Genomic DNA, 131,103 nt, shown 5'->3' on the forward strand with positions numbered 1-131,103 from the left:
TAACTGTGAATTCTTTAAAAACTAAGTTCATCTGTTTTCCCAGCCCTTGGAAAAAGCTCACTGTCTTCCCGAACTTATTTTTGCATGGCTATAACTGTGTTCCTTGTTGCTGCACTCCTGTCCAGTATGTTAATTCTGTGAAGTATCTTGGTATCTTTTTTGATTTCGATTTATCATATAATACGCATATCGCTTTTGTTGCGAACCGTCTCCGAAGTGTTTCATGCCAGCTTTACAATTTAAAAATGTTTCTTCCGTTTGCAGTGAGAAAGTTGATAATGCATCCTCTGGCCTATAGTGTGCTCCGATACGGCATTACTCTCTTTTTTTATTGTTCCCTGCAATGGCACGATAGAATCGATGGTATCTTGAAGGGGATGTTGAAAAGTGTGTCTTACAATTTATCGCTATGTTCAAGTGACAATATCTTCGCCTTGCTTCAGTTACCTTGTTTTTATTCTCTCTTTTCGCAAACTGTCGTGCAGCACTACTTTTGGAACGGGGACTTTATCATTCAAAGAGTTGCACCACGTAACACAAGGTGTAATACTCGCTTTGAAGTCCCACGTGTATATAGTCGCTATGGGGAAAGCATTAGTGCATTTTATGTTCCGAAAATATTCAACGCATTACCTGACTCTATATTTACTTCCAAATCGGATTATCACCTTAAAAAGAATGTCAAGAGACTGTTTAATGGAAGAAATAAGCATTCTGAATTTTGAGTACCAGTCGCTAATTTGTGTTGTATTTTTGTTGTGAAGAATGTGCTTCCACTGCCATTTCGCGCCACAAAAGCCCTAACCGGCTTCGGCAGACCTGACATTTTATTCTGTTGATTTTGATCAATAAAAACTATTATTATTATTATTAAGTCAAGAAATATTTCGTTGGTAAACTGTCTATTTCCAATATTTGTAATAATTTTATCTTTAATATTTAGGAGTGCCATTTCCGGCGAATACTTTTTTTTGCAACCCAAACCGCTCTTCCGAGATTATATTATGTTTTGTGAAAAAACTAGTCAGGCGATCGTCAATAATAAAGAAAAAAGTGAAAGTAGAGAAGTCGGCCAGTAGTTACTGAGGTCATTCCGTGCACCACCCTTATGTACAACGCAAACGCGTGCTACTTTCATTCTATCTGGAAAGCGACCCGTTAACAATGACGTGTTGCATATGTGCGTTAGCGGAGTTAATATTTCATTTGAAATGAATTTAATCGGTTCAGCTTTGAGACCGCCTTCACCTGGGGCAGTACTGTTTTTAAGGCAAGCAATCAATGTACTTATTTTTTCCTCGTCCGTAGGTGAAAAGAAAATTGAACTGGTTACGTTATTACGTATATATGAAACGTCATCAGCTGCATTGGGTGGGGGAGACAAGGATGCTCCTGATGTTAGAAAATGAATATTAAACATGTCTGAGAGCTGTTTACCTCCGTAACTTTCGCCGTCAATTTTCAGTTCAGTAGGAGGTTGATCACTAGGGCTGGAAATCAAAGTTCCTACAGTGCTCCAGATTTTCTTCGGGTCACCTGGGATGCTCATAAATTTATTTATATAATATTCTCGTCGTGCCTTTTTTAGATCAGAATTTAGTTTGTTTCGAACTTTTTTTGAACTTGACAATGATATCTATATTGTACTCTACCAACTGAGCTAACCCCTGGTTAGCTCAGTTGGTAGAGCGCTCCACTTGTAATGGAGAGGTGCCGGGTTCGATACCCGGACCAGGTTGACTTTTTCGGTCGCGGACCAGTCACCTAGCTGTGATTGAGATTTGTGTTTGTCCTTTGTCCCTCTTGCTCCTCTTCCTCAAAGATTATTTTCGTCGTCTTGTCCAGCTCGCTTTCACCTTTGCATTTAATTGCGTTCTAATCATATCTATATCTCTTAGCTTGAAAAAATTATGTTATAATGAGTTTCAATATTTTATTCTCTTATATAGCGTAGGAGTCTCCCAAGGCTTTCTTTCTTCTTATGTGTTTTCAAGGTTCTTAGCGGGAAGGCATGATCATATAAAGATATGAGCTTGCTCATATCTTTATATTAGCAAGATATCATATAAAGATATGAGCTTGCTCATATCTTTATATTATATCTTTATATATATCTTATATTATATCTTTATATATCATATCTTTATATATATGAGCAAGCTCACATCATAATACGCGTAAAAGACCAATATCTCTAAGACGAGTTAAAAACAGAGCGTGCAATAAGCGCCTCGTTACCGAGTAGGATTCTAAAGTGTAACTGTTTATGCTCCTGATATATTTGAGAAAATATTTACGTCGCGGAGAGCCAGACGCTTAACATTCAAGCAATACGTCTGGAACAGTCAATGGTTTATTGCAGTGCACACAGTCGGAAGCCTCTTCCTTGCGCAGAAGATGGCCGTGAGTGAAGTGCGTCTTCTCTATCCTCAGTCGGCACAATACAACCTCATAAATATGTTCACTGTGCCGTGCACTCTCCCACTCACTGGGCAACGGATTTACTGTATAGAGCGTGTTATATTTTCATCGCACTGACGGTGCCAGTTTCGGGTGACGCGAGGTTTTACACGTCTATGGTGATCCTTATTTGGGATATTACGCAATTTCACTTCCCTCTCACCAGCAGAACGGGCTGCGGGATATTCTTTTTTTTTTATTTCCAGGTGTTCTAACGTGGCTAGTAACTCAACACAACTATGTCTATCTTTTTTTTTTTTCTGAAAGCAAGATTAATTTTGTTCTCCAGCTCTGTGATTAACGGGATTTTACTAGCTTTTAGTGATGTGAGTGCTTGCAGAAAACTAAGTGAGTCATTGAAGACAACAGCGTGCACGCCACCTGTTTTCACCGTACGGTTAAAGGCAAGACGTTGACCGCATAGTTATGCCGTTAGAATGGTGGTTGCGGGTGAAATTCTCTGGGTACATCAAACAGAGGGTCCGGCCATGCCACATCCAACAACTCTATCTTTCTTCGGGTAATCCATGTACAATGAGCAGTGCACAAAATTTATTTTGTAAAGTTCAAAAACCTATTGTCTCATGGACTATGGAGAAGAGTCTTTCTTATTGTATTTGGTAAGTGAGCAGTCACAGAAAATGAGGTTGCAATCCCATGGGGCTACAGTTTGTAAGATAGGGGTTACGGGCATTGGACTAGTCAGTCAAATAAAATCTACAGTGCGCGCGTTTCTCATGCTGAACAGAGGTATAACAGTGGGATTGTTTACAAAGGTGCGTTTGTGTCTTGTTTCTGCCACACCATCTTGGAAAGCGTGTAGGGGAACTGAACGAACCAATTTGGAAAAAAAACATTTATTGGGGCGCTGTCTGCTTTCGTGTGCTGTCAATACTCGGCCGATTAAGTCAAGACAATCCACTTTCCAAAGACTTTGCCATGCCGACAATTATCGCGTTCATTTAGGCTTACGAATGGCCAGAATTGAAAGACTATCTAAAAAATGCGGCGAGGTCATTGCTCATGCATTGCGATTTAGGTGAGTTAAGGCAAAGCGAAAGCCTCCTGCACCATTCGTTGCTGACTAACGCACCCGATATTGCAGCTACAACGACATATTAGTTTTAAAGCGAGCAGCGCTCACTCACCGGGGCACCGCCCATGTCTCTCCGCATCACTACTGAGCCAGTCACGTGATTTCAAAATCCCTCTCCTAGGTACTGCGGCTAACTTTAGCCGCGGTTAGTGCTTTGAGCAAACGGGCCCTGATGTTTACTTCTGTAATCGTTTCAGTAATTCACGATTAATCCGCGAATGATAAAAGCACCAGCTGTTGAAATGGACAGAACTGGAGACCCACTTCGGTGTGAAAAATGTGTGCCATTCTTACAGTACGGGGAAGGTTAGCCTTTAGATATTGAACATAGCCACCAAGAACTGGACAAGGATAATCCTGATTGTTTTATCTAGATTCCGCACTTAAACATGCCGTGAAAGTAATTAAGAATTGCTGGAAGGAATTCGTAATTAAAATATCGTTGATTAGGGCTATTTAGGAGACCGGCCTGATGTTTCTGAGATTCAAAATGGATATTACAACGTTTTATTCACTCCGTCTAAAATGAATAAAGATCAGCTCAAAGCAAACATCATGTGTACACGTGTGCTTTAATAATTTATTTTTGTTTCTGTAATAGCTGAGGGATAGAAAGACAAAGCGAAAACTGTTTTCCATTCGCCTTTTACAAAGCTGAGCTTAGCATAGTCATGTTGAGTTGTTTCATAATAAGAAAACGTTTATTCTGACATATATTATTTTATGCCGGCCATCGTATTGAGACCTGACCATATCTATGAACGTCACACATTGCTAAAACTTTATACAACTTCGACTATAAGGAGCTGGAGCAGATAGGAGTCTGCAGTGCTAACGAAAACAACACGTCTACCGTGCGAATGTATCATCTGGTTATAAAAACCGTTAGGGTTGAGTCCGAGCGCTTTTGGGAGGTAATGAACATAACAAATAAAAAAACACAAACACGATGCGGGACGACAAATAATATAAATGCTAGTCTGAGATAAAAAAAAAGATATGTAAATATACACCCCGATTCATGTGTCCTAACTTAATAATAATAATAATAATAATAATAATAATAATAATAATAATAATAATAATAAAAATAACCATCATCATCATCATCACCATCATTGTGTTCATCATCATCATCAGCATCATCATTAAAAAACATTGTTTTCCAGTGCCGTCAGAACAGCGCCGGAGTAGGGACAGACTTGCTCTAGTATTGGGGGCACGTCGGCCCATCTCCACCACTATTTAAAAAAAGAAGACAAACTAAGGACGCTGGAGTAGGCGCATTATAGCCAATGGGCTCGTCGCAACAGAAAAAAGGATTTCTCATTTTATTGATAGATTACATAACATACGGTATTCATCTCCTCATCAAATCACCTAATCAACCCTTGTATTTCCTTAAGCTTAAAAAAACACTCGACCAAGGCAGGATATTATTTGATAAAAGCAAATACATGTTTTAGCTCACTCGTTCTGTGGCCCCTTCACCTCTAGAACACTTCCGAACCCCTTCCCTTAGCACTCTAAGGCTAAAAGCCTCGCAGTAAAGTTAACTTGAGAAACTATCCTACAGCCGATTCGGGTGAATGTGTGTTTACGCACATGAACTAAAATACAACGAAAAAGGGGTAATTTCGATTACCTGCACAAACAGATTACCCGCTGAAACAAAAAAGAGTTCTTTTTTAGATAATATGGGCTCAAAGTATGACTACATTAACTTTTTGATAAAATTTAAAAACGTATAGCTATTATTTCCCTTAATACATTTAACTAAAATGGTAACTGTCGATAGCATATGAATAGGCCTAAAGGCATATGGTTTTTAGTAAACAAATTTACAATGAATCCGAAGACTCAAGGCTCCAGATTTGGCAGAAAAAGGTCAAAAACGTGTGTTTTTTTTTCTTTTTAATTACGGGGACGAAATATGTTAAAGCGGTTTGGTCAAACGGCCATGCAACTTACAATAACAAGAATAATTACTGAGTGATTCTCCTTTACCCTTTTATCAGAACTGCCAGAACTGAATAAAAAAAACAGCCTAAACGAAGCGTTTTACCTAGCTTTAGTCCAAAAAATTTGTGGAGAAATAAAAAAAAAAATAACCGGAGTGGGTTAGTTGATAAGCGAAATGGGGCTAAATATATGTTATTAAGCGAATCAAAACACACACTTAGGCACGCATGTTCGATTTCAAATGAAACAACACTACAAAATCAACGCTCCTAAAGCAAATATCTTATACTGCGTCAACTAAATCCAAATCTATTGTAAAAAAATTTCAAGAACGCAACAACTGCCGTTGACCATTAAAGAACGCACTATGCGCTCTTTCATCATTTTTACTTAATTTTCCGGTGCCCTTTAGCACCAGAAAATAAAAAGGTCAATACTGAAGGGGTCAATGTATTGAACTAACAGGATGTTCATTTTCTATAAAAACGCATGGTAAAACAGCTAACACCTTGTAGAGAAGAAAATGATGCGGTATATTTTTATATGCGCTTTGTCGGCTTTAATCCAAAATGCCACTGCGAGAGGTATGTATAATTTTTAGTACAATTAATTGGTTTGTTCCTGACAAACCACTTAATTTGGAATTGTAAGTTTAGTAGATATCATATATACTAGTGCCTACGCGTGCTTCCGTATATGTCAAAGCAATTTTACAGAACCACCATTACGCTTTGTGCCCCACATAGCTTGTTGGAACTGAGTACAAAATATTATACGCCATGACAAAATGTACTAAAGTTTGTTATACAGAGAGCATTTGGAGTGTTCTTAAATATTGTATGACACTTTCGGTGATCTGAGGTTCAATATCGTAGTAATGCAGATATTTACAAGAAGAAACAGATGTGTGTTACCGAGACAACCATGATTTCTATGAGGCTTGCCAACCTATTCAAGGTGTAACTTGTCGCACAGCACACGACCCGCAAATGTTCGTCAATGCACAGCTTTAGCTCGACGTAATTTAGTCAAACATATGCACACGATGCTTTGTAAACGGACCCTTGCGTGCTAGCTAGCATGTTGGAATGTACTCAACAAATGCGTGCATAAAATTAAAACTTAAGCTGTTTAAAATCTGTTCGAAGATGCAAGTACCGCTTTTCTAGTATTTACACAACTGAAAAGCAACTTTTGATAATCGAATCAATGAAGACGAGCAGTGAATATGAGACGACGTCAACAACTCCTGATAACATGGTCGTCGTACTGATTTTTCCTCATCACTTACTGATGGCCAGCACAAAACAGAATGGGCAGAAAGGCTCCGTCGGCGTTCAGCTGGTACTCGTGTTCAATTATCGCTTCTATCTCTGGTCAGCGACGGCTTTTGGTGGGTGGCGTAGAAAAATCAGCTCTACGGCTTCCCTATCCAGGAGGTGTTAGCGAAGTTCATTAATGTTAAGGGAGCTCGATTTTCAATAACCGGATAAGGAAACGCTATTGTTTCTTACAGTGATTACACAATCCACAATATCTCTCGCTACACTTTGAACTCCGTGTTTTCCAAGTGTTTGTTTTGATTTCATTTATGGAAGGACACTAACATTTTGTTACGCTTCAGTAATGTTGAAAGGATATAGTTTTTTTTACAATGTTTACCGCATACAGATTTCACAAAAAAATGTTGTTGATTACACGCTAAGCTTTTTTAGTGATATTACGGAGACTTCTTAGTAGTCGACAGGATTAACTCTAACACCAACATCATAAATTGCAAATTCAGTAAAACTAAGTAAAAGTACCGTGCACTTATGTTTTCTTGAGTAAGTAGTACTGGGGGTCTGCGGTGGAATGTTAAACCGGTCAGCACACGACAAGATCATGAAATGGCTGGCTAATTGTGTAGTTTACAAATATCTTAATGACATATTGTTCACTCAAGGTGCTATGATAAAATTAGCTGAAATTTTAATCTGGGATCTTTCAAATTTATTCATATTATGACACTATACTTGTCTAAAAATAGTCCTTTCTGTGCCTTTCGAAGATTTACCGCAAGTACGGCAGAATATTGTAGTCTATATTTTTGTTTCTCATTGATACCGAACCTCTTGTTAATAATTTTTGAGAATTTCGTTTTGATGTGCATATCGTTCCCGAAAAAAAAATCAGTTTACTCAATCGTTTTAATCTATTCGGCTACTAAAATAAAGTAGCAATATCCGAAAATTTTTTTGAATCGGGTGCTATTTTATGTTAGCTACATAAACATGCCAGCCTGCTATTTCTGTAGGGTTAGAGGTCATGTTTAAGCAACACCTAATTATTTTTTCCCGGGAGAAAATCCTTATCACTGAAGCGAGCTGCGTTCTTGCCTACTCCTATCGCAATCTGCAAGCTTTCACTGATTAGAATTTTCCACGCCTGATATAAGGGGGTGTTTTATTTTAACACGAGAATATTTTTTTAAAGGAACTGAAGTAAGGGTAGAAGATGGTCGAGTCGGTGCTTGTTGGAAGAAATAAAAAAGAGAGCAAAAATGAACACAAGGACGAGAAGAAGAAAAACAAATACAGCCCTGACAAACGAAACTCGTTCTTTTTCAAAACAAAATAGGTTGACCCCAAAAAATATTTAAAAAAACTGTACAGGGATGTATTATATTGCATTCACGGTAACATAAATCTGACAGTCTGATTAATAAGAGATAAGTCACCACCAAAAGGGTTCATTGATTCAACACCGGCACAAACCTCACGTGCAAGCTTCTCCACTGTCACAGAAGACAGGTTCAAAAAGCAATCTAAATTACTCTAGCTATCTTTCTCTGATATTTGGACAGTGTTTCAACATTATATAAGTGCGGAGTACAGCCTTATCCATTACTATGTACAGGGAGAAGTCCCGATGCAGCGCACCGTCAAAAAAGAGAGTGCTCCCGAAGCCGGTCGTTTACTCATCTGCCCGGTTGTCCTATAGACTCTTTGCACGTATGCCAGTTTACTGCCGCTATTGCTGACCTTCTTTTGTCCTACGCAGATGCGTAGCCATTGAAGCGGGCGTTCACGAGCGTCCGCAAAGGCCAACGCTTGGCAGAACAACAAAGGAGAAACTAACATGGCAATAAACTTTCCTGCTGCGGTAATGATGAAGTGAAGCAAACGCAAAAAGTAGAAGGAAACACGGAAAGTCGGTTATGGCGCCGCCCATGCACGGCTGCTGCAAAGCGTCTATATAAATACTTCCACAGGAAAGAAAGATTGTGTAAACCACACCGACTGCAGACGCAACTCATTTAGTGCGGTGTATTCACATAACAAACGTTTTTGTGTTCCCTTTTTTTTTCAATTGCGGAGTGTATAAAAAGTGTCCCCGTTAACTTGCACAACGCTTGTTCAATAAAAAAAAATGGAGCGCTTGGCGAGAGTTAAATTAACTGTATATGTTTTTAAAAACTATTTAGGAAAGTCCACAACTTTTTAGTGCGTCTAGTGTTTGAGTTTACTAGGAATATTTAATTAATTTATAATTACTCGTTTAAAAGCCAAGGTGTGTTTTGGTAACCTGTAGAGCCCACTAAGGAACACTCAATGAAGGTGTTTTTAAATTATATACATTGCGCGCTTGTCTTTCTTAACCTGAAAAGAAAGCCCGCGAAATTAAAAAAAAGGAACCTTGTGACAAGGTGCTCGCGCGTTGCGATTGCAGCGCTCTCATACGTGCTCTGAACGAACAAAGCCCACCTTATCGCTCTCGCGCTATACAAGACAGGGCTTCGTGTTTGTGTGGACCCCAAGATATACACTACGTGCGGGAACTATAGGGGGCGCTTTGAAAAACGCGCGCAGCGCCGCTAGCGGAGGAGCTGGCGTTCGACTGTGAGGCGCGTTCAGCAGCCTGCGGCGCCTTTTCGCATGCCAAGCTGTGGCGGCGGGAGCGCGCACGGACGAAACTTTTGCTTTTTTAACCGATAAGCTGAGTGTGACGTTGCATGAGTGCTGTGGCAGAAGGGCATTTAGCTGTTCTCCACTTCTTATATATTGAGTTTGAGTCGTTATTAGGGGTAATTTCTCTAGTTCCGGCCGAAAAAAGAGTTGGAGCAATTTTCCGAAAAACAAGACGGCCGCCACCATAATTGCTCTGAGTGGGAAATGTATTTCGCTCGTCGCTGTAAACCTAGGACTGCTGGAACGATGATATTTGGAGGCGAGCGAGATGTTCACTAAGTTTGTGCACGAAGAGTGCGAAGTTTCTTTAAGACAGCAGGTGTGAAAGTTATGTTTCTAACGAATAAAGAAATAAAGCTGTACGGGATATCCAATATTGGACCCAAAATATTGTGTTATAGTGGGCTGTGCAAATAGCAGATTTGGGCACACAGGTGCTTGGACTTGAAAGTAACATGACACAGCACTTATTATACAAAAAGAAAAAGGTGGCATAGGGAAACCAGGTGAAAATTTGGTTTGGGCGGCGTAACTTAATGGGAACCGGTTTTGACCATGAAAGGGCTGTCAAGAGAATACCACTGGTCGGGGGAGGTGGAAACTTCACAGGTAGGAAGGAACTAGTGGACTGTACTTCCAATTGAAACAACTTTACGAAAGGTGGTCCCAAAGCCGAGAAAACAAAGTTGTCGGCCAACACACGGTTTGGCCGTCAAGGGCATTTGCGGTCAGCTGTTGTGTAATAACCTGTTGTGCGAGGTGCTGATTTTCGGCGCGCAGGTACTTTGACATGACTGTCACTTGGCACAACACTTATTATAACAAAAAGAGTTGGCATAGCAAAACCAGGTGGAAATTTAGTTTGGGCGGCGTAACTAAATAAGAACTGGCTTTGACCGTCAAAGGCTGTCAGATAATATCACTCATCGTGGGAGGTGCACACTTTACAGGTAGGAAGGGACCAGTGGACGGTACTTCCAGTTCGAATAACTTTGCGATAGGTGGCTCTAAAGCCGAGAAAAAAAATGTTGTCTACAGAACTCGGGGTGTCGGCGTTTCCACATCTAAAAGGAGGTTGATCAAGAAAGAAAGCACACCACATAAACTTCCATACTCGAACGTCGATTCTCCAGTGATTCCGAGTTTCATTGTTGTTTTCTTTAGATTTATATTTGTCACTTTTTTTACTGTTCGAATCTTTCTTCATGAAATACAGATTGCGTGCCATACTTGTCCGGAAATATCATCGACACGTACGATGGGGACGAAACTTCTTTGGAGGGCATTCGTCCAACGAAATTGGCACTTCATACCCGCGAGTGTGGGATAGCATTTCAGTTCGTCCCATCGGCGCTAACTCATGTAGGCGTTACTGGTACGTAAACAAACGCAGAGCGCAAAGCGGCAGTGTAGAATATGTCAGCCGTGCCGACACAGTGGCAGACATGATCGGGAGACCAAATTTCTCGCGTCGTACGGCGCGGCTCCATCGTTGTCGCTGTCCCACAAAGCATCGGCGAGGTGAAAAACTGTGAAACTTTGTCTCCACGAGATACGACGCATAACGAAGCACTTAATGACGCAGCACAGGCAGCACTTCATGCTGTGAACCCAGCGCAACCGCACTACCCCGACTTCAATGCGTACCAACGTACGCGGCGTGGTTTCGGTTTCGTTTTCTCTGGGGTTCTCACTGCCTACCTCCGGTACCGGCCGCGCGGCGGCGCACCAGTCGCGTCGCACGGAGTGTATAGACATTTTCCACAGGAGCGCCGCCATCTTGAATTGTCGTCACTTCCAGTATGGGCGACGAAAAAAAAGTAAAACGTTTCAACCTGTAACCAGTAAAAAATAGAGTGGAGCCAAAACGAGAATGTGTGACGGTTAGGCTTATACCCTAAATGTCTTCTGTTGGCGTGGCAACGGCAAAGTAATGTTTTCGCCCATACTGGAAGTGACGACAATTGAAGATGGCGGCGCCCTTGTGGAAAAGGTCTATACTTCAGCACCCGCTGCCGCATTGTGGAAAGGGTAGAGAGAGAGCGTGCGCGAGTTCTACCCGCGATAACGTATTCACTGGAGGCAACGGAAGAAAATGATAATTTTATTTGTTCATAAAAAAATAAGGTAGTAAAAAAAGGCAAACAAAATGCATTTGAAAAAACATTAAAAAAAATAGACGCGCAACACGTCTCACCGGAAAAAGTCACGGGGACTATTTATTATGTTATCCCTAAGACTACTTGGAAGCGAAAGCCCACGCACCGACGTAAACGTGATAGCGAACCTCCGAAAACAGCACGCTCTCTGACGACGCAGTTTATATACAGTTTGAGCGTGTTTTCGTCGTTTTCGTGTCGTCAATGTGTTCTCGCTCAAAGACTTTTTGAAGGTCGACTGAATGATGCGACATATAAGGCTCGCCTTACTAAAACGACAAACAGGCAGCGCTGTCCTTGATGTTGACATCGTTCTGACGCGGAGATTTAGTCATAATGGTATCAAGACCGCGTCATGAAGGAGTCTCCAGCTTTAACGTTCATCTGACAACGGTTCAAAACAGTTTTTTAAACGCAGTTGGCTGCGTACGGAACGTGCCTGAATTAATGCCCACCCGAAGGGATACAGAACTCACATATTTTTTAACACGTCCGCGGTTGCACTCCTAATAATACGCCCAGGAATATCGCGGCAAATTTGCGTAATTGTTACCTTCAATGCGCTTGGCGTTGTGGGCTTGGTGCTGTAGACATGGTCTTTCACGTACTTCCACAAGAAGACATCAAGGGGCGTCACGCTCGGTGACGTAGCAGGCAATGCCACAGACCCGTACTTCCCTTCACACTGTTCTTGCAAGGCTCCGTTGAGCTAGGCTTGAGGCTGGCTACAGCTGTGAGCGGCGGCACCGTCGGGCTAAAGCAGCAGGTGTAGAAGGCGTGCCAATAGAAGACTACAGCCGAAATCATCCACTGCACCTGCAAGGATCTCGTTCTTACGGGGGTTTTCAGTTGGCGTCAGGTCAAAAAAGACGGGACAAGCGATGCTGCCGTCGGTGATCCCCCACTGGGCGTTAAGGGCCAATTGGTACTGATGTCGCGACTGCGCCAGCCAGTGGGGATTTTTCTCGCTCCAGTAATGGGCGTTGAGGAGGTTTACTTGGTTGTTTCGCGAAAAGTTTGCTTCAAAATGTCCAAAGCACGGTGCTGAAAAAGTCCGGTTCTTCAAATTTGATCGTAATTCGTTTAGCAAAGTCAGCTCTGTTTTGGGAGTGACTAGCCTGAAAATTCTGATGCAGCTAAACGTGGGAGGGTGAAGCTTAGATTCCTTCAGAATCCTGCAAACGGACGGTTTTAGTACAGCTACATCAGTGCTCACGTCACGCAGGCTAGCATGAGGGTGGGCTGCTATGTAAGCCAACATGTCTGTGCCGATGCTGTCACTTTTTTTTTTTCATATTCTAGAACCCAGGCGAACAAGCTTAGAAAACTAGTTTCGCGTCCGATTTGTTACCATCACGTGACACCCCTGGAGATATCTCCCATTTTTTCAAATAATTCTTTTTTTTTAAATTTTGTTAACGCAATTGTTGCGTTTGACGACGTGAGCGAGTTATGAAATCGAAAGGATGGTACCAGTGGTGTTATGCTATGTTTCAGGTCTCGCTTGAATCGTGTCACGAAGAGACGCTTTATTGCATACTGAAAAAAAAAAAAGTAATACATTTTTGAACTTCAACTTTGGCCTGTCTGAAATTGACGTGGAACCGAACTTGGGTTTCAGTTCCACGTCGCGGACACGATCTCTTATCATTGACGTTGTATTCGTAGTTATTTTGGTGGATATTGCTGGAGTTTGTTCAGAAATCTCGCGTAAATCATCTGTTCACAAGCTCAAATACACCAACAAATTAAGGTTAGAAAATGATTTTTCTCTAAAATAAAAAAATAAAAACTATTATTTTAGTTATTAAATATTTTATGCAGTACCAAGTTGGTCTGTGTCATAAGCGTCTGGATTCAGTTTATGCTATAAAGTTATATTATCCGTCGTCCGAATGTCCGAAAGTGGCGAATATTAATTAACCTTTCATTTAATATTTATTTGCACAAGAAGTGAAGTGGGTTATTCGTTCGATCAAAATTCTTCGCTCTCAAGAAGAGTCGGATGTGTGCTTTTTATATTAAAATTAAGCGATGATGCGTAGTAGAGTACTGAGCGTGAAATCGTGGCGCGCGTTTGAGACCTTTCGAGCACGAAGGCGGAGGCACGCGCCATTTTTTCTTTCGTGGGGATCTTCCACAGTAAAGTTGTTCTCTCAATTGCTAAGCCCAACAGTACTTCAAAAGGCTAGTAGAGGCGTAAGCATACCGAAAGACAGATTTAAATGCGAAACACACGAGCAATGATGTTGCCCTTTGAACACGTGCAAACAATATCCTAACCGGAAGTCTCCCCTGCGACATATCATGGCGGCCCGGAGTTACCCGAATACCATGTATTAAATACTTTCGCGGGAATATTTATGTCACTATTGCTGTAGGACGGTAAAGAGGCTTTGTATTTGACTGTTAAGTTCAGCTTTATTGATGTTTTTACAGGTGAGTCCCGAAACTTTGAAGTTGCTTATCCAAAGCTCCTTGAAAGCAGAGGCATTTTGAGTGAAAAAGTGATCCACATTAAAGAAGGCTTAATACTTCACTTGGAAAAAAGTTCAATTCTCTCGGAAAACTTGGTTCTAACAGACCTCAGTGGCAAGGAGCCAGTTGTAACTCCGGTAAGCATTACTATTAAACATGCCCTACAATTAAAATAGAGCCGTCAATCATAACTGCACGTCTATATAAAAAAAAGAGTACCACAGATTGCAGGCTATGCACTCCACGTGGCGCGCTTAGGTAACACAGTGCTCTTAAGAAGACGCATGCTTAATTTTGTGACCTGTCATAAAAAAAGAAAAGGACAAGACAATTTTAAGCAGCCTGCATGAGAAAAGGATGTAATCATTCAATATACAACGAACAAAGACAATGTTTCAAGCTACATTTGCAGCGCGAAGAAATTTGTAGTTGGCGCCCGCTGGAGCCGCCACGAGTTACGTGGTAGACCTGTGCGCCGCCGCGCTGCGCCACCGCCGCCTCAAGTTAAGCATGGAACACGCGAGCGCTGTAGCTAGGCGCTGGACACCACTCGCCACTCGCCGCTAGGCGCACCACACGCGCACCGAGCAGCTTTATCTGTATCGACCAGATCCGAGCGCCGCGGCGCCACGCGAAAGTTACGTAGGGACGCCTGCACCGGTTGCTATGGATACAGCAGTGCGCTGCCGCGCGGCGACCGTTTTTATCGCTGCTTCCCCTGCCTTAAGCATAAAGCACATGAGTGGCAAAACTGGACGTAGCGCGGCACTACGTATGGCGCACTACCTGGCGACACACGGAGATATATGTGTATCCAAGACATGCACGCAAAAGCCCGTCGCGCGATCGGCACATAGTTGCTGGGCCACCAGTGGCGCCGATCGTAGAGCGACTGGCAGTACGTCGCTTTAAAAAAATGACCTTACCTCCACGTAGTGAATGATGTTGACTCGGGCGAAGCTCTGGTGGTGCTGATGATACTGATTTTATTGTTCATAGGTAATGCTGATGGTGCCGATTATTTGTCATTGCTCATAGGTAGTGCTGAGTTCCGGGTTGCGTTTCGACTTCATTATTGCTGCTTTATGGTCGGCGAAATGCAGAGCCAGTGGTTATTCTAGCGGATCAGCTTGGAGCCTTTAGAAACCGTGGGGACGCATCTCCACCACTTAGGTCAACCGTCCATGCCAGAAGGAGGAGCTGTGGTATGGAACGTGGTTATTTACGCATTTGAGCATTTGACTGCAGCGCCCTCTCGTCTATAAACGTTGAGCCAAATCATGCAAAGTTTAACGCGATTATATACGCATTTGACCGCAGCGCCCTCTACTGTATAGACGTTGAGCGGCTACATGGAATGTTCCATTCATGACAGAAACCCCACCTCTTGATTTGCTTAGAACCCTCTACTCGTCCCGAAGTCGTGGCCGAGTGGTTAAGGCGATGGACTGGAAATCCATCGGGGTCAACCCGCACAGGTTCGAATCCTGTCGACTGCGAAAACATTTTTTTCTTTTTATGTGAGCACGGACACCGTCCGGACGGACAGGCGGACAAGGCTAGACACTAAGGAGTTTCGTCCCTAACACATTATTTATGCCCAAAACGTAAATTAAAGTATTCAAATTTAAAAAAAAACGGCATAAACGTTGTTGTGCTACCATTATATCAGTATTAGAGCAATAATGTGGAAGAAAACATTAGCGCAAAACGTATGTTCACAGCACTACCTCCGTCGTGTTTGTTTTTTTGTTTTTTACCCAATACACTTCAAATAAAAAAAAATTAAAAATGAAAATCGTTTCAATCAATAATTGTGTAGACTATATAAACATATATTTCAAAATTGATTGCAACGTGTCCAACTTCGCAGAGACAACTGAAGGTGCAGGGCGGGTCAGTCTTGAAGAAAATACACCGCTGAAGGTATACGGACCCCAGAACGCCGCTACCAAGGCATTCAGGGGTCCGAAGAGGCTCAGATGGAGCACAAAAATCTAGCGAAAATCACTTGTACGAGACCCGACCAGTTTTCATGAGAGTCTTGGCGCTTTCGTTCGAAAGTACATGGAGAGGCTTCATTGACTTTATGTCAAGGAAGTCACATCGAATGCAATAATTATCAGGTGTTACGATAGGGACAGTCAAATGAGCAGTTGCAAAGCGTTATTCCCGAGCATCATAAAAACATCATTCATGAGAGTAAATACCTACCAACGCACTCCAAAGTACTCACCCAGCAGAGAACTTCTGAACCACATAACACGTTTCTTCGCTCCCCGCCGGCATCGAATGGCTGGCTCGACAAACCTGACAACGCCAAAGGTCTTTCATGTACAAAGTGCATTGTTTAGGCATCCTTTCTATACCCCTTGTGCTAACTCCTCCATCAGCTGTGGCAGTAACATGCCGGCAAACAGATTCCCCACCTTGAACTCAAACCACCAGCTCCAAACCAAACTCGGGTGCCCCCGTGCGAGTGTGTCCTCGGCTCGAGCTGATACCGAGGGCTGTTCTTTTTTCTTCCTTCAATACATCAAGTTGTGAGTTTGCGCTTGTCTCTTCTCTCTTCCCTCTTCTCTGTACCTTTCTATTTGTGCGCCATTTGAACCATGTTCAAACTCACTCGGAGTCATACCGCCGCTTCTCGGCCCCGTCGTTGTCGTTCGAGAAGATTCGTCTGTTGCTAGTTGAGATGGTGATCTCACGAGACCTTCCGTGTCACACCTGGGAGTGCAAATAACTTCGCAGGCGACTAGATTGTTCTCACAAGAAAGTTCGCGACGCACACAGCACCAAACCCCAAACGAACCGATCAAACAAACGGTCGCCATATTTGCTTCGCCGGCGCTCGCAGCTAGGCGCACCGCGCGCTAACATCCGGCCGACCAGATCGGAGTGGCACCGCGCCGCGAGGTGCGCACGTCACAGTGACGTAGAGACGCCAGCACCTGTGGCCATAGATGGTGGTGTCCGTTTTCACCGCTTATGTTTGTCCCCTGCTTTACGCCGGAGTCGTTCAGCGCCGCCGGTGAAATCACAGGAACCCCGGCGTCGCCGCCACACTTTGGGTGTGGAGTGCCGGCTGAACGCCTCTGTCCACGCCGCCACCGGAAGGGTACACTGCGGCGCACCGCCACCGTCAATTTCTGGCCTGCGCACAGGTCTATCACGTGGTGCTTGCGGTCTTTCGGAAGCTTCCTATGATCTCCAAATGTTTTTGTATTGATATTCGTTCTTTCGTTGCACTTCAAACGAAGTGTAACAATTAACTTTGAGATCCCGCTGGCGCTTACGACATATTCGTTTCGAGTAGTAAATATAGCTCTAAAAATATTTGTCGCAAATTCCCTCCTAAATTCGTTTTATGACATCCTTTTGCCCATTCCGTTCCGCTCCCCCAAGCACCGCGGAAGGAAAATGTTAGCTTGACTCAAGTTTGGCATCTCAAAGGGCATGAATTGGGCCGAATAGTGTTTTTCTCCGAGAGGCCAGACAGGGCTTGGGTACTTTGCATTGGCCCTCACTAACCGGAGGAAAGCCAATAATGGACTTTTCACTGGTTTGCCTTAGGAGCAATAATGTAACACGCATAGGCCAAATCAGCCAGATGAATACAAAACCGCAAGTAATGAAGCTTAACTCTAGTCCCTGTTCGGTGAATGAGGCCGAAAGATACAGGTGAACGACTGAATAACCAGGCAGTGAGGTCCAATTTGGGCACTTTTTTGAGTTTTGGCACCACAATGCTCAGAATCGGGGGAAATATTATCATGTTTATTTTTACATCAACTTTGACATCTCTTGGCTGCAGAGTCCTTAAAGACCAGCTAAATATAAAAGTTTGAAGCATAGGACTGCACTATCAGGGTTAAATATCTCATTAGCAATTAGAATAGTGTCCACATTCTCTTCATGAACTGTAGTTCAGAAAGCAGCATTGAATGCATGTCATAAACCATATTAATCTAACTTTAATGTTCGTGTACATCAGCTCTAAGCAATGAGAAAAATACTTGATGCACCTAAGTTTGTGTTGTGTGACATACAGTGAATGATTCAGAATCAGGGTTATCTTTGACAAGACACCCGTAATCTTGATTAATGCACCGTTTGTCTAAATAAAAGGAACGCGTGTCACTAGATTTATTTGGATACCAAGAAAGCAGTTAATTAAAAAAATACGTACGGAAGTCTTCTTCGATACCCGAGTACACAAGTACTTCCCGTAGATTTTTTTTTAGATATTGCGTCATTAAGCACTAACACATTTGGTCTTTAAGTGTTCAGTTTCAAGCTGTTTCCTTATAGACAGTTTGCACTCCTCGCAAAATTAAAATTCCAAATGTGTACCAACCTGAATCGGGGTACGCGAACGTAGTTTCCTAAGAAGTGCAATGTGTATTTTTTTTTAGAGCTGAAGGCAGATGTGCTAAAACAATAAACAAATAGCAAAAACGGCGGTCGTGAATTTACTATGCCCTGCAGTAGATTTTCGTCTTCTGCACGGAGGTCTAGGAGCATAATCCCAGGTGGTTATTGCTCATATATTTTGTTAAAATTATTATTGCCCCAATTATCTTGCTCCAATGCCAGCTCTGCTCCTGGTTTTTAGCGTTTTCGCGCATCGCAAGCCATTCGAATGCGAGCTCATAAACCAGTGTGCAGATGACAAATGGGCGTGAATGGGAGAAGGAAAATGCACGGGCTCCGAGTGTTTTATTTGTAATATTTCCCTACCTCAGACCTTAACTAATGAACGTAAATCTCCAACCGAAACTGCGTTCGCGTGCCCAATTTAGGTTTGTAAGTTTGGAAGTCGAATTTTGCAAGGCCGGTCAAATGTGTTAGTCATTACAGCAAAAACCCTCTAGGCCACCAGTAAAGCTCATTGCTGTAATCCAGTGGTTCCCAACCAACGATGTTTCGCGGACCCCTTGTGGATCAGTGGAGATGATGGAGGACCCCGCTTGTGGCGAGGGGAAGGGAAAGGCATAGGTTAATTATGCTAATGATTTATTAAATGAATATAACTAAGGATTAGTATGAAGTAGAATTTTCTGATTGACATACAGACGAGAAAACTCACCCGAAAATTGGAACGTTTCATCTCAATCTCAGAAGAGATAAAACTTTTAGTGCCGAGCTTAACTGCTGAGGCAGAGCTACGCGGACCCCAAAAAGGTCCGAAGACCCCCATTTGAGAACCACTGCTGTAAACAATCGGTAGTGCCAGTTATTTCTGTACTGTATAATTTGTGTTCTCTATCAACTGCCACGGAAGTTCAAACAGCGTTCGGAATTTAAACAATATGCAAAAACTACCTAGCTACAATAATGCTTACTTATTTTCAAATATAGAAGAACATCGCGGCCACATTTATTATGTATTACAAATGAGGTGAAACTAAGCAGAGGCGACATATCCAACTGACTCCTAGAGGTACTCACAAATCAAAATCGTACTGAGGAAGCTAAAACAGGTTTTCTCAATGCAAACGAAAACCGTGCTCTCTCACTCCAAAAATAAACACTGGAACTATGAGCGCCCGGTCTTTGTCCAAATGTAGCGCCATATTTCGAGAAAAGATGAAAAAGTTTCAAGGCTTACAGACCTTTGATTCCAACGTTCAAAGCGATTTTCGGAACTCTGCAGCAAAGCAATAGCGGCCAGAAAAACCCGGCAAATACATATGTATAAATGGCATCACCTACGAGAAATGAGCCCCATTTCTTGATTGTAAACTGAAACACTAGCCGTATATTTTTGTCAGTTTACAGTAAATTCTGAAATTTTACATATAATCTCATATGCTTATGCTATATTTGGTTCGAAACTGATCATCCGGCAATGCCTGATCTAGTGACCACCATTATTCTTTATTTAAAGGACTTGTACATCGGGCAGTAAGTTCTCATGTGGTGATGCAGGCGAGTTGGTTATGCATGTTGAAAGTAGTGAAAGCGCACAATAAAGACGAATACGAAGACGGAGAGGCAAACAGGACGAGCGCTGACTATCAACTGAATTTTTTATTGGAAAAAATAGAAACAGCAAAATAAAACCAGGAAAAGCCACAAATACTACAAATGTGACTAGTCATCAATGACTCGGCCACCACACGTGTCAATAAAGTCCACTTCCTTTTTGTAAAGGAAAAGTGAGGGTTGACTGATACACTTATCAGGACATTCCTTCTTTATCATATAAGCCTCCAGTACCTCCCTCGCCACCTTTTCTTTACCTCTCCCAACGATTGTAGTGCCTTGGAAGTTGGGAATGCAGCGGCAATCTCTGCAATGTATGTGCAAATGGGCTCCTGTTGTTGAACGCAGTGATAACTTTTATTCTGTTTGAGGGCCGTCATTACGTGCAGAGGGCTGGTATCTGCATTGGTTCCTGTGCTGCCCCAGTGCTCTGTGATATTTTTTTGGCCAAATATGACCGAGCCATTGAGAATGCCTTGAAAGGCAAACCTGTGACCAAGTTGTTTAGATACGTAGACGATTATTTAGTGATTTTGCAAAACTGTGAAAACCTTACTGTATGTGAAGTTGTTGAAGATGTGATGAGCGCGTTTAAAGAAAGTTCTAGAGGCCTGAAGTTTACCCTTGAGCGCCAGGATGGCAGTTTTTACAGTTTCTGGATTTGCGAATGCAATTCACAGGGGAACACGTGTGCTGGGGTTACAAACCGCGTACCCAGAAGGGAATCCTCCCCTATGATTCGGCGCATTCGAAGTTGGTGAAACGGAGCATTGCGTCGTCATGTCTAGAGACGGCAATTGGAAAGTCATGTCACCTTGCCATGCACGACAGCCTCTGTAGTCAGGTCAAGAGACTTGGAACTGCAGGGTATTCTACTTCCCTTATGCTCGCAGTGGCTTAAAAAACTTCTGAAGAAGTTCAGGGGCAAAAGCCAAAAGGACAAGCAAAAAAAGAGAGTAAGACCCCACGTGATGCCATACTTACACAGGGTGTCACACAATATAAAAAAAGTGGCGGAAAGGTTCGAGGTACCTCTGGTATTCTCAGCACCACGTAAACTGGCTCAACTATGTCCGAGGATAAAAGAAAAAAACAAAGATAAGCGGCAATGCACAGTGAAGCACGTAAACAAATACGTGGAATGTGCGGTGGGCGTGGTCTATAAAATTCCATTGGGCTGCGGCAAGGTTTATATAGGCCAGACCGGAAGGTGCTTGAATGAACGGTTGCGCGAACATGCTTTATCACTGCGTTCAACAACAGGAGCCCATTTACACATACATTGCAGAGATTGCCGCTGCCTTCCCAACTTCCAAGGCACTACAATCGTTGGGAGAGGTAAAGAAAAGGTGGCGAGGGAGGTACTGGAGGCTTATATGATAAAGAAGGAATGTCCTGATAAGTGTATCAGTCAACCCTCACTTTTCCTTCACAAAAAGGAAGTGGACTTTATTGACACGTGTGGTGTCCGAGTCATTGATGACTAGTCACATTTGTAGTATTTGTGGGTTTTCCTGGTTTTATTTTGCTGTTTCTATTTTTTCGAATAAAAATTCAGTTGATAGTCAGCGCTCGTCCTGTTTGCCTCTCCGTCTTCGTATTCGTATTTATTGTGCGCTTTCACTACTTTCAACAGTAAGTTCTCGGGTTATTTATTTTGACGGGAGCGCGTCAGTGAAATTAAATAAAGCTGAAAGAATAGACATAGGGACGAACATGACCGTACATCTTTCGACTTCCGACACAGAAACCTATTTTTATTGAAAGTCGAAAGATGTGCTGTTCTGTTCATCCCTAAGTTTATTATTCCAGTTTTATTTTAATCCTCGGGGCACTTGTCAAAAATTCCTTTCACATAGATTACAGGTGCCAGCTAATTTCGGGAATAGGCATGGTTTTCCAAAATAAAGCATTTTCATCAAAACGTCCCGCTTAAATCATTATCATAAATGACAAATCGCTACATGCATTTACTAAATAATTTATAATTCGGGGTGCGTCGCATACCACGATAAAAAAAAAAAACGCCTCTTATGGCATACATGATGATTGAAAACTGAGACTGTTGTTTGAAACACAGTTTCAATCATCATGTATAACTTACACCAGCTCACCTGCACTTAACCGTTTTTTCCTTATGACATATTTTAGATGAATTACGGCCCGCTGTACATATCAGAAGGAACTTCGTAGGCGTTAAATTGTTTGCGATAAAGCATTTTGTTCAAACTTCAACCGTGCAATCTTAAAAGTGCGTACATTAGGCCGAAGTATGAGGATCGACAGCCCTCTGTGGGTTTCTTTGTGCGTGTTGTGCAACTTGAGAATACTTAAGTTCATTGCTTGTCCGCGGGAATGTGCAACCATATACATAGAGAGGATTGTTTTCTTGGTTTCAAAATATTATTTTCCTTGGATTTTACACCATACATTTTATTTTATAACCTCAAACGCGTTTTTTGTCGGAAGGTGTTGGCGCAGTTATGTAATTTATGTTCGCGTGGAGAGCCCATTTTTTATCCTTGTATCCGTGGAATGTCATTTTCTTAAAAACGTTACATATTTCATTTTAGTATAGGATGCAAACGCTATAACACGTTACATCAGGTATGAATAGACGACTGTCTAAAAAAAATGGTACGTTCATACGGGAAAACACATGATCAACATATGCCCCGTTCTTCAGCTATCATTATGCGATTCCCGATCCGTGACACGTGCTGATAAACTTTAGGGAAGGCACACTTCACATACTTAACAATAGATTGGTGTTTCTTATTTGACATGATGTTATTAAATGATAAAAAAACTTTCGCGTTTATTGACATAAAAATTGGCATTTTTAGGTGACAACTCAGATTTTTTAAAAAAAAGAAAGAAAATCACGAGAAGTAATGCGTAATTTACTTTCGTCTAACAAACTTTTGAGACATTTGTTTCTTCAAAATTTACTGTTACAAAATGTAATCGAATAAATATTTTGCTTTGTATTATATTAATTTGTCCATTGTGACATAAGCTATGCTTTTTTTTAAACCACATTTCATCTAACAGTTCAATCTTCTATGACAATACTTGGCGCCACCAAAAACAGTTTGGTGTTCTACAATATTCGACTATACTTCGATTCAGCTTCGGACCGAGCGCGGCCGATGTTATGAGCCGAAGGGCCAATCAAACAACGAAAGAGGCACGAAGTCATGGCGTGCTCTCTGCAGTTGATAGGACCAGCCGGTATTCGCCGTCGCTCTGTGCGTGCTCCTCCGCCGGCTAGTCTTATCAAGCGCGAAGAGCACGCCATGACGCTGCGTTTTTTGCGGTGTTTGATTGGCCCTTCGGCTCATAACACCGGCCGCGCTAGGACCGAAGCTGAAACGAAGTATAGTATGCCAGTGTAACATCCCTGTCGTCGACTTCGTTGTTTGATAGTAGGCGCGCTTGTCAGCGAAATGACGGATGAAAAGATGTCCTTTTCATTTTTCTGCCCGCGAAACACCTGAGAGTGTTTGCGCTCCGGCGTAGAATTAGTAAGTGCGTGAGAGTGACACGGTGAAAGAACAAAAATAAATAATTCGCGGGTTCTAATTTTCGCGACGCGGTGGGATCTGAATATACCGGGTGAAACAAGGAGACGGTAGGCTCTTTAAATCGACCGGAAAATTCGGTTTCTTAACCTATCGCGCTACGACTTTGTGCAGCGTCGCCCACAGATGGTGCATTTTTTTTGTAAAATTTGCAAAGAGCGAACTTACCTGAGGAAAAAGTAAAGAAAGAAAAAGGCTTAGCTCCTATGGAAACGCAGCGACGCCACCGGTCTGCAATCAACACGGCGCCGTTTTGCACGGTAGACAAGAGATGGCGCAACGAACGCCGCCAACGAATGAGCATACGGCGCCGAGAGCCAGCGTTTTTAGCAGACGATCTTTTCGAATCAAAAGCGGCGCGCGTTCCGCAAACGGCGACAGTTGCAGAAACAAAAACAGGCGCGGTAACAACAAGCAACTGCAGTTCCTTGTCTGCTAAAAACGCCGGTTCTCGGCGTCGTCTGCTCGTTCGTTGGCGGCAGTTGGCGTCGCGACCGCTTGCGCCATCTCTTGTCTACCGTGCGAAACGGCGCCGTGTTGATTGCAGACCGGTGGCGTCGTTGCGTTTCCATAAGAGCTAAGCCTTTTTCTTTCTTTACTTTTTCCTCAGGTAAGTTCGCTCTTTGCAAATTTTACGAAAAAAATGCACCATCTCTGGGCAACGCTGCACAAAGTCGTAGCGCGAAAGGTTAAGAAACCGAATTTTCCGGTCGATTTAAAGAGCCTACCGTCTCCTTGTTTCACCCGGTAGATTCCAATGTGTTTACATTTTACTAGAATTTTTCGCAGGACCTATGTTTCGCGAATCGTAAGCAATTCGTAAAATTCGCGAAACATAGGTCTTTATAAAAATAAATCGTTTACAATATAACGTTTCTGAAAAATTGGTCATAGATCATTCAGATCACGTTGGGTGTTTTCCAGATGAACGGAAAATATATGGAACGTAACCTGTACCATGACAAAGAGAAAATGGCGGCGGTTGAGGTGAAGGAGGAGAATGGAGCTGTGGAAGTGGTGAGATACCTCTAAGAGAGATTTCAATGGTGCACAACTTTGAACAACTTTGAACTTTATAAAATTGGTCACATCTAATACTAAAGATATTTCACATGCCCGGCTCAAAACTCAAACCGATATATTCTCAACCTACCAGTTGTGTGGGATAAAGAGAACCGTTTTTTTTATCGAAAAGTCCTACTACTAACAATTGCTAGTGCTCAGCATTCATCCAGATCGAAACATAGGGAAATCATGCGTGCACCGAAGCTTGATGACATGCAGTTATTCGATTCAACACTGTCAAGCGATTGATTTTTGAAACCACCAGATTTGTGTGCTATCAATACAAAATAAAACTTCGAAGTCTGAAATTAAATTTACCTATTGAACTAAAATTTAGTTTTTAACGCGAAAGCGTTAACTATCCTATGAAACGGAGCCGGCGCCGTATGTAACCACGAAAGAGTATGAAAGAAATGCCCCTTCTCTCATTGGCTGAGTGAAACGGTTCCTAGGTAGCCTTTGGCGGTCGCTTTACGACAGGGCGCGCTCGGCCGCTCGTGTCAGGTGTTCCCGGAGAAGGGGTTGGGGGAAGCTGCAGCCGCTTTTGCTTCTCTGGGCGCCGCGGAACACGGCGACGCCTGAGGCATCTATGTCGCCGGTGGCCGCAACCTCGGCAGTAGCGACACCTGGCCGTCCACGCCAGTATAGCGCAGACGAGCTAAGGACACGGAAGAATGACATTCATGCTTTCGCATTCACAACTCATAAGAACTGCTTAGATATCCTCGAAATCTATTAACAACAGTCATTAAAAATACTTGGGTTTAAAATATATGCTATGTTTAACGTCTGGTAATACTTCTTTTATTTGCCGTCTGTATCCCTTATCTATTTTCTTAAGGTTGATCAAATGTTTGTGTTAAAATAAACAGTTAGGGCAAAATATATTGGCAAAAGTGCTTTTACGTATCACCAATAACACATTAAATTTTTTACATGCAATTCATGAGGGTCAAGTTTAGGCCTGTTTCCATTTCGCGTATAATTACCTGAATGTGTTTTTTATCGTTATCAAAATGTAAGATAACTTTTATATTGAAATGCGACTTTTAGAGCGCAGCTCTTAGGCGCCCGTTTCCGGCTTGAGCGGCGTCGCCGTCGGCGTAACCGCGCTGTGTATTATGGGTAAATTTCCCCGCTAAATCTAGCGAAAAAAATTCCCCGCTAGATTTAGGGGAAAATTTTTAGGGGATTTAGGGGGGTCACGCGACCTCGGCGGGGTCACGTGGCCCCCCAGTTCACGTGACAACCCAGAGCAATTTTTTCCGCTATATTTAGCGGAATGTCTGACCAGCTCTCTCTGTACTATTAGTTTCGAATTCGCTTAGCTGGGTAGACGACAACTGTTGCTGATTTAAGGCCCGCGCTAGTTCCGAATTGCGGCTGTGACGTGGCACGTCATCTCAGCTTTGCAAATGTCGGAAAGGGCACGTCTTCCAAGATATCTAGGGAGCTACTCCTCCCCATAGGGACAAACCAGTAGTGCTTCCGTTAGCGGGTGAATATATGTGTTCTTAGTCCGAGCTTTGCTGCTGTAACAAAGTGCGTTGACGTAAAATAAAAATTTTCAGCACAGTTTTAAGAAAAAGAAAACTCCCGACGTTTTAGGACCATCTCGGTCCTTGTCCACGGGTGACCGTCAGGTGGACAGGAAAAGTGCTGCTGATGTAGGCTGGCTGAGTCCTGGTTTTTTGATTATGTGGCAGAGTCCTGAGACGCACACGGCTCGGGGAGTTCCCGAAGACCTGCTAATGGTTTCTTTTGTTGTCTGGACGGAATAGAATTCCAGGTGCAGATGTTTCCGGCAGTGCCGCCCTATGCAGGGGATTTCGCTTTTGTCGAAAGCCTCGCAGCGACCTCATTTTGCTTCGTGTTCGGCGAGGGCACTTACCTTGAACGAAGACTTTTTCACGTCGTATTTCTGGCTGTTTCGGGAAATATTTGATTTCCTCCACGTAGGATAGCAGGGCAGTCCACGTACGGGATGCGGTAGACGAGGCATCGAGACATCTCCTTTCCCTGTCTCTTTTTGGGGAGATGGAGTCGGTGACGGATGGGTGGACACCGGCTCGTGAGTCACCGCGATCCCATGTTTACAAAGGACACATCCGACGGCTTTTCTGACGTACCTCACGTACGACAGGCAAACACTGCTGGAATGAGCCGGGAGCTTGCACATATGGGGCGGCGTAGCTTCTTGTTGATCCTGTTGATGAAACGTTTGGAATAGCCGTTGCTTTCTAGAACTATAGTTTTATTGCTAGTTCTTCATGTCTAAGAGTAAAAAAACACGGCGATGGCTGGTTTGTGCTAACAGCTTCATGGATTGTAAGTTTAACCACAGAAAGGAAGCCGGCAAGCTATTTTTCAGTGCATTGTTCATCACCTGTAAGGGAGGACTGCTAATAATGTTTGTATAAATATAGATAGCTAACCATGGTTTGTTCAGCTCATAGATTTTTAAATGTACTTCCCGGCAGCGTTCTTCCTTTAGCGCCTAGTTAAAATTCGACAATACCCTACGTATGTTGCTCGAAGAGAAAAGTCTGCTAACAAATGTATCTGTGCGCGCTTAGAAGCAAGTACGTGTTTGAACACCGATCTATCGCCCACCTCTTGTGTGTGCCTTTTTTTAAGTGCTTCTATGTACGATAGACATCATATGTTATGCAAGTTACCATTTTGTATTTTTCACTATTTATGGGTCTTTTAAACGACTGCAGCAAAGTAAAATAAATAATTAAATAAAGCCTAATATTTTTTCTATATCATTGGTTATTATTCGCCATTAATAATTTATTTTAGATATTTCTGCTTCAACAAAGAAAATGAAACTCGCTTGAAAGGTATATTTTGTTTATTTTTTTATTCTTGAACTCACTATATAGTTGAAGAAGTCCGCCTGAAGCTTGCAGAGTAATTGGTATTTCAGTGCGTCTGGAACGCCAATTATAGGGCAAGAATCAACCTAACACCCTAATGAATGATTGAAAACGAGCGTGTTGGTGAATAATTACGAGTACTTGAAAGGATGAAGCATCAGGGCTGGGACGGAAACAGGACATCTTTCAGAATCTTGTATTCGTCCCCGTCCTAGACGTTTCATCCTTTCAAGTATTGGTACCCTTATGATTATCGCTAAAATGTTACCACCTTCGAAGAAATATAATTAAATTTATTTTGGTCAATCATAACGTAATTGTTTTTTTTTTAGAATTTACATTATTTGAGATGCTTTATGAGGCAATACTAAACACAATATATATTTGCCTAATTCTTTTTCCAGAGTGGTGTCATCAGCGACACTCTGAGGATACTTCCTCTTCACTTTATGGCTCGATCTGAAGACGGGTCTATCGCACACAAGATTTTCAAAGTGGATGCAAATGCTCACCGTGGACATGACTACGTTGGTAATGGGCCGAATCAATTCTTTTATGTACTGCAGATATCTTGGGGTGCATGTGTTAAAATATAAATATGTTTAACATGTTTTTTTTTGTTTTTGCAATTTGACATTTTATCGGTTAGGTCACTGTCAAGTGACAAAAATATTTAAGCACATCCTGAATTACGCGTACATAAACAAAAATTACCATATCTGCACTAATCTGGTATTTTGAGTACTTGGGGTAGTTAAAAGACTTACAACGTACTTACCTTAAGTCTAGCCTTGACAGAAACAATCAAAAATATATCGTGACCAAAAGTGTCCTATGATTTCTAGCATCAACTGGGCTTCTGAAACACTCCATGCGATATCCTTTTTTTTTAACTATTGTTGAGATTATCACAACCATATTGAGCAAGTTCTGGATGTCCCGTGGCAGGGAAGGACCATAAGGCGACGCCACCGAACCATCTTTCTTTGAGTTCTCGAGCAACTGTTTTTTTCACCTTTCGCCCTTTCGCGTGTCTAGGGCTCACATACGCATACTACAAGTCTGTTAAGACTCGCTTATGTCGCTAAGGACAGAAACTCTAGTACGTTGGCATGACGCTTGAAGTTAAGTATTAAATGACTTATTTAAGGTACACAGCGAAAACAATTTAGATATGTAGTTTACTAAATGTTTATGACCGCTTCGAAAAGTGCATCATAAGGTCTCGTTCACGCATTTGCTTTATGCAACGCAGATTGTTTAGAAAGTTAAAACACAATCAACAAAACTGGCTAAAAAACAGGCAATACTGGTTAAAAATATTCTTCGCACTGCTAAGCGGTCCATAAACAATTCTAGCCTCCGGTATTATAGAGTAGGTCGACCCACTAAAATTAATATATATTTGACGTACTAACCACCAGTTAAATGAGGCAGAAAATGTCCCTTCATGTACATTTTGTTGTTTTAAGTGTATTCAAGATTTACAAAATATATCACTGCACTGATGTGTTTTCTTTAGGGCGTTCAATTGAATGACAGCGTGTGTCTCGAGCATTTAATTGTAAGTCTAAATTGTGAAAGCGTTTCAATAAAGTCGTTTCGTAAACGGACTCCAGCCTGGACATTAGAAAGGTAGGTCTCAATGTATGTCAGCAAACGAGACCATTATTATTTAATTTATTCATTTCACAATTTTAATGCACAGCTTGTGTATTAGGTACTGGAAATAATGATTGAAACGCAATAAAACATGGGTCAAAAAGGTCAAACTCTGCTACAGCACGATCATTATAGAAGACTTCCATGCGAGATATGAGGCTAGTTTGGATACCTTGATTTTCATCAAACGTCGCAGAGCTTCGAAAGCTCATCTCGGAACATGAATGTTAAAAGATAACATTAGATCAGGAAATTCAATTATTCCTTAGAGACATTTATAGAAAGAAAAAAAAAAAAAAAGCTGGGTCGCAGCGCCAAGAGGTCGAAGTACTCTAACTTCGTTTGTCCACGAGTCTTTGATATTCGCACTAGAATGTGTAACAAACGTGACGTTCGTAAAATGCGAAATAAACGATCCTGACCCTTCTCTTTTCTCTTTTTGTTCGGGCGGCCAGTACTAATGCAGACAAAATAAAATTTCTGCTTCTTTCGGAGTAGCCAAAAAGAGTACGGAATGCACAGGATGACGTAGTGTGCACTTTTTTAGATTATGCTGCGCCTATTTTAAATAGAAGACAGGTATATACAAGATATTTTGATATCTAGAAATGTACGAAAGAGTTAGTCATGAATTGGTATTACGTCCTAAAATTTCGATCACTGTTGGAGTCGCTGACAGTCTCTCCGACTTATTTCATTCCACATCGGGTGTTGCGGAGGGATAAATAATGAGAGTACCCCTCTTGATTTTGATATTTTGTAGTAATATAATCTGTCGTGTAAGTAATTATCAACTGGTACTTTTTGCTGCTGATATTACGTTATTCATGAGCCTTCGCACTATTTAAGACTGTAATATACTACAAAATGGTGTCTTTCATTCACTAGTGGTGTGAGCTAAATCAACTGTCTCTCAACCCCCACAGAACAAAGGTGTTACCTTTTCGCCGACGGCGTACTGTTGTTTCTTTTACATATAAGCGTGACAGGGAAGACCAATACAGCAGGTGTCAATTATAAAATGTTATTGGCGTGTGTGTTGACAGTGGTTGAACTTTTAGAAACCAAATATCTTTTATCGCGTGCAATGCCTATAAAATGCTACGAACATTATCTCGATTGACGAGGATTTATAAAAACCCCCTCTTATATGTGTATTTCATTGATTGAGTAATGTCACTACTTTAATTTACGTCTGTCACATGAAACTCGATTTCTAAAGCGCAAGCTATGAGCGCAGAAAATCTTCAGAAAAATGTTATTCGAATTGTATATGATAGATTCCTTGAGCGCCGCTTTATAACTGTTAATATATATTTAAAACATTTTCACTTCCACTTTTGACTCCCTGAAGAACTGTTCGTGACTTTGTATTTCTGCATAAACTTATGCATGGGGCAATTATTGTGCGCAGCCTCTGGGGAAGGTTAATCTTTATGTTCCTTTATGTGTAACAAGACATTTTGTTAGTTTTTATGTTCACTCGCGGTGTAAAACTTCACCGCTTTCTCGGATCCCGCCGAGGTATAAAACCAACTGGTAACCACCCTGGACATTTCGTTATCAATAACTTTGTCCCGCAGCAGATTAAATGAGCACTTATCTGACTCTATATTTTTTATATTTGTTGCTTGGTAAAAGTCCCTTTTTTTCATGTTTTTTTTTTCTATTACCTGTTGACGATGGTGCCAAAGTGAATACCATCTTGGTTGTTTTTGGACACCTAAATAAGAATAATATTATAATATTATTTTATTTTTCTATCCAGTGGTATATCGTGTGATAAGAGATCAGCTTATTTTTCTTCTGATGCGTCTCGCATGTAACCTCAACGTCTAAAGAACAGTCTCCATTTTTCGCAGGAGAGCTGAGTGCTTCAGCTACACGAATAATTGGTTTTCTTAATTTTGTAGCACGTTGAGAGAAATTATGACATTCGATTATTTTCACCTGTCAAAAATCAAAATCGCCTTTTTGAGACAGACAGCCGATTTTGAGACAAACAGGCGACGCACAAAACTTCAGGTTCGTAAGTGCTTAACTAAATTCAGTTTTATCTACTTTGAGGAAGTTTGTTGGTGAATGATCGTGCCGCTCTTTTTGGAGGGAGGATGACTGCACGAAAGTACAGTTAGGGGACCCACGCATATATATGTGAGCTCATGTTTTACAAAGATATTCGACATTTAATTTATTCTTGTACAGGAATGGCTAGTCTAGGCATAGCTCAGAAAAGCAAGCGTGGAATATACCAATCACACTGGAAGTCGTGAGACCAAAGCAGGTTTGTAGGCATTTTTAGAAAGAACAAGCACAACTAAGTGTAAAAAAGTTATAAAAAAACCACACACATTTTGACTATTTACAGCATTCGTGTTTACCCAGTTCCATCGATCGACATTTAAAACGAATATTTTGACCGAGTCAGTATTAAAGCGGTGCGGTGCGAAAAAAACAATATTTTGTTTAGTTGGGATGTTAAAGTTTGTATATGCAACATATATCTGAACGTCAATGAAGTAATAAACTTGCACAAATTTATCTTTATTCTGCACAACACTATACTGGTACTTCTCTGCAGAAAGTTCGCATCGGACTTTATTACGGAGACAAAGTCTGAGGATCGATAGCGATTAAAGATAAATAAGACAGCTTAACTTTGTGAGAGTTCGATTTCGTAACTATTTTGTTGTATGAATAGCTCTCAAACTGGGTTTCTATATTCAATATTTGGTAATATCAGTTACTTAGTTGGCGTTAATTTATGCACTGGTCTGGAAAATCTAACTTCCGTCTACGTGTCCGAATTTTGTTTTAGCGATTTATTGGAAAAATGTTTGATGTACAAAGTCAAGTTCAGATTTGACTAACAAAAGACGCCTGTAGTATATTGGAGGTTAAGGCCGTAGGGTGGGGGAGGGGGAGGGGGGGTGAGAAGGAAGCGGACGCAACGCTGGTGAGGGGAGGGGGTTTTGTCGTCCCCTCCTCAGCGTTGCGTCTATTTCCTCCTCTCCCAGCCTTCTTTTCCTTGCCCTACCTTCTCGAATCGGCCAATACTACAGGTATTTGTACTCCTGTCAATGTTTTAACGGCCTCTCCCAGCAATATAGGTTAACAGTGCTAGTACTTTGTTTCGAGCTGTGTTAACATATACAAAACTATTTTTGTTGATTTCCGTTTGCCATTCGTCGCATCATCTTGTCAACTTCTGTAAACGATAATTTATTTTCTTCTGAGGATATATCTATATCTATATCTCTCAAGATTTTTTTCCGTTGTAGTAGATCCAAACGCGTCACGGTCTTTAAAAAAGTAACATAACTTAAAACACAGAAAAGGGCGAAGACGAAGTGAACAAACACAAGGCGCCTTGTGTTTGTTCACTTTGTCCTCGGTCTTGTTTGTGTTTTCGGAGCTATTTCTTTTTTTTCCATTTTGGTGTCAGAGTCACACAGGCTGTAAGTTACACTGGACTCACTATGCCTAAACAAAAAGAATTCGAGCTGCGCAGCGCCGAGCTATCGCCAGGTCGAGCAATCGCGTGACCTTTGAGCCAGGCAATAAAATGGAAAAGAGGCTGTTTATCTAAGCAATGTTCCGGACACCTAATGCTTCTCTGGTGCTTTCGAACGCACCAGCGACAGTCCCATCGGGAAAAACTTTTAATTTTTATATCCGCTAATCATCTTTGATCCATGTTACTAATACATAAGATTAGTAGCAGCGGCCCAAGAACATCTCAGTGAGGCAGACCTGAAGGAACGAGTCACTTTTCATCCATCTTAATATTCAACTGCAGGAACCGTTTTACACAACCAGATAAAAATGTGCAGGTATGCGAGGTGAACAATACAAATATTCGGATCATTTCAAGAGAAAAGAGCTTTTTCGATATGCGTTTTGCATCCTTATTGTTGGGGTAACGTTACACCTGAGAAGTGTATAAAGTATAAACCACATGTAAGCTGTTTGGCAAGCGACGAGACAAGCGACGGTGACCCCCTCTGTCGCTCGGTCAGTCGCGTGACAAGGCAAACCGCATGAAAGCAACGGGAGCAAGCGACCAAGGCGATGAACAACGTTTTCTAGAAATCCAGAGACCAAGCCCTGCGACGAGCGACAGTGAGAAATCTCCGTGTCTCGTTGCTGACTCTCGTCGCTCGTCTCGTCGCTCACTAAATCGCTTACATGTGGCTCAGCCTTAAGGGTAAACAAAGTCGAACCAAAAAACCGAACAGTAAAAATATTTAAGATTAAAACGCAGAACTAATTCCAGCCTGCCTTTGTCTGTACACTTCCACAGTGCCCCCGACCCCCGACTTATTAACTCACTAGGCCTGGGTTGACAAAAAAGGCACTAGACCAGCCGTTTTCCAAAGCTGTTGTGCAAATACTTGCTTTTCGGAAAGCTGCAATTTTCGGGAACATAAATGCATTCGCGTTTCTCCAGTTTCAATCAATAATATAAAAAATGTGTGACTGTGAAACCAAATAATGCATGCCTAATATTTTATATTATCTCTATCCGCATAAGTGTCGTCGAAAATAAAATAAAACATGTGAATGATAAATACCAGAGTAGTGACGCTCTATCACATATTGAAACTAAAGGAAGTGTTACTGCAAGCTCATTCATTACTGGCATTTTGACCCATGAGCTAGAGAAAGCGAGACGGAAAGCACAAAGCTCCAAACACCTAATCGGACATTTAGTCATTTATAGGTTTGTGCGTCATTTGAAAGTTCGACCAGATTAATCGCCACTCTTCATTTGTATAATTGTAGTCGATTAATTGTTTTCTTTACTGCCCTAAATAATGACGAAAGAAAATAAAAAAATACATTTTTTCTTAACCTTTGCTGAATATGTGATAAACGGTGCAATGTACAATTTTGGACTTTAGATCAACCTTGACCTGTAGGTGGAAGCAGTCAAAAGCAGCTATACTCACAGATTATTCATTCCGCCGCAGATTCCAAGAGGTTGGTTGATATTCTCCGGCAATAGCGAGCTCCTTTGGTTGTTCACAATAGTCCCTGCTGCACTAAACGGACACTCGCGCGGCGTTAAAGTGGCTGGGTCACGTTAGCCTTCTCCACTTGATTAAAGTTACCAATCTCGGCCGTGCCATTCACCTTAGAACAATACTTCACGTAAAGTTTGCCTTGCTGCTGGTGCACTCGGCCACGTCTGCGTAGTGAAAAAGTTCAATTTATACTTTCGATGTTTCTCATAATTTAATCGATGAACCAGTTAGAAAAGAATATTCGCGATTACAACAATACTTCATTAATCGGTAGGTTAATCTATCACGTGCCCAGCCATAATATTTTGTTGTAACCATCTAGGATTCATATTAAAAAAAACAATAATTTCTCCACATGTTGCAGAAACAAGGAACATTCAACTGGAAGAGCGATCTAATGGACCTAATTTTCGTAAGTAAATTTCATGAAGTAATTAAATGACTGTCTAGGACTTAGAATATTACACACTTAATGCAGGCAAAATGTGCTTGAGGTATGCTAAATTAGATAGTATCATTATCTAAAAAAGCTTAACAGTGCAAAGCAATTTTCAAGATTGATATATTCCTACGTATCTGCATGCCGCTGTTTTGTTTTAGATATTAAGTGAAGACTTGCTTCTTTTTAATTTCGCGAACTGAACTTACAATGCTACCAACCTCAAAATGAAGGTTTTAGATAAATGTATTTTGCTTCAGAGTCAATAGCGTTATGCAGTTTCCGTCGGAAGGAGGGTCATTTAAAAAAATAATTTTGGACAAATATAATATATAGACATGTTTTGAAAAAGAACAAAACAAAAAGAGTTCATGGATATATTGCATATTCTACATACGGACACTTCACACGTAGATGTCTCAAAACTTTATGCTTCTACGCATTCGCAAACGAGTACAGCGAAACCAGTGGATATATTTACTAAGTAACTGATAATAGAATCCATATCCTCGATAGAAATATTAAGATAACTACCTAAAATTGATACCAGCTTTTTGAGCACTTTGTTTATACACCGATCTTTCTAAACACAGTGATGCAACCTACCATATTTTACTATTCCAGAAACTGAAGCAGCGACAAGCGTAGCATAAAAAAAAAAATTGCACGGTGTTTTTGATTTCTACAGATGAACATGCTACTTCGAACGAACTTGTCTGGCTCAAATTAACTATCTGCAGTTCATGCTTTAGGAGTGACAATCGTGTACACAACATTCAGTACCAGTCATTTCAAAGTTCACTGTCACGATCTTTCTCGAACGTGGACGAAGGGGGCCGAAGCACCCGCCGAGGAGAGACGACACGCAGCCTGGTTGAGGGTGGACAATGTCTGCCCGGAGCACGTGTGCTCACGGTGTTTATTAGCGCGGTGAACAATGTTGCCCGCCGAGCCAGGCGGCCGCAGACGGGCGGACTGGAGGGGGGGCGCCACTAACTTGTCACACTCCTCCCCCCCCAGTTTGTTTGTTCTAAAACAAAACTAAATACACTGCGCACGGCCGACACCATCTCGGCGTCTGGTCATGCAAAGTCCTGGCCGGTCGATGATGAAGATCACCCAGGCGAGTAGCGGTCAGGTGGTCTTCGCTGCCGCATACTCCGCCTGGGCACTGGAGCTGACGGGCCAGGTGTGGCAACGCCGGGCGCTGCCTGAAACGGTCGCGCTCCACCCGGTGGAGCTGCAGGGACCGGATTGGGAAGTGGCACTGGTCCAACTGGTGCCACAGGACTGGAGACTCTTGTTGCCTCCGTGGTGGGTGGCGCTCCGCTGGCCACGACTGGTGCTGTTCGGCCCCCTGCAGGCTGGTCCTCAGAAGCGACGGCCGAGGGTGGAAGCCAGGTCCCGAGGCGAGGCCTGACATGGTCGGCGTGCCGGTGCCAGGTGGTCCCGTCGGGCATGCGGACGAGCAGCGATGAGGCGCTCGCTGGTGAAACCACATGTCCGGCAGACCAGGGTGGGCCAGGACGGAAGCTCCTGGCGTACACCGACGCTCCCGGCTCCGGCAAAGGCCCGGGACGGCACCCTCGGTCAGCAGCCAGCTTCTGCTTCAGCTGCTTCAGGAGCGCCGTGGACCGGAGGTCTGGATGCAAGACGTCCAGGGGGGTCTTGACCATCCGGCCCAGCAGAAGCTCGCAGGGGGCACGGCCAGTGACCTCATGCGGTGTGGTCCGGTACTGAAACAGTACCCGGGCCACCTGGGTCCGGAAATCCCCGGGCTGGCTCCTCTTGAGCTTGTCCTTGAGTGTCTGTACCACCCGCTCTGCTGCACCATTGGAAGCGGGGTGGTACGGCGGAACCAGCATCCGGCGGATCCCATTCCTCTGCAGCCAGTCGTGGTACTCGGCGCTGGCGAAAGCGGGACCATTGTCAGACACGATAATGTCCGGCAATCCCTGGGCGGCGAAGACCTGCCGGAGCGCCGCAATGGTCGCGCTGGGACTGTCTTGTCAGGTCCCAGCAGCCCCAGCAGCGGCTTGTGGTCCGTGACTGCCTCGAACTGCCGGCCCCACAGGTACTGATGGAAGCGCTGGACCCCGAAGATGAGAGCCAAGCCTTCCTTGTCGAGCTGGCTGTAGCGTTGCTCCGCCGCATGTAGTCGACGAGAAGCAAACGCCACAGGGCGTTCCTGACCATCCTGACCCCGGTGCGACAGGACGGCTCCTACCCTGTACGGCGACGCATCCACGGTGAGGACTACAGGCTTGGCCGGATCGAAGTGCGCCAGCACTGGAGCCTTAACAACGAGCTCCTTGCTGCGCTGGAAGGCCAAGTCCTGCTCCTTCTTCCGGGCCCACTGCTGCCCGTCACGAAGCAGGCGATGCAGCGGCTCCAGATGCGTCGACAGGTTGGGCAGGAACCTCCTGTAGAAGTTGATGAGGCCGAGGTAGCTCTGAAGCTCCTTCTTGCTCTTGGGCTTCGGCGCCTTGAGCACGGCCTCAATCTTGCGAGGTGCCGGGGCCAGGCCAGCCTGGGAGATGATGTGTCCCAGGTACTCCACGCTGGGGGTCAGGAACACGCACTTGTCCAGCCTCAGCTTGAGACCGGCGTCCTGTAGTAGTGTCAGGACTTTGCGCAGGTTCTGCAGGTGGTCCCCGTCGTCGGTACCGGTAACCAGGATGTCGTCCAAGTACACCGCCACGTGCCTCATGCCCCTGAAGAGGTTGTCCATCTCTCTCTGGAAGATGGCTGGGGCTGAGGCCACGCCGAACGGTAGGCGTGTGTACTGGAAGAGTCCCATGGTAGTCGAAATAGTGACATACTTCCGGGCGACATCCTGGAGCACCAGCTGCTGGTAGGCGTCTCGAAGGTCGAGCTTGGAGAACTTCTGTCCCCCAGACAGAGCCGACCAGAGATCTTCTACCCGAGGCAGCGGGTACTTCTCGACGGTAGCGACGGGGTTGATGGTGACCTTGAAGTCCCCGCAGATCCTGACGCGGCCGTCTCGCTGGAGGACTGGAACGATCGGTGCAGCCCACTCGGAAGACTTGACGGGCACCAGGATTCCCTCTCGCTGCAGCCGTTGCAGCTCCTGGGTGACCCCGTCCTTCAGGGCGAACGGCAGCGGACGCGGCTTGAAGAATCGAGGCCGGGTTCCCTCGGGTATGTGGATGCCGACCGTCGTGCCGGCGAAGGTGCCCACCCCTGGCTGGAACAGGGACTGGAAGTCGGTCAGGAGGCTCGGGACGTCCTTCACCACGTGCAGCGCAGCTTCTTGGTACTCCGGCAGCCGAACACCCAGCGAGTGAATCCAGTTCCGGCCCAGCAGCGTCGGCGACGACCCCTTGGTTAAATAAAGGGGAAGGATTGCCTCCCTGTCGCCAAGGCGAACGCTGACTTGGGCCCGACCCTGGACCTGGGAAAGCTGCCCGGAGTAGCTGCACAGCATGACGTCAGACGCCTCGATGGACACGCCGGGGAAGGTCCGCTTGAACAGCTTCCCGGGCATAACCGACACGCTGGCCCCTGTGTCCAGCTCCATGGTGATGGGGTGACCGCAGATTTCGACTGACACCAAGTAAGGTGGCACAGACGATGGAGGCTTACTCGTCTGCCACACGTCGAAAATCTGCGGGTCCTCGGCCACGACGTGGACCCTGGCTGAAGACGAACCCGGGCCTGGTGCCGCTCGTCCCCACCGCGTTCTCTTGCGACGGCCACCCTGGCCGAGGGCTTGGCTGGAACCCGGGCTTGAACCAGGCTGCTGCTGCTGCTGCTGCTGGCCGCCGCTCGTCCTCCCCCCTCGGCAGACACGTGCGAGGTGCCCAGTTCTCCCGCACGTGAAGCACTGTGCTTGGACGAACTGGCACTGTGAGGGGGAGTGGGCAGCACCGCAGCGGCTGCAGGCACCGCTCCTTGTCGCCATCTTGTTCACCGCCGCTTCCGTCGACGGTGAGCCGGCCGCGCGCGCTATCTCGCTGGCGTCTTTCGCTGCTGCTTCCATCGCCAGCGCTGCCTTCACCGCGTCGTCCAGCGAGGGGTCGGGGAGCTCCAGGAGTCGCGTCTGCATGGCAGGGTTGTTGATGCCGCAGACGAACCGGTCCCGGAGTAGCGAGTCCAACTGGTCGCCGAAGGCGCAGGTGCTCGCTAACCCTCGTAGCGCAGCGACGAACTGCCCGAGGGTCTCCCCGTCCTGGCGGCTCCGGTTGTTGAAGCGGAACCGCTCCATAAGCGTGGACGGCGCCGGGCTGAAGTGCGAGCGCAGCGTGGCGAGCAGCTCACCCAGCGTTTTAACGTGCGGCGTGGCCGGCTTGAGGAGGTCGAGCAGGAGGCTGAAGACTCGGGTCCCGCAGCTGGCCAGGAAGATGTCCCGTTGTTTCCCCTCGGGCGTGTCGTTCGCCCGGAAGAACACGTGGACTTGTTCTTCGTAGACTGGCCAGGCGGACCCATCTCCGTCGAACGGCTCGAGCCTCCCGTACAGCGGCATGGCGACAGGAGCGGGGTGCGGTGTTCCGACTCTCTCGGCGGCGTGGGCCGAACCGTGCACGTTGGTGGCCTCCAGTGCCACGGTTCCTCGTCGCCAGTGTCACGATCTTTCTCGAACGTGGACGAAGGGGGCCGAAGCACCCGCCGAGGAGAGACGACACGCAGCCTGGTTGAGGGTGGACGATGTCTGCCCGGAGCACGTGTGCTCACGGTGTTTATTAGCGCGGTGAACAATGTTGCCCGCCGAGCCAGGCGGCCGCAGACGGGCGGACTGGAGGGGGGGCGCCACTAACTTGTCACATTCACTTTTACAGGCCCTCCGAGACAAGTACAAGTACAAGTTCCAGACCCATTTTTGGTTGAAATACTGGTGGTCGTTGACAAGTATTTATTTGTAAACTTCGACACCGATGAACAGCTTGTAACATATATCGCCACTGCTATGGCAACGGTATGCACTCTGCATTTTCATCTATTTTCCAATGTGCGTTCTCATTCAAGTTTTCTATCTGAGTGCCCAGATAATGATTCAGAGCAATGAACAGAGTCCTCCAATATCAGCTTGCCCGGCATCGTTCAGTCTGTAGAGAAAGAGAGGTCATGTGGGGGTGTCCCTATTATGTTAGGATGTTGAAAACATGTTCGGATGAACTGACATCCGTTCTATTGTTGCAATGTTGAAGTCGGCTTTATAATTTAGTATGCCGAAGGCACCCCAGAGAGGACTTTGTTTGATTCGGCAAACACTGGATTGGGTCAGCTCACATTGCCGTAGATTGTACACCGCTCGCCACTGTTTAGGACACGAGGCATTAATATTCTTTTTTCTCACTTTACTCAGGTAGTATATTGGGAAATTCTAATTTGTATAGATCAGTTCAATTGTTATAACTCTGCGCATCACATGGCAGTCTTGATTGGAATTTTTCAGTGAAACCAAAAAAGGGTAATGACTTGTCCGTACAAAAATGTTGTGATATCCTCATAGCCCATATGACAGCGAAAACTTTTAAAACTTTATTCATTATAATTGAGTTAGAAAGCCATAGACTACAAATTCTGTCTGGCACATTGCTTTTTTTTATTTATTACATTTCTACTGCCAGTACTGGAAACGTTTATAGGCGCTTGAAACGCCAGAGTGTAGCTCTAAACAAACCGCCTATGTCTCCGACCTCTGCAGGAGTATTAACGGTGGATTGCTTTGGAAGAAAAGCAAGGTACTCTGAAGACTCAGCTCTTAACTAGCAGAAATAAATGTGAACATTTTGACTTACTAACCGACCGAAGATAGTGAAAGTTAAACCGAAAAGGGCAAAAACGTTTATCGATTCCTTGGTGCCTTACCACGCGAAACATACTGTGCATACAAAGTGTGCGGGTCCAGTGGTCGCTTGTGAGTGGTCTTTTAAGGTTAACAAAAATATTTATGCTAAACAAATCTTTTCGTTAAATTTTTAACTGAATTAAAGAATTAAACCTGTTCTTTTGTTTAAGGTGAACATCAGATATTCAAACGCAAGCAACCCAAAAGTACAACTGCTCATCGTAAATATAACTAAGGACCTGGTGGGTTTCATTTGATGGCCCTATTTCTTGCATATTAAAGTGGTGTGAGTGAAATGTAATTGCGCCTTCTATTATTTCTAGGGGTCAGATTTTCTACGACATATTTTAGTTTCAGATCCAAGCATCCCCAATAATCCATTCAAATTTTATACCTCACCTCACAAAACATTACCCCATTTTGCTAAGAAATACAGGAACGCCACGTGCGACGCAGCCATGCTCGTCACAGGGTAAGAAAACTAGCAAAATATATGAGTATGTTAAAAAAACCTACACGAACATATAATATGAATTAGGGTGGCGATGTGGGATAGTTGCTTTATGCTTAGTAGATTCGACGCTGCCCACAAGAAACGCAGTAGAAGGGGGTACACAGGATAAGCGCTTACTTTCAGCTGAAAATTTTATTCAAAATAAACACCGAAGTAAACAACATCATTCCACACCATCATGACCAATTTAGCACATATCCAAATGAGAGATCTCTTTGTTATGTAGGACCGATGTTTGTCTTCCACATTGCCCAGTCCCTTCCTTTTGATCGTCTAGACTTCTAAAATTTCCCTAGTCATTTGATCCCCCCCTCCCCATCCCAGCAATCCTGACGTGATGGAAGTTGGGCTGGCATCCACAAATTGTACAATGAAGCGGCAAATGAAGCTGCTTCATGGTGCAGATTGTGGATGCCAGCCCAACTTTTATCACGTCACGATTGCTGGAAGGGGGAGAGACCAGATGACTAGGAAACTTTTAGAGGCTTACACGATCAAAAAAGAAGGAACTGGGCGATGTGTAAACCGAGCATCAGTCCTTCTACACAGTAAAGAGATATATTTTATGGACACATGCTGAGTTGGCCACGGTGGTGTGGAATGCTGTTTTTTTACTTCGGCGTTTATTTGCAATAAAAACTTTAGTTGAGAGTAACCGCTCTCAACGTGTTATCCGTTCTACTTTGTCTTCGTTTGTTGTGCGCCGTGCGGAATCTACTAAACATAATATGATATAGGAACTATATTCTACGTGATTTAAATTACTTGTACAATTATATTGTACAAAATTTATAAGAAATAAATATTATTCTTATAGAACATGAGTTGGCTGCTGCGAAATATAATCTCACATGCTTTCTATTAAAAAAAACTAGATAAATATACCATTATGAATGCTAGAAAGAGATTATGTGGATTATTTGAATGTAGGTGAAAGGTAGCTCGGAGCAAAATAAATAATGCGTATCAGGTTAATACATGCGAGTTGGCTTATTTCTTGGTCTGAGTAGTTCCGGCCGTTAGCTTGGCTATTAATGACCACATCGCGACTAGTAATATTTATAATGTCATAAAAGCATAAAACAAGTTCAAGCATTTTGGAAATATTCGAAAATGTTTAGACCTTTATTTAGTTTAACACAAAATGTTAATTTAGAGATATGCAAACAAGAAACTAATGGCAGCGAATACATTAAATATTTGACAAGCTTATATAAATTGGATTTTGAAAACTCGGAAAACATAACAGGTCGATAGATTGTCACGTTTTATTAGCTTAGATTGGACTACTGGCATTTTTTTACATGTTCATACCAAAGTTGTACTCGGAAGAACAAACTTACAAGCAATTTTTTGAGCCTCCATAAATATAATGGTCAAATAAAAATACACTAGTGACCAGAATATATTTTCTTTGATGGCGCGGGACATATAACTAATCGCATTGATGGAGCACACAGCCTGTCCGAACCCATGATAAGTGGTTTGCTTATTAATCATTTATTGCGCTTGCTTCTGGTTAAATATATACGCTTGATACATTCTAATCTGTGTGCTATTAGCTGGTTGGCAAACTTTGTAACAATTCTTATAATTTGAAAAGTGAAATAAAATAAAGAAGCAGCACTTCCTCGTAAGCCTGCGAACTTGCGTTTTTAAACGTTAGATATGTTTGAGAGTAAAAAAAGAGAAAGCCATTTACAACTCCCTGTAACACCGAATCAGAGCGCAGCTCTTGAGGAGGAGGAGGAGAATAGGTTACTGGAGGGGGGGGTGAAGTGACCTGGGGGTCACGTGACGATGCCGATGATGTCATCAGTGACGATGACGATGCGGACTCCGATGACGTCATCAGCGATGATGATGCGGATGTTGGTGACGTAATCAGTGACGTCACTGATGACGTCATCCGTGATGATGACGATGATGATGCGGATGCCGGTGACGTCATCAGTGACGTCACTGATGATGTCATGAGTGACGATGACGATGACGATGCGGATGCCGGTGAGGTCATCAGTGACGTCACTGATGACGTCATCAGTGATGATGACGATGACGATGCGGATGCCGGTGACGTCATCAGTGACGATGACGTCATCGGGGAGGTCACGTGAGCTCGGCGGGGGGGGGGGTCACCTGACCTCGGGGGGTGTCACGTGACCGGGGGTGTCACGTGACTTCGGGAGGAGGGGTCACGTGATCTCGGGGGTCACGTGACTTTGGGTTTCTCGTGACCCTGGGGGAGGGGTCACGTGACCTCTGGGGGTCACGTGACCTTGCGGTGACCTTGGGGTCGCGTGACCTTGGGGTGACCTTGATTACGCCGACGCCGCTCAAGCCGGGTACGGGCCCCTAAGAGCTGCGCTCTAAAAACATCCATGTGTGCTTTCAATTCGTATGGTGCCGAGCTGTCCCCCTATATATATTAGGATGATTTGTAAAACAAATTTTCGACCGACTTAACGATAGAATCAGTCGTGAGCGAAGTTCGATTGCTATAAATATGAGTATGAAAGGCCTGTATTGAATCAGTACTGTATTTGTAAGATTTCGAATGAAGGTGTTGTCCGGGCAGAAAATTGATGAAAACTTTAGTTACAAGTCCTTATCGTTAAAGTCTCTTATCAAGAAAAATGCTAAGGCTGGTAAGATCGCACCACCAGCACCAAGGCCAAATTCAATATTGCAACTCATATTGTCTGGGGTCACGTAAAGTGCGCACAGGAGACCTGAATATAAACTATTTTAAAAAAACACCAATAAGAGTTGTATACTGCCAAAAAAGGGGGGGGGGAGTGGGAGCTTTTGTCTACTAAGATCAAGGTTGGAACTGACCTCCTCACAAGGTATCATGGTAATATGATGTTTCTTTAATTTTCGTTTGTTATTGTTATACATGCTGTCGCGGAATCTAAATTGTACTGACTAAAAGCGACACAAGATGAAAATAAAGGGCGAAGTATCTTCGTCATTCCGCATCAAAACTAACCATTGGCCTAACACGCCGAGCAATTTTAATAGTTACCCACGAGAATGAGTGCAGCGACACCCGGGTCGCGTGAAATCGAAAGAACCCGTTCCAACCTTCTGTCTAACGGCTTGTCTCGGCAAGAGTGGCACCTGGAAGAATTATTACTAATGCTCCAGATTTATGTTACTGCACGTTACCATACTGGATCTCGTCGTGTAAATAAACCTCCTTAGAGCCACACGTGCTCGAATTTACAAGGATTTCCTATTACTAGGGTCTTCAATTGTCTTCAAAATTCGGGGTGTTTTTTTCGGCTTGGGGAGGAGAGGATATTTTTTATATGTTTGGTGTTTTTTGTTGTCAATATTTGGTGTCGCACAAACATCGCCGCTTATCAGAGCCTAAGTTAAAAAACAAGTCTAATGAATGGGAGTCATGAACCCTTAGAAAATATGAATGTAACACGAATGCTTCCAAAACGTCCTGGCCGCGATAAGAGAAAGAAAATCGACAAACGTCGCGCTTCACCAAGAAACAGGCAGCCCAAGGGAGAGTTTAGGGGCGCCCTCTAACGGGTTTACACAAAGCAAAAACTGTAGATCAATGTTTATCATAATGTAGAAAACCCGAGACTGTGGTAAAAGCAAGGAAACGGAGTCGAAGAGGAAAGACATAGGAAAAGATCTTCGACTCCGTTTCCTTGCTTTTACCACAATCTCGGGTTTTCTACATTATGATCAACATCCACCAGCCCGCCTGCGCACTCACAGTTTTTTCAGATCAATGTTTTCTTCCAATGAACTTGGGGTCATTCTTATTCAATGACATCGCACTTGTTTTTCATTGATTCATTTTGTTGAAACCGTCTCGGTGGCTCATTTTTATGTTTCGGTTTTATCTGCGTTCACCGAAAACACGGAACTCTACTCATTACTTTCCTTATTCATAAACCCTAGAATCTATTCATTTACCTAGTTACTAATAAAATCTTACCTACCTAGTTAGTCCGCTCCTATTCTGCTCGACTGAGCTCAAAATTTTAAATACTTTTTCAATAATCCGGGTAGATATTTGTTTCTCTATCAGGAAATATTTTTTTATGTTGAAAAGAAATAACGTAAACACACGAATTGCTTTTGGTTACGAATGTAAGAGAGCGTGGCGTTCCTGTACACCAAGAATAAAAAAATGTTGCTAACAAAGCTTAATAAACCATAATAAAAATATTGGTCGAAAATGCGCCATACAGCCACTGTGGAAATACATCGCACTGAGTAGGTTATACAGTATTATTTGATTCAACTGTAATCCTAAATAATGACTATTGCCTTTGCACAACAGGGACGCCTATATAATTTAGTTCATAAAACTCACACTTAAATTCAATTCAATTTCCAACAGGTTGGAGCTCGCCAACAGAAATGGTGCAGATGTTTCTACCGATGTTAAAGGTTAGTAAAATCAACATTGACTATTTGTGTACTACGCCATAAAACAATGAAGTGAACATATTGATGAATAGACCCGCCTCTAAAGAAAAACATTTTTGTGTGGCAATTTTCCTTATGTGGTGGAGATGTGCCTGAATATTCACCTTCTTGAAAAAAAACGCGTGGCAGAAACCACGCAATTATGACGCTTCGCGTAAAACTGACTCGTTAAAACCAAAGTCTATGTTTGCCCATCTGACCCCTCTAGGAATAATAACTTGTTTTGCAACATGAGTTATTTTTTTAGTGGAAGCTTCTAATGTCATACAAATAGACGCTCATGTATTTCATGCTAAATTTATAAAAGATACAATTGACGCCACGACTTACAGACGCTTTCGTTTCCCCGGTAAATTTAGCGGGAAAACCGAGGCCATGTGACATTATTTTGCATGAGCTACAAACTTCACGTCACTTGACGACGCCGACACTTACCATCTCCTCTTCATTTCTCCCTTCTACAGTGCCCTCTTACGGAGTAAGCAACATCAATATTTCCCATCCCATCAACCCAATCAAGCGATATTGCATCTTCATTTAATTTGACGGAATGTCCAAGTCAGTTTGTAGAAATTCCCTTGCTACTATCCGTCTCACCGAATGACACAACTCACTCGTTTAACAACACGCAGAAATGTATTGACCGCTATCTCCAGCGCCTCGATCCCAAGAGATACGCTGCGACAGCCTTTTGTCAGCAGCGGACCGCCACTCGCGGGGCCAAATGCACTTGGACCGTAGTAAAGTTGACATTTGGGCTAGTTGGCAGTCTAATAGATTGAGTTATTTAGCGCACGAAGTACAGAGAAAAAGAAGAGGACAGAAGACAGCGTTTCTCACAACACCATGTTTACTGACAGGAAAAGAAAGAAAAAGAAGACGACAGAATGATCCACCGCGGACACCTGCACCTACGACCAGCACCGTGAATGATAGTGGCTCGTTCAACTAGGCTCGTGTGGGCCCTTCATTGTCTGTTGAAGGAATTCTTTTTCCTCGTGGACAGCGTCACGGATTCTACACTTATACAGTTCCTGTCGTCACAGAAAATGTGGAAGGCCACCAGCACCTCGCGGGTCAATTTGTCGATGTTCCCCCCGCGATGTTTGTCTCGCCGAATGATGGTGTGCATGTGCACTCCATAGAATGAATTGGAAGATGTCCCCCCCATTGTAGCCTTCAAGGAGTAATCATGCTCACGGAGTCAATCAATGAGGCATCTTCTCGTTTGGTCTATGTAGCTCTTGCCACTCAAAAGTGGAATGAATTCTGAGCTGCAATCAGTATTGATGTGGAGTAACTATTTTATTCTTTACCACATGACCAGGTACTGACGTCGGTGATAATTTGTAAGAATTCAATGGAAAGCTCACATTTCGAAGTTCCAGCGGGGTACATATCAAAAACTTTATGGAGCTGTTACATTCCTACCTGATGTCTATGATAGTTAGGTGGCGGAATTGCTGCCATCTGCACAAGTCATGAGTATGTATCGGTTCCTGCATCGCACCAGTCCATAGTGACATCCATATGGGAGGCAGTGAACTGTGCCATAGAAAGTGCGTTTGAAAGCAAAAAAGTGAATATGGACGCCCGCTATGTTGATGACTTTCGGGTAGTTCTTGAAGATGGCGAACGTAGGGACACACAAGTGGCAGGTATTATGGCGATTTGCTTAGAACGGAGGGGGCGTTCGGTCCACCTTTGAGGTACCCAAAAAAAGGGAATTTCAGTTCTTGGACCTTTCCCTCTAACTGGGTGTCACCCGAGCTTGTAGGTCGTACTGCCCACGATCCAAGGAAGATATCCTAGACTATGGTCCGGCCAACCCACAATACATCAGGAGGGGCATAGTTCTAACGGCTCTGCATTACAAAGGTCCTGCATTCATTATATGGCAGCCAGGTTCAGTTGGCAAGCCGAGAGGCAAACAAAAGCTGTCTATTCGTCAGCCCTATTGGCTGATGTGGCACATGCTCTGGTGAAGAAAACGAAATGCTTCCAGACGAATCAGACCAGTGTAAAGAAAACAAGGTCAGGACTCAGTGGTAATACCGTACCTGCATAGGATGTCCCACAATGTAACAAAAAACGTTGCAAGCAGCTATGGAGTCAGAGTAGTTTTTTCACCACTGCAAGAAAGAGTGAAAGTTGCCCTGAAATGAATGCGCAAGCTGAGGGTACCCACAGCACAGTGTACCAAGAGGCATGCAAAGTAATTTCTTCTCTGTGATTCGGGCGTCGTATATAAGATACCGCTTTGTTATGGCAAGAGCTATATAAGACAAATGGGCAGATGCCTCAAAGGTCGACTCTGTGAACATGATTACTCTTTGAGGGCTACAGTTGGCGGACATTTTCCAATCCATTCTAGGGAGTGCACATGCAGACAGTTATCGAGACAAGCGTCTTGGGCAGGAAAGACGAAAAATTGACCCGCGAGTTGCTGGAGGCCTTCCACATCTTCTTGGGATATGAACCGTGACGCTGTCAAACAAGGAACAATAATTCCTTTAGCAGACAATGAAAGGCCCACACGAGCCTAGATGAACGAGCCACTATCATTCACCGGGATAGTGATAGATGCACGTTTCCGCGGTAGGTCATTCTCTCTTTTTCTTTTTCTTTATTTTTCTGTCAGTTAACATAACTTTGAGTGGCCCTATTATCTTTTCTGTTCTCTTTACCTTGTGCGCTAAATACCTAAATATACACTTGGACACCTCGCGGTAGAAACAACTATGAACGGTTTGGCATGCGGGCCAACTTGTCCAACGCTTTGGATCCCCAGGTTGCCCACACATCTCCCCCTTCTAAACACAACAGGAAATGTCTTAGGAAATCTTAGGGTGGCCTTCCGTCTGGGCCAAAGAGGGTCTCCGCAGATGGGCCGAAATCCTGTCCGAGAACCTCCAGACGCTACCGGCGCGGCTGTGGTGGTTCTGATGATGGGAGCTGCGTCTCCGCCGCGACGTCTCTGGCCCGATGCTCTAGAAATTAAAAGCAAACTGAGGCCATGCCGCGGCAAGAATAAGTGGTTGCGCCCGAGGACGACGCCTGCCCAACTGCAATACGGGAGCAGGGCTACTTTCTCTTCAACCCTCCTAAAGAATACCGAGATGGTCATGAAAATAGTCCACTTAGGATTCATGCTCCTTTCGTAGTCCCCACCGCAGTCGCAGGTTGTGTCTCGGTAGAGACGGTGTGGAATTTTCCGAGAGGTGGTCAAGGTTGTTGCCGTGTGGAACCTGCGATACGTCTACCTCCTCGCGTTTATAAAAAGGTTTTATGTTGGTGACATAATGGACTGGCACACGTCACCATATTCGCCATGCATCAGCTCATAAGACAGGTTGGAGAGCTTCTTGCTAACATGGTGCAGGACCTCGCATCTCCTTGCTAAAGAGGCCGTGAAGCCTCTCGCAGCATCACTCAACGGGTGAGTTCTCTCAGCACCGAATCTACCTCGAGCTGCAGGTTCCTCCCCTCGCTGTACTGGTTGCGTGCCGCAGTCTCGAGATGTCGAGGCTCTCTCCAGCTTCCCGCATTTCCTCCGTGAAGCGCTTCCCGAGATTTTCTGCGAAGTGCGTAGTGGTGCGCTGCATGCTTGCTGCATCTGTGCAAAGAAGGTCACTTCCCGGGGGAGATGCGAGCTCTTTCCAACGTTGAAGTTGAGCCGAAGTAAAACCCGTAGTTGGTTGATTATTGTCGGGTAGGGAATGTCATTTTTGCCAGTTTTGCTTCCCAGTCTTTGTGCCGATCTGTATGCGCTACAGGCATCAGCTTGAAGTTACGGTTGACTGTTTCTATGATATTTGTTTGTGGATGGTACGGCGAAGTTAGTCTAAGCGGTATCTCTAGTGCCTTGCTCGCATCCATGAAAATCTTGCTAACAAAATAAGTGTCGTTTTCTGCAATGAGCGATGCCGGAAAGCTAAAGCGCGAACGTCTCAGCTAGACAGTTCCAGATTTTCCCAGAGTCTAGCATGTCCAAAGGAGACATTTCGACCCACTTCGTGAAGTGCTTGGTCACAAGTAGCAAATATTGTTCGTCGCGTGGACTACGGGGAAAGGGACCGAAAACGATCACAGGCAACGCGCTTTGCTTTCGACCGACTGCATTAAACCTGTTGTTTGGCCACCTCCTGCTTTCGCCTTCTGCCATACCGTGCGGCTTCGCGCGTAGCTAATTACATCCTGCCTCAAGCTTTTCTACGTTGCAATAAGGGACAACTTTTCTTAAGTTATGCTTCAACTGCTGCGGCCTACCTTGGCGGAATCATGCATGTCTTATGAATGACTGACACGGTTTGCGAGGTATCACAGTTCGGTTTAGCGGGCCGCAGGACCCATCGCCCGCCTGATGGATGTACCTCAGCATGCCTTTGTCGCTGCTCAGCAAATATCAGCCCAAGTCTCTGGGACTCCCGGTGCCAGATGAGCTTTCTTCTGCTAGCCGATGTACCACCTACTGGCATAGTCCATCAGACAGCTGGGCCGCCCAGAGCTTCCCCCTTCTCATGAGGGTTCCCAAGCGCGAATCTTGTGTGATGAGCGCCGCATTGGCCAGTACCATCAAGTCGGGATCCACATGCATTTACTGCTCGAAAAGTGTAGCCCGGGAAAACGAATCTGCAACGTGATTAAACGTCCCTCCCCGCTTGTAGTCGATAGCGTGATTGTAGCGCGGCAACGAAAGCGCCTATTGAGCGAGTGGTCCTGCGGGTTTATTTTTAAGCCCGTTGAGCCACGAGAGAACCAGGTGGTCACTATGAATGCAAAACAAAAAGCCGTCAGGGTACATGTCAAACTTCTTAAGTGCGGAAATAATCGCCAGACCCTCTTTTTCGGTTGCTGAGTAGATTCGTTCAGCTCCGGTGAGTGTATGACTGCCAGAGGCTACGGGACGAAGAACGCTGTCATGTTCTTGTAAAAGAATCACTCCTACTCTGCAATCGATTGCGTCGGTCTGCAGGATGAGCGAACGATACAAGTTGGGAATATCTAGACACGTAATTTTCAGTGAGAGCCCATGAAAAACACTCATATGTTTTGTTGTTTTTTTTGTTGCCCCCCCCCCCACCATTTTCTTTTTTTTTACGAAGCAATGCGTTCAAAGGTTCTGCCATTTTGGCACATTAGGCAATGAAATCTTTATAGTAGGGAATTATCACGAGATACCTCTGTAAGCGTTTGACACTGCGAGGGAGTGGGTGCTGCGTTCTTGTGCGCAGCTTGTTCACATTCGGGCGGAGCGTGCCGCTATATATCTACAACAAAGCTGATTACAAGCGAGGACAGCTGAAGTTTATCTGGATGAATCGTAAGGCCAACCTGGCGCATTCGTTCAAGTCTGACACGAAGGTGCACGAGATTCTCCTCGAATGTTCCTGAAAATACAACTACGTCATCCATGTACGCCATCGCAAACTCGTACTTCCCGTCACGGAGGGCAACGTTTATTAGTCACTGAAAGCTTGCGGGAGAGTTGAACAAGCCAAGGTGAAGGCGGGCGAATTAAGACAACTCCCTGTGGCAAATGAATGCAGACTTCTGTACATCAGCCGGATGAACTTCCATGTGGAGAAATCCCCGGCTCCGGTCGAAAGTTGCGAAAACAGTTGTGTTTTAGAGCGTAAATTACCGAGGAAATAGTAGGAAACGAATAACTGTCTCTGACTGGCACTTCGTTTACGCACGTGTAATCAACGCAAAGACCTGCTGTGCCGTCCTTTAAACCAAGGATCACCGGCGAAGCTTTGAATCAAGGATCACCACGCCTGTGTCGATCATTTCCGTCAGCGCCGCATCAAGAAGTTCCCGCTTGTGAGCACTTATGGCTCTCGCATTTAACCTCCGCGGGATGAGCACGCATCCTTGGTTTCGATTCAGTGCCGTTGGAGATCGGGGTTCCCAGGTCTTTCTGTGAACATCGGCGAGAAGGGCTCCAGCAGGGGCTGGAGATAATTCTTCTGCGAGCTGCTACCGGTACACTCATCCACCGCCCTGTTGACTTTGTCAGGGGGAAGAAGAATCTGTCCGTAAAATTCAACGGAATTGTGTCCCGTGGATCATGGGTACTGATACTTCCGGCATATACACAAACCGTTGCCTGCGATTCTTGCTGTGGAAAGAGATTCGCGATCTCACGGCACATGCAGCAGGTAGTACAAGTACCGACGCTACCTGCAAGTTTACACCTGCTGTCCGGAAAAAAGTTTTTTTTTCCTTTTGCAAACCTCGAATATCGAATCTCCAATAAGTGATGTCTTAGCACGAGTGTCGAGGAGCGCGGCGATTGGAACGCCGAGCACAGTAACTGTCATAAGTGGCTCCATTGTCTTAGTTGGGGATTCGGTTCAACGTACCGCGGGCACGGGTATTACCGACTTTCTTGCTCGGGTGTTGTTGCAGTCGGGGCCCGGGGGCGCTGGCAAGGGACCCTAGGCGATTTGCCTTCCGCGGCAGCCATCTTTGATGTTGCGAAGTCGAGACCATCTTTGGCCCCTGAAGTCCTGCCCGGGCCTGGCCTCCCCCCGCCGTTCCACTTGAAGGGAACTGCGTTAGAATTAAACGCAGAAACAGACGTGCCGCTCGCATCATTACCGATGCGGGCCTCAAAGGGCATCCCGCCATCCGCCTCAACGACGGACGCGCCGATTACCTGATGACCACGACCATGCCGGGCGGGCTTCCGAAGATACCCCGCAAAAGAAGACACAACAGGAGTCTCATAACCATGACAGGGCGGGGCACGGCCACCGGAGGTGACCGCTGAAGCGGACCCAACGGGTATGTCAAGACTGGTAGTGACTTGACCAGGCCTACCTGGGGATAACAACGAGGGACCCTCCGGGCTTCTCATGACCGTGATTGCGGTTGACCAGTCGAAGTAATAGAATGAATAGTTTAATGAAGGAGCCGTTAACCTGGCCACCTGGTGCAGCACTCAACGTCATGGCAGTCTGCGAGAGGAATTACACGGGGTCTGCATGAGTACCGAAGTACCGCTCGCATCTCGAGTCCTAGACGTAAGCTGTCGAATGTGACCAAATACTACTAAGGGCTTTGAGCACATTGAGTCGTTTTTGAATGACGCCCGACATAAAGCCAATCGTTGTAAGTCATTCGACGGAAGCTCAAGAGACTGAGGAAGCGACTGAAACTGTACAAGACACACGGCGACTCAAAACACGGAGGAGTTATTACCCTGCTGTGTTCAATACAAGAAGATTCTCCCGCGGCATAGCTCTTGTCCACGCTTGCCGACGGTCACCGTATTGGGGAAACTCAAACACATGGATTTTTTCGGTGTTTTTGTAGTTGCCGCGACATCCCGTGGGCGCAAAATGTTTTCGGCATGCCGATCCACCGAATAAACACGCCCGCGCGTACGTTTTAATACAAGGAAGGGCAGATGGGTCAGTCGACGGGTGGAGAAAAACAAAAAAAAAAATTGCCAACAGCTCCGACGGCCGCTCCCAATCTGAAGAGAAAAGGATGCGCAGTCAGCGGGTTTGCGGCGCGCCGCGCGCCACCTCCGCCACCACCGCCACCGTAGACAAACCAACCGCTGGGCGAGCGGGACACGCCGACGGGAGCGCCGGTAGCATCGAAGGCCACAGCCGCCTGCCGCCAAGGCCATGAACCGTACCGTCCGCCATATGTGCATGCTCACTCGCAAGCGCTGAGGCGCTGAGGGGGGGGGACCGATGGCGCCGCCCGTTTCTTATTAAGCCTCTGTCGTCTGGCGCTTTGTTTGGTGGACTATCTCGTTGCCTTTAAATTTTCTCTGCATCACCGATATTCGGACCCCCTGCGAAGACGTTCTCACTGCAGCATCTGCCTTCGATGACCAATTGGTTGTTTCAGCTGTTATTAGGGCAGCCGTCTCAATGGAAACATCAGCTGGCGACTTATATTTTTTCCAAATTAGCAGCCGTCAATTTGTGCTTCCTGTGCGGCGTCCGTCCACCGGCCATAGTGGCGACACTGGCTTGCATGCCTTCCTTGGTCGCCGTTTTCTCCGCCGCCGTGGCCGAAAGCATGGTAAGGTCGTCTACATTTGTTGCCTCCATATCCTCGTGGTCCATCATCGGTATGTTTGCAGTTTACATCATGGGCCTTTTAATCTTGTTCGTGTGGCTTGGCACGTAGTCCTCTTCTACATGTCCATCCTCTCGGCGCTCCCGGCACCGGGGTGTCTTACATTGACGGGCTTTGTGTTCCAGCTGCTAACAGCGGAGACCAAGAGGCGGTCAAGCCGCCACAAAAAAAAAGAACCCAGTAGCCGGTGACTGTCACCTTGTGCGGCAGGCGACTACATCGTAAAGAATGAGCTTCGTTATCCTGGTCGAAGTCTCGATCTCGTAATCTCCACACGGCACCCATAACACTTGCCTTTGAATTTACTGAAGCCTGGCGAAGGGCTGGAAGGCGCCGCTCCCCTTTTGGTCGTTCATGTATCTTGGCCACCCATGGAATCGAAGCGATGCCTCGGTCACGTTGGGGTCCGGGATCACGCAATCTCTCACCTTAAAATCTCTCTCCGTGGAAAGTCAGACAGTCACACGACGACGCATTCTTCCGCGTGAACACCCACGCGTGGTTGAGATAGAATGCGCCAAGTTCCGCCACGTTCTTAATTTCAAAAGCGGCGGTTAGAAAGTCCCCACGTCGCCTATCTGGTAGAGTTTTGCCTTGGGGTGTGCATAAAGGAACGCGGCCGTTCTCAGTCGCTTGCCGGAAGAGAGAGCCTGGAGGGTCATCCGGCTATCTTTCCTCTCCAAGTGACTGGTTTCAGCCGACGCCACCGCGCTGTTCTAATTCATGTTTCTGGGTTTGTCCCATAGGAGCTCGGTAAACACCTAACCGTCACACACAAGTGCGTGCGCGCTTGTCTGTTTAAACATGTATCTTCACTTCCTGAAACAACTGTTTAAATGTCTCCTTAACAAATATAAACCATCGTTCATGAAATAACGTTTTTCATACAGTATGAAACTTAAGATATAAAAAAGACACTGACAATTTTTTTAGCATCAAAGTAAATATACCTAAAAATATAAATGCATTTCGAAACCCATCCCTAAGGTGAATTTATTTAAAGAAAAATGAAAACTATAGGTAGAAACAACTATTTTTTTCCGCCTCGTTAGCTTTGAAAGGAGAATTATTTTTTTTATTTTTACTGAGACGGTTAGTTATGACCACGGATAACAATATTAACTTGCTGAATCACGCGTCCTTGTTTGGTCGGAAGTTCTCAATAGAATCCCACATCATACAGTGAACTGGGTAAACCACTGTGAAGGTTGAGCGACTACGTCTGAATGGAACGTTCTGGTACGATTGGAGGCGTTATTCGAATGAGGTTTTTTTAACCTTTTGATAAAAGGCGGCAGCTTGGTTTCTATTGTACCCAGAAAGCGCAAAACCACAAAATTTGAATTAACTCGCTTTCCAAACGCACGCGGCATGATTGAAAGGAATGCGGACATTTTGTGCAATCTTCCAAGCCCTGGGAATTCTCTCTACATGCCAGAAAACATTGTCGTGCATCTGGTGAACTCTCGTGAATGTTATGTCAGCGCAACGGTGTCAAGTTTTATCGTAACGCTGTTATGCTGGATTCGCCATAACCAAATATGAAATAAGCTTAAGCGTCTGTCCTTAGTTTATCAGTATAAGGTAACATTTTAGCGAAGGCAGTAAGCGCAATCAAATCTTTCTGATTGCGGCTCGTCTCAGCGGGTGGGTAATCGCGCCTGCCACATCTGCGCGTTTGGACCTGTCTATACGTTTCATGTCACATCAAGGTTTTTGAACTGTTAAACGTATTCCTCGGTCGAGTAATAACGCTTCGGTGACTCAAGAAAGAGACTCTTCAATACAGTTAAATTGTATAAAACGCTGTTCTCATGTTTATTTAACAGCAACACAAACAAAGAATATTTCTTGATCATCTTTGGGCTAACAGCTAGGAGCGTGATGACAAGTTGTGCTGCAGACAGACATGGATTTTATTTATTTGGTTTAGTAATCTTGGGCAGTCTCCCGTCGCCGTTTATTTAGGCAAAAGCGCGCAGCTGACCCAGCTGCCTTGAATTTATAAATTTACATCGCCCAGCTACCCGTAAAAACATGCACGGATCACATCTATTACGTCTAGCGGTTTTTTAATGAAGCGGCAGCCGCCACATGAAGTTCTCCTTTTGTTCCGGTCTGGGTTGAATACGCAATGTTTGATTGCTGATTTTTTTCGGTTTGATAAACATACTTGGTTTGTTCCGGTTTTGCACATATTTATTATTTCATTTGTGGATTTGGATATGGTTTGACACCCTGTTCTTCAAGCTCGAAAGCAATTTACATTAAACAATCATTTGCTTAACCTCTTAGTTTACTTCGCCCTCCACTCAATTTACGGTGATTTATCTTTTAATATATTAATTATAAGGTAGCGGGCACGCCCTCATTTAACTTGACAGGAAAACGCAGTATTCGCGTTCAGTTCCTCCTTTCAAAAAATTATGGATGACCCAAGTATCGCTTCCAAGAATTATTTCTCATACTTCGGTAAAAAACTAAATGTTACGCCCCATATTATTCTGTAATCATGAGGCACTTATCCTGGGTTGTTGGAAATATATTGCAGTGATTACACACAAATCTTGCATCATTCTTTGGTGTTATTCCGTAGACGATCCGATGAAGTCATTACCCTTCGTGAACATATATCTCGGAACCAACAACTTTTGTGTACATAATTATTCTTTTTTCATGATTATTTACACCTGATAAACAGTTGTCTACATTTTAGACACAGAAGTGCTAAGCTGCTTGGTGCAACGGAGAAAAACAAAAGGCCCAAAATATACAGTCAAATAGACCCTCTTTTATGGGGAATGCGAAGAAAACCTAATATTACAACTTTATGGTATTGGATAGTATATGCCAAAGTTTTGTGAATAGCTTAACTAATCCGAAATACATTGGGCAATTTTTATGGGCCCTGTTTTCAGCGTATTTCGGCCAGTGATAATTACTAGTTAATAAAAAATTAAGGAGGAAATTTAGGGAATATCGACTAAAGCAAGAAGGCTTCGAATTAGTCATTGTTGGTCCAGCCTGCTATAGTCCGAAGGCGACGGTCTGCGACTGATCATACATAGTCCGCAAGTTACGATCGATGGAGAGTGGAACTTAGTAGTATACTATAGTACGCTACTAAGTAACCACTCATACTTAGCATACTTTTTCCGCAGGCGACCATCGGTGGTGTGTGGTACATAGGCCAGCATAGCTATTCCGCCGGCGATCGTCGGTACGCGCAACTGGCTCCCAAATAACGAAGCATATAACCGCCCGTGAACTCACGGCATCACGGGTTGATAGTAGCGAGGGTTCCGTACGTTACCGGTAAATACCAATGAACCCCGAAAGCTTTCCCGCAAGACAGTGTCATAAAAATCGGCGAAAACCGCAAAACCCCAAATTATTGCTGTCATTGAAAAAGAAAAGAAAAAAGCTCAACTTCACTGGAAGAAATATTTTATCCAGAGCTTTATTATATGTTCATTCAAAACGCAGCCCCGAAATGAACGTCTGTAAGGCTGTCTCTTTCTTCGGAACCCTATACCTTATATCCTGTCTTTCTGTTATCGGTGCCGGGACATTTGCAGAGTATTCGGGTTTCGGGTTCGTTTCCTGGAGGTAGGGAATTATTATGCCCCTATTATAATTTGGACAAAAAAGCCCCGATGAACCCTGATTTAGAGTGTGATGCTACAGATTTATACAAAAACATCGGATCTGTGAAACAACAACCGGAAAAACACCCTAGCACCCGCATCCCAATAACAATAAACCCCGAAAACGCGGAACTCTAATCATAAGGTACCAAGGGAATCTTAGTGATGTACCAACTAACTCAAATTGCCACTTTACAACAGCTTATTTCTTGTGCAATTAGCCCTTGTTTTGTCATCACTGCTCTTCCTTTTATTATTCCGGGCATTCTGGTAAGCCTCGCGGCCCAATACTTCTCCTGTGCAAGGGTAGCCTCTTGGCACTTCAGACAGGGTGCTTGTCCACAATAATTACTTGACCTGGTGAGACTTTTGGCACCCTCGACGGTACACTTCAAGAAAATATGCAGTCCTACGCTCGGAGTACTGCCGACAAGCCTGGTTCCTTAAAGATTGTTTGTGGACGGTGTGTGCCGCACAAAAGGGCGCCCCACGGAGGGACCGACTGTCCTTCTTTGATTTGAACGGGTCAGTGCGAGAGGTAGCCGAGTTTTTTGTGGCAGCAAATTCGATGGAAGTTGCCAATAAGTAGTTTTTCCTCCCTTGGGAGTACACAAACATCGCCTACAATAGGCAAGGTCCTCAGCCTTGGTCCCAAATTTCTGCACGCCGCCGACTCTCCAGCCTCCTCAGCTTCTGAAGTTATCTCGAAGTGAGTCCAGCAGAGTGGATGAAGGCTTTACACCACAATGTGTTTGGGAATGTGTAGATGCTCTTTGCAGCATGCCAGCCCGCACCACACGTCTTCATGATCCCCATCCAGTGGTCAGATTTGCATTGAACAATCAGGTACGCATACCACAACCAGACAAGGCAGGACTCTTTGTGCTCATTTCTGAAGGAATGTTCCAAGACAGGGCTAATGCGGCTGAGAACAAGAACTTTCGCCCAGAGCCTGCTTCCCTCAAAGAGTCCAAACGTAGGGCAGTGGACCTCTGTTCTACGATGCGTTGCCTCAGCTGGCCGCCAACATCAAGAAAGCGGAATGGTTGCACCTCCAGGTATTATTCTTTGCCAAGACACAGAATAAGGCCTGCCCATTCCAGGCTATTGTCACGGAGCGAGATATTTTAGCGCCAAGTGGCTGCCTACCTCCAAAAGCACCTCTCCAGCTTAAGCCTCTGTGATCCATTCCTGTTCCGCAATTCTAAAGCAGTGGTGCAGTCACTACGGTTAGAGAAATATGGCCATTATGAGATTGTTAGTGTGGATGTTCAAGATCTCTTTTATTCCATCCCCCCATCCACCTCTGTTTGCCGCGGTTCAATCGTGTATTAAATGTAACGGCGAGCTCGTATTCCGTAATGCAACCGGCATCTCCAAGGAGAACTTCCTAGAGCTCTTAATTTTCTATCTGAAGTTTACGTACATCGGATGGAGGGACGACCTTTACCTCCAAAAGTCTGGTGTATGTATTGGGTCGTACGTTGCCCCTGTTCTCGGTGACATCTTCGTGTACAGGTTCCATCAAAGTATCCATGATTCCCTCAGTTCACTGCCTTTACGAAAAGAGTTTCGATATGTTGACGACCTTTTGATTGTGCACGAGACGGGGTGGAAGGTGATGTTGTATATCACGTAGTCGAGACCTTCGTTGAGTTTTGTTGGGGAGTAATGTATACGTTCGAGAAACCCAAGGATGGGACCCTGCAATTTTTAGATTTATCGCTATCGGCCCACACAAATCACCTATGCTGGTCGTACTCTCCCCGGTCAAAAAAGACCATTGTGCCCTGCACATCCTCCCACTCTAAGATCGTAAAAAGGGGCTTAGCCATGTCCATTCTAGGCTCGGCATTGGAAAAATCGTGTTTTCATAACGTAAAGGCCAGTTGTTCCTCTAAACTTAAACGCCTTCAGGCATACGGTTAGCCTCACGCAGTTGTAATAGAGGACATGGTGTCATTGCTGAAGAAGGATAAAAGGGATGGTAGGCAGCAGGAAAAATATACAAAAGAAGCGTCCAGTCGTAGACCCGTACCTGAATACATTGTCTCACAATTTAAAGTAAATCGTAAACAGGTATGATCTCAACGCGAAGCTTTCCCCTCCCCCCCTCCCCCACCCAAAGGTTAGCCAAGATTTGAGCAAATGTGGGCTACATCCTTGACAATTGTTCACGAGCCGAATGCCAAAAGAAGCACAAGAACATGTTTTTTACCTGCACGGACGGTGTAGTCTACAAGATCCCTCTGACGTGTGGCAGATGCTACATAGGCGAGACTGAACGATGCCTCAACGACCGGATAGAGAACATTTCTATCCACTTCAATCCACAGTAGGAGGACACCTGCCTACACACTGTCGGCCCTGCCAGTGCACAGCGACTTTTGGTGAAACAACTGTCCTTGGGAGATTTCAAGACAGGACTACTCATGAGATCCACGAGGCCTTTCAAATTCAGAAAGGAAAGGACACCAATGGGTCAGTCATCCGTCTCTGTAACTGAGTGCTAAGGAGGTGTCTTCTTTGGACAACGCCTATTCGCAGTAACTTTGGCCGGCCAGGCGTGGAAGTGTCATTTTCTACTTTTTTCTCTCTTCCCCTTTCTTTAGTTCTCTTTTTTTATTTTTTTTATTCTTTTTCAATCATGTACATGTTTTCTTCCCTTTCTTTTTCTCTTATATTTTCTTCACTTCACGTGGGGTTCTATTTTCGTGGCTTCTTTTACCTCCTTTTCCCCTCTTTATAAATAAATTAGTTGGGAGTCAGCGCTCTTTCGTTCTACTACTTTTCACTTCCTCCGATGTTTTGTGCGCTGTTTTATCTTAGTACCAAGGGATAGAGCAGGTCGCATGTAGCGTCACTACTTCAGACAACAGTCAATAGATACCGTAAAGAGCACGATAAACCTCCTCCCTTCGCTATTACTTCAGTTACAATAAGACGTGTCATGAAAACCAAGAGCACAAATAAGTTTGGGACCTACACGCACCCACAAAAAAGGCAGAACGCATAAAAAACTTCTCATCAAAGAATGCCCATGGGACACTGCACTCCTGAAAAAGATTAAACTTGCCTTGATATTTGATGAACCCGGAAAGCACGAGTGTGTGTTTTGAGTGCAGCGCGTCCTAATCCACCCATAGCTTCCGGTAACCAAACATTACAAATTATAACGTGACGCTAATGCACGAATAAAATATTCTGTGTTCCCTGGATTTGCTAGATTGAACAAAGGAAATTTACATTTTTTTAAAGAAAATTGGGAAATATAAGGGTGGGAAGCGTTTTATCAGACAGTTAGTATGTAAATATTTGTGACTGTAACGTAAGTAATTAAATAATAGAATTATTAACGTGTATGACCCGAATGATAATAAAAATAGAAAAGTGTCTCTTGAGAGTATTCTGCCTTACTTAGAATGTGAAAGAAAGTTGTACTGTTGGGTGACTTCAATTGCGTTTACGAAGCGACTGTTAGGGCCATCAATATTGAGCAGTACGATAGTTACGCAAACTATTTAAAACAAATGACATCATGTTTTGTATTCATGATGTGTCGAACAATCAAAGAGCCAGTGCAAGTTTGCGCTTTACATATTTCCATTCGACGAGTGATTCTCACCTTGACAGAATTTACGTGTCGATCGAAATATTGACTGGGCATGAGAAATACGATATGCTTTCTTTTTTATAACGCTTTAGTTTCCTTTTGTATTGGTGGGCAACTTAAAAAGTACAAGCTTTACTGGGATGTGTGAAAGTTTAAAAACAGCATTCTGGAGGATGAGGTTAACGATGAAACAGTACACAAACTGATCAGTATGACACAGGGGGGCGATGGAAGCGCACCTGAAAAATTAAACAATATTCAAAATGTTCGTTAAAACTTCGACCGTTCGAGCGCTCCAGTGGGTTAGTTTACTGGAAGAAAATCGACGATAACTTCTTTCTGGAAGATTTTGAGACAGCCCGGATATTCGAATGCAAATATCGGGGAAGGTTAGTGAAGGTCATTAGGTTAGTAAAGAACAATATTGCCACGAATGACAAATGATGAGGCGGCGAATAACTGAAGAAACTAAACGTTTAATGGGCCGAACTTGTGCCAAAACAAAAACAGAGAAAGGCTATCGTCGCAGGCGTCGATGTCGGCGAAACGGCAGGATCGAGCGCTTGGGCGAGACTGGCTTTGGCGCGCCACGCGAAGCCCCTTATGTACACCTGTGGGCTTCTGGAATAATTGGCGTAGAAACTTCGACGCGTGGAACATTCGGACCTACAATAAGCAACAATGTTCTTGAATTCACCAAAACATTAAAATGAAAGAATAAAAAAAATACGAGTATCTCCCTGTAATCGAACCCTGGCTCTTCGCGCGGGAGGCAAGCACGACAACCGCTAGTCCACGGCCGCGCTGCCTACCTGGCCAGCTACGCGCGCGGCAATATCACGTACAGAAATCATAGAAATATAGACCGTTTCCGCGTGACGATTGTCGTGGTAAAATAATACGTAGTTCGGTTGCCCGACGAAACCAAGAGTAAACTTTTTATGCATAACAACAATAAAAAAAATTAAAGCCGCTTACAACTCCCTGTAACGCCCAATTAGAGCGCAGCTCTTGAGGAGGAGGAGGGAAGGGTACTGAGGGTCACGTGTTATCGGGGGGAGGGGTGGTCACGTGACCTTGGAGGGGTCACATGACCCCCTCGCCAAGGTCACGTGGGGGTCACGTGACCTGGGGGTGTCACGTGACCTGGGGGTGTCACCTGACCTGAAAAGAAATTTTTCCGCTAGATTTAGCGGAAAAATGTTTCCGCTAGATTTAGCGGGGAAATTTTTCCGCTGGATTTAGTGGGGAAATTTTTCCGCTAGATTTAGCAGGTAAATTATTCCTCTAGATTTAGCGGGGAAATTTTTCCGCTAGATATAGCGGTGAAATTATTCCGCTAGATTTAGCGGGGAAATTTTTCCGCTAGATTTAGCGTGGAACTTATTCCGCTAGATTTAGCGGGACAATTTTTCCGCTATATTTAGAGGGGAAATTTTTCCGCTAGATTTAGCGGGGAAATTTTTCCGCTAAATCTAGCGGGGAAATTTTTCCGCTAGATTTAGCGGGGAAATGTTTCCGCTAAATCTAGCGGGGAAATTTTTCCACTAGATTTAGCGGGGAAATTTTTCCGCTAGATTTAGCGGGGAAATTTTTCCGCCAGATTTATCGGGGAAATTTTTCCGCTAAATTTAGCGGGGAAATTTTTCCGCTAGATTAGCGGGGAAATCTTTCCACTAGACTTAGCGGGGAAATTTTTCCGCTAAATTTAGCGGTGAAATTTTCCCGCTAGATTTAGCGGGGAAATTTTCCCGCTAGATTTAGCGGGGAAATTTACCCATAATGCACCGCGCGGTTACGCCGACGGCGACGGCGACGGCAACGCCGACGCCGCTCAAGCCGGAAACGGGCGCCTAAGAGCTGCGCTCTAAAACGCATAGCCATCGAAAAAGTATAACTATTGGCACAAACCCATAGATATCTTGCGCCTTTTCATCGGCAAATAAAGTGATTTGCTGCATCGTCCCAACTCAGCTACATCAAAAGTAAACATGATGGCCACCACAAAAAACAAAGTCTATAGAGCTGACTTTCCACGCACTTGTGCCGAAAGATATACTTTCGATGAGCGTCCCACTAGAAAGCATTAAGGTCTCAGTCTCGACATGTAAAGGAAAGAAAACTTGAAACAGAAAAACAGAATGCATTGTTCATTCGAGTAGCGTTTACGAAGTCATTTAGAGAGCATCCTTTGAATGCTACACAAATCTCTTCCAGGGTAAGGGATATGAGAATGTCGCAAAGCTTCAATAGTATCTGGCGGTTTTGCGTATTCTTCATGACGAGATAAAGGAGAGGCTAAAAGGACCACTAGGCGTGGCCGAAATTTCACCCGCAACCGATAATTTTCCGACTAAACGGTCTCCATGACCTAAGGATTTGACTGCGGAAATATATTAGAATTGCGGAAACGTCATGGTTGGGTTCCTTCATCCAGTGGCACTTAAAGCACGCAAAACAAACTACCAACCTCATTTATAAATAAAAGCGTACTGTGCTAATCCCAAGTGTCGGTGATGATTAAAAGCTACAAAACTATAAAGACCTATCGACCAATAGAGGTCAGTAAAGTGGATCATATAGAATTGATTCAAATTTTCGGCAGAATATTACAGAAATTATTTGTGAAATAATCGGCGAGTACCAGACCTTATCCACTAAGGAAGGTGTACTGTAACAAACATTTACTTCGCAAAATGTATATTAGATTTGTGTGAATAGTATCTGGGTCAGGTGGGAATTGCTTCAGACCATTAACTTTAATAATAACTTTAACAATAACTTTATTTATTTCCATCGATCATGATGGGTGCACCAAAAAGAAAAAGAAAAAGCTGCCGTAGGCAGCTTGACTTGTTCTCGGGCCCTTGACACTGCTCAAGCACAAGCATGCGGATAATTTGCCAAAGACGACTTATACAGTAGGATCATCTCACGCACAGTGTATTGTATAAAACAAAACATTTAATCGCCTACCACACTTTCCTCAATCTCACCTTCAATCGCGTACAAATCTCTGTGCGGTATAAAATAGTAAAACGTGTAAACATGGGCGAATTTATGATGTGTTCTGTTCAAGTACCAGAGACCGGATGTACCACCCAGATTAACGGACGTACAACAGCGCGCAATAATGTACTGTTTGCCGTTGAACAAGCCTCCGCGATGTCACCTCTATTGTCTAGAATTTATAAAGAGGCTTTTTGTGAAAATGCTCTTAAGAAGAATATATAGACGTATCCAAGCTCCAAAGTAGAGAGAGATCAAACTGGTCGCGTATTCAGACGTCGAAGCCTTAGTTTATAAGGATTAGGCAAGCATTTCAGAAGTGGCGGAGAAACTGAAATCATTTAATGAGCTATCAAGTGCGGCTGTCAAATGGGAAAACTGTTGTCGCCTTTGCCATAGAACGTGGGCTATGAAACCTGATATGTGCAATGGTACCACTTTTACGCCAACGCAAACTGAATATCCGGGAGTTCCGTCGCTGCGCAGTAGAGGACCAAATGTTTAGTGATCCACGGTTGTCCGTAAATATGGAGGAGGTACGTTTTCTCAATATTTTGGCGCGCTACTGCTTGTAGCGTTCTTTTAAATGTTGGGTCTTGTGATATGCTTTAAGTCGTAACGTGCACCACTGTGAATTTACAAAAGCTGCAGCGGGACTTTGCTGTTTTTATCTGGAGCTCGGGATGGGAAAGAAGTTGCTGCGCCACCCTATCTTATATCATCAGAAAAGGAGGGCCTTTTTTGCATGTTTTTTTATCATACGCACACCATCTTGGAGCACGCGGAGCGAAATCTCGCGCTGCAGAACCTAAGAGTCGTCGGGTCAATCTCCACCCCTACCCGCTTCGATATGGATGAGCATCGTACCGGTGCGCGGTCGTGCTTCACTACTGCGTGGCGCACGTTAAATACCCCAGACTAGCGGTTATACTCCGCTGGCCAGATTTATCTTCTAGAGCTGAGACACCAGAAGACCATTGAGGCTGACTAACTTCCGGCTGTATAAACATACTCACCATTATTATTATTATTTTGATCAAACCACCCCCTTTCTGCGCGCTGTAATCCAAACCAGGTTGCCAGTAGAGAGTTTTTCTTTCGTTGTCTCTTCGTGATGGTGTAAGCAAAGCAGGATAGGTAGCCTTCTTCGCGAACTAATTGATGTATTTTATATTCTTGTCTGTGCGTTTTTGTCTGGTGTATTTCTCAAGCGCCAAATAAAAGTGGTTAACTCGAGACCTTATTAAAACCGTGTTTCTTTTTCCGGGGTACCGTTCAGCGTTGCATGTCTGCTCAGGGCATGACGTTATATTACGTGATAAAAATATGTTAATTCCACTTGCTCTACCTACATCCTTCTTTAAACTACACACGGGTATGTTTCCTGCGAAAACTTCCTTTATAGAAGAAATATATGAACGCTGTGGGGCGTCCACTGTATTCTTATGCTAGACACCTTAAGCCCTGAAACGCATATATTTAAAATGCAGGGACGCATTTTTTTTTCTGGGATGTCCTCAAGCAAACTACTAAACAATCAACCTTCCGACGTCACCACACGGAATTAGGTTCTTTCCCGTAGGAAAACACGTTGGAACCTTTATTGAATATTTCATAATCCTGGGCCTCCATGTCATATTTCTTAGTAGATGGCCGTACCTATTCCTGAAGTAGATGCGCTACACGAGAGGCTGTATTTTACTGAAACTGCAGGCAGTGTAATAAGTGCATATGCGGCCTTATTTCGCCCACATGAATAGGTACACCGTTTGGGCAGCCTTGAACTTTTTGGAGAAAGAAAAATATCTTCATGTGCGCGTTGTTTGTCGCGAATATAACTTTATCATTTAAAGCGTTTGATACTTTTGTAAAAAGAAAAAAAAGAAAACTTTTTAGGCGGGTTTGGATTTCGGCCGATGGGCGCAATCAGACGGAGGATAATTGTGAAGGTGTACTGTAACCGAGATTTAGGTTGCACGATCGTAAATGTTCAAGTGTTATTGGCAAAACTGACCCAACCTAGTATCAAGTCTGCGCAACGCGTACCGTGGAACAAAATGAGTCAGCGCATTAGATAACAACCGAACGCAAATGTGAGAACCAGCCTTAAGACCATGTCAGTCGCATATTACTGCAAGGGTAACTGCACTCTCTTATTTGAATAGCCGTCAAGTAGCGTCCAGAAAGTGTCAATTTAATGCAGCAACCAAGGCCTTTCAGTTGACCGCCACTGTTTCAGTTTCTTTCCCCGAGCAGTCAAAGTTTACGATCCCCCAAGAAACACCAGATGGACATGGTTCAACGTATCTTTATTACAAAGTGTTCTTTAAGCATTACAGATTTGTTTCGAAAATAACCGCAAAACCTACACTTATGCGGTTTGCGCAGGTGAGTAATACGGCTAGGGGGACATATCATAGGGGGAAAATCGTAGTGATCAGTCGGTTAGTTAAGCAAAATTTGTTAATTACCTTCTGTAATTAGTCAATTTTAATTAGACTCCACTTAGAAACTTGCCGACCATCATCGTAACTAACTAAATCAACTCTTTTTAGAAGGGTATAACGCAGGGGCAGCATATGGCGTTCCATAAAAACGCTCCATTTGCACGCATTTCTAGGTTTTGGTTTCTTATTGGAGCGCATCTCCGCGCCGCGTTCCTGCTCTCCAGTGGCTGCGACGCACAACACACGTGCGCCCAACTTCCCTCCATCGTACAAGGGAGGCGAGGGAGTGGCTTCGCGCTGCGACCACCGGGGAGCAGGACCGCGGGCGCAGGGATGCGCTCCAATAAGAAACCGGAACCTAGAAACGCGTTTATATCAAGCGCTTTTTCAAAACGCCGTAAAATGCTGCCCCTGTCTTATTTCTTCCTAAAAAGAGTTGATTTAGTGGTTTCCGATGATGATCAGTAAGTTTCTGACTGGAACCTTATGTCTAATTTCACGCTTTAAAAAGTTAAGTAACAAATTATACTTAATTAGAGGACTGAATGTAACGATTAGCTCCCCCCCCCCCCCCCCCCCGTATGTCCCCCTGGTAGTATAACTCATCTGCACATAGAGCGTAAATGTAGCTTTCACAGCTTTTTTTAAAACAAATTTGTAAATTAAAAAAAAAAAAAAACACCCTCTATTTCTTTTTACATCTCACTAAGATGGTCGCTGAAATATGTTTTGTCTCGGAGACTTGGCAAAAAAACTTAAACAAACCTGCGTTTTTTTTTCTTTCGCTTAGGTCTCGCATACCTTAACGGACTCTGCACAGAAAAATCCCGTTTCGGTATAGTGGAAGATTCCGCTCATACGTACTTCATGGTTTCCACCGCTGCCCACGAAATGGGACACATGTAAGTCTTTTTGCAAGATTATCTTAGAGTTCTGTTCACTGGTAAAGAATTCTTAAAAGCAGAGTTTTGTGAATGATGCATAAGAACAATTATTAACTAAGAATAAAAAGTAGTATTTTTATATTAATTTTTTATCTACTTGTTTTTTATATGAAATTGAGTATTGCAGAACCCACATTTAGGTTAATTGAAACGGTATGTCGGTATGTAGAAACTTCCCTACCGGACGAATTTAATGCTCCGGTTAGTCCCATAGTCGATATTGATATAAGACAGACTCCTATGAATACAATTTAAAGATCATGTAGTTATATGTGTGCTTACCGATAATAAATACGTCAAGACAATCATTTTTATCTAATAAACTATTCTACATACAATATTTCACGAGTTTTTATATATATATAAAAATATAACATTCATAATATATTCAATCAAAATATCGCCACATAAAAATAATAGCCAAAACAAAATGTACTATATGAGCCAGCTGAAGGCACATCATGGTAGACAATCAAAACGAAACGTCAAAATAAAAATTAACTTAGAGCGGGTTGATAAAGATAATTTGAAAAAACGCTGAATAAAACAAGTAGGAACAAGGACGAACAGTAGAGCTAGTTCTTTAAGCAAGCAACAGACATTTAATGATGCCACCATCATTGCCGTAAGCCCTTCTATACCCTGTCCCATGAAAAGCCTCGAAAAGGAAAAAACGATCCTTCAGAAAAAAAAAAAAAAGAAAACCTTGAGAAATGAGAGTCTGTTAAGGCAGATGAGAAAAAGAAGAATGTAAGCGAACTGCTCAGTTATCAGAAGAGAAAGAAAAGGAATCAGAACGGAAATATTTAGAAATGTTACTTGAAAACGAGAATGTCAATGAATTAGATGCGAATACACTAAAGGAAAAAAACATAGAGGATGGGGAAAAAAGACAGAATTTTTTTTTTATTTAGCCATGGGGAACGTCAACAAGAATATTTCTACACCTTTATCATCACTGAGAGACTGAAGTCAAACTCTTAAAACCAAAAATAGCCAGATTACTAATACCTCGTCATGATACTTGTGCTTTTTAGAACTCTTAAATTTATAGTAAATTTCACTTTCCTTCACCAATTGCCTTTCTTTCCCCCTTCCAGAACGTTGAAATCTTTAGGGATGATTATTATTATTTGTGTATTTTACCTTGTAGCTACGTGAAAGAAGTTGTATTTTCGTCCCCATTCTCTATGTTTTTATCCTTTCATGTATTCGTAGAAATAAAAAAAAAATAAAAAAAACTAAGAAGAAAAGGGCGGGAATACTTTACACCTGGCACATAAGGTTTATTTCTGTCTTGGATAACCATAGAGAAGGCGAAGCAAGCGTCAAATTATCACGGGCCATCCTACAGGATTAAATTATTTATCTTCCCAAGTCTGTCCTTGTATTTCCCGACATCTTCGGCTCATAGTTCGAACAAATGCGCCTCTGGTCCACAATTGGCTGAAGAGTGCCACTGGATACTCATTTTACTTGGAGAAAGTGGTCTCTGAGACGAGTGTTGATGCATCTGCCAGTAGTGCTGGGGCCACCATTCTGATCGTGTTAATGGCTATAGACCATTTCCGTTGTTTACAAACATACACTGCTGCTTACGTTCCAAGCGACTTCCGGTTGCTCCGTCTTTTCCAAGCCTGTCGACCTTGCTCGCGTTATCACTGCAAGGAAGCGTAACTTCTAACCGGACAACAAAGTCGGAGAATATTTAACCAGGGACTTCGGCTGTGCAATTTAACATATCGGAGGACGCAAGTTGGTATAGAAGAATATTCAAAAACTTTTACCAGATCTCACGCCTCTGCATTTGATCTTTTTGGCATTTTTTTGGAGAACTGGCGGTTTAACGTTTCATCGACATTTCGAGCAGTGGCTCTAAGGTAGGCTTTGATCATTCTTTTTGTAAACCGGAAGTGCTCCTTGACGTCAAAGACTGGAGCACCGCCTGGTGGCGTCTGCCACGAAAAGGCTCCATACACCAATGCGCGGTGTTGACGTCACGGCGCTGCGGTGGCACTGCTCTTGGCAGCGCGCATGCGCAGACGCTCCACTTCACGCGAGTCTGGTTTCTACGCACGCGCAGTGCCCACACCTCGCGCGGACTTGTTCGGAAACAACGGGTCGGCCTACACGCGTCGTGTGTTTCTCCCCTCTTTGTACCCTCTGTCTTGGTGTTTAGAAACGTTCAAATTTAACCATGTCGCCTGCTTCAGTACGTTGTCACCATTCCAATATTTACGAGCACTCAACCCAGCGTGCGAACTCCTCAGCCCAGTACGCGCATATTCGTAGCTTGGGAATGCGAGCGAATCACGCGCAAACCCACAAACACTGAAAAGGGAACCGGCCAGAAGCGATGTGTGATCTACGATGACAATACGCAGAAGAGGGATCAGATAAATGTCAAGTGAAACAGGTTTGTTTTAATTGTGCGTGATTGATATCGATGTGTTAAATATAAATATATGCGACAGGTTAAAAAAAAATAAGGTGACAGAGATAACATTTTAACTATGCAGCGCGGCGTAACAACAGCCGCCTTGGTGCTTAATCAGAATAGAGAAATAACTATCTTTTTAGAATATATAAAACTTCTATGTTTTGGTGCGATGGAAATGCAGAAATGTATTTACTAACATATTGTTCCCGTGATACACCTGCTTGTGAGAGTGTGAATTTTGCGTTGTTCACACTTCACAGTCCTCAGCGGCATTTGTCATTCACAGACTCGGAATGCCTCACGATGGGAAAATTCCATCCTACCATGTTCCAAACGTGACATGGGAACGATGTTCGGCGGCGTGGGGATATCTCATGGCACCTTCACTGGGCGGCAAAAATGAAGGTTTTTTTTCACACTGTTCTCTCCAACACATGAGGGTTTTTGTAGGGTAAGTAACGTTCTTCTTATTGGCATACGTTTTAGAGAATGTATATTTCTCTACGTCCTGAAACTGCCTTCGCTTAAAAATTAAAATAAAATCTAAGAGAAAAAACTATCAGAAACATTAAGGCAGCGGATCCAAAATATTCGAACCAATCTGTACGCATTTTAAGGTATTTAGCGAACAACGTTGGTAGAAGAAGAACCGGGCAGAAAAGAGCGCCCTTCTTTGTCCTGTTCTTCTCTCTACTTTGTGCGCTAAATATTTAAATATGTTAGACTACCAACTAGCACATATGTCAACATTACTACAATGTGCATGCCACATGATTTTTTTTTTTTGTCTCTGTCTAAATTTCGCGAAACGTAGCCTTCTATCTATACTTCATATATTCTCAGGTCAGAGCGCAGTCAAACGCTAGAATACAGTAAACCACAGACGCGTACACTTAACCGGTAAGTTGATGCGAAGTCGCTGAACTCGATTACTTGAGCCGGGAAGGACATGGCACAAAAAGGGAAAGAACGGCGTGACGTTGCACTCCTAGCGTTGTTTAAGTGGCCCTGTAGACTCGTGGCGTCGACTTCGCTCTGACCTTATGTCAAACGATGTATAAAGATATTTTAAACACACTCATCACTTTGATCCCTTGCTACACGAGGGGAGTATAACAGAGAAAGTCAAAAGTCAGCGCTAAATGAACAGAGGTTGGGGTATAAGAATGCAGCTTAAAATCGTATAGCACAGCGTTATTCCAAATTTGAACACTTCCGAAAAGAAAAAAAAAAGAAAAAAATAAAGCAGTTTATTTTACCACGCAGCCGGTGGTCTCGGGTGCTGGTGGACACCCCCTGCCCGAGGGCAGAGACTCGTTGGGTCAGTGGTCTGACTCGCGTGCAAAGTCGTAGCAAGCCACCATATTTCTTTACGTGACGTAGACAAAGAATCTGCATAGTAGCACGTTGCTCACAGCCTATTGAAAGCAGATCCTGCGAAGTATGGGACATGATAACCTCTTTGGATGCCTCTGGCCCATGCTCATTCTTTTTCAAATCTAGTACTCAAACGAAACCAGAATTATCCTTTTGAAATCACTATCTGCATGTATGTCGTCACTATGTTTCCCTCTCACAACCCCGGTGCATTTGTACGCCCTGTAATAATAATTAACATGTCAACTAAGGGTATGCACACGCCCTATTCGCCGTACTGAGGTAGCCTCAATTTGCTCCGATTTCTCACTTTAGAACTTCAAAGTCACAAAACTGAGGCAACATGCTTTTGAAGGTTTTGTTAGTACATACACACCATAGAAGAGTTAAAACATATTTTATATAACTTTTAAAATAATCCGCATATAGTACAATCGCGCCATTTCAGCGTTTATTATTTTCTTACCGTTAACCAGGAAACCAATATTTATAGCAGCGTTTAAATATATATATATATGGCAACACGCTGGCAGCGTTTGAAAACCCTAGCATGTATAGATGCGAAAAAAAGAAAACATCCGCATTATTGCGCATTGTGCCGTATTTTAGAGTAGTTTTTTGCTAATTCACAGGGCCAATACTCCACGCTAATTAATTTGACTCAATTTATTCTAAGCTTAGTTTGTTATTAAATATTTCTGGACCCGTAGCAGCAGCAGTTGTTTTGAAGGAGTTGCCCAAAATGGCAAATTTGCCAAATCCGCAAAAACCGCTTCGGTTTGAGTCCGCTTAATATTTTTTTTCCCGAGATAAAATCAAATGTTTTCGCAAGACAAAATTTGTTTTTGTTTTTCTCGGCACTGAATCAACCATATATATATATATATATATTTTTTTTTATCTTTCCAAAATTCAAAATTATAACCGCGCATGGTCGGCCGAACTTATCTGAAAACAGCCTTTAGAGAGTTTGGGACGCGCGAAGCTGAGAAAAAGTAGTCATTAAAAAAAAGTTTGACTCACTTTTATATCAATTATCGTTCAAGAGAAGGTAGCGTGAAATGCAAAGACAAATGACACCTAAGTCCAGTACTTCGCCTTCTAGTTTGTTCAAATTAATATAGATAATGCTGATATCTCTTCAGGTCCACCATTTGTTTTCTTACTTTAATATGACATAAAATTGGCTTAACAAACCAATAGGTTTTGCTGCTAGTAACTGTAAAGGTACGCCAGAACATTTTTTTGCGAGATTTTGCAGTTAAACTGTTAATCTTGATTCTCACCTTTTTCTTCAGACTGAAAGTCTGTTCTAGCAACACTGAACGTGTGAAATAAACGGCAGGAATTGTTACCCTCTGTAGATTGGAGAGATATTTCTCGCTTGATTAAAATTAACTTATTATTGTGTAAGTAATGCTGTGGAAGCTCACTCCATCTCCTTCTCCGCAGTAGGAACAATTATTCTCATCATACTCTCTTTCATATACAGCGAGTTCAAGCTTACCAGTGACTTCATGCCACTGAGAGTTGGAAAATTTTTTTTAATGCTTTAGCATCGGCTTTAGTTCTCATTTTCTCAGTAGCTATTTAGAATTTAGAGATACTAAATAGCATATTTGAAAGAGTACGTTTCTGGTATATAGAAAATGCAGTTAGTTTCAGTCGGCTCCGTAAATTGACTGTATTCGTTACAATAAATGTGAAAAGGTTTCAGTCAATGTACAGTTAGTACAGAAAGTAACCCTAGTGTTGGTACAGCGTTCCTAAGTATCTGTGGTTTCCGTGTATGCCGTTGGTGCAGGACGAGGATTCCACTCTTCCGATAACCCTGGTAAACACGGATCATAAAAAAAAACATTAGTTTTACAGGCTGTAGTTATCAGCCCACGAATATTAACTTAACCGCGATGAAATGTACTGCTGAGGTAAATAATATTTCCACGTAAAGGTGAAGCGGATTATAATATTTGCGTTTTTGAAAGACACGAGTGATTTTACGGCGCTATGATAGAGATATCGTTAAGCGCTAACTTCTCATTCCACAGCGCTCTAATTGCAGACATAGCTTAAAGGGGCACTCAAGTGTTTTTTGAGTTCGTGTTTTGATGATGACAACTGAATCTAGGCACCCTACGTATCCCTAAAAACCAAAAAAATATTGTCACACGGTGAATACATCTTTAATAAAAATGCAATTGAATGCCGCAAAACCTCGGATCCATGCGAAAGCGAAACCACTCTCATTGGTCACCACTCGCATATCAAAACGATCTCGGGCCAACGGCGTTAGACGATGTTCCGTCGCGCAGTGATTCCAAGGTAGCCGCACCGGTCGAACCTCTTTGTTATTCGAGCTTCGATCATGAAGGAGTTCTCTACGCTCGAGGACCTGACGCCGTTAGAGGTTGAAATTTTTCGGCGGACAGCCGACCTGGGGAAGATTTTCTATGACGCCACTCCGACGTGCGATGTGGACGATAGCAGCACTTCGGAGTCGTTTTCGGTTTTCGAGGACGACGAAATGTAGACCTTTTCGGGTATTTTTTGATTTCCGGTTGGGGCAAGTAGTAAGCAAACCAACATTTGGCATCGCAGCGTAACCTCTGGTGCGTGATGTCAAACGATGTCGCCAAGTTGACTTTCGCCTCGGGAGGACGGCAGGCTGGTTCACACATGTGCAACGAGCGCGTTACCTACGACTGCGTCCGTTGCAACGGGAGCGACCGGTACGACCGCTCTGCGCCGTGCGTACACACACCTGCAACCACTGCAACAAGCGCTGCGGGTCGTCAGAACAGCGACCGCTTCTATGCCGCCGTCAGCTGTTTCAGCGGCGCCTCTAAGAAGGGGACGCACTGCCACTCAATGCCGTAAAAGAATATAGACAGACAGTTTTCTATAGCCTGAAGCTTTATTATTTTTTCATGATAGACTTGCAGGGTACAGTGGATGAAAAAAAAAAAGAAAAGAAAACGATTCAGTACGCCGTCTCGGACGATCACGACTCTAATACACGACTTCGCCAATAGTACAAATATCGCCACACGCCTTTTCTACGATTATAAAAAACGATGTAATCTTAGCAGCGATATAGCAACGTAGAAATATGATTTCGTGCTCATAGAGACGTTGCGATCGTTCAGGATTGCTAACACTAATCACTTTTCTCCGGTGATGAGAACGTGTGAAAATTCGCATCCTTTATACGGTACGCGCCAGTAATACCTTGAACTTGGGCACACGCATGAAATGCACCAAATAAGAAATCCGGTCGATGTGCGAGGAAACAAATGCTTAGAAAGCACCACTGTAGTCGAAGTAAACAAACACGACGGCACGTGCGTTTCTGCTGTCTTGAGAGTGCCGCCTCGACATCGTCGCACGAGTAGGTGGATTTTCTCTGCTAGTACGTGCTGTGTTATAATAGCGACACAGGACGACAATTCACAGTCAAATATAGCGCTTTTACGCAGAACGATGAGCTTTCACCACGCCGTTCGCGTCGACGATCACCACCGACGCTATGTTTGCAGATAGAAGAAGCCGGCTCGCGACCGGCACCACCGGCATGCAACGCGCGCAATCAGTTCTCCTGGACCTGTGATTGGTCTGTCGCTGCAATTGTTTCCAACGCAGCGGGAAAAGTTGGGCTCGTTGCAACTCCTTGCGTCGTGAACGACACATGCGTGCGTCCCTCCGTCGCTATGGCAACCGACGGTTGCAGACCTTTGCAACCGTCGGTTGCAACGGTTGTTTCGGTTGTTCCAGTTGTTGTGGTCGCTATGGACGCATGTGAGCGAACGGGCCCACGAACACAATTCCCGAAAAAATGGAGGCAAAGAGTTCATGACACGGTGCGCTTCCACGCATCCCGAGGGAACGGGAAATTCACCCCCCGCGGAGGAAGGCAAGGAGAAAACGTGTTCCCTTGTTTGTGAAACGATAATTGCAGTATCGCGTGTTCTAAACTAGAACTATTTTACGTCTTGTGAAATTATCATGCACAACATATCTTAGCGAACTGAAAATTGTTTCTTTAGCGAAACTTTGCAAAGGACGCCAACAATTTTCAAACATACGATAATTTCACTGGTCGACGCAGGAAGAGAAAAGAATCCGCACGTATATTATTCCTGCGTGATTAATAGGCGGTTCTGCCTCCTAAAACTGAAGATACTCGTTCACTGACACTTCCTTAACACCATCGCACCAAAAAGTAGCTTCCCCAAAAACCACTTGAGTGCCCCTTCAAGTGCTGAAAAGAATCTCCTGCCCACTTATGGCCACAGTTCAGTTAGAACAAGAGAGCGCGAAAAATACAGATTTATTTGTAACAATTGGTAGCGAGTTAATTAAAATTTCTTGACTTTACGTGTCCCAAACATATTTTACATGATGTGAAATGTTTAAAAAAATAGGCATCTCGTATAAAATGAACCCTAGAAACGAATGTAGGAATGTGCTTTCGAGGAATCACGTTGCTTCGGTACTCATGTTCCTTTGCAATACTAATTATATTGAAATTCAAAGTAAAATTAAAGCACAAATTAAACTTTTATTTCAATTCAAATAAGGGATATTTTTGTCTCTACAAGGGTGCATAAAATGCGCTTGGATGAATTGCCAACATACGTTGATTAGTCAAGGCCCACTCACGTTTTGGTGAATATCTAGAGACAATTAAAAAAGTAAAATAAAATTAAGTGCAGTCGCCCAGAATAATAAAAATGCAACCACAAAACTAGCAAATGTGGGAACAGGTCGCGATTACCGCGGGTCGTTTCGATAAATTCCTCCGTCGATGCCAATGATCGACTTCCTTGTCTCACTCTTGATTATTGGCGAGGAGATCGAACTATAAGGGGTGCTCTGACCCGTTTGTTGTCTCCACACCTCGGTGTTTACCAAACAAAAGGTCCGTGGACATGCCCACAGGCTTTGTGGGCATGCTCACGTCTTAACGCAAAAATATTAACAATAAACGAGGTGACGTTTATTCTTAGTGTCAGATCTCTCCCGAAGACAGTCGTCAGAGGATGCGAGCTTGACCCCTTTCGGCTTTTATGCTGGGCATACGCACCGTGCATTGTTCGTGCAGGCCGGAGGGGTAACAAAAGAGCCCCCCCCACTCCCCAGGAGAACACCAACGCCAGCCCAACGCTGACTCGGCATTCGGTTAGGTCACCCGACGTCTGAGTGATTGTTATTGGTTGTCCCCATACGCGTAGTTCTAAAGTTAGCTGATTAGGGGGACACGGTCTGATCTCCTCCTCAATTGCGGAAGAAAGGACACAGGTAAGGGCAGAGTCCAATAGCGTTCAATGGACACTCTTAAATACACTCAGCTATATCTCCATGCGAAATTCCCCCCTGCGCCGGTAAGCTAAGACACGGCGTTCCGGAAAGCAAAAGATCAAGGAAGTATCGGGGAGGTCACCGAAACCCTTCCCCTTTCGATGTCGCCGGACGAGTCTTCCTCCCAAAAGCGGGAAAAGAAGAGACGAAACCTCCTCCCCTGTTACGAGTCATTTACACCCGGAAAAGAGTGAGACTTCGCTTTTCGAAACAGTTGGAGCTCACAACGAAGGACCGAGCGTTCCGACCCGCGCCCGTTATCACAGCCATCGGGGAATGGAGGTCAAAGGAATCCCCAAGAAGTTGTTTTGGGCATACCACATCAATAAATGCTAGACAGTAAAACGTTACAATCGTTGTACGCAAAGGGGCGAAGGTTTACATTTCGTTTAGACGCGAACGAGGCTGGCTATTGTCTTAACAGGACATCAGCAATCGGGACGGTCAATATAAATGCATGGAACAAATATCTATATTCCTAGGAAGCTATTTCAAATGCTTTGCCACCTCGATGGCTCCGAAACAAAGCGCCGGTCTTGGGTACTCCAGGTGGCTGGTTTAATTCCCGGCCGAGGTGTCCGTAACCTGATAGAGGCTTACAGCGGAAAAAGGAGCCGTGCAACCGAGATTTCGGTTACACGCGACTTTGGTATGTCAACAACGCGTCACGAAATCCCCAGTTGGTCGAAATTGTTCTTGAAACATCTATTTTGGCGCGCCAGATATCCTTCATTACGTTAGCACAGAAAAAAAAATGAGTTCATTTCGCAACCAATGTATACAGCTTTCCAAGAAACACTCGACCCCAGGGGCAGCCAACCGTTTTCGAGCCCACAGTTACTGGGTTTGAGGCTAGACTCTCACCGGCGTCCCTGTTAACCCTAACCAAGTGGACTGTGATTTTGATAGGCGCAGCCTGCGTAGGCGTTCTCTTAAACACTGCTTGCGGCTGAATTCTCGTCTTTTCCCGGTGTTTCTTGTGTTGCACGGTGCATGTATTTTCCCGAAATCAATAAGAAACATTGTACTATTGAAAAAAAATAATAAAAATCCTATAAACTATTTTTGTTGGGTACGCGAATTCGAATTCGACTGGAATGTATAGTTCTAGTTTTTCTTTGTTTTTTTACGATAAGTTTTGACGGCGCCGCGTGATTAGCGGCGTGTCAAAGGACAATACGCTTAGCTGTCAAAAATAATTTACGACGGAAGATAGCCGAAAGGCATGCATTGTTTCAGGCTCACAAATAACGTGTTTACCGATGGACAGAACACGGACATACGTCTAAGCAAGTGTTTAAATTCGAACAATATATTGTTCGTACCAGACGATGCAGCGTTTTCTGAAAATAATTTATTTGAGAAAGATCTCAAATAACACAGTCACAGTCGATGACAGTCACATCCTGACGATCCGACGGAATCCAAGATGACTTCGTTTTGGGGCACGTTTTGGGGAAAGCTTCCTTTTTTCACAACACTAAGGCAAAGGAACGAACGCGACTGACCGTTTCCCACCCCAAACCCGGACAAGTATTTTCAGAGATGACAGGATTCTACGCGGATTATCTCTTGGAGGGGGGAGAACAATGTTCGCGAAATCGCGTCGAGGGCCGTTCGACGTTTTTCACCTCCTTCGTTTCCCGTGAATGTCGAGCAAAAAAGCTTGAATGGCAGGCACTTACCAGCCCTATTTCTCGCAATGGAAGATAACACAAAAAGAATAGGCAGCACGCATAAAAAAAAAAAAGATTAAGTGGAAATGTTTAAGAGGGACTAGAAAACATCGAATAGAAAACCGCAAAAACGTAGCTAGAAAACCGCGCTGAGCGGCTCTTCACAGTCCTAGAGAGTGGCAGAAACTTTCTAGCTGATAGAGGGCGCAAGAGTCGCACCAGCCACATCAGCATCACCAAAATAGCGGCGGCCTAGGAGCGTTTTTTCGAAAGATGTATACGTGGCATCACAGAATATCATTTTAAAGAGGAATATGTTATAGGGCTTGTTTTCATTAGACGACACTAACGTTGCAAAAAATATATGAAGAACTGACACACGGTTGCCATCACAACATAAGTCACTAACATAAGCATTTGTAAGTGTACTGATAAGAAATCAATTAAAAATAAAAATGTATCTATATTAGCATGCAAACCGAGTCGAAGCCCTCTCGATTTGCAGCCTGATGCTCGTCGTTCAGCCTCACGGGCTGGACGACGGGAATGTAACCTCTTACGACTTCTACATACGCGCAACGAGCGTGAGTAGACAATCACATGTCCTTATCAAGCGATCCCATGGTTGCATCCGGCGACGGGTCGTCATAGACGCCTATGTACATGCAGGGTCCAACCCCTATGTTGTACTTTCCTTTGACTCGAAAGTCACTTCATTTTTGTGTGGCACAGTCTCAGGTTTTTCATTGTCATCAATTTTCACTAGCTCGCCCGCACGCGCACTATTTTTTATATTAAACGATCGTGCGAACACCCACCAGTGGCAACAGAGTATGCTTAAATGAACCTTCATTTCACGAAAACATTTGGGAGAAAAATTACGTGTTGCGTGTCCCCCTGGCTCAGAAATACTGGCAAACAGAAACGCAGCTCATTTCAAAATACGCGGCACATTTTGTTTTTGACTTTTTTAATAAGGTTAAAATAATATGATTATGAATCGTTAGACCACCCATAAGCATAATGTGGGTTGTGTATACTCATTTTTAGCATTGATGCTCATAAACGTTCGAATATTTTCAGACGTCAGACGGCAGAATGTTACAAAGTGAAGTCGAAGACAGCCTTCCAAGCACCGGGCAAACTTCCGGGCGTGGGACTGAACATGACAGCGTTATGCAAGAGGCTCCATCCTCACGTCCCTCGAATAACGGGCTCATCTGTAAGAGGCAGCAAAGCAATTATTTCAGTATTCGGAGTGACCTAGCAATCAATACATGCGTGATTTCATCTCAAATCGTGCAATAAGAGAAAGTCAGATTTCAAGATTTCTGTAAAAAAAACATTTATGTTGTGTTAAAAGTTCTACCTAGAAGAAAAGTGAAAACCGCTGGTTCGATTAACTTTTGGTTCTCCTATTATGGAGCACAAAAACGGCCGCGATGGAAATGAGTTTTTTTCCCGACTGTCGAGGGGTAGCATGTTACCCTCACGTCTTCGCCCATGGCTGTTGCCTCTGCGTTACTTTATTTTGCTCAGAACAATACGGACACTGAAAGTTTTTTTAATATTATTATATTTTAGGTGTTATATTGTTCTATTACAGCCGCTAAACTTACCTTCTGGGTATATATTGAGTGAACATTGACAGGTTGATATCTGCGAACTTCTTAAGTTATACTTATCATATGCCTGGAAACCCCAAAGGAGCTTTATAAATATATTCATATCATTCGGTTGCGCGCATCATCTCCTGCAATATTCTAACTTAATAATGCCGAAAATTGAGAAAGTTGCAAGTCTAAAAGTAATCTTTTTAAAACTACCTATTTTTTGGGGGTTTTCGAAGAAAATATTTTTAAGAATCATAGTTCATAAATGTTATTACTCATTTGTATGACCTCTATTAAACCCCACTATTATAAAATGCGTGTTCGTATTTAGATAGGAAATAAGGAAACCTTGTCGAGCATTTGCGTCTTTGGACTTTTTAAAATATATCGGTAAATCTCTTGGGAGGTATGTCAACTCCATAGTGGTGGATTTACTTCGAGGCGACAGGAACGAGACCGAGGCGGTGTAAGTGAAAAAATCAACTGCTTTATGAAGAAACAAAGTTTGAATTTGAGGTGACACTTAAATAAAAGCAAATAATGCACACGGCATTCCGTTTACCGCGCAGGCACAGCGACAAAGTTCGACCTTTACAACAAAACACTGCAACTAAGACGCCTCGGTTCGAATTTTATTCCGCCTTCCAACGCCCTCGTTGCTGCCGTCCCCCCCAAGCTCGCCGTGGCATCCGCCTCAAATCAGGCCTTCGCAAAAACAAAAATATTTAAAAAAAACAAAAACATAATCTCTGCCCAAATCGTCCGCTTGTCTTATATTCGCGACAAATTGGACGCCACGACAACCTTCGGTCCCAAACAGATCCCCAGCTGCCATACTGGTTCAAGGTCCAAGAAGATGGAAGCGTAGTAGTATAATACAAGAAGGTTAGAAGACATGGAGAGGGCATCACGTAATTTGTTTGAAGTCCAGTCAGAAAAAAAAAACACACACGTAATCAAGGAGAACGTAAACATCAACTAGATTTGGTAAACACCGAGTGTTCGAGTGATACGGGTCACGTGTCAGCAAAATCATTTTCTTTTTCACGTTACATTGCACATTTGTGTTTGCTCCGTACGATCAGGAGCAGACGCAGAGGGCATTCAGGGCGGCTGGGTGGCGAAACAAAAGTGTTCAGCGTCGGGCATTGCTGTGATAGGGCTTTGCCGTGTGAGCGGCTGCGGAACTCACACCGGTTGTTCTTCGGCGCGGATTTCGGTTCACCGGTATGGCCATATTGCCTTTCATTATGAATTCTGCAGTAACGTGAAATAATCGGTGATCCTCCGACGCACACCGGACTGAGAAAGTGATGGGTTTCGTTCCTTGGAACGCGTCGCGGCAATGACGACCCCGTCGAAGAGGATCAGAGTGTGCGGACTTCATGAAATTGCACACTTGAGATCAGAGGACAAGAGCGTGTCGAGGGTATTGTTAGGCCGGGCTTTTCCAGCAACAGTCATACGTTGGCTTCTATTCCGGAACGCTTTCCCCCTACCCGCGGGTGAAGAGAAAACGGATCTGGGACGTTCGGCTGATGGAGATAGATTTAACTGTTACTTACAAAAGTTCATTGGGCGCGAGCATGAGATGCTTGCGCCGCCCAGACAGCACGACACTTGTACAATGCTAAAATACACAAAAAAACATGAGAAAAGATCATGAGCTATTCTACTCTATGAAGGTGGATGACCAGTGAAGCTGTTTAGCACGGGACACAGTTCCGCGTCGAGGAGCGGGAGGGAATTAGACACTGAAATAAGAGTCACAACGCAGGCGAGTTGGTGTGCGATCGTAATTATTAAATAAAACCTTAAGACAAGGAAACTAAAGAGACATACATACACACCATCGTCTCAAAAAAGAGACGGTGGTGTGTATGTCCCCTTTTGATTACTTGTCTCAAGGTTTTATTTATTAAAAAAAAAGTACGCGTGCGACGGAACGGACACCCTGCGGAAAGTAGGCACACGCGACGGAACCGCCACCCCGGCAAAGCGGAAGGAAAGGAAACTATACTCTTAGAAAAAAGGGCACGGATAGTCCTCCCTTAGGGGAGGAACGGTCTTGTAACCTATGTTCCTTTAGAAAGGGAGAAACGTTCGTCCCTGAAGAAGGGAAGCAAAGTTCCTCCGTCGCTTGCATCTCAATATGGCGGCCCCGAATCGAGCAAATCCAGCCCAATAAGGCTTGACGAGGACGCTACGTGTCTCGTACAAGACGAGAGCAGCAGATAAAAGCGTAACACGAGCTTTCCGCAAACTGTGTTTATTTCCGAAGCCAGATTCCCCCCCCAGGTTCAGAAACTTCCGTTTCGAAAGCAGCTACTCAGTCTTCTCGTCGACAGCACTGCGATGTTAAACAGAGACAACCGATACCCAGTTACTTCGCGCACTTTGCGTCTTACCTTTGGTGTTCCTCGAGTCACAATTCCTTCGTCAACCGCACATCACGGACAAGGGCAAACTCAATCCGCGAAACCAAAAGCCGCTCTCGAAAGAACACGAAGCCGCTGTTCATCGCAACGTTACGTTCATCGCGTAGCGGGAAGGGTTAATTCGCTAGCCACCAGATGGCGGGGTCAAGCAGAGTAGTTGCACGTAGCTAGGGTAGGTGGCGCTAGGTACCGCCCAATTTATGTTCTACAAAAAATAATTACCTCTTCTCAGGCCGCTACGGCGCTTGGGGATCCTCTACTATCTATACACACATTACGCTTATTACACTTATTACTAACATCAGGTGAACATACATTGAGCACATACACGGCACACACAAATGTCACTACAACAGAACACCACACTGACCCGAACACTCCACCCGTGCTCTGCGTTTCCGTCTTTTATACTGGTCGTTTTGAACGTACGGAACTTTTCGGTGACTCCCTAAGCAACAAAAAATATTCCCAGCATGTTGATTTTTTCCGAGCAATGTCATACCTCTGAGAGTATTTTGAATGGCTCAGGGGATTAATCTCTTATTAAGAAGTAAACGCTCGATCATGCCGTAATTATTTGAAAGCCAATAAATCAAGCCGCTCCAATGCGGTTCGAAGCCATGAGTTTGTTTCCCCACACGGCACGTCGTAGCCTGTATTTCTATTGGTTTTTCTATTTGTGCTGTTCGCGCAAAGCTGCAATTGCAGTCTTGAATTAATTTCTGTAGAGCGGATATTCACTCAGGTGGAAGTGATGCTTCACGGGCTGAGAAATCGCTTTTCGATCAACTTGAATGCAGTCAAAGCCGCGACTTGCGGCAGGTGTTAAGGGTACGGAGCTACGCCGTGGCGAGCCCGAAAACTTGTAGCGCTCATCCCAGCGCGCCACTTGGAAGGCAGTTTCTCCAGGAGCCGTAGTATATTTAAACAGCAAAATAAAGGGTAGCTTTTGTTTTCGATTTTACCTACTATTGTTTTTTAATGCCGAAATTCCATACTGTAAATATGCGTACTTTCCGTCACGATTTCGTACTGTTCAGTCCTGGCCTCAGAGCTCAATCGCTCTCGGGGACAAGACAATTCCGACAGTCACATTGGCCACTGTACGATAGCGATAGGAGCTTCTATTGTTCAGACCAGCGTTCCAACATGACTATCCGCACGTTGATCGATTGCACGTAATCCCTCAAGTAGTATTGAACACTTTAATGTAAAGCGGAATGTCAACCTGCGACACCAAGCCCGCTCCAATCACGGCCCGACCAGCGGCATCAATGCCCAACAGTTTACAGTCTCATCTTCTTGTTACACCAGTGATACGCGAACACACAGTCACATCGGCGATAATTCCAGTCTTCGCTTCACAACCCACAACACTGCCATCACGATGTTGCAGCTATGTTGCTGACACGCAGAAATACAGAACCACGTTGAACGCCGGTTGCACTCGGCATCGGAACAGAACCGAACCCAGCACGGAAGGCACCCAGGCAGCCGGCAGCAAAACCTGTCTGTCTTGGACGCAGTTCCTGCGGTTTCCATTCCATAACGTCGAAAACGTCGCCGCAGTTCCGCGTGGTTTGGCTACTATAGCTGTAGTGACTGTTCCACTGTTCCGTGCCGCGCGAGTCCTGCTATCCGGAGACGGCCATCCCCCAGTGTACGTGGCGCAGCTGGCACTGCTCCGGAACTTCGCTGTTTCTAGCGGCTTCGTTTGCTCGTTTGATAAATTTAGTGATAAAAACGTCAATGCAACCGAAATGTTCTGCACGCTTAGACTAGAAGACGGAATTACAGGCGGCCTTTGCTGCCGCTGAAGCTCAATGAACTCAACAGCTATTTATTAAACAACGTGCGCGACCTGCTCGTAAAACGAAACCGAAAGAAGAGGAGTCGGGAGGGCGAAAGGTTTCTCCCGTCTGCCTGGAGACGGAGGAAAACGTTTCGTTCCTCCCTGTTTCTCGTGTCCGCTTGGGGGCGCGTCAGTAGAAGGGAGGAAGACGCGCCGTTGCTACTTTTTTCCTCCATTTTTTCTAAGAGTGTAGGCGCTCCAGCGCTTGGAACGACAACAAAGAGAGGGTGGTGCGAGCGTAGACATGGCCGACGCGAATCGCAGAGCCGCGAATATTTGAGAAACGTTAATTATATACCTGAGAGTCAACGCTACTAGAACCAATCAGTTGGGAAACTGCCATAGAGCCTGCATTGAAAACGTGGCACCGATCCGTACTCGAGAACCGAGCTAATGGCGATCGCAACGCCGCCATATTTCCCGCAGCGGCCACTCGAGGAACTTCACGGCTGCTTGTATTGGTTCCGGATGATCCCATTCGATAGCGGACGCTATGACTACTCTATTTTGGCGTTAATCGGCCGTTTCGGCGCCGAAACAGATACGGTGGAAGGGGTTTCAGGGATGCCAACCCCCACTTCCCAAGCGGACGCGCCGCGAATTGCTTCCAAAATTAGGACTCGCCCAGGTCGGGACGCGCTACCTGAAATCACCAATGAGACATGGTTCTATAAAATCAATATTAATTGTGCCGTAAAAGCTTGTAAACTAAATATTTGATGAAGCAACACGCGCCTGTTATTTTGTACTAAACTTGGATAAAAATAAAAAAAGTGCTCGTTCTGTTCGTTTTTAAGCAGAAGCATGCTTTCAGAAAGCTGAAGGTGACCACAGTAACAAAAAAATAAAAGATTAAAGGTGGCGCTTTTATCGTATTTACCTCGGTCTCGGTGGACACTAGCGGCCCAGGTTTCAATAGTGAGTTCCCTCAGTGTTTTAGTAACGTTGCTGAAAGTCTACGGATCTCAAAAATGGTGCCTATCGATAACTAATTTACTGAATATATATATTGTTCAATAGACCGATCTCACCAGCTAGTTCGAGTACGCCACCGCTGCCGCCATGCATCGTGGGAGCTGTAGTCTTTCTGCACGTGCGACAACCCCCGCTGGAGGTCTGCACGAGCAGAGCACGAAGCGGCATGAGCTGTCTCGTGAACTGGCGTCTGCATCCTATGAACTACAGTTATGGCGCCGTCACGCATGCGTGGAACGCTTAGTGAGATCGGTCTATTACACAAGCATTAAGGAGAATGCAGGGATTGGTGTTCCATGCATCGCACGTGCCGACGTCTGCAGCAGTAACTGTTCTAAAGCAAAAGCCTAAAACAAATAGCATCTTGCACGCGCGTTCGTCAAGGCATTATTTTGGTTATTTACTTCGAATCTTTATACCGGGAAGGCGTGCGCGTGCGGCACGTGCAGCTGTGCAAGCGTAGAGTTTCTGGCCACGCGCACAAAAATTTCACGGAACCCTAGCTATAAATAGCTTTGCAGTAAGACTAAATTACAACAGAAAGCAAGCTGACGAGCAGGACGCGGAGCCGTCGGCCGGCTAAACATCTCAAACTGAGCTACACCGTCAACATATGCAAAGTGTGAAACCGAGTTACGTATTTTCCGCAAGTCACGATATCTTTCCACAGCCACACGTTTGTTCCGCTCTAATTTGAAAACATCTATTAAGTTCATACGTATATACGTGAGAGGTCAGACGCAATCGGCACTCGATGTTTTCCTTCAGTTCCGATGTGCACCAACGCGAGCACCAGCCGACGTACACGAGCAAATTCAACGCGATCATGCTTTGCTGGAGTGTCAAAAAGCGCGCCTATTTACTCTCTCCCTTGCTCCCTTCACGAGGAAAACGATCTTCGCTACAAAAACGCAGCAAAACATAAAAGATAAATATATTTTTTTATATAATTTAATACTTCCACTCGTTTTAAGATTTACATGTGATGATACTGCAAGAGATGATGCATACAACTAAATCATTCTAATATCTTTATAAAGAGCACCTAAGAGCTTTCCGTGGACATTTAAATTATAAATATAACTTAAGGAAGTTCCAGATAGTAACCCCGTCAAATTCATTAAAAATCGACCTGGGTCATGAGTTTGGCGACTTCTCTATAAAAACACGTAAGCCGTCTTAAAATATTCAATTAAATTACGACCTCTTCATAGTGTCCCCGGAGTAATTGATTAAATTGAAAATAACATAAAAGCAAACACCAAGGGACGAGAGTGGGTTAAACATGTGACCATCGACAGTTGGAAACAACGTTCCTTCCGCCGCTGCCGCTTCTCCGATTCATAACTTGAGAATAAAAAAAATATCGGCACCCACCGGATTTGCCTTTCTTCGAGGTGAAACATTCCCCCGCAACAAATATTTGATTCGTCTATATAAAAGGTTTGACTCTTTTTGCCTCCAGAATTTGAGCTAAAGTCACCCACGTGTATGCAGTAAGCGTAGTTATCACACACACAAAAAAAAATGAAACAGGTTTAGAAATTTCTGTAAGGCGAAATTCGAGCGTAGCTCTTGAGGTGTTTCGATTTTGCAATATACCGTGCTAAACAATTTGAGGAAGAAGTATTTATACATTTACAAATATAGACCCCTCTCCTCACGTACTGGTTCTGCACCCTCCTCCTCTTCCGTGTTCACTTCCTCCTTCGTACCTTCCTCCTCCGTATCTTCCCCTCCTCCACTTCTGTACCCTCCCCTCCTCTTCCTCCGTACCCTCCCCACCTCCTTCGTTCCCTCCCCTCCCTCCTCCCGTGTACCCTCTCCTGCCCCTCTACCCTACCCTCTCATCCTCCTACTTCATACCCTCCCTTCCTCCCACAGTTTCCCCGCTAAATTTAGCAGGAAAATTGACGCCAAGTGGCCTCAAGACCAATTCAGTTTCCCTGGGAAATTTAGCGGGGGGAAGTGAATTTACATAACCGCGTCCCGCCACCTATCGAAAAATTCCGTTTCTCCGCTAGATTTAGCGGGAAAATTGACGTGACATGACCTTAACACCCATTCAATTTCCAGCAAAATTTAGCGGCGCGATTACGGTGACGCCGACGTAATCGCGCCGCCACGCTTTACGGGTATAAAACGCAATAGCCAGCACCTCCACGAAAATGCCACGAATGACAAATGATGAGGCTGAAGATTGAAACGTTTAATGGGGCGAACTTGTGCGCAAAACAAAATAAAGAAAGGATCCACAACCCTTAGCTACCGAGAATATTTCTTCACTATAGCGGACTGTGGGCTGATGCTGGTCAAGGTATCATCAAACGCCCAGTACGGCGTTCCTGAATATTTCGGTTTTAAACACCAACTAAGATTGCTTTTAAATGGCTCAAAATACAATTTCTAACAAGTTGCATTAAAAAATATCTCAATATAAATCGCCCCAAACGTTGTGGAGGTACTTAACTCCAGCAAGAGAGTTGGACACAAAGGTAATTACAAAACTGAATATCATAGATCACACACATGCTATTCCCGGTGACCGCAGCGAGGTTTTAGAACGTGTTTTACAATTGCTGGTGGACACTCAATAGAGGTTGAATTACCTGGTAATATTCATGCGTCTGACGACCTGCAATTGTCAGGTTAAGGCATTGTGGCTGTACATCTCGACTTGCAAATATTGAAATTCTTAGGTGCCGACAAAATTCACAATTTATTTTAAAGAGAGATGTTGAATGGGTTCCCAGATCTGGTTTTTATGACAATCGCGTTTGTCTAGCACAGTTCCGTATGACTAAAGCCTCAACAAGATAACTACAGTAAAAATAGTTAAGATGCTAAGCTTTTATTTAATTATAGACCCATTGCATTAACGTCTACGTAGTGTGAAAGTCGATACCACATATTTCTAAAAATATCTGACTGGTTTTATTATCGAATAAAATCCTTAGCGAGTACCATCACTGCGTCCGTCAAAATATCTCCGCCGTGACACAGCTAGTTGAAACCACACATTATTCTTAAATGAATCGAAGGCGACAAACCGACATTACATGTCTAGAATTCGAGAAGGCATTTGAAAACGGTTATTATACGGAACTTTAAACTAAATTGCATACCAAAAGATGGATTAGTCAGGTCGTTCAATGGATCGAGGCTTTCTTAAGTTATCGCTGGCGTTCGTAAGTGTTGAAGGGATTGATTCTGAGAAATCTGATGTGTCCTTTGGTGAACTACAAGGAACGGTACTGGGTCCTTTGCCGTACTTGATTTTGTTAATAACCTTATGGAAGGTTCACCTGTTCTGCGGGCGTTTCTTCGGCTAAGCCGCACATAAAATGAGCAAACGAATGTCATACTTGTGATGGCTGCAGGCCAAAACAACACACTAAAGTGTGTTGTTTTGTTTTCCGCATATTTATGACCGCTTCAGCTTCTCTTTAGTTGTTTTTCTTGTCCTTTTTTTTTCTAAGAGAAAAAGGGCGCTGGAAGTTGAAATGTACTAATCCTGCAGAATAATGTTATCGACCACGGCAGATCTCCGGTCATGAGTGTAAAGTGACTCTTAGCGCATTAATTATCTCAAATTCATTAATTAACTTCTGAAATAAAGCCGTAAGTGAGCTCATTACACTGATTAATACGTTTTCTGTCATGAGAATATTCCCTAGCAGTTGTTAGAATTCATAAATATAAATTTGTTCCGCTTAAGCCTTTAGCAAATTTAATCCATGAGCAGAAAATGCACCAAAATTAGACGCAAAACAAGGCCGATGCGGAGGATAACGTTGCTTCCCACCCGGAAGCAACGTTATCCTCCGCAGCGGACGGAAGTAGCGAGTGATTGCAAGCCGAGTAGAGCCACCTGCCCTAGAGTAAAGGCGCGCCGTACTCTGCTGTCTTCTCGAAAAGACATTTTCGGGCGGAGACTGAATTGCAAAATTTTGCCAGAGAATAGTACGGAGTGCAATCTGGCTATCCTAAGTCTAATAACTGTGATTGCATATCTTGACGCCTGGCAACATTTATGACTGGCAATGTACCAGCTGAGGCGAATATTTCAAATGTAGTTAGTGTATTTGGGGTTATTATCATCTAATTATTACTGTGCATTCCTTACTTGAAACCCGCCAAGGTAGATAACCTTATCCAGAAAAAATAATTTCTTTAATTACGATGTCCTCCTTTTTCATTTATTTTACCCTCTTTAAAAAAGAAAAAAGAACAAAACAAAAATACCTTGACATATGTAAGTGCGAAAGTGCAAAAGACTGATTTCGAATTCCTTGGGCGTTTAGGAGCGCGCTGGGATCAGTTGACCAGATCCGGAATGGAGCACACGATCCGACCGGGGTCGCGCCCCCTACGGATTCCCAGTGGAACATGACCTCTGCTCCGGGATCGGCGAATGCCTTCCCGTCATTCACCTGCCCGGGAATCCCCTTTCAGCGGCCGCCGCGGTCGTTTCGAAGACGTTTTCGTAATCACGGCGCTAACACGTGTTCGACACACGAGCGGCAGGAATGGCTCAGGAGCTTCTAGAACAGAGCCGTTTATACTTAGAGAGTTTGGCCTTCTTAAGGAGATTTTGACAGCCTGGCAACCACAGCAGCGCAGTCTGACAACCGGGAGATGACTACTTCCGTCCGCCATCTCGGGGCTCTGACTCATAGAGACTCTATGCGATTTCTCAGGAATAAAGAAGAAAAAGAAGCAACGCCATTTTTTTGTTATCGCGAAATCCTCTGGTTCTAGCGGGCAACAAGCTACACCCATTGGCCAAACTCTCTCAGTATAAACGGCTCTGTTCTAGCAAAGATTGCCGGAATGCCCGCAGCGCGGCAAAAGCTTCTCTTTTCCTTCATGGAAAACGAACCGGCTGTCGAGCCAAGGGGTAAACAAGCGTCCATTCGAGTTGGGCGAGATCAGGCGAGATGCCCCGCGAAAAAGGAAGTCGCGGGAGTTATATGTTTCCAAAGCTTTCTGGCTGCGCCCTACCACCGTCATTAATATCATCCTGATACTTCGGCGTCACACTTGTCTCATATCCCCACAGATTCGTAAACGGCCCTTACTTTTACGTTCTAGATTGCGCGGAGAAGTGTTTGCCTTATTTAGATCTGAAGATCCGCCCTGAGCAAGGATATGGACACGTATATTGGGCTTATATACCCATAAATACAAGTTATTTCGTTAGTAACGATTCCACATAGGCGAAGCCTGTAAAGAAAGGTATTACAAAATTAAGTCTGAGAGCTTCTGTAGCAAAGGCCTTTTTCCAAAGAAGCTCAAACAATTTCATAATCAAGTCTAGAGATTTAGTCGGTAGTCTTTTGAAAGAATTTTGTATTGTGTGTTCGAAGAGAACACCTTAAAGCTACTGCCACGCGCGTTGGCGAGCGGGCGCGTGCGTGGCCGAGTGGTTACCGCGCTTGGGTTTCGCGCGGAAGCCCAGGGTTCGACTCCTGGGAGTTGCCCGTTTTTTATTTATTCTTTCAGTTTACGTTCATGTAAATTCGAGAACCCTCTTGCTTGTTCAAGGTCCGAATGTTCAACGCGCCAAACCTTCTACGCAAAATGCCACGAATAAAAAAAAAAGCTTGTAAATAAAATTTAAAATGTACGTTTAATGCGGCGAAGTTGTGCCCGAAACAAAATAGTCAAACGCTAACACCGCAGACGCCGATGGCGGCGTAACAACAGAATCGAAAGCTGGGGCGAGGCTGACTGCGGCTCGCCACGCGGAGCCCCTTATGTACACCCGTTGGCTGCTGAAACATACGGCGTAGAAAGTTCGGCGCGTACAACATTCGGACAAGAATGTTCGGAACAAGCGACAGGGTTCTCGAATGTACCAGAACATTAAACTGAAGCAATAAATAAAAGACGGGTAACTCCCAGGAATCGAACACTGGGCCTCGCGCGAAAGTCAAGCGCGGTAACCACTCCGACACGCACGCGCTCGCTCGCCGATATTTAGAACTCGTTTTGACTCTTTTGAAGAGGGGTGTTTTAGCCTGCCTTGCGTCCAGTTATAAATAAGTGCCTGCAAATTATTTCCGGAATCGGTAAAGTTGCTCCCAGGTTCAAGGTAGCGGTGGTCTCTTTTGCGCATTCAAAAATATGTTCATGTGCTCCTCAAATTTAAACGCAGGACGAAACCGAGTTTAGGCGAAGTAACACATCGGTGCAAATATGCTCCATGCGCAGTTGTTGGTTTACAAAATCCCTTTCCTGTGGCAAAATTTGGGAGGGCCAGTCCGGCAGGTCTCTTGAGCAATCGGTCTTTATGGAGAGCTCTATCGAAACACTACGCTACGCACTGCAATAAAATTAGCCGTTTTCCCCCATTTGAATAATATTCAAATATTGCTAAACCAGATAAATATGAGGGCTAGAGGAATTCAGGACGCGCTTTCCTTTCTTAATTACTGACCTCGTGTTTCTGTTAGTACGAATTCAGCTACTATTTCTGATGTTGGTTCCCCTATTAACCAGACTGATAAATTTCTTTTGCGGTGTTGTAAGGAGTGTTTTGAGGGAGTGATGTCCTGTCCGGTTTCATGTAGCTTAATTTATTCGTAAAGATGAAGATTGTTGTATAGAAGCCAGTCAATTGAACTTTGAACTTCAAACTTTATAAAAACGAATTCCCGACGAGGACTCCGAACAAAAAGCTTCCAATAGGAAGGTAGAGGTTCCGTGTGCGTCCCCATAACAAAGCAATACAATATTAAACAAAACAAGAATATAATCACCTGAACAAAATAGGTGTATACTGTTTTAGATAAAAAAGGTACATTAATGTGGTCGAAGAAGACGTTGTTAAGCAATGTCGGCAGGTTATGAATTAGAGATTGACATGCATCATTACAACAGAAATGGGAAAAGATCAAGAGTTTGGGCGTTGGATAGTGATTATTGATCGACGTTTAGTAAAATTTGAAAGATTGCTGTTGGAAAATCTGGATAACGTATTATGATGGCGAAAGCATACATGCATATCGTAGCATATCGTATGATGGAACAACTCATAGCGGGTGGTATATGACGTAAGCATGGTGGATCCAATATGGATTTCCATTATTAAGTCATCCCATCCATCATGATCCGTCATGGATTCACTATGCTTTACGTCACCCTACCCAACATCAGGTGTCCCATAATACGGTACGTTACAGTATACGTGCATGTCACTTTCGCCATCATGATTACGTTATCACATTTTTTAATGCAAATGAGACAACAAGCAACACACTCTACGCTTAAAAATTAAAAAAAAAGTTAGTATACTGTATTCATAGCGACTGGTAACTTTCATATTATTGCCGCGCCCGCAGCTGGCCCAGTAGGCAGCGCGGCCTTGGCCTAACAGTTGTCGTGCTTGCTTTCCACGCGAAAAGCAAGGGTTCGATTCCTGGGAGCCCCCGAATTGTCTTTCTCTAGTCTTCCAATTTAGTGTTCTGGTACATTCGAGAACTTTGTTGCTTGTTCGAGGTACGAACGTTCTAGTTGCCGAACCTTCTTGGTTGATTGTCCCAGAAGCTAGCGCATGTATGCAGGGTGTTTTTTTTTTGTTTTTTTTTTAAGCTTAACAGATTTGTTTAAAATATGCCGTGAAGGGTAGACTTATGTCGCTTGTGGAGGTGACTTATATGGCCAGGGGGACATATTATAAGGGTTTAATCGTAACAATCAGTTGACTGATTAACTAAAATTTGTTAATTAACTTTTTAATTAATGAAAATAGACATATGGTTCCAATTAGAAACTTGATCAGCGACATCGAAAACCACAAAATCAATAATTTTCAGAAAGACCTTGAGCGCGTGAGAAGCGTAGTAGTGCACTAAAGTTACCACTCGTGGAGCAGGTACAAAGCTAGCGGTTGCGATAAGGCGCCCGCGCGATTTTTCCGTCTCTTATCTAGCCCCAGCCTTGTACCTGCTCCACGAGTGGTAAATTTAGCAAAATACTACGCTTCTCACGCGCCAAAAGTCTGTCTGAAAATGACTGATTTAGTGGTTTTCGATGACGCTGAGCGGGTTTCTAATTGGAACAATTTGTCTATTTTTAATAATTAATAAGTTAATTAACAAATTTTAATTATTTAAACGACTGATTGTTACGATTAGCCCCCTATAACATGTCCCCCTGGCCGTATAACTCACCTCCACAAGCGGCATAAGTGTAACTTTCACGGCTTTTTTTAAACAAATCTGTTAAGCTTAAAAAAAAAACACCCTGTATAAGGGGCTCCGCGTGGCCATCCGTAATCAGTCTCGCCCCAGCGTTCAACTCTAATGTTACGAGAAAGGCTAGCGCCTGCGACGCGAGCCTTTCTCTATTTTTTGTTTGGGCACAAGTTCGCCATATCAAACGCTTAGTTTCTGAATTTATTCGACTCCTCATTATTTGTCATTCGTGACATTATTATTAAAAAAGAATGGTTTGGTATGAGTGTAGGCGCTATGCGTGCGCGCGCTTTCTACTTGTGAATTTGCCTCTTTTTTTGCTGTTTTATTTCTTCAGATCATTCTGGCCTAACTAAGCTTTTATTTCCAGTTAAAACTGTAACCGCATACATTCTGTAGAGCATCGGAAAATTTATTTTAAATGACGCCTTTTGGTGCTCTTCTGGAATGTATTCGCTGCAGAATACGTGCGTAGTAATTTTCTTTGTGGACGTAAAAAGATGCATAATAATGTGACTTGTTTTTTGCTGCTTTTTGTTTTGTTGTTCTTTAACAGTTGTACTTTTATTGCCTGTTGAGGCAGTGTCCTACTGTGGCTGGGCCTCGTTAAAGTGTACCTGCCTTTTGCATATTATCTCGAAACTTTAGTATTCGAAGTAAAGAAACAAGTAAACAAACCGGTCATTACTTTCGCTGCCCCATCTACCACCTGCAAGAATAACACAGACTGTACCCTATCAGTCAATGTTCTTCGAGATCTCTAACTTTTGCTGAACGGCCGGCTGTAACAGCCGGTTCTAGCAGTCGAATCTAATAAAAAAACGACACCGAAAAGCGTTTCGTCCATAGGAAACCATATAAAAAGACTTCACTCTCCGCATGTTTTGAATTCACAGCATTGAGATTGTGAGCCAAGTGCTTTACCGAGTGAGCTATCCAGGTTTTTGTATTCTTAATTGTTGTGCTATCCAGGGTCAGTGGTAGCTAACACACAAGAGCGAACGCATTGGCGCGGCATTCAAAGGCACGGTCGCACGCTCCACGGCCTTTCCGGTTATGCTACGCCATCTCGCGGCGTGTGTCAGAAAGGGCAGCGAATATTAGGTAGCCGGTACTGTTCGGACGCCCTTCTCTTCTTCCCCAGTGGCCGTGGCCCGTACAAAGCCACGAACGCCCATAAGTGGAAGGCCGATCACACATTTTGTGCTTACCAATCTTTGTAAGAGTGATCAAGCTTGCATTTTTTGGAGTAAGCTTTACATGTTTCTTAATAAACAACGTGTATTTGAAGGTCCAGATCTTGCTCCAAACGAAGACTTCATATTGTTCTTAATTAACTTAAGTCTTCATTAAATGATCAAAATTTTTGTTCAACAGAAGCCGAATTTATTCAAGATATGCAAATTCCTGTGTGTCGCGACGTTCAAACATTTCCAACGTTCTTTCACTGAACGCCTCGTAGATGGAATGTCTTGTGGAAATGGGAAGGTAAGTTAAGTGTGCCTTTTTTGTCGTTGACGATCATTAATTTCCAAAAGTTATATCTTACACAAATTAAAGACAGCTTACCTCATTTTGAGTACGAGAGTTTCTTTTCCGCATGATTCGAAACATCTTTTTTTTAATAGATCACTACACTTTTGAACGGGTTGTCGGCCTGTTTGTGACGGTCGAGCAGCCTAGTGACCAAGTGCATGCTAAAAAAATGGCGATTCGCGGTCAAAAGCATTGATCTTACTCGAACTTTGGTAGGGCCCTAGAATCTCGCCCTCTACTCACAAATAGACTTGTATATAACTATTTTCTTAAATCAATGTGCCTGTGTTTCTGGCCAAGTTTTTGTAGTCCAAGTCTGGTTCCACTGAACGAAGACGAATAGGACATACACAGAAGGAGCGAGCAAGACGTTTTCCTTTACTTAATAATGTAGACCAACTTCTTTTTTTTTGTTAAGTATCAATTGGTCATTTTGGAAAACAAGATGAACTATCCTTAAATCACGAGTCCAAGATTTAGTTTAGGGATACAATTGCTGCTAGCGAAGGCAAAACTCTTCTTTAAAATTACAGAAACGTGAGAGCGTGATATCACACACGTAACTAGATATAAGAGCAACATGTTGCTTCGTTACACAATTATGGTGAACAAGATAACAATCAGTTGCGATATCTGAGATGCTTTAAAATTCTCACCGTTACTCCCTAAGAATATCGTAGACATTGAACTCTTGATGAATATTATGAATAAAATAGCGCAAAACAACATGAAAGGAAGGACGAGGTAGACACAAAGCAAAGAAAATTGTTGTGTGTATGTTTGTACAGCCAGAAGTTAGCCTGCCTCAGTGGGCGTCTGGTCTCTCAGCTGTAGACGAGAAATTTAGCCAGTGCGGTACTACCGCTAACCTGGGGCCTTTAACGTGCACCACGCACCAGTGATACAAGACCGCACGCCGGTACGATGCTCATCCAGATCGAAATGGGCAGGGGCGGGGATTGAGCCCAGGATCCTGGGTTCTGCAGCGCGAGCTTTCGCTCCACGTGCTCCGAGCTGGTGTGCGCCAGACCACCCGGCCATCGATCCCCCCGACGAGGTAGACAGGAAGGGCGCTAACTGACAACTGACATTTAATACAGTCTATAAAGAAAGAGAAGGAAGAAGTTACTGATGCTATCGCTTAAAGGAAAGAAAAGTACACCCTCAAAGTTGTTATGCGTAAAAATAAAAATAAAATAAAATACACAAACTGTATTAAATGTCAGTTGTCAGCCCTTCCTGTCCACCTCGTCCTTCCTTCCTCGTTGTTTTTCCCTATTTTATTCACGGTGGACAACCAACTAGCCCCCAGCTCATCTTATTGAACTCTTGACATGCGTTTTTGAGTATGCACTAAGTCGGTGGACGTCATTGCATACTGGAAGCGGAAGGCGTCTGTTCATCACTCCATGTTTTCTCTGCATTTATCGTTCTGTGTTTTCACAGTATTTTTTTTTTAAATATATCTATAAATGAATACTGTTACCGCTCATTCACACAGGAAGCGGATCCGCGTTCGCAAAGCGGTTGCGAACGCGGTGGTATAAAGGTCCAGTACAATTGCACGCGCACTTCATGCCATCGGGTGCGCGTCCAATTGCACTAGGTCTTTATACAACCGCGTTCACAACCGCTTTGCGAACGCGGATCCGCTTCCAGTGTGAATGAGCGGTTAGGGGCCTAATTTCTTTTTTGATTGTCCGTGTGAATTCCGGTATGACATACAAACCGGTCTTGAGATATGTGGCTAAAGTTCTATCATGGAAAGTATTCAGCAAAAAAATAAAGACTTTTATGATTTCCTGCAACGTCCAATCAGAGTGCAACTCTTGAGGAGGAGGAGGGAATGGTACGGAGGAAAGGGTGTGCCCCTCTTCCTTCCCCGCTAGATATAGCGGGCAAAGTTTTCACTAAATTTAGCAGAAATATTTTTCCGACAAATTTAGCGAAATGGAGTGGGAATATTGACAATGTTTGATGTGTGTAACATTACGCAACGTCACACGTGACGTCAAATGACACGTGCTTCCTATAATGACGTCATATGTGACGTCACGTGTGACGTCACGAGGGTAAGCCTCGTGAGGGTAACCCTCGTAAGAGTGACCCTCGTAATCCTCGTGATCCTCGGGAAGGTAACCCTCGTAACCCCCACGTGGGTAACCCTCGTGACGTCAACACGTGACGTCATTATGAGAAATTTCCCGTAATGCAACGCGCGGTTACGCCGACGGTGACGCCGACACCGACGCCGACACCGACGCCGCTCAAGCTGGAAATATACGCCTGAAAGCTGCGCAAAAAGAAAAGTTGGCCTAAGCGTTTTTATTACATCCGATAGCCTTCCTGTCGACAACTCCCACCCCTAAAAAAAAGAACTGGATTTTGAATTTGAAACGAATGCGCAAGCGCAGGAGAGTGAAAGGTGAATGAATCAAGAAGAACAAAAAAAGAGGTCGATCGAACGCACCCTTAGGGGAGTCGTACCCATTACCTCATGATTGCAAGCAGGACTCTCAACGCTGTAACTATTTCTTATTGACATTGCCGAGGACTACACCTTTGCCACGGTGTTAGATGTACGTACAGATCTCAAAACAAAAATGTGCAGTTCTTTTTTTACTCCAAAAATAAACAGCTCATTCTCTGACCTTCATTCGCCGGCAAAATGTGGCGCTAACGGTTCAGACCAGATCGCAAAGCTGCAGCATGCAGCGTTATCTTATTCAAAAGTTATGTGATTTTCAAAAATTTCTATTAGAAAATAAGTCCCAGTTTTGCCGGTTTTCGGTAGCTGACGCTACAGAGCTTCATGTGGCTCAACCGGCCGCCGTTTCCACATTTAAAATTTTAGAAAATCACATGACTTTTGAATAACAGGGTATTTTATGTTGTCCCTTAGACGACTTGAAGGCGAAAGCCCAAGCGCCGATGCCTTAAAGACAGACAGATTATTTACTCGCTGAGTCATCTCTCTTAAGGTAATGAGTGATCCTTCTCTATATGCTGAGTCATCATCTTAATTCGCTTAGTCATTCACTGAGTGGTCACGTAAACGTTTTGGTACCTTTCGTGTCGCCGACGTGTTTTCGCTCAGGGACGGAACGATGAGACACAGAAGGCTTTCGCCTTAATGATGATTAGTGCTGTAACTTTGGCAACTGGCTCGGACCGCTAGCGCTACCTTTGGCCGGAGAATGAGCGTTCGACAGCGCATAGTTTAGTTTTCGCGGTGGAAAGTAACCTGTTATTTTTATGGGGTGCACTCTGTATATAGGTAAGGACACACTGAACATCGAACGCTGCGACGCGATCGGCCACACAAAGTCCTTTTGGTACAGGCCAGCCAGCAGCGTCTTCGCCGTCCAGATGGCACAATTGAGGAAAATAGGAAAAAAAAAGTGCCTCCTTCCTCGCCAGCGCTTTTTCCACAAAGAGCGTCTGCTCTGTCCTTGACAAGCACTGGTTGGAATACCGGGCCAGAAATACGCCCGCTTCAACGCGTTCACAAAACTGCTATTTCCGCCGTTTATGCAAGAAACTGGTGTAACGAAGTAGTCTAAGCAACGCGCGTAGCGCAAGTACCAAGTTCTTCTTGACGTGACGAAGCCAGAAAATAACTTTAAAAACAAGCATGTCGTTCCACGAGAAGCAGAGGAAACCGGGCCCGCCACTGGCTGCCATTTGCCGTGTTGCGAGGAGTCATCTGGTGGCGCCGCTTGCGACTAATCTGAGGAGACGACCCTTTCTGGCAGCTGCGGCGCACACGGCGTCCACGTCTATATATATTTTACAACTCGACCGTGGCCGGAGGGGTTGTGAATCGTTGGTTGTGAACCGTTAGTTATTAAACTACTGTAACATATTTTTTTCATCAATCAACACCGTGGACTGTGCTAACCCTTACAAAAATGATCAATGAGTTTCAATTGACTTTCTATTGTGTTCCTATAGAGTCAATTGAAACTCGATATAAACTCAATGTCTAATGAGTTTGACCATTAGAAACTCAATTTTGATTCTATTGAATTTACTCATTAGGAATGCAATTGAGACTGATCATAAGAAACTCAATATCGATTCTATTGACTTTCCTCACTAGGAATGCAATTGAGTTCGATCATTAGAAACTCAATATCAATTCTATTGAATTTACTCAATAGGAATGCGATTGAGTTCGGTCATAAGAAACTCAATTTCGATTCTATTGAATTAACTCAATAGGGGTGCAATTGAGACTGATCATAAGAAACTCAATATCGATTCTATTGACTTTACTCACTAGGAATGCAATTGAGTTTGATCATTAGAAACTCAATATCAATTCCATTGAATTTACTCAATAGGAATGCGATTGAGTTTGGTCATAAGAAACTCAATTTAGATTCTATTGAATTTACTCATTAGGAATTCAATTGAGACTGCTCATAAAAAACTCAATATCGATTCTATTGACTTTACTCACTAGGAATGCAATTGAGTTTGATCATTAGAAACTCCATATAAATTCTATTGAATTTACTCGTTAGGAATGCAATTGAGTTTGGTCATAAGAAAGTCAATATCGATTCTATTGAATTTACTCATTAGGAATGCAATTGAGTTTGGTCGTTTGTGGATTACTGCACCCGTGTGCACCAAACGATTATTGCTTGTACCAATGTTTTTCTATTAAGGGATAGAGTCCAATGACGTCGAAACACTGTTTATCATCCATGAGACTTTCAAGGAGGAAATAGGAAACTGGGAACCTTAGTAGATGCTGAGGTGGTCACCGGCCATATGAATACCTTTCTTATGTAGGGTATATAAGGCGGTGGGGTAGTCAAGGGTGTACGATTAGTGGGTTGTGAGTGCTTAGTTACAATGTTTGTGTTCGTTTCCTCTATGTGCTTTGTTTCCTTCATGTTGCATGCTTTAAAGAATTGTAAAAACAAATTCTCAACCAGAGCAATTTTTTTTAAATGCAGTTGCAATAAATTCTATTGAAGCACGTTGCAATAATTCAATTGAAAGTCAGTTGCAATATTTTTATTAAAACTCAATAGCAAAAGTTCTATTGAAACACTATTGCCAAAATTCAATTGAAATGCAATTGCTAAAAATTCAATTAAGACTCAGTGGCCAATAGTCTGGGACGGATCAATAGCGACTCAATAGAAAAAGTTAATTAAGTTTCAATTGAGACTGAATGAGGTCTATTGAGTGAGTCCTTTACACTTTCAATTGAAAGTCAGTTCATTTTTTTGTAAGGGAATAGCGCGAGCGGGTAGCTTTGCGCTTTTTTCTTACTGCACGACGGCTCCTGAAGCGGAAATGCAATCGAGCTCAGGAAGCTCGTGCCTTTGTCCACATTTGTGCAGGAATTGCACAGCTTCCAGCAAAGGGCACGCTTTCAAATGAGGACTCAGAAAGGAGACTGTGACAGAAGTCATACGCTTGCAAAACGTCCTACGGTCGTCTAGATTGCCTTCTGAGTGAAAGGAGAGGAATGAAGTGGACATCCATAAAGAGAAGGGACAGCAACTGATGCTCAACGTGCTGGTCGTGCCCATGAGACGCCGAAAGAGGAAGAACAGCGTTCGCCTACGCACAAGGAAGTAAGGTGGCCTGGTGCGGCTACAACTGATGGCCAAGTGAGGGAAAGAGAAACCGGAATGCAATCGAATTTCGAGGTCTTCTCCACAAAAGCGCCGTAGAAACGCAGTCTCGAGAAGGACTTCGCTATCTGAGAAATCTCACTTGGTTGCCGAAATGAAGTATCCTCCTTCTATATCGGTATAGACGATTTGCAGTTTTCCCAAGCGCCCCGGCCCGCGCGCGAAGAATTGTGGGAGAGACTGTCCCTGGCCTGGCCGCTCTGCCTTAAGAATGCATTGCCTTGTCTCTTGTCTCCTTGTGATGCTCTGTTTTTCGATTTCATTACCTATTTTTATCTATTCCAGTGTATTTGTTATTGCTTCTAAGTGTTTCTATTCTCTTCTGCGCGTGATATTTCTTGCATATATATAGTTTTTGTGTCTTTATTTTGCTTTTTTCGACGGGAGTGCCGACGGACAACACCCCGCTTCGAGCGTCGTTCCCCGGGTGAGTACTACCGTTGCTACCGATCCCTATCCCGCTGTTATGTTTATTTTGGTTCATTTCACCCGCGTGCAGTCGAGAGGAGCCGTGTATGTACACCCGCGTAGATGTCATAGGGGTAGGCAGAGCTCTCAATCGACAATCGCGACGCGAGAGCCGATTGGCCGAGTGCGGTGCGATTAAGCCACCCGCGCTCACTTCGTTGACTCTCACTGTAGCGTGTGCCTTCGAGCGCCGCTTACTTCACTAATATACAGTCCGCCGCTTTGCCGTCGCGAATCATTTCTCCGAATGCCTGCGAAACCGTAATACCGTTCGGCATATCCATAGCTGCGGCGCCTAACAACTGCACGCAGTTGTCTTTACCCAAACGTTTCGTAGGACGCTGTCTTTTAAAAAGTGGTGCCAGGAAACATGCTGTGCGCTGGCAGTATTGTTTAAACAGCCTGGCTCACAGCAAACTGTATCATGCGGGCATGTTGTTGCTGAAGGTGACCTAAAAAAATAAAATAGCTTGAGCTGACATCTTGCCTAGAGAAATAAAATTATCAAAGGAATTACGAGTTCCAAGATGACTGCCTGGGCGACAGCACATCTCTGCACTTGAAAAAGGGTGTTTGCAACTGACAACCGCTTAGCAGATAGATTAAGAAGGCATACCATAAGCGGATACAAGCCGCGACGCCGGGCCACCGGCGCTTGAGAAGGGCTCGCGCCGCTGCGCGCAGTTTGTCAGGCACCGCAGCGTTGAATATGACGGACAGTGCTACGGCTTCAAAGGCGTTCGAACAAATGATTCGCGGCAACACATGTCTGCACAAGAAAAAGGGCGCTGGCAACTGACAACCACTTAGCAGATAGATTACGAAGGCATGCCATAGCCGCATTCAAGCCGCGACATTGAGCGGCACACTCTAAAAGAACTATGCGCGTCTACTTTCACGCATACCACTTGGAGAGCCAATCGCCGCAATGTCCGGAGGCAGCTCAGCGAATGACGATGCTGAAACATACGTTTAGACCAAAAACGCAGTCTGAGTTGTGATATTAAGCAATGCAAAACGTCACGCTTGCATTGTTTAATGTCAAAACACAGACTGCGTTTCTTCGTCTAAACGTATGTTTCCGCATCGTCATTCGCTGAGCTGCCTCCGTCAGTTGTGGTGATTGGCTCTCCGAGTGGTGTGCGTGAAAGTAGACGCACATACTTTTTCTGGAGTGTCGGCGTTTGCGAAGGGATCGCGCCGCAGTTGTCAGCGCCGCAGCATTGAATATGCCTCAGCTTTGTAAACATTCGGAGAATTGGTTCGCCGCGACAAGGTGGCGTGCTGTATCTTGGTCAAGAAAGCGGTACTCAAAGGCACACGCTACAATGCGAGTCAACGGAGCGAGCGCGGGCGGCCAAATCACAGCACACTCGGCTCTCGCGTCGCGATTGTTGATTCAGAGCTCTGCCTACCCCTATGACATGTGCGCGGGTGTTCACAAACGGCTCCTCTCGACGGCACGCGGGTCAAATGAACCAAAATGAACAGCTAACAGCGCGATAGGAATCGGTAGCAACGGTAGCACTCACCCGGGGAACGACGCGCGAAGCAGCGTGTTATCCGCCGGCACTCCCGTCGTTAAGGCAAAATAAATACAGGAAAACTGTATATATGCAAGAAATATCGCGCGCAGGAGAGAATAGGAAGACTTGGAAGCAATAAAAATACACTGGAATATATAAACATAGGTAATGGAATCGAAAAAATTAAACCATCTTCCCGAGGGGAACCATGGGGTGACGCGGAGCATCGCGGATCGTTATTAACGGTGTTACTAACGGTGTTAGTAACGTTGTTGAACTTCATGGTCCCGAACCTCTGGTTCTGCTGCTCGACGTTCACGAACCAACGCGGCTTCCCGTTCTCGAAGGTCGGGTTCCGCCGCTCGCTTCGTACGTTTACGTTAAACTTCATGGTCCCGAACCTCAGGTTCTGCTGCTCGACGTTCTCGAACCGCCGCTGCTTCACGTTGTCGTAGTTCAGCATCCGCCGTTCGACGTTGACGAATGGACGCCGCTTCTCATTGCCGTAGTTCAGGGTCTGCCGCTCGCTTCAAGCGTTTGCGCTCAGTGTCGCGTGCCCTTCGCTGCGCTGCTTTGTCTTCAGTGGACGTAGCGTTGCTGTTAGTTTGCGGGGGGGGGGGGGGGGGGGGGTGCTGACGCTTGCATGCGCCAACCCACTGACTGACGGGACTGTTGTTTCCATCACACTTCCTCGGAAGAACGAAGTGAAGTGGAGTCAACAGCGGGTGAACTGAACGCGCGCAGCGCGCTACCGCTGCTTATATTCACACTTGAAGGAGAGGAGACTAGAGGTGGAGAGTTGCGCATGCGCGCGCGGTGTGAGTAGAAGCGAACGCACGCGAAGTGCACGGTGCTGGCTGAGAGAGAGAGCGGAGGGAGTGACGCGCAGCTGTTGGAGAGAGGGAAGGAGGAGAGTTGCGCATGCGTAGTGTGAGTGCGGACTACGACGCCGCGGGACATAGCCACGACCAAGAGATGTTCCGCATCTACAACGGAGTATCAAGTGGAGACAAGCTACAACGCAATGCGATCTCAACACAGAGCGGCCAGGCCAGGGACAGTCTCTCCCACAATCCTCGCGCGCGTGCCGGGGCGCTTGGGGGATATCGGTAAAGGTCGATTGACCCAGCGTTAGGTGTCATCACATTAAGGCTGACGGACTGTGGTTCCTGTGTCGACGTCGTGTCGATGAGCTCAGCTCAGCTTTCGCTCTCGAGGCAGTCGGAGTAATTATCTCTCCTGTCAAGCAGTGATGACCTCTCTTCTTGAGGCAGTGGGAGTGCTGACACGCACTCGAAGCCTGCCCATAACGGTGGTACTCCTCTAATCGTGCGGTTTTGTGGCGTAAGACGTGTTCTTATACAGTCAGAGAGCACCATGTCTTCGATCGACGGGGTGCTCACACTGTTCAGTTACAAGCACGACCGCAAGCTGACAGACTTCAAGGCCCGCTTTTCCGAAGACCGCCGGCCGGCCAACACCAGGGGCCCTATGTTGCGCTTTTTGGACTCCCACGCCGACTACGAAGAAGGAAGTGACGTCAACGACGCAACAAACGTAGACTAGATGTTGATTGGTGAGAGTCGCTGATGACAAATTTCCGCAGAGAAAATAAAGCTCACGTTCCTTTTTGTTTTCTTCTGTCATCATCCAATCAGCGTTTGCTGTGTTGACGTCAGTACCTTCTCTCTAGTTGCCCTGGGAGTCCAAAACGCACAATATAGGCCCCCTGGATCCCCACCACGAGGGAGCTGGACTCTCTGCATCTTTGGAGATTAAGTCGGCTCATCTGAAAGCTAGGCACGCAGGGAGCTCTAGCCAGGTGCCCAGACCTGCCTTCTAAAACGCAGCAACCCATGGCTGCTCCCCGAAGACCACTGTTGCGATGATGGCTGCTAGGCCTAACGCTCTTCGCCCTCTTTTTCATCCCATCATCTTCATAATCATCTCGCATATCATGATAAGCATTATCATCATCACCCAACTAATTTAGATGTACAATACCATTTCATCATCATCAGAAGTGGTGCTGCAGGCCTTCACGCGGCTCTCTTGATTCAAATAAGTATAAATCAATCAATCAATCAAGTCTCAACACAGCTAGTACTACACGCGCGAGCATGTGGCCCGGAAGAGTGCTAGTAGTGCACGAGCGCGCGTGCTTGAAAGGGACGCCGAAAGCAGCTCGCACTTGTAGCTTCTGCTACGCTCACACTGATAGTGAAATGAGTCCGATGCCGACAGCACGGGCTCTATAGAAATATACAAATAATAAATTGATAACAAAATGCCAAGAGCATTTTGCAAAGCGCGCCTGGAGACGCGCTTTCGTGCGATCTGAAAAAAAAAGTGAAAACAAAAAGAAAGACCGACGCAAAATCCTAAGGGTCGGTTCCAGGATATTCTCTTTCAGGCAGAGGCTCAGGAACAAAAAAACAAACAAAAGTGTCTTTGAATGAAAAGATCAGATGTATTCACACTGACCAAAGCTAACATGAAGGAACCCTAGCTTTGGCATTCATCTTTATACACGATTTTTGTGCAATAAAGTTGGGGGTATGAGTCCCGCGCAGTGCCCGCTAATTGGCCACAGTTGCTGTGTAGTGGCGAAAAAAAAAATTGTTCGTAAAATTTCAATAACTTATAAAAAAGGTCGGAGTTAATTGTTGTACTTAAAAACTTCAGCTGGGTGGCGCAAACCGCCACCCCATTAAATTGCTTGAGCCGTATGCATATATCCAATACCACTAGAAAATGTATCTGCTGATTACGTTATCGACACTGGATCCCTGAGCCGCCCTAAGCAGAAAACGAGCTGAATCTTGACAGGAGTACGGCGCAAACCGGCAGACGCGTGCGTCTTGGTGTCGCCGCGTGCATGCGTCGCACTTGTTAGTTAAAGATGCACTGGCGGCGAAGCTGATTCGTCTTGCCGTTCGTCGTAGGTAGAAAAGTGATGTGCGCGCTCCAGAGAACTAGGTAATGTTATTAGACTAGCTCAGTTACGGAACTGCTCATAGACGCCGCTGGCACGAGCAGTACCCCCTCACTCATCACGACTCGCCTCCCATCGTTCGACGCGCCGGACGGCTGCTATGGTAACTGCAGTGTGCTCTATGGAATGCGTACGTTTTGAATCACGGCATCTAGATGGCCTTCTACTGTAATCTTTGGAACTCACAGTTATGAAACGACAATCTAGATGGCGCTTCAAAAGACGAAAGGCGGACTGAAGTGAATGAGGGGTATATCCCTTTAACTCGGGAGTTCCGCAACTGAGGTAATCTACTATAGTCAGTGACAGGTCAAGAACGAAGTGGAAGCTCTTCCCACCTCTTTCCACTTTAGTAGTGCGAACGCTGGAGAGGAGGCGACCTCCTTTCCACCTTTCGCTCCGCTGAAGTGGAAAAGGGTGGGAGAAGCTTCCACTTCGTTCTTCACCTGTAACCGACAGTAGTAGCGTTGGAACTAGGGTGCCTTCGTGTGCGCTTTCCTTAGGGCAACGTTAATAGAACAACTCAGTTGGGAAACTGCCATAGAGCCTGCTTTGTAAAAGTGGCTCCGATCCTTGCTGGAGAACCAATCTAAAGGCGATTGCAACGGCACCATTTCTCCCGCAGCGGCCACTCTGGGAAGTGCACTTGCAGGTATTGGCTCACGTCAGGACGCGCAAGAACCGGTGGAACCGTTTCAGAGAGCCATTTCGCTGTAGCTATATAAGTCAACTTTCATGTTTTGACTCGTCTCTAAATTGTGGCGCTGTTATCGTATCCAGTTTGGGGGGGATCGGTGGCCGAGTGGTCTAGCCCACACCAGCTCGGAGCACGTGGAGCGAAAGCTCGCGCTGCAGAACCCAGGGATCCTGGGTTCGAGACCCACCCCTGCCCGTTTCGATCTGGATGAGCATCGTACCGGCGTGCGGTCGTGTATCACTACAGCGTGATGCACGTTAAAGACTCCAGGCTAGCGGCTGTACCGCACTCGCTAAATCTCTCATCTACAGCTGGGAGACCGTCGCCCCTGTGAGGCAGACCAAGTTCTAGGCTGCATAAACACACACACAACCCAATTTTTTAATTTTTTTTATCCAGTTTGGTATCTGTGGAACACCAGCGGTCCAGGTTTTGATCGTGAGTTTCCCAACTGTGTGCTTTAGTAACGTTGGCTTAGGGTGGTAACACCTGACCATTTTTTGTCGAACGGTTTGTTTTCTTTTTTTGTTCGGGAGCGCGTGAAAGAAGATGTCTCGGCACGCGCTCTTGGCGTTGAATGTGCTACAGTGACATTTTGAATTCAACGATTCCTTTGTACTCTGTTGAATTCTTCCTGTGAGCGCCTGCTGTCGGCATCGGGCACTGCAAAGGATGTAATCACCCTAAGCAGCAGGACATTGACGTACCCCAGTGCGTCGCCACCGCAGCCGGCATGCATCGTGGAGACAGTCTTTGTGCACGCGCGACAACCTCTCTTTCGGTCTGCGCGAGCAGTGCACGGGATAACACGAGGTGCCTCGTGCACTGGCACTTGTTTCCTCTCAGCTACAGTTATGGCGACGTCACGCATGTGTGGAACGCTTACATTCTGTTCACCCTAGGGTGCCTCAATGTCCTTCTGTTCAGGGTGATGCCACCCTTTATAGTACCCGATGCCGACGGTACGCGCTCGCGGGTAAAATACAAAGAAATCGACGGAAACAAAATGTTGCCTGAGCACAGTCAGCGCCACAAACGCGTGCATGAAAACGTTTTTTCACGTGATTATGAAGAAAAAAGAAAAATAAAAGTGTAGGACAACATGGCCAGATGTCTCCATCATCAGCAAAGTGCACATGAAGACACTGGTTCCCCCTTATGCTGAGACTAGAAGCTGCCCCTTCAGCGCGAGCTTTCTGCTCGTCAGATTCAGCCCTCTTTCCCGATAATTGCAGCATAAAAATACTGCCTAATTTAAAATTTGATAGAGGACGCCTTGAAAACGTTCTTTTTATAGTCCCCCCTCCTCTACCTCAGAACTGGCGATTTTAATGTCCGTCGCCACCTATGGGGCAGTGTTCGAACCAATCCTTGTGGAAGGTGACTTGCTGCTATCATACAGGGAATGGTAATAAACTATTCCTCTTAAGTATCGGAAATAACACATATATCTATAGAACAAGTAGCAGCAGTTGCCTTGACTTAACGTTTGTGTAATCGAGTTTGGCATCGCATGCCACGTGGTTCACAGACGTATAAATGCGGGAAACTGACCATATTCCCACTTATGGAATATTCCATAAATTTTGCAATAAAAAAAAGGAAAAAAAACATATTCCTACCGATGCATTGACAGGAATTTGAAGAGACGATATAGAATGGGAAACAAACAACTAATTCTCCCGATTTGGAACTTGTCATTGTCTGCTCTGCAAAATTATTCACGCGCAGGTGTCAATTTTCAAAATAATCAAACAGTAATTGATACGAGTATAAAACGTCTCTGCACAATAAGACGACAGATGGAGAGACGTGCAAGACGATCTCAGACCCGTTTATACTGAGAGAGTTTGGCCAATGTTCGGAGTTTGTTGCCCTCCAGAACAAGCGGATTTCACCATAACACAAAATGGCAGTACTTCTTTGTCTTCTTTATTGCTGAGAAATCGCATAGAGTTCCTACGAGTCTCAGCCCCAAAATGGCGGACGGAAGCAGTCATTCCCCGGTTGTCAGACTGCGCTGCTGTGGTTGCCAGGCTTTCAAAATCTCCTTAAGAAGGCCAAACTCTCTCAGTATAAACGGCTCTGGACGATATAAACCAGGGGCGGCCAAGCTGCGGCTCGCGAGCCACCTGCCGCTCTTCACGTGTTCAAATGCGGCCCCCCCCCTTCCCCGCACTTCCCCAAAAAAGAAATGGAACGCATTTTCGATCAAAAGACAGGTTGCGGTTTGGTAGTTTTGTGTTACTGCTACCTTACTTAGGTACAGTCGGACTGCTTTTGACTCTGATGGATTGAAAGTAGTTTGAGATTCGTTTATTGCTCTGGACAAAAGTTTGCCCTCGCCCCCCCCCCCCCCCCCTCCGCCGCTCTTGGAAATTTTGTGGTTTTGTTTGCGGCTCTTAGGCCGGGTCAGCCTGGCCACCCCTGATCTGAACTAACAGAATATGTCCGTGTGGCGAGAAGGGTGAAAAAAAAGAAAAAATTAATCATTTAGATGAGCTTGGCCAATGTCGAGAACCAGGATTTTGCTCATAAATCAATCTCCGAAAAGAACTTAGCATAATTCGGAAGATCTCGAGGGGACTTAATACAACTCCCCAACAAGGGCACTTTCGTTATCAATGAAGAACGCTCTGCAAAATCTATTGCGTATAAATTCTCCATCCCTTTCAGATCAAACACGACCCAGCAAACAATTATTTATTTAATATTACACAGTGCAGACCATTGTCGGACCAAGCAGGATGGTGAAAAAAATACAGAGGCCCCGCAGAATATATAGGAGTAATGCACCTACACCTCATAAAATGGGCTTGGTCGAGTTATTCACAATAGGGGAACAAGAAACAGCTCTTATAGTCATAATTCCAAACCCTGCTCTGATCAGGATAGCATAATATATGCCCTCTACATTCACATGGGTGCAGATCTTAGGAATTGGTTGATACAGTCTTTCAGTCTTTGACAGATGGAGAGCTACCCAACGCATGGAAATGGGCAAGAACCACTGATGCCTTGAATATTCTTCCACTCAAACCAGCTGTTATCGCATTTACTTGGTTTATTATGGATCGATATTGCTAACAATTCTCTATGTAACTAGATATGTGTTACTTGGAGTATAAATAGCTGGGGGATTGACATGAACACCATGTTTTGCTTACTTAAAAAGAGAAACTAACAAATTCATTCTACTTTTTTCGACTTATTAGAGGCACTACCTGGGGCGCGACAGTCCTGACTCTGCTGCGGCTATATCGAATTCAGACATAGGGTTGCCCCAGTATTGTCTTCCCCTATTTCATGCGCCCGAAAAACGGGTCTCAAGACAATAAAAAGTATAACAGCACGATATCTTCCCGGCTATATTGGACTACCGGCTCGTACTTCGACGGTGGTCACTCTGGTATTGGGTCATGCCACACCAATAGGAGTCCCACTATTGCTGGAAACAGTAAGAATTGTAATTAAAAAAAAATTTAAAAAAGATTCCAATCGCCCTTTTGCTAATATTGACTTTAAACGACAACAATCTGGCTACTCAAGAGTTATGCTCCAAATTAGACCCTTTTTGCCTTACGATCTTGCGCCATCAAAGACTTAAATATGCCACCATGAAGACTTCCTGTGCCACATGTCATAGGTGAAATAGATGTAATCAAGGAAAAAAAACCAATATTTGTGATAGTACAACTTAACTTATGCAACATATTGTGTAATCAATGTTTATGGCGATGGATCGACCACTACTGATAGCTCAAATTGTTGTTTCATTAAGCTTAGCCGCAAAACATCTTCTAAAACACCGGAATCAATCACAATTCATTAAGCCCAAGCAGATGGTGGTGCAAAATCGTCACCCCTCCATGCCGTAGATTGAAATCTATCATTTCACTTTCATCGTGATTGCCAAGGCGGAGAGACTGTCATTCATTGACTGACACTTGGTCAAGCATTTACACAAAACTTCCTTTTTTCATCGTGACATGCCAAGGCGGAGAGACTGTCATTCATTGACTAACACTTGGTCGAGCATTTACACCAAACTTCCTTTTTTCATCGTAACATGCCAATGCGGAGAGACTGTCATTCATTGACTAACACTTGGTCGAGCATCTACACAAAACTTCCTTTTTTTCATCCTGACATGCCAAGGCGGAGAGACTGTCATTCATTGACTAACACTTGGTCGAGCATTTACACAAAACTTCCTTTTTTCATCGTGACATGCCAAGGCGGAGAGACTGTCATTCATTGACTAACACTTGGTCGAGCATTTACACCAAACTTCCTTTTTTCATCGTGACATGCCAATGCGGAGACACTGTCATTCATTGACTAACACTTGGTCGAGCATTTACACCAAACTTCCTTTTTTCATCGTGACATGCCAAGGCGGAGAGACTGTCATTCATTGACTAACACTTGGTCGAGCATTTACACAAAACTTCCTTTTTTCATCGTGACATGCCAAGGCGGAGAGACTGTCATTCATTGACTAACACTTGGTCGAGCATTTACACAAAACTTCCTTTTTTCATCGTGACATGCCAAGGCGGAGAGACTGTCATTCATTGACTAACACTTGGTCGAGCATTTACACCAAACTTCCTTTTTTCATCGTGACATGCCAATGCGGAGAGACTGTCAGTCATTGACTAACACTTGGTCGAGCATTTACACCAAACTTCCTTTTTTCATCGTGACATGCCAAGGCGGAGAGACTGTCATTCATTGACTAACACTTGGTCGAGCATTTACACCAAACTTCCTTTTTTCATCGTGACATGCCAAGGCGGAGAGACTGTCATTCATTGACTAACAATTGGTCGAGCATTTACACAAAACTTCCTTTTTTCATCGTGACATGCCAAGGCGGAGAGACTGTCATTCATTGACTAACACTTGGTCGAGCATTTACACAAAACTTCCTTTTTTCATCGTGACATGCCAAGGCGGAGAGACTGTCATTCATTGACTAACACTTGGTCGAGCATTTACACCAAACTTCCTTTTTTCATCGTGACATGCCAATGCGGAGAGACTGTCATTCATTGACTAACACTTGGTCGAGCATTTACACAAAACTTCCTTTTTTCATCGTGACATGCCAAGGCGGAGAGACTGTCATTCATTGACTAACACTTGGTCGAGCATTTACACAAAACTTCCTTTTTTCATCGTGACATGCCAAGGCGGAGAGACTGTCATTCATTGACTAACACTTGGTCGAGCATTTACACAAAACTTCCTTTTTTCATCGTGACATGCCAAGGCGGAGAGACTGTCATTCATTGACTAACACTTGGTCGAGCATTTACACAAAACTTCCTTTTTTCATCGTGACATGCCAAGGCGGAGAGACTGTCATTCATTGACTAACACTTGGTCGAGCATTTACACAAAACTTCCTTTTTTCATCGTGACATGCTAAGGCGGAGAGACTGTCATTCATTGACTAACACTTGGTCGAGCATTTACACCAAACTTCCTTTTTTCATCGTGACATGCCAATGCGGAGAGACTGTCATTCATTGTCTAACACTTGGTCGAGCATTTACACCAAACTTCCTTTTTTCATCGTGACATGCCAAGGCGGAGAGACTGTCATTCATTGACTAACACTTGGTCGAGCATTTACACCAAACTTCCTTTTTTCATCGTGACATGCCAAGGCGGAGAGACTGTCATTCATTGACTAACACTTGGTCGAGCATTTACACAAAACTTCCTTTTTTCATCGTGACATGCCAAGGCGGAGAGACTGTCATTCATTGACTAACACTTGGTCGAGCATTTACACCAAACTTCCTTTTTTCATCGTGACATGCCAATGCGGAGAGACTGTCATTCATTGACTAACACTTGGTCGAGCATCTACACAAAACTTCCTTTTTTTCATCCTGACATGCCAAGGCGGAGAGACTGTCATTCATTGACTAACACTTGGTCGAGCATTTACACAAAACTTCCTTTTTTCATCGTGACATGCCAAGGCGGAGAGACTGTCATTCATTGACTAACACTTGGTCGAGCATTTACACAAAACTTCCTTTTTTCATCGTGACATGCCAAGGCGGAGAGACTGTCATTCATTGACTAACACTTGGTCGAGCATTTACACAAAACTTCCTTTTTTCATCGTGACATGCCAAGGCGGAGAGACTGTCATTCATTGACTAACACTTGGTCGAGCATTTACACAAAACTTCCTTTTTTCATCGTGACATGCCAATGCGGAGAGACTGTCATTCATTGACTAACACTTGGTCGAGCATCTACACAAAACTTCCTTTTTTTCATCCTGACATGCCAAGGCGGAGAGACTGTCATTCATTGACTAACACTTGGTCGAGCATTTACACAAAACTTCCTTTTTTCATCGTGACATGCCAAGGCGGAGAGACTGTCATTCATTGACTAACACTTGGTCGAGCATTTACACAAAACTTCCTTTTTTCATCGTGACATGCCAAGGCGGAGAGACTGTCATTCATTGACTAACACTTGGTCGAGCATTTACACCAAACTTCCTTTTTTCATCGTGACATGCCAATGCGGAGAGACTGTCATTCATTGACTAACACTTGGTCGAGCATTTACACAAAACTTCCTTTTTTCATCGTGACATGCCAAGGCGGAGAGACTGTCATTCATTGACTAACACTTGGTCGAGCATTTACACAAAACTTCCTTTTTTCATCGTGACATGCCAAGGCGGAGAGACTGTCATTCATTGACTAACACTTGGTCGAGCATTTACACAAAACTTCCTTTTTTCTTCGTGACATGCCAAGGCGGAGAGACTGTCATTCATTGACTAACACTTGGTCGAGCATTTACACCAAACTTCCTTTTTTCATCGTGACATGCCAATGCGGAGAGACTGTCATTCATTGACTAACACTTGGTCGAGCATTTACACCAAACTTCCTTTTTTCATCGTGACATGCCAAGGCGGAGAGACTGTCATTCATTGACTAACACTTGGTCGAGCATTTACACCAAACTTCCTTTTTTCATCGTGACATGCCAAGGCGGAGAGACTGTCATTCATTGACTAACACTTGGTCGAGCATTTACACAAAACTTCCTTTTTTCATCGTGACATGCCAAGGCGGAGAGACTGTCATTCATTGACTAACACTTGGTCGAGCATTTACACCAAACTTCCTTTTTTCATCGTGACATGCCAATGCGGAGAGACTGTCATTCATTGACTAACACTTGGTCGAGCATCTACACAAAACTTCCTTTTTTTCATCCTGACATGCCAAGGCGGAGAGACTGTCATTCATTGACTAACACTTGGTCGAGCATTTACACAAAACTTCCTTTTTTCATCGTGACATGCCAAGGCGGAGAGACTGTCATTCATTGACTAACACTTGGTCGAGCATTTACACAAAACTTCCTTTTTTCATCGTGACATGCCAAGGCGGAGAGACTGTCATTCATTGACTAACACTTGGTCGAGCATTTACACAAAACTTCCTTTTTTCATCGTGACATGCCAAGGCGGAGAGACTGTCATTCATTGACTAACACTTGGTCGAGCATTTACACAAAACTTCCTTTTTTCATCGTGACATGCCAAGGCGGAGAGACTGTCATTCATTGACTAACACTTGGTCGAGCATTTACACCAAACTTCCTTTTTTCATCGTGACATGCCAATGCGGAGAGACTGTCATTCATTGACTAACACTTGGTCGAGCATTTACACAAAACTTCCTTTTTTCATCGTGACATGCCAAGGCGGAGAGACTGTCATTCATTGACTAACACTTGGTCGAGCATTTACACAAAACTTCCTTTTTTCATCGTGACATGCCAAGGCGGAGAGACTGTCATTCATTGACTAACACTTGGTCGAGCATTTACACAAAACTTCCTTTTTTCATCGTGACATGCCAAGGCGGAGAGACTGTCATTCATTGACTAACACTTGGTCGAGCATTTACACCAAACTTCCTTTTTTCATCGTGACATGCCAATGCGGAGAGACTGTCATTCATTGACTAACACTTGGTCGAGCATTTACACAAAACTTCCTTTTTTCATCGTGACATGCCAAGGCGGAGAGACTGCCATTCATTGACTAACACTTGGTCGAGCATTTACACAAAACTTCCTTTTTTCATCGTGACATGCCAAGGCGGAGAGACTGTCATTCATTGACTAACACTTGGTCGAGCATTTACACAAAACTTCCTTTTTTCATCGTGACATGCCAAGGCGGAGAGACTGTCATTCATTGACTAACACTTGGTCGAGCATTTACACCAAACTTCCTTTTTTCATCGTGACATGCCAATGCGGAGAGACTGTCATTCATTGACTAACACTTGGTCGAGCATTTACACCAAACTTCCTTTTTTCATCGTGACATGCCAAGGCGGAGAGACTGTCATTCATTGACTAACACTTGGTCGAGCATTTACACCAAACTTCCTTTTTTCATCGTGACATGCCAAGGCGGAGAGACTGTCATTCATTGACTAACACTTGGTCGAGCATTTACACCAAACTTCCTTTACCAGATAGGTCAAGCCAGAACGCCAGTGTCCGAGTTGTGATCTAAGTGAAACAATTTAGCTCAGCATTTGCGGTTATCGTGTTTACGATGTAGAAAAAAGCAAACTAAAAACTTTCAGCCTTTCTACTCTGGTGAAGAAAGATGAGCAGCGGAGCTGTAGCTTCTGTTCGGGGCGGTGGCTTTCCAGGCGAGCGATCTGCTCTTCTTTTGCAAGGGAGTCTGAAGCGCTCGACGCAGTCGAACTTCAATCGATAGTGGCCCCGCAACGGTTGCGAAACCATTCTCGCTGCTGCGAACATCGCCACTCGTTACGTTTCCGCTCTTCTCCCTCCGAAGAAATGCCGCGCTCTATGAGCGACGGCGGCAGGCGGTCAACCGGCAAACACAACACTCTGGACAGCTACCGCCATCTGTGAGCGACGACGGCAACCAAAGTTTTGTGTTGACATCTCTTTGCAAGGGACGCGATCCTGGGAAAACTAGGCCTTAACAGCTCCGCTGTAAAAAGCGCATTGGCATACCTTGATAGCCTGCCCTCTTCTTCGGCAAAGGTTCTTGGTGGCATGGTTGAGCCACATATAGAAGCAAGAGCCACAAAACCTCTTGTGTTTTTTAAGGAAACAGGCCAGGCTCCTGTTTACAGACGATAAACTTTGGTTTTCATGAAGAGTAGCGTGTCTACAGTGGTCACGGCTCGTGTAACCCTTACACATTTCATTTTTTTCACCTTCCTCAATCCCCTCCTTAATGTCCGTATTCGTCTCTCCTTGCACAGTGTAGCTAAACGGAAGAATTATTCCTGTTAACCGCTTCGACTTCCTCTTCTGTTCTTATTTCTTTCCTTGAGTACAGGTTCTTACTGAGTCAAGTTGATATCGGTCAAAAACGAAAAATAATTGTATGAAGTTTTTGCCCCAAATATCGTAACCGTGAAAGGCAAAGTACGGCTAGAAATCTTGACAGAAGTTCTATTCTCAGCTGACGTTCTAATAAAAAGAAGGAAAAAAACACGAGAACAAAAGTAATATATCAAGGGAATATCGTTGCAAATATTGCTGCAGCCAATTCTTTAAGTTCGTTCAATACAGTACTTAATAGAACATTATCAAAATCTAATACAAGAACTGACAAAAAAACGATGATTATGGGCAGACAAAATCAATTTAATAAAAATAATCCCGTTACTGTAGTTTCCTCGATGACAAGGTCACTGAAGGCGCTTTGATGACCTGACCTTTCAATATTTCACGTGTTTTCTTATGAAACCGCCTCACGTCCCCGATGTTTCCATACAACAGGGCGCATTCAATGTCCGTCAAATGCACGGCGATGTTCTCCGACGGCGAGTTTTTGAGAATGAGCGCATGTTTTTTTAGCCTAACCTGCAAACGTTAAGCTAAGAGATTTAGCCTATAACGCAAAAATACTCCACGCTGAAAAATGGTATGATGCTATGATGACAAAATGTTAAAAGAACACAATGCTAAAATAAAAAAAAAAACTGTTCGTGTGGCCAAGTAGTTTTCCGCGGCATTTTGGACGGTTTTTAAGCATAGCGATGATCTATTATTCACACAGATTTATTTTTGCATTTTTTTACTTTTGGTGAACGTGCATTGCGCTGCTTTCAAGAACAAAGCTCGTGCTGATTTACTAATTCGAAGCCTCGTTTTATTTTCAGATATGTTTCAGAGACAAGTGTGGGAATTACAGCACTGATCTGCCTCCGCTACCGACCTTGCCTACAACCGAAACGACCACACCAACAACGACGACCACTACAGGCAATGATGATGATGATCACGATGATAATGATGAAGACTCAAATTAGAAGTGAATTTTTAGAGGAAGCTCTCAACGGTGTCACGTCCTCTATCGTGTAAACAGCATGAGGTGCTAAAATATCTTGAAACGTCGGTATTTCGCGTATTCCTTTATAATTAAACAAATTATTTACCAAGAGCATGCTCACTCTATCTAAAAACTGGCATAAACCCTCGAAAAAGCATGAGTATCTGTGTTTATAGTTAAAAAGCTATAATTTATCAATAAAGCATTGCTTGGTAGGTCTTATTTTGAACAATTTGATTAAGTTGCCCCATGGGCTCACATTGATGTGTAGAGTATTTCTAATTCTCATCCTGAATTCCTTTAAAATGTGGCGTTCCAAGCCATAGGAGCTAGAAATAAAACACAAACCGACCCAGATGAGCGATACGTGTGCTTCAGATTCTACCGCGTCGTTTTTTGATTATGATACCTACCGTCATCCAACAGAGATACTCTTAAGAAAAATGTCATATCTGAGAAGATTATGCTCACCTTGATCAATCTCCGCCGTCTTGGAATTCTCTAATCTCGTCTTGTGGCGCCACTTCTAAAATATTAAGTAAGATAAAGTACTACGTATGCTCTGATATATTTATTTATTGAGGTTACCATGCATCGCCTAATATGTAATACTGCGTAATACTGCGAAGAGGGGATTCTTATACATTTAAAAGAATACAAATATAGAATCATTTAACATGAGCATGCACAAGTTTCAGTTATAATGCTATGTAAAAAGGGAAAATCTTTAACATGAAACAGCATAAATTATTGAAGAACAGTTCTGTAGAGGTGATGGACAAAATCTCATTTGGAAGTTTGTTCCATTGCATGTTATAGAAAAAAAAAACAAATGTATGAACTAGGGTGGAGAATAAAAATCAACACGACTTACTCATTTTTTGAATTATGATTTAAATTGTGATTTAAATTCGAGCAGTTTGATATTTAAGTCAAATATTTCGCGTAAACATATACTTAAAGTTAGGTTTTCATGTATCCTTTATTGAGCATTTGATTCATTCTTTCTGTTTTCAGGTTTTCATATTTAAATAAAGTATTCATCAAAGAAAAAATATTTACATCAGTGTGAACACTGGCAGCGAGCACTGCTCTTATGAGCAATGAGGGCGTTCAGCCTTATTTCTACTTTCCACTTAGTCAGTTACGTAAGGCAAATCAGAACGCGAAAAAAAAGTATTGTCCTATTTAAGCAAGTCAGAACTGGAAACAAAAAGGAAATGGAGCTTCCTACCAAACTAAACAAATTAAGTTTTTTTTTTTTTTGTTTTTTAATATTGCCGCCCGCGTTCCCGAGCGAGCGTGTTGCCGATTCTGCTTCCAGGGCTTGCCCGAGTCGAACGCAGGATAACTCGAGCTGGCAAAACACAATCCTATTTAACGTTGCACAAGATCACAGTTCACAGTCTTATTGCCCATGGTACGGCTTGAGACGCCCGACGTGGACTGCTTGTGGTCGTGGAGGACGGCGTGATGAAGTCGTTGTTCCGTCGGGCATCACCTCGTAGTTCAGATCCCCGAGTCAACAAAGCACTTTGTAGGGTCCGAAGTAGCGCTTCAGGAGTTTCTCGCTTAGAGCGCGTTGTTGTATCGGGGCCCAAACACAAACACGGTCTCTTGAAGCGAACGTCAATCCGGCGAAGGTTGTACCGGGTAGCGTCGACACGCTGTTTATATTGAATTCGGGGTTGGGCGAGCTGGCGAACTTCCTCGGCTCGTTAAGCAGCCACATGAGCGTTGGGGCTCCCATTGTAGCTGGTTCGTGAGGCAGCATCACGTCGGGCATGGTCGTTACGTTTCTGCCATGCACCAGCATGAACGGGGTTCTTGTAATCTTTTGCATCGCCGTGTTGTAAGCAAACGTGGCGTAGGGTAACGCGTCGTCCCAAGTCTTGTGATCTACGTCGACATACATGAAGACCATGTCGACAATGGTTTTGTTTAGCCGTTCTATTTGTCCATTTGTTTTCGGATGGTACGCAGTGGTTCCACGGTGGCCGGCGCCACTGAGACGAAGGAACTTTTGCGTCAGCTGGGCCATGAACGATGATCCATGGTCTGTAGTAACGGCTTCGGAGGCGCCATGCCGGAGGACAATGCGCTCGATGAAAAACTTGGCGACTTCGACAGCCATACCTGATGGAAGGGCTTTCATCTCGGCGTACCGTGTGAGATAATCTGTGGCGACGATTATTCAGCGGTTTGCCAACGTTGACAGCGAGAAAGGGCCAAGTAAATCCATTCCGATCTCCTGCAACGGCGTGGACCGGGGAGAAATCGGATCCAGAAGACTTGGCGGCTTCGTCTCCGGTTTCTTGCGTCGCTGACACTCGTGGTATGATCAAGTGTAAAGGTGAACGCTCTAAGGTAGCCTCAGCCAGTAGAACTTTCTTCGAACCCTGGCAAGCGTCCTAATGTAGCCAAGGTGTAAAGCTGTCGGCTCGTCATGGCATGCTTGGAATATTTCTTTTCAAAAACTGGGAGGAATAACCAACAGCCATTGCGCGCTGTTGTTGACGAAATTCTCTTTGTACAACACCCCTTGCCGTATGGGGAAGGTGAGTAGTATTCGTAAGAAAGCACAGGGAACCGTATTCGCCTGTCCCTCTAGGTGTTCAATGAGCGCTCGCAGTCGGGGTAGTCTCGTTTTGGTGCTGCCATGCCGCTGACATTCAGAGCGCCGAGGAAACACTCATCGTTGTCGTCTTCGGTGCAGGCAGAACCGGTCTCGACTGGGGCCCTTGACAGGCAGTTGGCGTCATTGTGCTTCCGGCCGGACTTGTACGCCATGGTCATGTCGAACTCCTGCAGTCGTGGGCGCCACCGGGCGAGGTGTCTGGAGGGGTCCTTCAGACCCGCGAGCCAGCAGAGCGAGTGGTGGCCTGTGACCACGCGAAGTGGACTTCCATACAAATATCAGCGGCACTTTGTTGTTGCCCAGACGACAGCAAGGCAGTCTTTTTTTGTCGTTCGATAGTTCTTCTCCGCCTTATACAGCGCCCGACTCGCGTATGCGGTGACTCGCTCTGCCCTGTCTTGCATTTGGACTAGAACCGTGCCAAGCCTGGTGTTACTGGCGTCCGTATGGACGCCGGTCTACACGGACGTCTCAGCGAACTGGTCGAAATGACGAAGGATTGGGGACGTCTGGAGTCTTCGTTTGAGCTCATCAAATGATCGCTGGTGTTCTATTGTCTTTTCGAACTTTACGGCGGCCTTCGTGAGGTGTGCCAGCGGTGCGGAAAGCTTCGCGAAGTTCCGAACAGACCGTCTGCAGTAGGCACAGAGTTAGAGTGATCTTCTCACGGCCTTTTTATTCGACGGCGGCGTAAATGCAGCTACGGCGTGGGTCTTCTCGGGGGGAGGGAGAACACCTTTGTTGTTCACGAAGTGGCCAGAGAACTTTAGTTCACCATGGGCGAACCGACACTTTTTTGGTCTGAGTGACAAGCCGGCGGTCTTGATGGCTTGAAGCACGGCTTGAAGTCGTCTCAGGTGTTCGTTGAAATCCCGTGAAAATATCACGACATCGTCCAGGTAGACGAGGCAGCTCTGCCATTTCCGACCTGGCAGCACGGTGTCCATGACACGCTGGAATGTTGCTGGTGTTGTGCAAGTTCCGAACGCCATCACTTTGAATTCGCACAGTCCGTCGGGAGTGACGAAAGCAGTTTTCTTGCGGTCATGTTCGTCGACTTTAATCTGCCAGTAACCACTCTTGATGTCCATCGACGAAAAATATCGGGAGTGGCGCAGTCGGTCTAACGTATCGTCTATGCGGGATGCGGATAGACGTTCTGCTTAGTCACAGCGTTCAGTCAACAATAGTCAACGCAGAACCTCAAGGTACCGTCCTTCTTCTTTACAAGCACCATTGGGGAAGCCGACGGACTTCTTGAGGGTTGAATGATGTCGTCGTCCAGTATTTCGTGGACATGATCTTGGATCAACTACCTCTTAAGGAGACTCGATATGGTGACTGGCGTACAGGGAGCGCGTCGTCGTCGGTAATAAAGCGATGTTCCGCTATCTGCGTTTGGTGAAATTTCGACGACGTGGCAAAACTGTCACTGTATTCGGCGAGGAGATCAACCAGTTGCCGGCGCTTATAAGGTGGGAGCTCGGGATCGATGTCGAGCTGCTGCGGCGACGTGTTCTGTTGTGACGACGAGGGTTCCTCGGAGATCGCGGTGACCACGGCTGGCGCCTGAAGCTCCTTTACATCGCCCACGGTGGTACTCTTGATTAGGTGCTGCGGCTCTTCTCGATAGTTTGTCATGAGAATGGTTGTACGTCCTTCTTGGAGAAACATTACGCCTCGTGCGACGCCATTTCCTTTTTCAAGGAGCGGCTGGATGCTGCCTTTCAGAAGAACTTCACCGTGCATGGTTGCGGCTGTTATGACGGTGAGGAAAACACTCGACCGCGGCGGCAGGTTCACATAATCGGCGATAACTCAGACAGCGGTTGACGTCGTGGTGGTCTCTCCACCGGCGGCATAACAGGCTTTCGCAGCGCCAACTGGTTTGCCCTGAGGTCGATGACGGTGCCATAATCGCAGATAAAGTCTATTCCAAGGATAACGTCCCTCGCACAGTCTTGCAGAACGACCAACTTCACAGGGCACGTCTCACCGTGGATCTGGACGGGAGCTGTGCATCTCCAGATTCGTGTAATGAGGTGTCCTTCGGCGCTTCGTATTTGAGGTCCATTCCACGGCGTCATGAGTTTTTGAAGGCGGCGGGAGAGCCTCCCACTCACGACTGAGCAGTCTGCTTCGGTGTCCACTGGTGCTGATGCGTCGTGGCCATCCATGACGACGTTAAGGTTGTTGGACACCGTTGCAGGGGTGTCCTTGCGATGCGTGCAGTCGAGAGAGTAGGAGCGCTCCGGCGTTCTTGGAGGCTCTTTACTTCGGTCGTCTTCGGCAACTCCACCTCCATTGGTTGCCGCGCCCAGTTTCTCCAGTGAGGAGTGAGGGGCGACAGGTTTTCACGTCGGGGTCGGTGGATCGGCGAAGCCTGACGTCGTGGCGACGGCGACCGAAACTCTCGGCAGGACGCAGGCTTGGGGGACTGAGGTTGTCCCAAGTACTCCTGGATCACCCGAGGGCGTTCATTATAACGGGGCAGTGAATTGTACGAGGGAAACCCGCGCAGCCCGAGTCGTCGGTATGGGCATCGGCGGTAGGTGTGGTCTGCTTCCACGCAGTGGAAACACAGAGGACGTTGGTCGGGCGTTCGCCGCACGTCGGTCTTCTGAGGTGCCCGGTGGTTCTAGCAGTCGTACTGAACCTGGTCGTCGTGGCGTCGGTCATGCTGCAGCGCAGAAAAATGACGTCGGGGCGGCGTGATATAGGCGCAAGGACGAGGCGGTGGCCATCGGGCTACTGCGGCGTAAGTTAGCGTGGGTTCTTCGGACCCTGCCAGGCTGATGGGAGCCTCTGGTTGTATGGCTTTCTGCACTTATTCGCGCACGACCTCGGCGATGGAGATCGAGGGGGGGGGGGGGGGTTGATCAGCGTCGGGTAGAATTTTGGGGAGGTCTTCCCGGACGATGTCGCGGACAATTTCTCGAAGGTTGTTTGCGCTGATTCTTCCCTTGTCGATTCGGGAAGATGTCAGAGTCGATTCAACAGGCGTGCCGGCGAGTCGGTTGTAGTTGCTGGCTCGGGTCGACAGGGCACCCTTGATGTTAGTTGCTTCGGCAACAAAGTCATTGACAGTTGAGTTGGTGGGCTCCAAACAAGGCCGACGAAGATGTCACTCTTCACTCTTCTCATCAGGACGCGCTGCTTCTTCTCCTCGGTGGACTGAGGGTCGGCGCGGCTGCTCAGGCGGAGGGCGTCTTCAACGAAGCTAATGAGCGTTTCGTCGATGCCTTGAGTCCATATTTGCAGGAGGTTTTCCGCTCGCTCTCGTCGTGTCAGGCTCATGAATGTCTCCTTCAGGTCGGCGATACAGGTGTCCCAAGACGCAAGTGACGCCTCGTGGTTCTCGAACCACCGCGGTGCCATCCAAAGAGAAATAGAGGTTTTGTAGGCGCTGCTCAGTGGTCCATCTATTATGGCGGGCTACACGTTCGTAGTACAGAAGCCAGTCCTCCACGTCCTCCTGGGTCTCGCCATGGAAGGTCGTTGGGGTTCGCTGGGCGACGGGCGAGTAGAGGACGGCGGCGGCGGTCGGGGTCTGCGACGACTGGTGGTCCATTTTCGGCCTTGTTGGCTGCTTGGTCTTGGTTGGCGGCAGTCCGTAGTCCAAATATAGGCCTTGGGTTTAGTTGAGTTGATTTAGATTTATTAGCACGAAAGCGTCTAAGCCTATAGAGCGCCGAAATCTGTGACTATTTCATGAAATGTTTTCTAGAGAGGAAAGAGGGCTGTAGTTGTCAGTGATAGGATAAAAGGATGAGCATTAATCTGTGTATAAATAGTGTGAATGAAAGGTTAAAAAAAATTGCCAAGAAAGTTTGAAGTCGACGTAAAGGTCTAGTGCTTTTTAGGAATTTGAAAAAAAAATATTTGTAGGATTTATGAAAAGTTAATCTTCAAGTAGAAGGGCAAGGTGTAAAGGCATCTGTGCTAAATAAAACTGGGCGAAGTAGAATTGGCGATATCTGTGATATGCGGGGCACTCAAGGAGGATATGCACTACAGTTAATAGTTCTGAACGGTGTTTGCATGCAGGTGAATCCTCTCGGCAAGGCAGGCACCCATGTGTTAAATGTGTGTGGCCAATTCTTAAGCGACAAAGGACTACCTCGAAAAAACGGTCCGTGCTTCGGGCACTCGCCCACTCCTGTATCATTAGCTTCACAACATGGAGTTTGTTTTGGTTTCGCGGGATCATTCCTCTTGCCGTTTATACTTCATACTTTTCCTTATGGTCGCTTTGTAGTCTTGGTAGGGTATGTCGTGAATATCAATCTTCCTTGTAGAATATGTGCAAGCGGCACGGTTAGCAGCTTGCTTGCCGGGTATACCCACGTGACTAGGCACCCAGCAAGAGACTCTGCAATTTGTTGTCCTTTGCTGCAGCACCCACTTTATGTTGTAGTTCAGTTATTAAAGGGGCTTTTGGTATCTCCGGAGATCTGAGTGCTCTCAGAGCACTTAGGGAATCAGTGTAAACTACTAGTATGCATGCCTATTTTTGATAGTCTGTGGCCAATAGTAAACAGCATACCTCGACAATCAAGATAGTTGCACAGGAATTAACCTTCCGCAAACATTTAAGTAATGATCCAAACACGGAACAGCCGACAGAGGAGTCGGTCTTTGTGGCGTCAGTATAGAAGCTGGTGAAGCCTTTTAATTTATTCTGTAGCTGGAGGAATTCTTGTTTTAAGACTTCTGGTGGTGTATTTCCCTTAATGTACTCCGTGAGTGACAAGTTTGGGATGAGCAGATTATCTTCCCTTGGTGCCACTGTTCCCAAAAGCTGAGCAACAGGTGGGTTTGTCTGAAGCCTAGCCAAAGCAACCGCGGCCTTCTTCCGGAATGAAAAGGGAGGCTTAACAGTGGGCTTACTTTGAAAGGTCCGTTCAAAATGTGTTCCTCGACTAGTTCCCCCTACGGATGTTGTAATGTAGACCGCATTCTAAGGGAATACATTAGACTTAGGACATTTCGCCGTTCTTTAGAGATATCCCATTAGCTTCAGCATATAGGCTCAGCACTGGGGATCTACAAAGCGCACCGGTTGCAAGTCGGATCTTTGCGTGATGGATTGAATCCAACGTTTTCAGTGTTTATGCACTCGCTGATCCGTAAACCAAACATCCGTAATCTAGGCGTGACCGCAAAATATACCTATAGATACTTAGAAGGCACTGTCGATCGGAACCCCAAGTCATGTGGGAGAGAACTCTCGGAATATTAAGGGCTTTATGGCAGTTTTCTTTTAGCCTTTTGATATGTTGGCTGAAGGAGAGCATGAAGTCAAATATAAGCCCTAGAAACTTATACTCCGTTTTTATCTGTACTGGTGCCCTGCATATGGTCAACGAAGTAGTCGGAATCAGACCACGTTTTCTTGAGAAACAAACACAAGCAGTCTTCTCTGTGGAAAACCTAAATCTGTTATTTTCAGCCCACCATGTGAAATTTTTAATAGCCAGTTGAACGCGGCGTTCGCAGATTGAAAGATTACACGAGGAAACAGCGACCTGGAACTCATCTGCCTACAGTGAATATTAAACTTATGGTAGTATGACACGCGCGATAGAATTGATGTTGATATCAAACAGAGTAACACTTAGGATACCCCTACTGAAAAAAACCATTTGGCGCCTATATGAAAATAAGCGGGTCCATACCGGTAGCAGTTTAACCATACCGGTCACCAGTTTGTCAAAGGGGTCGCCCGTACGGCTCAAAGGGGTCCCCCGTATGAGCCATAACGGTCACCTATTTGGACAAACAGGTCACTCCTTTGGCAAACGGGTCGCTCGTCTGGGCAAATCGGCGACTCGTTTGGGCAAAGTTGTCGCACGTTTGCTCAAACCGGTGACCATGTTGCAAACTGCACCGGTTTAATCAAACGGCTCTCCGGAGCCCGTTTGATACTGAACGTACAGATCGGCGGCGTGGGCAAGCCTAGCGTTTCAGCCATGGCAGCCAATGTTTCCGGAAGGCTGGGAGCGCCGGTTCATCGATTTCAGATCGTCCGCGTAATGCAAGTAATCATATTTATATTTCAATTGCGCTGATGTTCGCTTATACTGCAACTAAAACTAACCTCTTTTTTTGTTGTTGTTTTACGTAAACGCGCGACGTTGGTGAGCCGATATTTTTGACAGAACTTCAAAACTTTGTCCATTTTTGTTGGCTCAATTTACTTATTCAGCACGAATATCTCTCGCAGAAGACGCGACCGCGTGAAACAATGTACGTCTAGACTCCGTTTCACTTTAATTCAAGACGCAGCGAAGGTAGCACGCGTACACGCGGCTGCAACAACATCGAGCATTGCGAGAGCACGCCCGCACGTTGCAGCGGTCAAACTACGAGCTCGCGCTGATTACTTTCTTCGCTCGGGCGCAAGCCGAGCTTCTGGCCGCCCCGCCGCCATTTGCAAGGTTCGAGCCTGCTAAAATGCGCGCACGCGCGTTTTTTTTTTTTTTTTTTTTTCGAGGTTACAAAAACACATTTTCTGGAATTCCTGGGGAGAGGGAGAGGGGCTGTCCCTGTGGTCCTCGCCCCCTCCCTCCTCTCTTGTCACCCGTCACGTGACCCACAGCCGCGCGCGAGCTACATGCTGATAAGCATCGAGATCCGGAAGGGTGCGCCTAGCAGCCGCTTTTTTCTTTGTCTGCTTGTTGTCAGTTCCAGCTCGAACTTAGCGCGTCCACCTGCTTCGATCTGTCGCCTAACCCTGCGGTCTTATTAGGATGTCTCTCGACAACGTATTGGATGTGCACCAACGCTATCAGTGTTCGAAAAGTCCTACGTTTATATCGGCAACAAGCGATTCTTCAAAGAAGTCAGGAGTTCTTGCGGTTTGGTTGGGTTCGGCAACTGACAGCTTGTGCGCCACATCGTGTTGAAATTTCCAAGAAGCCGTTCCCTCTCATTTGTGTTTGTGTGGTTGTCCTGCTTTGAACCGTGTTGACAAATATCACGGATTACATCTTTCAAGTCGGCTCTTTTTATGGTAAGTGCACTGCAACCTACTTCTTGGCAACGATTGACCGTTCTTCTACTCGAACTCTTCCAGATTATCTATATAATTATGCAGCCACTATTCTCGCGGCAGCCGGGCGAATAATTTCCCGAAGGTCTACCTTCCTAGTCTAGAATTACCTCGGTTCTTGTTTGGTTTGCTATCTTCTCAGTTGTATAAGAGCTTAGAGTGCCTCTCACATTTCACAGATCGCTTGCACGTGTGTACTTGTCTACAGAAGACGTAATAAACTTAGAGGAGAATTGAAAACAATCTTTTGTGTCTGTTTTCCTGTCCATTTGCAAGCACCTACGTGAGCACATTTGTTCTACGTGTTTGCTCCATGTTATAAATAGGTTTATGAGTTTCGGAACGTCTTAAATAAGTTTAAGATAACCAATCTACCAGACGATTCCCGGTTAGGGCTAGCGCATAATTTCCCAGTTCGAACGGCACGTTTAAACGTGTGGTCATGTGCAAGGTCGAACGGGCACCTGTATCAAAAGGGCACCCGTATCAAACGGGCACCTGTATCAAATGGATACCGTTTCGAGTGGGTACCGTTTCAAACGGCTACCCGTATCCCATAATCACGTTTGATCCAAGTTTGCACCCGTTTGATTTACCAGTTTGCCACCCCATTGAATTTCAAATGTTTTTTTTCAGTAGGGACCGCCCTGTGGAACACCATTTTCCTGTACAAGCCATCGTGAGTGTACAGACCCCAGCCTTACTCGGAACGGGTGCCTACCTAAATAGCTCTCAATGGCATGGAGCATGCGGCCCTGGATACCAACGTCCAATTAAGTCCCTCAAACTTCCATACCGCCAAGCTGTATCGTATGCTTTTTCGAGATCAAAAAACACAGAGGCAGGGGTTAAAAGCGCTAAAAACGACGGACGAGTAGGAGAGACGCACACCACAGAGCGCTACTTGCAACTGGTTTATTATTGGAAAAACCGCACGTACCGCGAAACCAACAAGACACACATCCGATTCAGTTCCCAACCGTCGCTAATCACATTTCTTACTCTTACACTATGCATGATCGTAAAAACGATAACTCCGATTCAAACAGGGTTATCGATGGGGCACTTAAACACGTACCCTCGTCACACGTCAAGTTGCAAGTAGCACACTGTGGTGTGTGTCTCTCCTACTCGTCCGTCGTTTTTATCGCTTTTATCCCCTAAACATGTTCAACCAACTAGTCCTAATCCAAACCCTTCCACAGAGGCAGGGCTGTCTATTGACAAAAACCTCTCGGAAAGTTGTCTCCAATTGAACCAATCGATCCTGTGTCGAGCGGGACGAGCGGAAACCACATTGGTTTTTATCCAGGATACAATGTTTTTTCCAAGTGCTGCATCAGTAGTCTATTAATCTGTTTTTCGAAGGTTTTACAAAAACAGATTGTCAATGCTATTGGCCTTTAACTAGTAGCAGCATCTGAGTTCATTTCCACTTTAAGTAGAGGGATAAGTGTAGCCGTTCTTCATGCTGATGGAAAACGTCCCTCCTCTCGTATTGTGTTGAAAAGGTATAAATCCAGATTGAGTTTAGATGGGCGGAGATGACTCAACATGAAGTAGTGAATACCGTCAGGACCTGCTGCCGAGTCTATGACACTTTGAAGGACAACTCTAGTTCAATAAGTGTAAAAGATCAATTATAAGACTGCCGTGCACCATCAGGTACCTTTATGGTCCTGGCTTCTTTCAGCTGTTTTAGCCAAAGAAATGATGGTGAATAGTGCCTGGAGCTTGAAACAAACTCAAAATGTTCCCCGAGTATAACGGCTTGTTCCTGTAAACTTTCTAGACAGGTTCCGCTGCAGGATAAAGCCCAGGTAACATGAAAACATTAGAATAACATTATTTTTATGTTCGTCCCAAACGTTCGAGGAATGTTCTTAATGTCCGCCTGTATAAAGCTATTTGAACGTTTGGCAGAACATTCTTATAACGTTTTGATAAACGTTATTTGAACACTTGGAAAACAATTTGGCAACGTAAATATAATGTCTGAAAAACATTAACGCAACATTACTGTAAATATTGTAGTAACATTCGTAAAACATAAATAAATCCTTTACGCAGCGTTATTAAAACATAAATATAATGTTCTGGTAAACGTTATAATAACATTTGTAAAACATGTTATTACCACGCTACAGTCGGCGACAGGTCAAGAATGAAGTGGAGGCTCCTCCCACCTCTTTCCTCTTAAGTAAAGCAAACAGTGAAGAGGAGATCGCCTCCTCTCCAGCGTTCGCTCTGCTAAAGAGGAATGAGGTGGGAGGAGCCTCCACTTCATTCTTGACCTGTCACCTACTACAGCGAAATGTATGCAAAATGTTCACAGGAGTGTACTGAACCATCAAGACAAATATATACTGTAAAAGACTGGTCCAGACAGTTGTGTTTGACTGCATTGCCAGGGCCGTTGCCGAGAGATGGTGAATTAGCATGGCAACACCTGTCACGTACGGTAACTCAGTCGTCTTACCAAGGTGCAAGCCCCGCGACACAGTCAACTATAAGTGTCTGAAGTAGCCTTAGTTCAGATGTGCCCGACACACAGTATATATTCGCCTTAATGGTTCAGAGCAGTTCCTCCAACCTTTGCAGACATTTCACCAATGCAGTGACATTCTCTCGTGCTTCACAAGCATTAATGTTCCTTGGAACAGTATATGGTGAGCCAAAACAATTCTACACAGCAATGATATGACACCCTATTATTGAGTATTGTTCACTCAGAAGACGCTTTGCGATGAGCACAAAAATATGAGCCACGATCATTGTTAAGTCTTTTCAAGGCAGCAGATTAACTTAAACATTTAAGACACTCTGTTGCGTCTCGCAATTTTAAGTATACGCGATCAGCTTATTCGATTCAGATAACCAGCTTTATCGAGACACAGTGTATAGAGTGCCGCTCTAGGCGAATGATCGTTAGTATGATAGCAGGGCGGCAGAGCAGGTCATTTAACCGGATGCTGACAGCAGCTAATTCCACAGCTAGCTGCGGCAGCCATCGATGCTAGTTCTTTTCACTGCCGTCATGAACTGCGCGAGTACCTCAAGGCCGCAGGCTCCTGTGGCTTCGTTGAATCTTTCCACGTCTGTACATATATGTCAGAAAAGGATTCTACGCCTTTTAACTTATGATTAGTGTATTATCTTTGCACTCTTCATCGAAAGTTTCAAGTGAGATCTAAGCAGAGAATGATAAACAAGCAAAAAAAAAATTCATCTATGTTTATCATTTTCCTAAACCTGTCAAATCTGTTTGGCTATATACTGGTTGTCCAGTAATTGAACAGAGTGTGTTTGTGAGAGGCATAATAATTTAAAATATTGAACACTAAACCATCACAAAGCGTCTTTGTGACAACAGCTGTAAGCATAAATATAGAAAAAAACTTGTTCGGAATATAAACAGCTCTGTGTGTAGCTCTGTGTGCCTCAAACTTTCCTGGAGAGGAATAATCATAGACATTCATTTAGTCAGCTTAGCCATAATTCCACTCGACACACCACTAATTGAAGAAAAGGTATTCTTCTGGTAAAAAGTATGGAATACGACTATCACCACATTTAGCACAGCACAAACACGCATCCATACAGGTGATTACTTGTAGAAGAACTTGTACTTGGGCTAGTTGGTGAACGTTGGAAATAATGGTGCAAGGCGCAAAAAAAAACAACGGACACAAGAGAGAAAACATACATACAGGCGCCACTTACAACTATATTTGAAAAGTGCAGAAAGAAAGGAATACATACATTGTCATCTTCATCATGTCCACCGATGCGTTTAGCCATGTGTTAGATGAAGCGTACATCCCATGGCAAAGCGCATGCGTGGACGTGATGAAGATGACAATGTATGTATTCCTTTCTTTCTGCACTTTTCAAATATAGTTGTGAGTGGCGCCTGTGTGTCTGTTTTCTCACTTGTGTCCGTTTTCTTTTGCGCCTTACACCATGATTCCCAGGTGACTAATTGCAGTCTATACCTGCTGTGAAAAGAAAACAGTTTCGCACATGTTTCTGAATACATTTATTGACCCTCCAATTTGCACCATGGAAGTGTACATGAGCAGCAACAATATTGATAGACTATGCAGTTAAAATTATTTTTCCTCTAAACAAAATAAAAAATAAAGGTGAAAAATTATATAAAGAATGTCAAGCTTTCGAAAAAGCTCCAGGGCTTGTAAATTGGGTTCATGAAGCTCAAATAATAAAGAAATGAGCCAGAAAACTCAACAGTGTTTCTCTACCGCAAAAATAAACTCGACATCACAGCGAGCTCAATCTTTGGAGGAATCTGCCCTGGCGATTGCAGTAGGGTGCCAAAGTTTGAGAACACGACATTACATGAATCAAAAGATAACAAAGAAAAAAAAATTTCTCTATGAGCTGACATCCATCCTAATAAGCCTAATTTGCGGTACATAAAAATAGCACCGGGATTGAGTGTAGCACTAATTTTGGTGGGAAAATCTTGCCATCATTAAAGAAAGCATGATTACCTTTCCTGATCACAAACTTTCTCATTGAAATGAATTCCACAAGAACTAAAAAGTCATTTTACGGTTATAAAGTGGACTCGCTTCATACCAAAATTGTTTCCCTTTATTATCATTTTACTAAATGTTCTCAAACTTTCACATCCTACTCCAACCGCAAGGGCGTTTCAGAGGAGTTTGAGCTCTCCGCATTCTCATGCCGAGCAGCTATAAATGTTCGAGTTGCAAAAGTAAAAATAGAGCTATAAAAAGCTTAAAAACCTGCCTGGAACACATGATTAGGAAAAGGCTTTAACAGAAATGTCCAAAACCGATGATTAGATGAAAAGAAGATATAATATTAAAAAAAAACATTATTGCTATACTGAGCAGGAGGAAAATACTCAT

General features: G+C 44.5%; 1 protein-coding gene and 1 non-coding gene across 2 annotated transcripts; both read left to right on the top strand.

Moving 5' to 3' along the window:
* The first annotated feature begins 6,041 nt into the window (after positions 1-6,041).
* On the top strand, positions 6,042-116,493 carry LOC115320756 (zinc metalloproteinase/disintegrin-like). The gene is given in 15 exon segments (XM_040210337.1): positions 6,042-6,102; positions 14,067-14,242; positions 24,602-24,694; positions 28,029-28,063; positions 28,065-28,155; positions 34,678-34,729; positions 39,552-39,688; positions 40,735-40,806; positions 40,888-41,036; positions 45,454-45,503; positions 67,155-67,266; positions 70,035-70,199; positions 79,243-79,381; positions 94,616-94,726; positions 116,344-116,493. Coding segments are annotated over 15 exon segments (1,593 nt in total).
* On the top strand, positions 15,523-15,604 carry Trnas-gga. Its single transcript has one exon. It is a non-coding gene; the product is annotated as a tRNA-Ser (tRNA).
* Positions 116,494-131,103: the final 14,610 nt, after the last annotated feature.

Source organism: Ixodes scapularis, unplaced genomic scaffold, assembly GCF_016920785.2.
Source record: "Ixodes scapularis isolate PalLabHiFi unplaced genomic scaffold, ASM1692078v2 PGA_scaffold19__2_contigs__length_565841, whole genome shotgun sequence".
NCBI lineage: Eukaryota > Metazoa > Arthropoda > Arachnida > Ixodida > Ixodidae > Ixodes > Ixodes scapularis.